The sequence below is a fragment of the Muscardinus avellanarius genome, assembly GCF_963383645.1.
Source record: "Muscardinus avellanarius genome assembly, chromosome: 7".
Lineage (NCBI taxonomy): Eukaryota > Metazoa > Chordata > Mammalia > Rodentia > Gliridae > Muscardinus > Muscardinus avellanarius.
This window is the reverse complement of record NC_137793.1, coordinates 85158238-85301120: the sequence shown is the minus strand read 5'-3', so window position 1 is coordinate 85301120 and position 142883 is coordinate 85158238. Positions and strand designations below refer to the sequence as shown.

The window sequence follows — 142883 nt, the reverse complement described above, 5'->3', positions numbered from 1 at the left end:
CCTCTGAGCTACACCCTTAGCCCTATTTTTTGTTTGTTTGTTTGTTTTGTTTTGACACAGGGTCTTGCTAGGTTACCTGGGTTGTCCTCAAATCTGGGATTCTTTTGTCTCAGCCTCCCAACTAGTAGGATTACAGGCATGCACCAGCTCACCTGGCTTATTTTTTTGTTTTGAAGCAGGTCTCTCTAGGTTGTTAAGAGTCTCGCTAAAATCTCTGAAGCTCACAATGTACTTAAACATATCGAAGTCAATCACTAAGCCAAGCAAGGGAGGGAGGGACGGGGAGGGAATGGGGAGGGATTTGGGTAGGGGTTAAATCAGCGATGAGTACATGTTTGTACACACAAGTTTTTTACCCCCATTAAGTTGTATGAATATAATGTACCAATAAAATTAATTAATTAATTAAAAAAAAGAGTCTCGCTATATTGCGAGACTTCTAAGTACTCAGTTTCCCAAGTACTAGGATTTCAGGTAACACCCAGTTGTCACATTCTTAAACAGGGAAATTCAACATCATAAATATGTTAATTTTAAGTTATTTGTAATTTTAATATGACTCCAATAAAAATGCCATATAATTTTCTTTGAAGAATTAGAGAATCTGATTTTGGAGTTCATTCCTGAAAATTTTTGAAAAAAAGAACAGGAAAATTCTTAATAGATTTAAAGCCAATTATAAAACCACAGTCATTTAAACGCTATGGTACCAGCATGAGGAAATAACCTGGTGGACAGTAAAGTCAGCCTTCCGCTGTGAGTTCATCTTTGGGTAGGACTGAAGTTAGGACTCTTTTTCTTCTTCCTCCTCCTCTCATTTCTTTCTTCATTGTGGTTATCCTTTCTTCTTTTTGGCCATGGATGTCTAAAATAGCTCCAGCACATAAGGGGATTTAGTATTTTATAAAGATGACATTTAAACCCAAAAGATGCATGGTGAATTGTTCAATAAATGGTGTTGGGAAAGCAATCTTATATAATGATAAAAGAAAAGACGCACTCAATGGGAAAACACTTGTCTTGTGTGGCAGAAATGCCATTTAAAAGTCAGGAAAATAAGGATATGGGTGATTTCAGCTTCTTTTGCAAAGAGGAAATTTCTCTAGTAAGTAACAAATTCCTTCAAACTAGTTAGAATAAGCGAGCCACTCAGTAGAGAAGTTGGCAAAGAAGAGAAATAAGTCAAGGAAAATAAAAATGCCTAACCTCATGTACAGTAAGAGAACCATAGAGGAGATACTGATTTCTGCACATCCGATCGCCATGTTGGAAATGGAGAAACAAGAATTCATATATCGCTGTGGGAATGTCCATTGTCAAACTGTTCATGGAGAGCAATTTGGTCACATTATTTTTGAACCAAAAATTCCACCTCCAAGAATATATCCTAAATAATCTTGCAAATGCGAGGGAACCGCATTTCCCCAAAAGATATGCCCTGCAGTAATTTTCCATATCAAATGATTACAAACAACCTCAATGTCAATCGATAGATGACAAATTATGATCTGCTCATACACTACACTACTATGCGGCTATTAAAAATAATAAAGTTTTATATGAGCTAATATAGAAAGATTTCTAGAGTATTTTTAATTGAAAAAGGCAGAACAAGGGAAAATGTATAATATTCTAAAATTTTGTTATTTTGTTAGTTTCTGTGGTACTGGGGATTGAACCCAGGAGCATTCTACTTCTGAGCTAGAAGCCCTGTTTATTTTTAATTTATTATTATTTTTTGTTTGTTTGTTTTGAAGCAGTGTGCCTTGCTAAGTTGCCATTGCTGGCCTTGAACCTGTGATCCTCCTGTCTAAGCCTCCTAAGTACTGGGTTTAAAGGTGAGTGCCACTACACACCAGGCTTCCACATGAAACTGGTAACAGTGTTTAGCCAGGAACAGGGGTTAAGGGGCTTTGGAAGCCAGGGAGGGAAGGAGATTCACTGATACCTTCACTGCATATTCCTTTGTACCTGAGTTTCATATTGTGATGGGATTAGCAACTCAGAAACAAGTAAACTGGCTTCTTAAGTATTTAAGTAAAAATCGGAGAGAGGGAGAGAATGAATACGCTCTTTGCTCCCTGAGCACAGACTAAATACCCAGGGGGAGGAGGTACATGCGCCAGAAGCCTGGAAAGCTTGGATTCTGTACTTCTTCCAGCGTGTACTTAAGGATCGTGGAAGTCCATAGGTCATGGAAGACAAGCTTTAATTCTGTGGGAACAAGAATTAGAGGGAAGGACAATTAGAGTAAACATTTTCTGGGGGAGATCTGTAAAGAACCACCTCACAGACATAAGACAGGAGTACATTTGTGTGGGGGAGTAGCCTGGGAGCTGGAGAGCAGCCCCAGGCATGCCCGCTGCACTGGGACTATCGTGTATATACCTACCACGCCTGCTCCATCACAGACCTCAGTGAGAGGAAAGCAGCAGCGTCTGCTCCTGGATGCTCTAGAACCTCTGATACTTGGGGGGGCAGTGCCTGAGGCACTCAATAAACTAGGCCTGGTCTCCACTCTTCTGTGTCCAGAGCTGCTCTGCCCGCAGCCTGCAGGCTCTCAGGTGTCTTCTGGGTCCCTTTTCCTCCCAGAGTATCAGGTGTCCTTCCTGCAACCTTCCTGTTCCTGGGTTTGAGAAAGAACCTATTCCCTGGATTCTAAGTCTGACTTCTCATTTAACCCTGGGTCCTATGTCTGATGATAAAAGCATCAGGGAGAGTGTAATGTCACTCATCTTTAAGGATAGTCTGGTGTCTGTCTGTCTGTCTGTCTGTCTTCAAATCACAGTTCTCATTTGGTCCTCAGGCCAGTTCCATAGGGCAGATCTGATCTCTACTTTTCAAGTAGCATTAAAATATTTGTACAAATATTTGTTTCCCATGTACTTTTCTACACATTATATCACTGCAGCCCTGAGACCCTCATGTAGGCAAGGGGAGCTTTTGTAACTCAGGATGCACATGGAGACTCTGAAGATGCAGCCCTGGGACAGGCCTTGGAAATAATAGCTCGTAAGAAACAATAGCTTGTAAGCCGGGCGTGGTGGCGGGCGTGGTGGCGCAGCTTGTAATCCCCGCGCTTGGGAGGCTGAGACAGGAGGACCACACAGGTTCAAAGCCAGCCTCAGCTACTTAGTGAGACCCTGTTTCCAAATAAAATATAGGGCTGGGAGTATAGCTCGGAGAAAGCCCCTGGGTTCCACCCCTAGTAACACACACACACACACACACACACACACACACACACACACACACACACACGAAAAGAAAAGAAATAAGAGCTTGTGCATTTGAATCCTGACTCAATGGATTCTTTACATCTGTTTCCTCAGGTGTAAAATGCACACAATGAGCTGGGTGTGGCGCACACCTCTAACACCAGTCCTTGGGAGGCTGAGACAGGAAGATCCAGGTTCAAGACCAGCCTCAGCAACTAGAGATACTCTCAGCAAACTAGCAAGACTCTGTTTCAAAATAAAAAATAAAATAGGCCAGAGGGTATGGCTCAAAGGTAGCTAGCCCCTGAGTTTAATTTTCAGTATAAATGAATGAATGAATGAATAAAGCACATAATAAGATCTATTATCTGTTACACTGAATTGTTGTATGGTTCAGAATAATGTCAAGAATTAGCATTCTAATGATTGCCTGTTCTTTGACCTATCAATTAAATGTTATTTTAAAAGTGTGTAAGCCAGGTGTGCGCTTGCTTGTAATCCCAGCATTCGGGAGGCTGAGACAGGAGGATCGTGGTTTGCGGACAACCTCAGCTACTTAGTGAGGCCCTCTGCAACTCCATGAGACCCTGTTTCAAAATAAAGAATAAAAAATAAGGCTGGGGGTGTAGGTCAGAAATAGATTACCTCTGGGTTCTATTCCTAGCACTGCAAAAATAAAAATAAAGAGATAAAAGTATTTAGCCAGGTGTGGTAGTACATGCCTATAATCATAGTACTTTAAAGGCTGGGACAGGAAGGTTGCAGCTTCAAGACCAGGCTCAGCAACTTAGTGAGACTCTCAGCAACCTAGCAAGACCCTGTTTCAAAACAAAAAATAAAAGGACTGGAGATATAGCTCGGAGGAAGAATGCCCCAGGTTCAATCCCCAGTAACACACACACACACACACACACACACACACACACACACACACAAACATACACACACACACACACACACACACACACACACACAGTTTTACAAAAGAGGAGAGAATAATGCAGTTAAACCAATGTACCCATCATCCTCTCTAACAGTATCAATACAAGGCCAGTTATAACTCTACCTACTCACCTCTCTTTTTTTTTTTTTTGCAGGTCTAGGGATGGAACCTAGGGGCATTTGACCTCTGAGCTACACCCTCTGCCCTATTTTTTATTCTTTATTTTGAACCAGGTCTCACTGAGTTGCAAAGGGCTTTACTAAGTAGCTGAAGCTGTCCGCGAACCGCCATCCACCAGTCTCAGCCTCCCAAATGCTGGGATTACAAGCATATACCACCACACCCGGCTATTTTTTTTTTTTTTTTTTACTAACCAATTTTCAAAATAGCAAGGCAGTTCCCTAACATTTCCAAAGGTGGCGAACGGTTATTTAGAATTGCTCTTAGCCTGGTGTGGTGGTACCACTTGTAATCTCAGTACTTGGGAGGCCAAGACAGGAGGATTTCAGGTTCAAGGCCAGCCTTAGCTACTTAGTGAGGTCCTCTGCAATTTAGTGAGAACTTGTTTCAAAATAAAGAATAAAAAAATAGGACTGGAGGTGTAGCTCAGAGGCAGAATATCCCTGGGTTCAATCCCCAGTACCACAAGAAGAAAAATTCTCTTAAATATTATTAGGAATTCACTGAGTTAGACACATGTGTTACATTTCAGACTGTTGCCGTTAATATCCTTATCTATGGTCCACTTGGCCAAGGAAACCATTCTGGTTGGCCTCCGGGTCCTTTGGGTATGACTCTCGTAGTCTTTGACACTTGGTTTGCTGTTTTGGTATGACGGAGTATTCTAGGCTCACCTTGTACATTTGCTGTGTCAAGTGTGAAGTCCAAGCCGGGCGTGGTGGCGCACACTTGTAATCCCCGCACTTGGCAGGCTGAGACAGGAGGATCGCACGGGTTCGAAGCCAGCCTCAGCTACTTAGTGAGGCTCTCAGCAACTTAGTGAGACCGTTTCCAAATAAAATATAAAATGGATCTGAAAGTATAGCCCGGAGGTAGAAAGCCTCTGGGTTCCACCCCCAGTACCACCAAAAAAAAAAAAAAAAAAAAAAAAAAAAAGTGAAGTCCACCATTTCTTCAAGGAACATTGGCTAGAAGGCGAAAGAATGTCATCCATGCTAGGGAAGCCATGGTTTCTAGCCTTACACTGAATAGTTAGGAAGAAGACAATCCCAGGCCACCAGGACTACAGAATTTTTATCTACTCTTATCCATTCTATCTCAGCCAGAAAATCCTGCTTCTCAGTCACATTAACATTATTAATTATTTGTTGTATTCTACAACAAACATACAAAATATAATAACAACAACAATAATATTATAGTGCCATCGATAATATAATAATTGAAAACAGTTTAGGGTTTCTTGGAGGGAGAGGATAGGGGAGTTCTTCTGTATCCTTGGAGTATATTTGCCTCATAAAATAGTCGAGTTACCATGCTTTAGCTCTCTCTGTGTAGCAGGCCAACCAGCTGGACTCACAGGTTCGATTGTTTCATTTTGTTTTCAGCTTTAGGGACTTCTTTAACATTTCTAAGTTGTGTCGTATAATTATGTCAAATATTTACGTATTCCAAAACCACACAACAAAGTGTATGCGAATCCAGCTTCTACCCCTGTCTTCTCCACCCAGTCCCCTCACATCGATCCTATTTATTTATTTATAGGAACCTTTTATTTTTTTATATACTCTCATTGGTGCAGTAGAGTCTCACATCATAGTGTGGTTCAGAGTGAGAGTGGCACACGTGCACACAGCACTTGTGAGCTTCTCCCGGGCTCGCTCCCCACTCCCTCCCCTTCCCATACAGGATACTGAGATTGGCATCGGTGTTCTCACATATGTACACAACGTCACTGGAAGTGCCTCCTTTGCTGATTCTCCCTCTTTCCCCACCTGCTTTCTCCTGGACCACCTCCCTGGCTCCACTGGGGTTTCTTCTCCATAATCTAAAGTCCCTCTTGTATCCCGATTACTCCCGAGCTTCCACATATGACAGAAAACATATGAACCTTCACTTTCTGTGACTGGCTAATCTCACTTAACATAATGTTCTCCGGGTCCATCCATTTTCCTGCAAATAACATAATTTTGTTCTTCTTTATTGCTAAGTAGAATTTCATTGTGTGTATATTGCATAATTTTATAACCCCTTCATCTGTTGCTGGACCTCTGGGTTGGTTTCATAATTAGGCTATTGTGAATTGTGCTGCTATTAAGATTACGATGCATGTATCACTATAATATTCTGATTTCAGTCCCTTTGGAAAGATACCCAGGAGTGTGATAGCTGGATCATATGGTAGATCAATTTTCGAGGAATCTCTATACCTATCTCCATATTGGCTGCACTAATTTGCAGTCCTACCAACAGTGTATAACAGTTCTTAGTTTCCCACATCCTCATCAACATTTATTGTTGTTTATTTCTTGATGATTGCCATTCTAATTAGGATTAGGTAGAATCTCAGTGCAGTTTTGATTTGCATTTCCCTGATTGCTAATGATGTTGAACATTTTTTTCATATATTTATTGGCCATTTGCATTTCTTTTGTGAAGCATCTATTTAGTTCACTTGCCTATTTTTTTAGTGGTTTCTTAAGTTCTTTGTATATTCCAGATATTAGTCCTCTGTTGTAGGAGCAGCTGGCAAGGGTCTTCTCCCATTCTTTTGGTTCTCGATTAAGGTTCTTGATGGTTTTCTTTGCTGCACAGGAGCTCTGTAATGCAATCCTGCTTGTTAATCCTCTTTTTAAAGTCTCTGGTCTAATTTCCAGGTCTTTCTTTGATCCATTTTGAGTTGAGTCTTATGCAGGGTAAGAGGTTGAATTTAATTCCACTTTTCTACAAATGGATAACCAATTTTTCCAACCTTGTTTGTTGAAAGGCTGTCTTTGCTCCAACATATGTTTTTGGCACCTTTGTCGAAAATCAGTTGTCTGTACGTGTATGGATTTGTTTCTGTGTCTTCTATTCTGTTCCATTGGTCTATGCATCTGTTTTGTGTCAAACCATGCTGTTTTTGTAACTATCGCTCTGTAGTATAATGTGAACTCAGGTATTGTGATGTTTTCTTTCTGCATGGCTGTGATTGCTGAGAATTGTTTTGGCTATTCTGGGTCTTTGTTTTTCCATATGAAATTCAGGACTGATTTTTCTAGCTCTGTGAAGAATTTTTTGCGGGTCTGGGGATGAAACCCAGTGGCATTCGACCTCCGAGCTACAACCCCTGCCCTATTTTTTATTCTTTTGAAACTGGGTCTCATTGAGTTGCAGAGGGCCTCACTAAGTAGCTGAGGCTGTCCACGAACCGGGATCTTCCGGTTTCAGCTTTTTGAATGCTGGAATTACAAGCGTGCGCCACCATGCCCGGCTAAGATGATATATTTTAATAGGGATTTCATTGAATCTATAGATAACTTTTTCTACCTCCGGGCTACACTCCTAGACCTATTTTATATTTTTATTTGGAAACAGGAATCTCAAGCCAGTGAGGCTGGCTTTGAACCTGCATGATCCTCGTCTCCGCCTCCCAAGCGCAGGGATTACAATATAATAATTTTTTTGTGTGTGGTACTGGGGATGGAATCCAGGGGCATTCTACCTCTGAGCTATACCCCAGCCCTATTTTTTATTCTTTATTTTGAAACAGGGTCTCACTGAGTTTTAAAGGGCCTAAGTAGTAGCTGAGGCTGTCCTTGAACCGCGATCTTCCTGTCTCAGCCTCCCCAATTTATGTGTGCGCCACCACAACTGGCTTAATAATATTTATTCTGCCTTCCCAAGAGCATGGGAGGTTTTTCCATATTTTAAGATCTTTTTATTTCTTTCTTTAGTGTTTTATAATTTTCATTGTAGAGGTCTTTTATGTGTGTAGGTCTGGGGATGAAACTCAAAGGAATTCGACCTCCAAGCTACACTTCCTGCCCTATTTTTTATTTTTTATTTTGAAACATGGTCTCACTGAGTTACAAAGGGACTCACTAAGAGGCTGAGGCTGTCCGTGAACTGCGATCCTCTGGTCTCAGCCTCCCAAATGCTAGGATGACAAGTGTGCACTACCACACCCAGCCTGTAGAGGTCTTTTATGTTCTTGGTTAGATTTATTCCTTGGTTAGATTTATATTTTATTGTTTTTGAGGTTATTGTGAATGGAATTAATTCCTGGATTTTTTTCAGTGAATTCATGGTTGGTGTATAGAAAGGCTACTGATTTTTGTAGATTGATTTTGTATCCCAATACTTTGCTGAATTTGTTACTCAGGTCTAGAAGCCTTTTGGTTGAGTTTTTTTGGGTCTTCTAAATATAGAATTATGTCATGTGCAAATAGAGACCATTTTAATTCTTCTTTTCCTATTTGTATTCCTTTGATTTCCTTCTCTTACCATATCACTCTGGCCAGAGTCTCAAGTATTATAGTGAAAATGAGTGGTGATAGTGGGCATCCTTATCTTGTTCCTGATTTTAAAGGGAATTCTCACTGGTTTTCCTCATTCAATATGATGTTGGCTTTGGGTTTATTGTATATTGCCTTTATGATGTTAGGGTAAGACACGTAGATCTTTTTAAATATAATTTGTGTTTTATCCGTTTACTATCTTTAAAAAAAAAAAAAATATATATATATATATATATATATATATATATATAGTGTGTGTGTGTGTGTGTGTGTGTTCTTTCCCCTTTCCTTAAGTAAATTGTAGCATGTTAAACACACTTTTTTCTATTATGTCTTTCCACTCAGAAACCCTGCACAACACAGGCATGTAAGGTACATTTTTAATAGAACCCTAGAACTGGGATTGCCAACCAAAGAGTAAATATGCACTTAGTTGGATAGGTAATTGTCACATTCCCCTCACTGTGGTGGATTTTATCATTTCCACTGTACAGATGCACTTAATATAAAGCACATAGCTACATGAGATCTATTATTTGTACTCATAATGAACAATCACTTAACCCTCTGACACTTGAGTCCCCCAAGGACCAACTAGTGGCCCAGTGGTCTGACTGATCTAATCTCCCGTACCATCCCCCCACTTTACTGGTGAAAAAACAGATACGCAGAGACAAGTGACCCGTCCTAAATGATATAACAAGCTACAACTTAAAATCCATGTCTTGTGAACTTGGTTTGGTTATTTGTAGACAGTCATAGTTGTTCTCCTAAGGAAATTAAGAAATTAGTGAGGACTTCTGGGAAGATGGCAACCGAGAAAAGCAGCATTTATGAGACCTGCTAACACTCAATCTCTATTGCCACAAAATCAACGCTTTTCATAGTCAGAAAACACTATCAGCAGAGAAATTTAAAAAAAAATGTAAACACAAGGGACAGAGAAAAAGAAGACTAGAACAACAACCAGAGACCAGAAAAGAAACCAGCCCATATTGTGGAGCTGCACCGGTGCCATGATGCCTCACAGCACCTGGCTCCAGAGAGGAAAGGTAAACAAGGAGCTGAAGTGAGCAGCTGCGGATCATTCGGGTATAATTCAGCAGTTCTTTCAGCGCAAAAAATGACTAAAACTCCCAGTGTCCAAGTTCGTCATGCCTTACAGGGACTCAGAACAAAGCTCAAAACCAGAAAAGAAGTACACCAGCCTCACAGCCGAGGGCGTGGCAGTGGTGCCATATTGCAGCAGTGGCTGCAAGTTCACCACACCCACGACAGCTCCAGGTCAGCACACATAATAACTGTGAGTGAAATTGCGGCCCCTACAGGAGAAATCCCAGCACTGTACCCCCAGGAACTTGCGCAGCCTTAATAATCTCCCTGGGTCTGAGATTTTGCAGTCCAACCAGTGAAGGAGTAGTGGTGGCAAAGATACCACACCCTAGTCACAGCTCCCCATGGGAAAATGCCCAGCTCGGCACCCCCACGGTCTCACGCAGCCTCGATTAACTCCCTGGGTCTGAGACTTTACGATACAACCCAGTAAAGGAGTAGTGGCAGCTGAGATTACCACAGACTCAAGATCCAGAGCACCCTAAGTGAAGTTGTGGTGACCTGGGAAAGAACCCAGAGAAGGCACAAAATTCTGAAATCATGGGAAGAAGGAACAACAATAGAGCAATGAACACCCACAACCCCACAATACAGAACCTGATAATACCGAAATTCAGAGATATCCAGAAGATCAAATCAGGAATATAACTAGAAATAATACAGGACTTTCGAAAAGAATTTAGAGGGAGTCTAAAAGAAATAAAAGATGCAATCATTGAAGTAAAGGCATCAATTCAAACTATAAACAATCAATTAGACCACATAGAGAATAGAATCTTGCTCCTAGAAGACGATCACTCCAAAAATGAACACATAATTTATAACTTAGAAAAAAATCAGACAGCAGGAATCTGACATTGAAGAAATATGGGCCCATTTTAAGAGAGCTAACCTAAGAATAATTGGAATAGAGGAGGGAAAAGAAGGTGAAACCAAAGGGATCAATACTCTCTTCAAAGAAATAATAGCAGAAAATTTTCCAAACATAGAGCAAAAGGTTGATACACAGGTCCGGAAACTTACAGAACTCCCTTTAGACAGGATCAGAGAAAAGGTTCCCCACGGCACATAATTGTCAAAATGACTAATGTGGAAGCCAAGCAGAGAATCTTAAAGGCAACAAAAACAAAAACAAAACAAACATTCAGAGGCAAACCAATTAGAATCACTCCAGACTTCCCAAACCAAGTCATGAAAGCCAGAAGGGCTTGGAGTAACATTTTCCAAACTCTGAAAGGAAACAACTTTCAGCCAAAAATTTCCTACCCAGCAAAACTATCTATCAAATTAGATGGGGAAATAAGAAGCTTCCATGACAAACAGAAACTGAAGAAATTTATATCTTCAAAGCCAGCACTAGAGAAAATACTCAAAGAGCTTAACTACAAAGAAGAAATAGGTAATACACACCAGAACCAGAGAAACAAGATTTTCCATACAGCAGACAACTAAGCAAAGAAAAATAAACAGTATTTCAAACAGAAATAAAATCTTAACATGTTAGGAATTAAAAATTATCTCTCAATAATCATACTGAATGTAAATGGCCTCAATTCCCCAATAAAAAGACATAAAGTGACAAAATGGATTTAAAAACCAGAATCCATCCATCTGCTGCTTACAAAAATCACACTTTACAAGTAAAGATAGGCCGGGCATGGTGGCTCACGCTTGTAATCCTAGCATTCGGGAGGCCGAGACCGGAGGATCACGGTTCGCAGACAGCCTTAGCTACTTAGTGAGGCCCTCTGCAACTCAGTGAGACCCTGTTTCAAAATAAAGAATAAAAAATGGGGACTTCCGGGAAGATGGCGACCGAGAAAAGCGGGGCTTAAGAGCCCCGCTAACAACCAATCTCCATTACCACAAAACCAGCGCCTTTCATAGCCAGAAAACACCATCACCAGAAAAACAAAAAAAACCACCAGGCTCCAGAGAGAAAGCGGACTGAGAACAGAGCTCAGGGCCACAGAGGAGACACACGTGCCCGAGGACGCGGCAGCAGTGCCATACTGCCGGCGGCAGCGGCGAACTCAATGGACGGCTACAGCAAGCCGAGGTGAGCCACTGTAGAACAGCCAGGCGGGATTTCTCCACCCAGAGAGCGTCTAAAGCTCCCAGTGGCCGAGCTCAGCACACGCTGCAGGGATTCAGAGTGGAAATCAAAACCAGAGAAGAAAAAATACGCCAGCCTCACGGCAGAGGGCGTGGCAGAGGCGCCATATTGCCACCGGCAGCAGCAGCAGCAGTGAATTCACCGAGTCCAGTACAGCTACATCTGCGTACTCAAGAACAGTGAGTCAAATTGCGGGCCACAGAGGAGAAATCCCAGTACTGTACCTCCTGGGACTTGACCCAGTGAGGGAGTGGTGGTGGCAGAGATATCACACCATAGGAGAATGTGCAACCTGGCACCCCCCATAGTTTAAAGCAGCCTCTATCGACTCCCTGGGTCGGAGACTCTGTGATACAACCCAGTAAAGGAGTAGTGGGGTCTGAGATAATACAGACTCGAGATCCAGAGCACCTTAAGTGAAGCCATAGTGACCTAAGGGAAGAACCCAGAGAAGGCACAAACTTGCGAAATCATGGGAAAGAGGAATAACACTGGAGTAATGAATGCGCACAACCCCACAACATCAGAACCCGATAAAACAGAAAATCAGAGATTTCTAGAAGATCAAATCAGGAAAATAACTGTAGAAATAATAGAGGTGCTTCGAAAAGAACTCAGAGAGAGCCAAAAAGAGATAAAGGATGCAATTAATGAAGTAAAGGCCTCAATTCAAAGCACAAACAACCGATTAGAACACATGGAGAACAGAATCTTGCTCTTAGAAGATGAGCAATCCAAAAATGAACGCATAGTTTCTAATCTAGAAAAAAATATCCAACAGCAGGAATCTGACATGGAAGAAATATGGGCCCATCTTAAGAGAGCTAACCTAAGAATAATTGGAATAGAGGAGGGAAAAGAAAGTGATACCAAAGGGATCAACAATCTCTTCAAGGAAGTAATAGCAGAAAATTTTCCAAATATAGAGCAAGAGGTTGATACACAGATCCAGGAAACGTATAGAACTCCCTTTAGACAGGATCGGAGAAGAGGATCCCCACGCCACATAATTGTCAAAATGACCAATGTGGAAGCCAAGCAGAGAATCTTAAAGGCAACAAAAGCAAAGGGCCAAGTGACATTCAGAGGCAAACCAATTAGAATCACTCCAGACTTCCCAAACCAAGTCATGAGAGCCAGAAGGGCTTGGAGTAACATATTCCAAACTCTGAAAGAAAACAACTTCCAGCCAAAAATTTCCTACCCAGCAAAACTTTCTATCAAATTAGATGGAGAAATAAGAAGCTTCCATGACAAACAGAAACTGAAGGAATTTATGTCTTCAAAACCAGCGCTAGAGAAAATACTCAAAGAGATTAACTACAAAGAAGAAATAGGTAACACACACCAGAACCAGAGAAACAAGATTTTCCATCCAACAGACAACTAAGATTAGTTATCTGTGGAGATTCATTATTTTTGTTAGTCTTTACCTATCTCTAAATTGTATTGTTTGCCTTTATTGTTGTTAATTTTTAGGATTTCTAGTTGGAATATTAATATACCTTCAGATATAGCATTTGGAAATATTTTATCCAATTCTATTAGTAACTTTTAACTCTGTTTACATTGTCTTTGGATATACAATATTTTTTTTTATTTTTTAGGGAGTTTGTATATTCTTCTGTTGCCTGTGCCATTGAAATCATAACCAAGAAATCACTGCCAATTTCAATGTTGTGAGGTTTTATGACCCAGATTTTCTTCTAAAAGTTTATAGTCTTAAGATTTATATTTAGGTCTTTTATCTATTTTGAGTTAATACTTGTATGTGGGATTAGGTAAGGGTCCAATTTTATTCTTTTCCATGTAATTATTATTTTTCAACAATATTTAGTTAAAAGATTATTATTTCCACCACCAAATGTTCATGGAAACCTTGTCAAAAATAACTTGACAATATAGGGAAGAATTTAGCTCTAGGTCTGTATTTAACTCCAATGGTTTATATATCTGCCTTTAGAACAGTATTACACTGTTTCAATTATTGTAGCTTTATATGGTTTGAAATCAGAAAATATATATCTGCTAGCTTTGTTCTTTTTCAAGATCGTTCTGAGCATCTAGAATTCATATTCCATATTAGGATAGATTTTTTTCTGAAAAATAAATATATGAATATATGATTGTTTCACCTAAAAAAACAGAAAAAATATGCTCTGGTAAGAAAGAAAGCAAAAAGAAATATTGAAATGTTATCTTTAAGTTATCAAAAGCTTGGTATCAGACAAATGAAACTGTTATGTGAGATTAACATTTTTAATTTTAGATAAATTGCTATAATACTAGATGTCAACCACTAAGCCAAGCATGGGAAGGAGGGAGGGGGAGGGAATGGGGCGGGGATCGGGTGGGGACTGACTGGGCGATGTGTGCATGTATGTCTACAAAAGTTTGTATCCCACTATGATGTATGAATACAGTGCACCAATAAAATAAAATAAAATAAAATAAAAATAGGGCAGGGGGTGTAGCTCGGAGGTCAAATGCCCCTAGGTTCCATCCTCAGGCCTGCGAAAGAAAGAAAGAAAGAAAGAAAGAAAGAAAGAAAGAAAGAAAGAAAGAAAGAAAGAGAGAGAGAAAGAAAGAAAGAAACTCAAGGTAAAGGGCTGGAGCAAGGCAATGCATGTTAAGTAGCCATCCTAACAAATGTGAAGTAGTATTTCACTATAGTGTTTATTTGTATTTCCTTAATGATTACTTATATTATGATAATGATGAGTGATATTCATGTGTTTATTGGTCATATAAAAATCTTTGGAGATTCATTATCTATTTTAGTCTTTTACCTATTTCTAAATTGTATTGTTTGCTTTCATTGTTGCTAATTTTTAGGATTTATATTTGGTATATTAATATACGTTCAGATATAGCATTTGGAAATATTTTAACCCATTCTATCAGTAACTTTTAATTTTGTCTTTGGATGTACAATATTTTTTTATTTTTTATGAAGTTTGTTTGTTTATTCTTTTGTTGCCTGTGCCTTTGGAATCATATCCAAGAAATCACTGCCAATTTCAATGTTGTGAAGTTTTATGACCCTCATTGTCTTCAAAAAGTTTATAGCCTTAAGATTTACATTTAGGTCTTTTACCTATTTTGAGTTAATATTTGTATATGGTGTTAGGTAAGAGCCCAATTTTATTCTTTTTCATGTAGTTATTATTTTTCAACAATATTTAGTGAAAAGATTATTATTTCCTTCACCAAATGTTCTTGGAAACCTTGTCAAAAATAACTTGACCATATATGGAAGGAAAAAAACAAAAACAAAAACGTATCACAGTTAATCAGGAAACCAAGCATGGGAAGGAGGAGGGAGAGGGAAGGGATAGGGATTGGGTAGGGGCTGATTGGGTGATGTGTGCGTGTATATCTCCATAAGTTTTTTATCCCATTAAGATGTAAGACTACAATGCACCAATAAAAATTTATTTAACAACAACAAAAAAGAAATTAGTGAGATAATTATGGTAAATTATCCCTTGGGTTTAGGACAGATTTTTTTTGTTGTTGTTTATTTTTGGTGGTACTGAGGTTCCTGGAAGCCCTTCTATATCCAGGCTACACTCCCAGACCTATTTTTTTATTTTTGGAAACAGGGTCTCTTAAGCCTGCGTGATCCTCCTGTCTCCACCTCCCAAGCGCGGGGATTACAAGCGTGCGCCACCACGCCTGGCCAGGACAGATTTTTTTTGAGATACAGCTTAACTCTTTTAGTTGAGCAGGGAATTGGCAATTAGACTGCGGTGTCAAGGCACTAAGAAATTATTTTGTGGTTGAGAGAGACAGTCATCCCCTCCCGAAAGACTGACATGTTTAAGCACCTTGCAGAATCTGTTTCTTGCAGAGCGCTTTGAGCATTGAACAAAGATGTGATTATGCTGTGCAAAACTTTGCAAATGGATGTGGATGGAGATGCAATTAATTTCCCCAGTGAATGAATAAGCTGGAAACCACAAAGCCTTCTCCCCCCTCCTGTTCCTAGAGTAACTCAGGGTTCTCCTTTGTGCTTATTTTGATACAGGCTGATTGACTTATGTCCAGTTCGGGAGGCTGGAGCTGGCTGTGCCCCTGCATCCTGGAGCCGAGCCGCCCCTGGGCTTGCAAGGTTGAGGCTGAATGAGGCAGAGAAGGTGAGTGGGGCCTGGGCTGTGCATCGTGAGTGGGGGTGGTGGCTGAAATACTTGCCTCCTGCCCTGGCTCTGCCCCTTAGATGAGAGAAGGCTCTGTGTCTGGTCCCAGGAAGCTTCTAGGGGCCACCTCCTCCCTGCTGCCTCAAGACAGAAGTCCAGAGCCACTGTGAGTTATATTCCATGGCCCTCCCTGTGAAGAAGGAAACCACCAGCTTCTCCTCAGCAGGTGCAGCTGACATTAGCTGGCCATTGTCCCCCCTGTCCACTTCCATTGAAAAATTAGCAACCGGCTTTGTTTGTGGCCGACATCGGCCCTGAGCCCAGGCCTTCACAACCTGGGAGCCTTCTGAGTGACAGCCCTGGCATATGGGAGGCAGTCTAAGTACTCCTCCTCTGGGCAGGGCCCGGGGCCTGGCAGATGGACAGCCATCCAGGGCGCCGTGAGCTGGAGGCCCACAGCCCCAGAGCCACGCCCTGTGTCCAGGTCTGCATTGTTCAGTCCTGGGCTAGAGTTTCCACAGCTCCTGCTTCACTGAGGCAGGGGAGCCAGGGCTGCAGCTTTAATCACAGGAGGTGGGTCACCAGCTGGTAGCTGCAGCTGCTGGGCTGGGGTGGCCTGACCTGGAGTCATGGATACCTTTTCCTCTGAGTCTGTGCATCTCTGCCCTATTGTGTCTTTCTCAGTCCTTCACAGGTGTCTTGTGTTCTCCTAGAGAGAGTTGGAAATGGAACAGGAGGCAACAAGGGGGTTAAAAAGAGGAGGCAGAATGTGCTGGAGACCTGGGTTTGTGATCTGAACAGACCTGGTGATAGTCCAGCCCTCCTTGCTGTGTGATATCTGCAAAGTATCTTCCCACTTTGGGCTTCATTTTCCTAGTTTATACAATGGGAAAGTAATGATCATCTTATAAGAGGTGTGTGTGTGTTTGTGTGTGTGTTACTGAAGATTGAATCCAGGAGCATTCTAACTCTGAGCCACATCCCTAGACCCCTTTTTAAAAATTTTTCAATAAAAGTTGGGCATGGTGGCACACGCTTATAATCCCAGCATTTGGGAGGCTGAGACCGGAGGATTGGTTTGCGGACAGCCTCAGCTACTTAGTGAGGCTCTTTGCAACTCAGTGAGACCCTGTTTCAAAATAAAGAATAAAAAAAAATAGGGCTGGGGTGTAGCTCAGAGATAGAATCCCCCCAGGTTCCATCCCCAGTACCGAAAAAAAAAAAAAAAAAAAATTCAACAAGGTCTTACTGAGTTGCTGGGGACCTTGCTAAGTTGCTGATCTCAAACCTGCGATCCTCCTATCTCACACATGCCCCACCATGCTTGGCTAAAATAAAAAATAAACATTCAGCCGGGCGTGGTGGCGCACGCTTGTAATCCCCGCTCTTGGGAGGCAGAGACAGGAGGATCGCGCAGGTTCGAAGCCAGCCACGCTGGCGTAAGAGACCCTGTTTCAAAAATATAAAATAGGTCTGGGAGTGTAGCCCAGAGGTAGAAGGGCTTCCAGGAACCCCAGTACCACACACACACACACACACACACACACAAAATAAAATAAAATAAAAAAATAAACATTCAAAGAGCCCTGCACAGGGTCTGGTATATAGTAGGTATTAAATAAATGAAGGTCATTATTTTTCATATCAACAGCAGCATAGATAATGAAGTAGTCTCTGTGAGCCCTTTTACAACTAAGGCTTTTCACCCAGAGCAGCATCAGGCTGGGGGACCTGGAAGGTATATCTGACCATGGGGCTCTTTCATCCTGCGATTGTTACTGAATCTCATACTTAAACATATTGTCTTGTAGTGGGGGTTGGACACCCCCTTTTTTCACTTTACTATATGTGGAGAATTCTGATCATGAAAATGATATGCCAGTTTATTTAAATCAGTGCATTAGATATGTAAAATTTCATAGGAACAGCCCCAACACACGCCCTCTTGCAGCACTTTTTTGTGAACCCGGCTTATCCCTATCCCTGTTTCCCAAAGTCTCCTCGGAGCACAGAGCTGGGTTGCTCTCCCCTGCCCCCTCCTAAGGAACCCGGGCTACATCGCCACAGATCTGGGAGTCTAACCATGGAGGCACACCTGCTGTGGGCACAGCAGACAGACTCTTTCTTGCTGGTGCCTCGTATCCTTTCGGGGTAATTAGCAATCTGGAATATTGGATGGAGCTGTATTCTTATTACAGCATGGTATAATAAGAATCTACATTTACATCAAGGTGTCTTTCGGTACTCACTCACTAGGATTCTGTGATAGAGGCAGGGCTGTGCCATCATTTACATTTGATCAGTGAGTACCCTGAGGCTCCAAGAAGCTATTTCCCCCACGGTCCACAAAATGAATTAACCTACATGCGGGCCCCTACTAGAACCATGACACCCTGGTCCAGGGCTGCTTTTCTTACTGTGCTATTGCACAGTTCTCTCTGTCTGGGGCAGCCACACATTGTCAAGCAGGAGAACCTGCCAGAGCTTTCCAGACACGCAGAGGGACCTAAAATAAAGGGTACAGGGAACAGATGAAGCAGGTGCACATGGCCACGGAGGGAACGATATGTTCTGAGAGGAGCTGATCTTGGTTTTTTTAGCTGGTGACGACAGTCATAGTTATAAGTAGCGTTGGAGTGGTCCCCGGGTGCCATGCACTGTGCCCCGTACTGCCGTGCAATTCCCAGATGTTCTCCTCACATCAGCCCTACAGTGTGGGGCCAGCTGCCTCCCACGTTTTACTGATGCAGAAAGGAAGTGTCCAACAGTTAAGGGACTTGCCCCAGGATCTCTACCTAAGAAAGCGCTGGATTCCAGGCCCATCTCTAGGACCGCGCAGTTGACCCAGTAGGTCTGGGCTGAGAGTGGCTGTGTTCATCAAAACATTTGTATAATAACGTCCCCCAGGTTCCAGGTGGGAATCTGACTTTGCAGGGCAGCTGGGAAGCCTCCTGAGCAGTGAGCCCCATTTCTCTGCTCTTCTCCCTTTGTTTGGAGGCAGTGACCATCTGGAGTCCCAGGCATCTGCCCCTGAGCCTCGCCCTTCTCCCTTCTCCTCCCACCCCAGCCAGAGGCACCTTCCCGCTGCACGCTGGCCCCTCCCCCAGGCTTCAGCTCTTTGTCATCTCAGGTCACTGAGAGCCAACACCTGCCGGCTGATGCTGACGCAGGCGGGGACACCACCCAGTTTCCCCAGGCCTTCAATTTCCCAAATGGATCCATTTGGTTAATTGTGCACTCACTCCTAAGCCCCTCTGCCCGTCAGCAAGGAGCGGGCCTCCCCGCCCAGAAAGTCCAGAAACATCACCGGGGTCAGGGCAGACGCGCAGCTCGGGTTTAGAACACGTGACCGTGGGTTGATTGGTGGGGTTGTGGCCCTGGCATTTCATTAGCAGGCCGTTTTGCTTTCTCAGCCCACCTCTGTCCCTAAGCCGATTCCAAGTCACTGAGGCAGCGGCCTTAGCACTTAGCCATCATTTCCATCAGTGGATGCTGAGATGGACGGGGCAGATGCAGGCTGCCATGAAAGCAGGTCTAGCCGCAGGTGATGGGTCTGCCTCGTCCCTCAGCTTTCCTGCCTGTCCCAAGCCCACCTTCCCACTAAAGGCTGAGGCGCACAATGCTCCAGACAGCCTGTCACCGTCTGAATTCCACACGGTCTGAATAAGAGGACCAAAGATTATAGCAAAGAAAGGCACTTGGGGGGGGGGTTATCAAACCTAAAGCTCCCAATGGAGCCCACAGGGCGTTTGGTGCCAGCACCTGTAGCTGCCAACAGTTTGCAACCAGACACCCAGACAAATGGTGCTTCTTAAAAGTCAGGAAGAAGCCTCCCTGTCTGTTGCCTCCCCTGCTCCCCCTCCCCCTCCTGCCTCCTGTGTTTTCGCGTCTCAGGCAGCCTGCGGGATAGCAGTTGGATGCAGACTGATGTCTGTTTGGGATGTAAATGCAGAAGGCAGGGGGAGGCCGGGAAGGAACAGATGCCGCTCCCCCCTGCTGGCTTCATCCTCTCCTCTTTGCCCCACTTGTCACCACAGACAGGAATTTAAAAAATGCAACCAGGATGTGCTGTTCTTGGAGTCTCAGCAGCTACACCTCCACTGACAGCAGCGTGGAAGTTGCTGCGGAGAACTGACCCAGCTCCCTGTTGACATCCTGGGTCCTGAGGGAAGAAGCTGGCCTCATAAGTGATGTCGGGTGCTTTGAGGAAGAAGACTGTGGCAGAGACCGGAAGAGGGGAGCCCAGAGATGCTTTGAGTGGTTTGGGATCTTGTAGGAGCCTCTCTTTCTCTCTGGCCCCAAATAAACTATTCCTGTGCAGATACCCACACATCAGTTCTGAGAGTAAGCAACAGCTCTCGGCCACTGAGCCCGTGTGTAGGATCTGGATCTGCAGGGGCTACTTGATAGGCAGAGGAGCTCCGAAAGCCCAGCTTCTCCAAAGCCCTGTAGCAAAGCAGCTCGCCGGTTGTAACTTAAGAGAAAGAGAAAGACCCAGTAGTTTTCAAATACCAGGTATGCTGGGCCCGGGCTTAGAGGCTAGAGGTCTACATTAATTCTTAAGCTCATTTAATAACCGTCACCACAGCCTTGCGATGAATAGGCATATTAGTCCCACTCTTAAAAACCAAAAAGCTGTAGTTTGGGGAAAGATTAAGCTAAGCACCGAAGACCGTGGGGCAGGTAAATGCGCTGAAGGTGGTACTGGACCTCGGTCACGTGTGGCTCCAAGTCCTGCCATCTTGCATGCCAGGGGGAGTGTATATCATTTCCTTTTTCTTTCTTTGCTTTTGTTTGTTTATTTGGTACTGAGAATTGAACTCAGTGGCACTCTACCTGTGAACTACACCCCCAGCCCTTTTTAATTTTTTTTGTTTTGTTTTGAAACAAGGTCTCCTGAGGTTGCCGAGAGTCTCGCTTAATTGCTGAGCCTAGTCTCAATCCTACAGTTCCGCTATCTCAGCCTCCCAAGTGCTGGGATTGCAGGCAGGTGCCACCGTTTTCGCTTGTCATTTTTTCTTGCCTAAACTCTGACTGGAGAGCCTGGTGCTCCCCTGGTCGGCTTCCTGTCTCCTGCTAGAGCCTTACCCACCACTACTCACTGGAGCCCATCCTCACTGCTGAGAAAGGCCAGAGACAACGGGGAGGACACGTCCTTGTCAAAGCTAGTCATCCCCCTAGAGGGCTGCAGGCCACCTCTCTTTCCCCCACCCCCAAGTTTCTCCCATAATCTTGTCTTTAGAACTATTGTCTGTTAAAACTGGGCTTGGAATCCTCCAAATAGAGGGAGGAATAAGCAGCTTAACGTGAGTGCTGCCGTGAGCAGATGTGTCCAGATGGTGGGTCCTCAAATGGACAGTGGTCTGGACACCAAATGGACACCCTACTCAGGGGGCGTGGGAATTCACCTCGCAGTGCTGGGCGCGGAGAAGCTGAGGTTTGAAATAAGGATGGCTGTGGGTTCATCCAGATCTCTTCCTCTTGAAAAGCTGCTGAGAACAGGGTGGGAGTGTGTGTGTGTGTGTGTGTGTGTGTGTGTGTGTGTGCGCGCGCACGCGCGCGCGCAGGGTTCATCTGCTCTTGAGCCTCCTTCCCTCTGCAGAGTAAATTTTATACAACTTTCTATGGGATTGGCACTCAGACCATGACTTGCTAAAGGGGGCACATGAGAACTTGTTCTAGGTCTTTTTATTTTTACGTGTGTGTGTATGTGTGTGTGTGTGTACCCCTCAGACCTTATTTTATTTTTATTTTGAAACAGGATCTTGCTAGGTTGATGAAAGCCTTACTACTTACTGAGGCTGTCCTCAAACCTGTGATCCTCCAGTCTCAGCCTCCCAAGTACTGGGATTATAGGTATGTGCCACCATTCCTGGCTCTATTTTTACTATAACTAACCAGGTTAAAATCCTAAATGTTGCCGGGCGTGGTGGCGCACACTTGTAATCCCCACACTTGGGAGGCTGAGACAGGAGGATCGCACAGGTTCGAAGCCAGCCTCAGCTACTTAGTGAGGCTCTCAGCAACTTAGTGAGACCCTATTTCCAAATAAAATATAAAATAGGTCTGGGAGTATAGCCCAAAGGTAGAAAGCCTCTGAGTTCCACCTCCAGTACCACAAAAAAAAGAAAAAATCATAAATGTCAAAAACCTAAGGCATGCCAGATGCAGCGGCACACACTTGGGAGGCCAAGGCAGGAGGATTGGAAGTATGAGGCTAGCCTGGGCAACTTAGCAATACTTGGCCTCAAAATGCAGCTCAGTGGTAGAGGGTCCCGGGTTCAATCTCCAAAACTCTACATACACAAAAACAACCTAACATTTTCTCCTCTTCTTCTTCTTCTTCTTCTTCTTCTTCTTCTTCTTCTTCTTCTTCTTCTTCTTCTTCTTCTCCTTCTTCTTCTTTTTCTTCTTTTTTTCTTTCTTTTTTGTGTGCTACTGGGGATGGGGAAATGGGGAACCCAGGGGCATTTTACCTCTGAGCCACACCCCCAGCCCTATTTTTATTCTTTATTTCGAAACAGGGTCTCACTGAGTTGCAAGGGGCCTCACTAAGTAGCTGAGGCTGGCTTCGAACCTGTGCGATCCTCCTGTCTCAGCTTCCCAAATGCTGGGATTACAAGCCTGCGCCACCACGCCCGGCTCCACTAGCATTTTCTTAAACTATTTTTTTTGTGTGTTGTACTGAGGATGGAACCCAGGGGTTCTCTACCTCTGAGCTATACTCTCAGACCTATTCTATATTTTATTTGGAAACAGAGTGTCACTAAGTTGCCGAGAGCCTCACTAAGCAGCTGAGGCTGGCTTCGACCTGCGCGATCCTCCTGTCTCAGCCTCCCAAGCGCTAGGAGTACAAGTGTGGCCACCACGCCCGGCTTAAACTCCTATTTTTAAATTAGAAATTTATAGTTTTCTTAAATCTCCCAAATTGTAACAATTATTTGTTTGTCTCGTTAATAAATCCAAGCTATTTTAATTCTTTGGAATATCTGAAATGTTTAAAATATAATCATTCATTTCCCTTTATGAAGTATCATAATTTTTTCTAACCAAGCTTTTCAAGTCCTCTGTAATTGCTTTCCTTGTTAATACTTTAAGTAACAGCTTTACTGAGATATAATCACATACTATAAATTTATCTATATAAATTACACAACTCAAGGATTTTTATTTTTATTTATTTATTTTTTTTGGTGGTACTGGGGGTGGAACCCAGAGGCTTTCTACCTCCGGGCTACACTCCCAGACCTTTTTTTTTATATATATATTTTATTTGGAAACAGGGTCTCACTAAGTAGCTGAGGCTGGCTTCGAACCTGCGCAATCCTCCTGTCTCAGCCTCCCAAGCGCGGGAATTACAAGCGTGCACCACCACGCCCGGCTCAACTCAAGGATTTTTAAAGCGTATCGTGTATCCTTAGTGCCCAGAGTCAGGCAACTACCAGAACAAGGAATCTAGGACATTCTCACCAGCTTGGCCACTTTCCCCAAACACTCGCCTTCCCTGCCCCCACCCCAGCCCCAAGCAGCACTAATGTACTTCCTGTGTCTGTGGATCTATTCTGGATCTTTCTTATAAATGCAGTTATATACTATGCGGTCTTTGAGTGTCTGGCTCCTTTTACTTAGCTCTGAGCTATACCCCCAGTCCTATTTTATTTTTTTGTTGTTGTTGTTTTGCAACAGAGTTTCAGCAAATGCCAAGGACCTAAGTTTCTAAGGCCAGCCTCAAACCTGCAATCCTCCTATCACAGCCTCCCAAGTACTGGGATTATAGGCGTGTGCCACCGCACCCAGTTTTAGCAAGATATTTTTGAGGTTCATCCATCTTGTCGCGTTCATTAGAACTTCGCCTTCTTTATGGCTGGGTGAGATCCTCTTGCAGGGACACAGCTCATTTGGGTTTTCTAGTGATCTGATGGAATGACTGGGGTACACGGCAGTTCTTTTTGAGGAGCCTTGGAGCTTCCAATACTAATTTGAAAGCTCCCTTCCTGGCTTTCTGTCTCCATCTTTGACCTGCCTCAGTCACTCCACCCTTGGGGACCCGTCACCCAGGGCTATCACCACTCCCGCTCCATCCTGCCTCTGGACCACTCCCCGTTAGTGACAGGGTGCTGGGAGCACAGCTGCTTCCTGGCTGGTGTGACAGGGCTGCCTTCTCAGCCCACATGGAGAGGGGGCTGGGGACTTTCCAAGCCTCTCTCTCCAGCTGTGAAGAAAGACTGTCTAATTGCTGTGAAAACTTTCTCCCTGGGGGTAGAAATCAGGGTGCCAACGCCTGGGAGAAGGGCCTTGCTGGAGTGACAGAGGCTTGATAGAGAAGGGGCCCTGCAGAGCCCCTCCCCAGAGGCTGGCACCACCCTAGCAGGCTCTTTAACCCTTTAACTTCTATCTCGACAACCTGTGTTCCCTGCTAATCTTTACATGGGAGGGGGCCAGAGAGCTGAGCAGATCACTAGCAGGACCTGAATAGTGGACATCCACAGGCAATCCACATGCCCCCGTTGAGCCAGCCCATCACCACCATCAGGTCAGCCAGTCAGGAGGGCATGCTGACGACATTCGTGAATCCTTCCCATGCCTTTCTCGGCCAACCTCTCTTGGAGGGTGAATGAGCTAGCAATAGTGAGGAGAAGATGCACAGGCCCGGGGAACCCTAGAAAGCCTCTGGATCACAGTACGGGTGATGGCTTTCCCATGACCCAGGGACGGCGGGTGTGTGTGGCAGAGCTGTCAACAATGTCAGCAAAGATAGGCAGAGTCCTCCGGCCACCTGCATACCATGGGCTGCTTCTCTCCCGCTCCCCCCCCCCCGTCCCCCCAGTGGTACTGGGGATTGAACTCAGGGCATTCTACTTCTGAGCTACCCCCCCAGCCCTATTTTATTTTATATTTTGAGACAGGGTCTCATTAATTTGCTGAGAGTCTTGTTGACACTGTCCTCGAACCTGTGATCATCCTGTCTCAGCCTCCCAAGTACTGGGCTTACACGTATGTGCCATCACGCCCATGGAGCAATGCCAGGCTAGGATGTGCCAGGCTCCAGCTGGCCTTGGCTCAAAGAGACGGCACGATCACTTCTTGCATGGATGGGGATAGAGGTATGAAGACGATCATTCAGCATTGTTGCCCTGGGGAAATAAAAACAACCCGAAGATCTACAAGTGAGTAGTTAAAAGATTTGTGGCAGACCCATACAGGATGGTTATGCCCAAGAATAGGAAGTCTCTGTGGTCCAACTCTTTGGCTTAACCCAGCAAGTTACACCATGCAGTGAGATGCAGCCATCTCCCACCTGAGCTATGGCTGCCCCTGGTTGGGGGGCGCAACCTTCTTGTGGGGCTCTGGCCCTGCCAGTGGCTCTGAATAGCATGATGCCCCACAGAGAGCTTTCACCTCTCGAAAGTGCGGGGTGAGTGCTGGACACTCACTGGATCTTGTGGTGGTCACCCCAGGGAAGGGGCTCTTCCTGCTTCCTTCTTTCTTCCCCAGCTCTCACCATCAAATTAATAAATAGTCGCCAGGCATGGTGGCACACGCTTTTCATCCCTGTGCTTGGGAGGCGGAGACAGGAGGATCGCGCTGGTTTGGAGCCAGCCTCGCTGGCTTAAGAGACCCTGTTTCCAAATAAAAAATATAAAATAGGTCTGGGAGTAGCCCGGAGATAGAAAGGCTTCCAGGAACCCCAGTACCACACACAAAAAAATTAATAAATAGTCAACTAGTTCAGGTTTCAACTTATAAATTAGTTCTTGGTGTCGAGCTGAGCAGGAAACAGCTGCTTTTTTAGCCACATCCCTAATCCCGAACCCAGGTGTCCTTCTCCACCCCCACCCCCAGGAGGGAGCAGGTACCACCTGACACCCACGACCTCTGTGAACTTAGCAGAGGCTGGGAGAGGAGGCTGGACCTGCTGGGTGCCTGCAATGGTTAAACACAGCCCCTCACTCCGCCCCCATCCCTGCTCCCCCACCACACACACAATGCCAGGGATCCAAGCAAGCGTGAAACACAGCCAGGGAGCAGATGGAGACCACCCCTGAGAAGCGGGGAGGGGGAGGAGGGTCAGTACCGTATACAATCTCATTTTGGCTATGTGACAATCAAAGATGCTGCTGCCGCTCTCCCCAAGCCCAGGAGCTGGGATCAGAGAAGAGTGTTTTCTTCTGCCAAGGGCTTGGCCCCACGGAGCGCAGCCTAGTTACCACCGCTTCTCAGAGGGAAGCAGGAGGATCACATGGACAGACTGATTTTTTTTTTTTTTTTAGGAACTGGGGATGGAACCCAGAGACATTCTACCTCCGAGTTACACACCCAGCCCTACTTTTTATTCTTTAATCTTGAAACAGGATCTCACTGAGTTGCAAAAGTCCTCACCAAGTAGCTGAGGCTGGCCGTGAACCACGATCCTCCTGTCTCAGCCTCCCAAATGCTGGGATTACAAGGGTGCGCCACCACGCCAGACTGATTTTCTTAGAAGATGATGAGACACGGGGACATTTCCTCCGCGGTGAAGAAAGAGATGGGAAACAGCTTAGTGGCCGGTGCTCCCTGAGAAGTGGGTGCCAGGAGCTCTCCGCGGGGCTGCTCCCTTCTGATAATGCCATATTCCTAAGGTCCCTCTGCCCTTCTTCTCCTCTCCTGCTGTTCTGTCTCCCCTGAGCAGGCTGCTCACTATTGATAGATGGCATTTGACTTCCTAGGAATACCCCTGCCCCAGCCTTCAGACATCAGGTGGCTGAGAGGAGGGGCCCATGCCTGGGTGGTCCTCTGTTGCTCCTCTCCTTCCCTGGCTTGTGAGAGAGGCGGGGCAGCGGAGGGCTGAAGGCGGGAAGTGGAGCAGGGACTGCGGGCCTCAGTCCTACCAGGTTCAGTGCTCGCTGAAGGTGGAGTTCAGCACCCAGAGCAGTTAAACTGGGGCCCAGGATGAGAGCTGGGGACACTGAGAGGAGGTGCTTCTGAGGTTGGAGTATCTGAACCCCTAAATTCAGAGAGTCTGCACTGGGGAGGAGAATATAGGGTGGCATTGAGGGTGGCTCGGGTGGCACTGAAGTCAGACGGAAAGGAAAGCTCTATGAAGCAGCCGGGAAGGATTCCAGGAAGAAATGAGCACGGCCGCTGAGCGGGGAGAGGTCCCACTTCCCAGGATGCTGAGCAGCTATTACTGTAGGTATTGCTCTTACTTTTATTTCCTGGGCTTACCCAGTAACAACAGATCTATCATATGTTGTATCAACCAAGGATTTATCAGACCCATTTGTTGGTGCTCTTCCAAAATTGGAAGTGTCTGAGAAGATGGCTATTCACCCGGCCCACAAGTATTTATTGTATTGTCTCACTGCAGGGGGAGATAAGACACAGACACTGAGCCCAGAGGTAGAGTCTGATGTGGGAGATAAACATGGGGACAGGAGGAAGGGACCACTGGGGTGCACATGGGGCGTGCTGGGGAGCAGAGGGAAGTACCTCCCCCTGACAACGGGAAGCAGCGACACTGTCGTGGCTCGGGACCTCGGTGTACAAAGGGACTTTCACTGTAGCAAAGAAAAGGAATAGGATTTCCAGCCCATGGTGGGAATGATACAAGCCTGGGAGCTGGATGGGGACACAGGTGCAGGTGCTGTGAGAGAAGAGGCCGCACGGGGGCTGGAGAGCCGTGTAGTGAACGAGGACACAGATCTCATCCCTTAGGTTTCTCAACTACTTTTTCTGCCAAGACATAGGTGATAGGGCCGGTCACAAACATGGCACAAAAAAATTGCCAGGCGTGGTAGCATACGCCTATGATCTTGGTACTTCGAAGGCTGAGAGAGGAGAATCACAGGCTTAAGGCTGTCATTGGCAATTTTGTGAGATTCACAGCAACCTAGCAAGAACCTGTTTCAAAACAAACAAGCAAAAAACAAATTAAAAGGAGCCGGGTTATAGCTCAGAGGCAGAATACTCCTGAGTTCAATCTCTTGCAATACACACACACACACACACACACACACACACACACACAGGAAAGATAGAAAACAGGTGAGAGTGTAATTACTACAGTATAACTGAGCCCCTCAGATCTATTTTTGCATGTAAATCACTCGTGAGTATTATTGGTTCATATTAGGAACAGAGTACTTGAGAAATATCTTGCACCTTAGTGAGTCTTCAGTCCCTGCTGAGAGGGCCTGCCTCCCTGTCCACACGGAACCCGCAGCCCAAGGTGGGGTGAGCCGGAGCTCGGCGCAGACTTCCATGAGCCCACGTGCATACCCGCTCCTAACTTGGACGCCCCTCATCCCTCCAGTTTCAGCTCCTCTCTCTGAATCCTGAACAGGCTACTTCCGGGCAGCTATAGTAATACGCCCGGCTGCGTTGTTTGTTAAATCCAATGCAGAATGGCTGGGTTTTGCGTTGGCTGTGTGGGCTTTTATTATCTCTCCTGTTCCCCCACAATTTCCTGTGGCAGTGATGTGTGAATGTGTTCCTTACTTAGATTTGTAGTACTATTCTAGTCTCTTGATTAGCTCGTTCCAAGAACTAATTGCTGGCGTGTGGCCTTAGTAGCTCTAATCGGCTGGTATATGCCTAGGCGTCGGTTCAGGCGTGCAGCCTAGGAGAAGCTGTGGAACTGTTTTATTCATGGCTCTCAGGCAGTTCAAACTGAGCATACACCGTGCCAAGCTCCTGATCCTCCTGTGCCCTAACTACCAGACTTAACTCCCTTGTCTGTATTCTTTGCATTCGTGTGTGTGTTTGTGTGCGCGCGCACGTGCGCGTGTGTTGGAGATCGAACCCAGGGGCATTTCTATTTCATTTTTGGAAACAGGGTCTCACTGATTTACTGAGAACCTTCCTAAATTGCTGAGGCTGGCTTTGAACCTGCAATCCTTTTGTCTCAGCCTCCTTAGTCCTGGGATAACAGTGTGCTTCCTCCCATCATATTCCTAATGCCAGTTATCGGTATCTTAGTTCAGTTTCCCAACTTAGAAATCTGATGCCACTTCTCACGTCAGATTGCCAGTCATCAGAGCCTGTTGACTGACTCAGAGATGGTCTTGCAATACAGGGACCCTTTCGTCATATCCCCTCCCTCTGTCACCCTGCCCAAGGGCACCTGTGGATTTGGAATCTGGGAGATGGCCAGGAAGGAAGGAGGTGTGGTCTAAGCTACCTCACCAGTGGTTGCACTCCCATCTTGGAGTGGAGGGATGTTTTAGGGCAGAGAGAGGCCTGCAGCTAAGCCTGAGACCGGCGGGGCGTGGTGGCGCACGCTAATTATCCCAGTACTCCCCCACCTGCTGGCAACCACAGATCACTTTACTGGCTACACGGAGTTTTGCCCTTTCAAAAATGTTATATAGTCGGAATCCTATAGTATATATCCTTTTTAGAGTACTCTCTTTCCCATAGTAATATGATCCCCCCCCCCCCGCCCGGAGACTTGACTCAGGGACATTCTACCCCCCAAGCTATACCCCTCAGACCTTTTAAAATTTATTTTCTTTTGATACAGGGTCTCACTAAGTTGCTCAGGGTGTTGCTAAATTGCTAGGGCTGGCCTTTGAACCTGTGATCCTCCCAAGTACTGGAATTACAGTCATGTGCCACTGCTCCTTAAATGCAGTGATAAGCGCTTAAGTTTCCTCTGTGTCTTTTCATGGCTTAGTAGCTCATTGCTTTTCTGCACTGAATAATAATCCATTACCTGGATGTATTATCCTTGACGTATCCATTCACCCCTTGAAGGACATACCGGATGCTTCTGAGTTTTGGCGATTATCATTAAAGCTGCGCTAGCCTGCCTGCAGGTTGGTCATGTTTTCTTTCTTGCACTTAAATTGCCGCCTGACATTTATGTCCACCATTTATTTTCTTTCTTTCCTCCCGAAATGTCAGCTCTATGGGAGCAGAGGAACCTACCTGTCACCCACACGTGTATTCTCTAGGACAGTGCCTGCCCAGGCCGGTCTGTTCCATGAAGGAACACCTTCTGAATGCTGCCAAAAACTCTGTGGCGGCTCGTGCTCCGGGAGCCGGGGAGCTGCCAGCTGAGCCGTCCCGGGCTGCCAGTCTTCTCTCCCATCACTTCAGATGAGTTGTGACCACCAGCGCAGCCTGCCAGGAGCGGAACGGGGCTGTGGGAATGTGAGGAGCTCCTGAAGGTGACAGCTTGTGGGAGGGAACTGCAGGCAACTGGTCCGTCTGCCAGGCACAGCTTGTGGAATCAGCACCCAGGGCCCCCAGTCTGGGGGAAGAAAGCAAACCAGGACCCAGGAAGAAAGGAAACTAGGGAAGCAGGCTGTGACCACGATTGGGTAATACTTATAACTACTGACTGCTAATATTGATAACAATAACGTCGGGTAGGTAACTTGAACGCCCCCTTTGTCTCTGTGAGCTCGAATCCTACCCTGCGGCAGTGACTACCATGATGGAGCTTTGCCCAGACTGGCCACGGGCTTTCGGTAGGAACTGTGTTGCAGAGTCCTCACAGTGGGCTCTGGAATGGGTGCTGGAATGATCTCCATAGTCACCCGGGAAGCGCAAAGCTCTGAGGGGCCAGTACTTGCCCGGAGCCCCTCACCTTGAAGTGGGGAGGGACTTCACACAGATGTCTGGCTACCTGGCCAATGCCACTGAACTGGACTGGACTAAGAGGCTGCTGTGTCCAACGATGGTCCATCAACACCCAGCTCTGACTCACTCCGTCTCAGACAGGTTGGATGTGATCTCACAGGCTTGCAGATTCATGGCCTTGAGGTCAGGCGGGGCAGGTTGCTCCCCCTGTGTAAGACAGCTGAGGTTCTACAGGTATACACCTTCACAAGGTTAAAAGAAAAGGATCAGCTGGTCAGAGTGGTATGCCTGTAATCCCAGTATTTAGGAGGCTGAGACAGGAGGATCGAAGGTTCGAGGCCAGCCCTGACAATTTAGCAAGGCCCTGTTTAAAAAAATAAAATAGAGATTGGGGTTGTACCTTAGAGGTAGAAATTTACCACCTTCCCCCAAAACCTGCAACCTGATTTGGAGCCTGCCTAGAAGTTTGGGAGTCTAGGAATCTGCATGTTTTTTGTTTGTTTGGTTTGGTTTTGCGGTACTAGGAATGGAACCCAGGGGCATTCTACCTCTTAGCTACACCCCAGCCCTATTTTTTATTCTTTATTTTGAAACAGGGGGGTCTCACTAAGTTGTAGGGAGCCTCACTAAGTAGCTGAGGCTGCCCTTGAACCAGGATCCTCCTGTCTCAGCCTCTGGAATGCTGGGATTACAAGCCAGCACCACCACCTGGCTATCTGCATGTTTAAGTAGTGCCTTGGGTCATTCTGAAACCCATCCTGTTTCCTTCCTGTGTGGGAAAATTGTCAGTAACACACCTCACCAAACGCCTTTTGGATTCCTAACGAATCCAAGCCGACTACTTAACATGGCAAAACATTTCATGTTCAGGTGTGCCTTTTGTTTTTTTTCCAAGTGTGTAGAGGGTTTGAGGGGATCCAGATCCCTAAGAATCAAATCCTTTGTGTACCCCAGTTCTTAGTATATTCTCTGTCCACACACGATTTCTATTTTAGATTTATTTCCTTTTGTTCTTAAACTTCCTCTTGCCCCCTGCCATGGGTCTCCTTTAATGTTCTTACACAGCCGGGCCTGGGGCTTGTAATCCCAGCATTTGGGAGGCTGAGACAGGAGGATCGCACAGGTTTGAAGCCAGCCTCAGCTACTTAGTGAGGCTCTCAGCAACTTAGTGAGACCCTGTTTCAAAAGAAAATATAAAATAGGTCTGGGAGTATAGCCTGGAGGTAGAAAGCCTCTGGGTTCCACCCCCAGTACCACAAAAATAAATAAATAAATAAAATGTTCTTACGCTCCAGAGCTTATTTTTTTTTATTAGATATTAAATGCTTCCACAGACACATGTGCTTGTAGCATGTGCAGGTGGTATGTTTAATCTCCATAACTGGTATGGTGGGGAGGCTGTATTTATTACTTAAGTTTCCCATGTCTAGGGAAGCACCTCCTCCCTGGAACGTCCTCCTGCGTGGACCTGGCTTTACCCTGTGAGGCCAGACAAAGCAGGTGTGCCCCCTCTGCCAGCATTCCTCAGCAGTCACGGCGGCCCCTCTCCATCCTCCTCTCCTCCACCTTGCTCACAGAACTGGGGGTCTTGCTCGTGGCCAGATGCTCCTGTTCAGATGTTGCACTTCACCCCCTGCACTCACCTCTTGCGTGGCTGGAAGGGTCCGGGAGGAGCAGGGAGATGGTGTGACTGGGCCCGGGTGCCGTGGCTGTGGGGGAGTTGGAAGTGTGGCCCTCACTGCTGGCGCTCCAGAGCTGTCCCGGCCCCTTGCTCCCTGGTTATCAGGATAGAGGAACCCCAGGCCTCTGCTGGGATGGGGTGCCCTCAGGCCGGCATCTCTGCCCTTACTCTGCAGTCGGCTCCTTGAGCTCAGCCTGGCGCCTCTACACCTCCCCTTCCCTGGACTTAGATGGAAATCTCACCTCAAATGGGAAGGAAGCCATTGCCTGTCTTCCATGCCCCCTCCCATGTCTGTATCAAATAACCCGCCTCCTCCTCCTCTGCCCTGCTGTGACGGACCAGCTCGGCCGGAGCACTGGGACCGTTGGGACAGGGGTCTTGGAAGGTGGGCAAGGATTCGGCTGAGGGTGACAAACAGACACAGACAACTCAAGGATGACCAGCAGACCTTTAAATTTTTTGCCTTGAATCAATACTTTTTAAATGGCCTATTGTGTGTAATTTTTTGAAACCAGGCAACAACCTCAGTGGAGCCAAAGCCACCTGTGCCTCTTTTTTGCTTTAATACAGGATTTGGAGTATTAACATATCTCATAAGCAACAATTGAGTTATTTGTTGATTTTTATGTATTTGAATTGTTTGTTTTAAAGGTCTAACCTTTATTTTGATTTTTCTCTCATAATCCGCATCTATAACTCCTGGAGCACTTTAAATTTTTTTTTATAATTAGAGCTTTTACCTATTATAAGGCCAAAAGTTCCTGGTGGTAAGGGACCTCTTACTAAGGTGTTTATTAATTGTACTCCATTAGTGGATAAAATATAATCTCCTCCTGCAGCTAAATCTAGTCCTGTGCTGTCAGAAGTGGCTCGAGGAATATTAAATATCGTTGGTATTTTTTGTTTTGAATGTTTGGTTTTTAACCCTCTTTCTTCTACGGGGCTGAGGGCTTGCCCCTCTGCTCGTTTTTTGGATTCCCCTCCAAGGGAGATCCATCTTTATGAAACTTTGATCTACATTTATTTTTTCAATGATTTCCCTTTTAGCCGGGCATGGTGGCGCATGCTTGTAATCCCCGTGCTTGGCAGGCTGAGACAGGAGGATCGCACAGGTTCGAAGCCAGACTCAGCTACTTAGTGAGGCTCTCAGCAACTTAGTGAGACCCTGTTTCCAAATAAAAGTAGAAAATAGGTCTGGGAGTGTAGCCCAGAGGTAGAAGGCCTCTGGGTTCCACCCCCAGTACCACCAAAACAAAAAAAACAAAAAACAAAAAATGATTTCCCTTTTTACAGCGAGGGCATAATCCTGGTGCTTTCTTAGCACTACTATTATTAGTTTTCTTATGATTATTTTCACAATCTCTACTCATGTGTCCTGATTGGCCACATGAGAAACACACCCCGTTTTCGGCCCAAGGTGTTCTTTTATGAATCTGCTTTATATATGAATTAATGTTTGTCCCTTTATAACTCCAGCGTATGCCATTCCCTGAATGACTGCTGGTGAGGCATCTGATGAATGCCCCATGATTACCTGTTACCTTCTCGCCTTCTTAACCTGGTGAGCCTTTACCAGTGAGCCTGCAGTGCTCTGGCGAGGACCTAACTTTGACTGAAAATTAAAGAAATTTATAAGAGAGAGATAGCTTACCTTCCAAGACTCAGTCTGAGAAGACCACCGGGGGTCTCGAGCCCCACGTTGGGCGCCACCTGTGACGGACCAGCTCGGCCGGAGCACTGGGACCGTTGGCACAGGGGTCTTGGAAGGTGGGCAGGGATTCGGCTGAGGGTAACAAACAGACACAGACAACTCAAGGATGTTGTATCTGAATGTAATTTGTAAGGTAGTGGGCAAGGAATATATACAGTTTAGAGAAATTTATTACATCATTGGATAACTTTGGCTTACATACAAGGTATTTTTTTTTAGATCAATGGTTTTTGTACACAATTTAACTAGGATACCCATCATTGTACACATCTCGATTTGGCAGCACATGTTGACCAGTTACTAGACTTGTGATACAACATTTTTTTTTTGTATGAAGAGATCAAAGCTATAACTAGAAGTTATCGTTAAAATTTTTTATATATTTTATATATTGTAATAAGTTCTTTTTTATTACATATATCTAAATATCTCTTTTTATTTTATTTTTAAACATTGTAAAACACCAAGTCTAATGTAACCAGGGAGTTTTGCACGGCCTCCTTTTCTAGTAGATAAACAACTCCTCTTCTAATTGTTTTGTTATGCTTTTCTTTTGGGCACAAACGCCAAACCGGTCTTGCTCTAGTTAATTTAAAATAGGATACCTTTTGACCATTACTATTAACCCATCTATCTCCTATCTTTGTAAACTCCAGTAAATGGTACTGATTAGCTTCTTTTCCCTTATGGGTCTGTCACAGCCTATTCCCAATAATGTAAGCAGGACCAAACTTAGTCATAATAGTAGGAGGCGTGGGCCTTAGCCTTCTTCTTTCTTCTAACTGTTTAAGTTTTTTGTATGACTAAGTTTTCTTTGGGGTTTTTTTTGAAGTATTTTTTGTTGTTGCAATATATCCAGTAATGTGCTGAAATCCCCCTTTTTTCCCTCTAGCCAATTTTACTACAGCTTGGAGCAAGGCAGGGGGCGTCTGAGGGCTCAGACATATTACCAGAAAATTTATCTTCCACGGAATCAGTTTTACCTGTACAGTCTTGATTCCGGGACCTCGTCCTGCATCACTGGAGCCATGTTTGTGAAAAATTAACAGAATCATTACCAAAGGACAATGGCTATGAAAGAACATCCAGGACCAGGGAGCATTCTGCAACAGACCCGGTCTTCCTCAGGGCTGCTTTCCTTGAAGCTTGTGCCACGTCATGCGTGCAGGGTCACGCAGACTCCGAGGAAGGCAAGGTCGTGGCACCCTGCCATCTTGTGAGCACGATTACAAACCAACATTGCATACCTTTTTATTGCAGTGAAACTCACAGACCGTGAACCATTTTACAGTAAACAACTTGGGACAACCCCTTTTTGGGTCCCCTCCTCTGTTTGGGATTCTCTTTGGCTTAAAACAAACTTTCATATTTTTTACACCTATAAAAAAAATGTAAAATTCAGTCCATTTATAATGTGTGCAGCTGCTACGTCTCTCCAGGTCCAAAGCATTGTAAGCATCTCCAGGGAAACCCAAGCCTCTTAAGCAGCCCCTCCCCATTCCCTTTGCCCCCTGCCTCTGATCCCCACCAATCTGATGCTATGTATTTACCTAGTCTGGATATTTCTTACATGAAATTTATCCCTGGGATCGTTTAGCACACAGCCTTGTGTGCGGATCTTTCTCTGGGCGTGTTTTGGGGCTCACCCACAGTGTAGCATGTTGTCACTGTTCCATTCCTTTCTGTGGCTGCATAGTATTCCATGGCGTGTGTGCACTGGAGTGGTTTTCTCTGTTCTTCTATTGATGGACATTTGGACGGCTTCTGCTTTCTGGCTTTCATGAGTGGTACTGCTCTGATCTGTGTGAGTGCCTGCTTTTAATCCTTTGGGGCATAGGAAGAGCATTCCAGGGACATATGGTCGTTTTGTTTTTGTTTTTGTTTTTCAGTATTGGGAGGTAAACAGGGTCATTCTACCTCCGAGCTATACCCCCAGCCCTATCTTTTATCCTTTCTTTCTTTCTTTCTCTCTTTCTTTCTTTCTTTCTTTCTTTCTTTCTTTCTTTCTTTCTTTCTTTCTTTCTTTCTTGTGGTACTGGGGAGGGAACCCAGGGACATTCTACTTCCGAGCAATACCACCAGCCCTATTCTTTATTTTGAAACAGGGTCTCACTAAGTTGCTAAGGGCCTCACTAAGTAGCTGAGGCTGGCCACAAACCACGATCCTCCTGTCTCAGCCTCCCAAATGCTGAAATTACAAGCGTACACCACCACGCCCAACTTTTTATTCTTTATTTTGAAACAGGGTCTCACTAAGTTGCAGAGGGCCTCATGAAGCAGCTGAGGCTGGCCGTGACCCTGCGATCCTCTGTCTTAGCCTCCCAAGTACGGGGATCACAAGCGTGCACCACCACGCCCGGCTCATATGGTAGTTTTATATTTAACTTTTTGAGGAACTGCAAAACTACATTTCTTATAATAGCAGCTTCATGCTGGGCCTTTCCTATATATCCAAAGGCAGAGAGGTTGGGCAGGAAGGCCCTAGCGAGGAGCCTGCACACCTGGGTCCTTTTCCCAGCTTCACCACCGACCTGCAGAAAGAACCTGAGCCAGTCACTCCCCTCTCAGGCTCTCGCTTCCCCATCTGCTCCCTCCCTTCCACAGCAAGAGGATTGTGTGAAATTAACTCATCTATAAATTATCTTCCTCTTTTAAGATTTCTTTGGAAAAATTAGGTTCCCAGGAGTAAAAAGGGAAACAATTGTTAGACAGCTAAATGCAGCGATCTCATACTTTTTCTAAGACATAAGACATCTGAAACAATTGGATTTTTTTTTCCTGCCAGTGTGTTTCTGGTTAATGGCTAGCTTCATCATCTTGTTCCATCAAGATTCCCCCAAAGAAAATATCCCTTCCCTTCCCATCGCTTCCTACTGCTTGGCAGGCCTTGAGCAAAACACAGTGGTCACAGGGCCAGCGCTGGACGTCCCCTCTGCCCTCCCCTGCTGCAGGTGTTATGGGCTGGAGATGTGTGAGCCAAGGAGAGGCATTAGTGGGCTCGTGGGGGACAGTGTAAGAATCATCTTAGACAGTTGCTGGGATGCCCCCGGCCACGCGCCCCTGAGGGGGGATGTTCTTCCAACTCTCCCATCCCTCCTCCAGCTGGTTGGTGTCCTGGCCAGAATACAGCTTAGTCGGGAGGCCTTCACAGTGTACCACCCAGGTCCACGGTATGTGCTCTCTTGCACCTCCTAGTGGTTTTCTAGGAAAACACGAGGTTTTGCTTTGTTTTGGTTGTTAAAAAGCACACAATCTTAATGGCTTATGATTGGTTCATTTTTTTTTCACCCATTCCTACATCCACTCATCACTTATTTCTGAGCGTCTGCTGTGTCTCTGGAACTGTGATGGATTCTAGGTTAGGACAATAAATGAGACAGAGCACCTTCGCTTATAAAAACCTTCATTTGCATAGTGTGGGAGACAGACAAGTGACCTTCGGAGTATTTACACAGTAAAGAGTCCCATAAGGAGGGGAATAAAGGTTTTGCGGGAGCATAGACAAGGGCCTTCTCAGACTTACCTGACCCATCATAGCAGAAAGGACAGGCTCGGAGCGTCTGGGCAGAGGTTAACCTATGCAAAAGTCAGTGGTCAACATGGACCACATTGCTCTAAGTACCTGCTGGGAAAGCAGTGCTGGCTGGAACCCAGAACGAAGGCGAGGGCGATGGGAGGAGAGCAAGAGAGGCGCCTGGTGCAGGCTCTGCGCCTGTCAAGGAGGCTGGCTTTAACCCGGAGGCAGCAGTGAGAGTGGAGCCTTTGGGAGCTGGACTAGTCACGTGGCATGCCTACATTTGCACCTTACTTATTTGCAAGGGGGCGAGGTACTAGGGATTGCACCCAGGGGCATTCTATCTCTGAACTACACACCTAGCCCTTTATATTTATTTTTTTAATTTTGAAACAGAGTCTCAATAAGTTGCTGAACTGGCCTCGAACCTTTGATCCTCCTGTCTCAGATTCCCAAGTACTGGGATTAGAGGTGTGCACTACCAGGCCCGGCACATTTGTGCTTCGTAAATAACAATTCTGGCCAGGGGTGGAGAATGAGTTGGGGGCTCAGGTAGAAGTGGGGAAACCACTTGGGGAGCTGCGTGGTGACTTCCACATAACATGAGGATGGTCAAAACCAAGGAGGAGACAGTGGGAAGGGAGCCAAGAATGGAGCCCAGAAATATACAAAAGGTTGAGGCTGGTGCTGGGCTCAGCGCCCAGGGAAGAAACTGCTGAAGTGTGAACCAGAATCCTTCTGCTTGCCCCACACCCTGGCACAGGGGAGGCTCCTCCTCCTCCTCCTCCTCCAGTGGCCTGTGACCTACCTCCACTCCAGGTCTCCAGAAGGATGGCCTTGACATGGAGCCCTTGCCCTGCCCCGTCCTCAGCCCCTCAGTCCCCCTCAGATGGGAGGCGGTGGGTGTGTGCGGTGTTGTGGTGGGTGTGTGCTCAGTGGTGGGTGTGTGCGGTGTCAGTGGTGGGTGTGTGCACACTTCCAGTTGCCACCACGTAAAACAGGAGTGAGAGGCCCATGTGTCCATTAGCACTTGTGTTCAGTCGCTGCATTAATGTGCAGCTGTTCATCTGGGAGCTGGGGGGATTCTGCGACACAGCTGCTTGCCTTCCCCCTTGACTTGGCCCCAGGAGAACAGCTAACGGGACCAGTTTTTAAGGCTGTGTTTTGGAACCTCAGGCAATCTCAGCCTATACCTGAGCCTCAGCTCCAGGCCATTCTTACACTTCTCTCTCAGGAGGAGGGAGGGAGGCTCAGTGTCTTAAGGATCCTTCGAGGCTCCTCGACTCCTGTAAGCCCTGAAATGATTTCTTGTACTTGAGAATACGATGAGCTGTCAGAAATGTTGCTCTTTCTACCCAAAGCCTGTTTCTTCTGGGTCCCCGTCTCACCACTGATGCTACCTCCCCCCACCCCACTTGGTACTGGTGATTGAATTCAAGGGCATTCTACCTCTAAGCTATACTTCCAGCCTTTTTATTCTTTATTTTGAAACAGGATATTACTAGGTTGCTGAGATTCTTACTACAATGCTGAGGCTGGCCTCAAACCTGTGATCCTCCTGTTTTAGCCTCCAAAGAACAAGCTCTACACCACCATATCTAGCTATCTGACATTACCTTTACAGGGACAATATCAAAGATCACTATAATTGCCGGGAGTGGTGGCGCACGCTTGTAATCCCCACGCTTGGGAGGCGGAGACAGGAGGATCGTGCAGGTTCAAAGCCAGCCTCGCTGGCTTAAGAGACCCTGTTTCCAAATAAAAATATAAAATAGGTCTAGGAGTGTAGCCCAGAGAAGGGTTTCCAGGAACCCCAGTACCACTAAAAAAAAAAAAAAAAAAAAAAAAATCACAAGATCACTATACTTTAGCTGCATAAAATAATAGCAGAACTCACTCATTAAAAAGCAAATCTCCTGGGACTATAGTTCAGTGGTAGAACACTTGCCTAGCATGCTCAAGGCCCTGAGTATCACCCCTAGCACAACAAAGAAAAAAAAAGAAAGCAAATCCTTTGAAACTGGGCATGGTATACACACTTGTGAGATAGAGGATCACAGATTTGAGGCCAGCCTCAGTGACTTATCAAGACTCAGCAACTAAGTGAGGTCCTGTTTCAAAATAAAAAATAAAAAGGGTGGGAGGGTGTAGTTTGGAGGTAGAATGTGCCTAGGATCAATCCCTAGTACCATTAAAAAAGAAAAAAAAATACTTTGAAGCCAGGCATGGTGGAACATGCCTGTAATCCCAGTACTTGGGAGGCCAGGTCAGGAAGACCACAGGCTCAAGGTCAACCTCAGCAACTTAACAAGACTCTCAGCAACTTAGAGAGAGAGAGAGAGACCCTGTTTCAAAATGAAAAATAAAAAGGGCTAGAGGTATATCCTTTAAGCAGTCAAGGTTTCACCTGTCTAACCAGGATCTGGGCTGCTGCCACTGTCACCATGCCCTCTCACCCTGGGGTCAAAGGGCATTGCTGTGACCTTGTCTCTGCCCTTGCCTGAACACACTTGTTTCCAGGCACACTCAGCACATGGTTCAGGGAGATGCTTCCTACAAGCCTGTGTGTGGTGTCTTCTGAGTGCTGGGCCTGCAGACCAGTATGCATTTTCTTAACTGACCTGTGCAGAGGAGCCTTCTACAATGGTGGTCCCGAACTGAGTGTGGCTTTGCCCTCCTGGGACCAGTGCAGTGCTTACAGCCATTCTCAACTGGTGGCAGGGGTGGACTCTACTGATGTCTGAGAGGCAAAGGCCGTGGTGCTGCTAAACATGCTACAGTGCCCAGCACAGTTCCCCATGCCAAGAATTGTTTGGTCTCACGATGCAAGATGGCACACACCTGCAACCCCAGCCCTTGAGAGGCTAAGACAGAAAGATCAGAAAGAAGTTCGAGACCCTCCATAGCAACTTAGACCCTATTTCAAGTAAAAAAATAAAATAGAGCTGAGGGTATAGTTCAGAAATGGAATGCTCTTGGATTCTATCCCCAGTGTATCTCTCTCTCTCTCTCTCTCTCTCTCTCTCTCTCTCTCTCTCTCTCACACACACACACACACACACACTCTCTCTCTCTCTCTCTCTCTCTCTCACACACACACACACACACACACACACACACACACACACACACAGTGCTGTTCTAGGTCACCTGCTGCTTTATGACTAAAAGGACCCACGAGTCCTTCAGAGCCCTGTAGGATTACTAGAGCACCCACAGTTCAGGGAAGACTGACGTGCTGTGTTTCTCTCCACAGCTGAGCTGTGCCTGGGAGGCCCACTCAGAGCAGCTCGCGGCCGCAAGACCCCTAGGGCTGGGGAGCAGGGAGCGGGGCCTGGTGCCAAGGATGGCCAGGCAGCAGCCGCCGCCCTGGGTCCGCACAGCCTTCCTCCTCATCCTCCTCGGTCTCGGTGGGGCCATCGAGATTCCCATGGATCGTGAGTCCTGCTCATCTGCTTTTCTTTTTTCTCCTGGTTTTGGGCAGAAGAGTGGGAGGGAAAGGGAGCTCAGGGAAGAGTTAAGACCCTTAGAAGAAGGTTAGGGAGAGGAGAGGGCAGCAGTAGATTCTGAGACTCAAAGCTGGTTTTTCCTCCGAAGTACTGATGTGGGCTCACGTTTGAAAATGTAAGATTGTAGGTTTCAGGGATGATCTCTAGGGACTGTTGGTTGGGCTAGTGCTTGGGCTGCCCAGAGCCTGCCGAGGGGAACCAGATGTGGCCGTGTTTGGGATTCTGAGAGCCACTTGGAGTTCTTCCTTCCACTAACCTCCCTTGACCCTCTGGGGTCTTGCCCTTAAAAGTAATTTCCAGGGTGGTGGGTAGTTCTCACTTGCCTTTCTGATGCTATATCCAAAGCTAACCCCCTAGGCCCTCTTGGCTCTAGTGGGCAGGAAGGAGGACAGATGGCCTGGAAAGGATTGGGAGGGACTTATCTTTGCAAAAAGCCTAGTTAAATAAGACATTAAAATAAAGCCACACTAGTGCTGCCATGGGAGAAGCAGGCATGGGTTCCTTCCATTTTCAACTTCACCTCAGTAATGTTGGAAAGTAAAATCAGTATCATCCTGCTTCTCATGATGGGAGTGCTACCTGCCCATCAAAATCATAAAGTAGCCGGGCGTGGTGGCGCACGCTTGTAATCCCTGCACTTGGGAGGCAGAGACAGGAGGATCGCGCAGGTTCAAAGCCAGCCGCGCTGGCTTAGGAGACCCTTTTTCCAAATTTAAAAAAAATATATAAAAAAATAGGTCTGGGAGCATAGCCCGGAGGTAGAAGGGCTTCCAGGAACCCCAGTACCAAAAAAAAAAAAAAAAAATCATAAAGTAAAGCCAGGCGTGGTGGTGCACACTTGTAACCCTAACATTTGGGAGGATTGCGGTTCGCGGAAAGCCTCAGCTACTTAGTGAAGCCCTTTGCAACTTAGTGAGACCCTGTTTCAAAATAAAGAATAAAAAATAGGGCTGGGGGTGCAGCTCAGAGGTAGAAAGTCCCTGGGTTCCATCTCTAGTACCACACACACACAAAAAAATAATCATAAAGTTAGGGCTTCCCACGCTGGCTTCCTGCCATCTCCCTGGCCCTATCTGTTGCTGTGTTCCTAGATTGCTCCTTGGCCCTGCCTGCAGGCACGGCCACCTTTGCCACATCTCTGACACTTTTCCCGGATGTCAAAGCTTCCCAGTGCCAAGGTGTTGGAGCCTCTACCATCTCTGACCAGCCAGCGCTGACTTGGGCCCTGTCTAGTTGACTGAAGTCTAGGGAGGGTATGGGAGAGTAATGTGGCCTCTAAGACTCCCCAAGCAAGACACTCCTCCTGACCCACATCACCAATACCAGCTGCCCCAGAGGACTGGCACCTGCGCCAGAGGACTGACAGAGGTAACGATATGCTGAACCCAGAAGCAAGATGGGCAAGGACCCTGCTGCCCTCCATCACCCCCAAGTGTGTCCACACATGTGTGCACTTGTGCCTACACATGCACACATGTGTGTGTATACACATAGGGAGGGAGAAGAGGAGAGTTGTGAAAAGAACTGATCCCATGGTGACCGTCTGCGGCTGGCTCAAGGAGTGTTTCTCATTAGCAGTCCCAGGCAGACATCTAATAAGGAGCGTGATGAGGCCAAGTCCCTGGGGAGGAGAAGGGTGCAGAGGAAATTGGGTTATCGAGAAAGTGGTGAAGGCTCATTTCTCTTCTGCCACCTCTCCTCACTCACTCACCTGCCACTCCAATCCCTGGGGTATGGGGGGAGGGCTTTCTGGAAGGTGAACCCATAAATAGATGGCTTGGGGATTTCTAAACTCTGCTGGAGACAGAGGTGTGATAGATAACCCAAGCAGTCAGGCTCTTAAGTACTGCCCATGGCAGGGAGCGGAGAGCGCCCCAACCTCCCTACCACCACCCTCCCACCCCAGTGTCCAGCTCCCAAGGAGCCTGCGGGGAAGCCCCCTTCCATGGTACGTCCACGGAAGCTCAGGCTCTTCCTTGCTCAGGGTCACAAGGAAAATGGGCAATGGAGCCAGCAAAGAGTTCCCTTTCTCTTGACTCCCCATTGGCACTCGGCATGCCCCACCCCTACCTCTTCATCCTGCCCTTCTTGGGACTCACCAGAATTGCTGCTGCCCTGTGCTGGGAAGAGAGCTCAGAGCTATACATGGCTCATCACACGTGATTCTCACAGCTTACCCAGGAAGCAGGTGCAAACTAGAAAACAGGTGAGGGGCAGAGCCCAGGGCATGATGGCAGAACCTGCTTGGTGTAGAGGTGAGTTCTCTGCCTCTCTGTCCCAAGCGGCCCAGGCTGCCAGGAGCGTGCCCCATGTGTATCATGCCTCACCTGCTGCTGTGGGTGTAGTGGCCACCCCAACATCTCCAAAATGAGTCTGTGGAAGCCGAACAGGAGATGCCAGCAAGGCCAGGCCCTGAGAGAAACCTCGGGAGTTGCCCGGAAAGAATCTCTTCAGCTAGATTTTTCCTTGGGTCCAGGACTGCAGACACTGCCATATTAGCTGATCTGGAAAAGACCCATTGTTAATGTTCCCTGTCTGTTAAGAGGGACTCAGGGGCTCAGGCCAGAGGCTACCCTGATGGGGGAGGGGTCCTACTCATTTGCCCCTTTGGGAGCATCTCTGTGTCCCAAGGGCAGAGGCCCTGCTTCTGCTCTGGGGCGTTTGGGTACAGCAGGCTTCCTGGAACAGAGCCCTGACTGCTGCACAATCCCTCATTGAGAAGCCGCCAGTGAAGTCACACGCACCTCCTGCCCCCCACCCCGCCGGCTTCCTCCCTAGCCCCCGAGGAGAACAGTGTAACCTTTGAAACAAAAGCAAAGGGTCACCTCATTAGCCAGCCAAAAAGTGAGTAGGCGGGGCGCTTGCCCCTTGTCCCCTCCCCACATCCAGGGCAATCAGCACCTTCTCCCAGGAGCCCACAGTGGAGGGCAGTCAAACGGGAGAGACCTTTCTTCCCCACCTTCATCCGCAGGATGGCCACAGCAACACACACACTCCTGATAGCCATCCCATTCTCTGAGGGAGGATGCCAGAGGTCTAGGGATGGAGCCAGGGAAGGAGAGAGGAGCCATGCAGCCTGGGCAGGCAGCCACCTGCCCGGCGCAGCGGTGGAAGGGCTCCTCTCTCCATTGGAAGCCAAAAGAGCAAATTCACCCTCTGCTTGACTTCATCAGACAGTGAGCTCCGTAGGAGAGCAGGGCAGGTGGTGCGACACCGCACAAAAGCCTGGATGTCCTTGTCCCCAGACAGGCTGTCCCCACTGCCTTCTCCCCGCAGCAGCGGCTTGTCTTCTGGGTTGATTCTTTTCCCTGTAATAAATTCTTTGGGAGCACGGTGGTGACTTCACATGCCACCGTCCTTTTAGGCAAGTAGACTGGCAAGAGGCCTTTGGCAAGATAGTTACTGTGGGGCTGGGAGTCTGCTGTCCCCAGGCCCACAGTAACTATCTTGCCAAACATTGTTGCTGCTGTGAGATTGTTCCCTCAGGGAGGTCTCCCCTCCTCCCCAGAACATCTAGGAGAACAGTGTGCTAAGCCGCCACCTGGCAGCACTTCTCTAGCCAAGGGTGGGTGTGTACCGGAAGCTCTGCACCAGGCCTTGGGAGAGAGCTGTACCCACTCTCCCTGCATCCAACTTCCCACACACCTTAACCGAGTGACTCCCTGCCCTTGGATTTGGGATTTTAGATTCCCTGGACAATCAGCATCCAGGGCGCTTTCCATCAAACTAGCTTGGATTCTATTAAAGAAGTCTGGCGCCCGTGTGGGCAATAAAGCCCTTCCCGGGGCTTCTCACTGGGGTGAACAGATCTCGCAGCTCTGAAGACCCAAGAAGTGCCAGCTGACTCTTGAAGGGATGAAGCCAGGGTCTGGTCTGGTGGTCAGAGGAGTCAGCCCTGCCCCTTCCCTCCCCTCCGATCCCATGCCAGCCACGCCAGCTTTTGGTCTTTCCATAATGCCTTTTCTTCACCCAGCAGGAAAGTCGTACATAAGTGAAGGTGCTGCTGTTGGGAGCTCCGTGAAGCATGTGTTCAGAAACTAGGCTCTTCCCTTCTCCCCCCACTTCCAGGGCCTGTTTTGGTTCCCTGCTCAGGCAGCCCTGGGCAGATGGTAAATTTAAAATGTTTTTTTTTCGGTGTTATAGCGGGCCACACCACCCCGGCCCACTTCAAACCTCTTCATAGGTTAGAATGTCAGACTTTCCCCTGCTCAACCCTGCCATACGTCACCCCGTCCCTTGTGACGTCCTGCACCTGTTAGCTTAACTTGGGCTCCCCCAGGATCCGCTTCCACTCTCACTCTACTCAGGTCTCTGCCCCAATTCCCCATGGCCTCCGGCTCCCCCAGGCAGCTCTTGCTCCTAAACTGCCACGGGAGGCTGCCACACCCATGTAGACCTGACATGCGGTGAGATGCGAATGTCATTCTGCTTCTGATGTCATCCTAAGGAAAGACATTTGGAAAAGTGACAGCAGCACATGTGCTCTTTTCTTTTTTCTTTCTTTCTTTCTTTCTTTCTTTCTTTCTTTTTTTTTTTTTTTTTTTAGTGGTACTGGGGTTCCTGGAAGCCCTTCTACCTCCAAGCTACACTCCCAGACCTATTTTATATTTTTATTTGGAAACAGGGTCTCCTAAGCCAGCACGCGGCTGGCTTCGAACCTGCGCGATCCTCCTGTCTCTGCCTCCCAAGCGCGGGGATTACAAGCGTGCGCCACCACGCCCGGCTTACATGTGCTCTTTTCTGCAGACACACTTTAGCGGAGCCTTTCCCTCCCACCAAGAACACGCACCACCTAAAACCTTGTTATATGAAGCGTGGACTACCAGCCTTGGCATTGCTGAGGCTCTTGGCAGAAATGCATAATCTGAGGGGGGGTGACGGTGGTAGAGCATTTGCCTAGCACGTGTAGGGGCCTGAGTTTCATCCCCAGAACCAGCAAAAAAAAAAAAAAAGAAAGAAAGAAAGAGAAGCCCGGTGTGGCTGCTTGTACCTCTAATCCCAGTACTTGGGAGGCTGAGTCAGGAAGATCACCGGTTTGAAGACAGCAGAATCCAGACCCCACCCCAGACCAGCTAAACCAGAACCCAAATTTTAATCAGACCCCCAAGTGATTCATATGCTTGTTAAAGTTTGAGAAGCTAGAACTCAAACATGTACACACACTTGTACAGGAGACACCTGTGCAGAAGCACATGTGTACAAGAGGGTGTGCACATTCCAGGTGAGCGCTGGAAGAGATCTGTGCCACCTGCCTCTCCCCTTTTTGTGAAACATACAAAGAGGCGCAGTAGACTCTGCCATATCCCCGGCATCTCTCACTCAGGAGCAGGATCCTACAGGGCCATGTATCCCTGCCATGATGAGGGTAATCATCCATCTGTCCCTAGAGTTTTCCAAAGAAAGAGAAAGGAGGAGACAGAATGTGAAGAGAAGGTGTGTTGGGAGCAGCGCAGCCTCCATCCTTGCTGGGCGCTGGGCCTTCCACACCTTGGGCCTCTGCCCTGTGGCAGTGGCCCAGCTCTGTTCCTTCTCTGACACCTCCACCCGGCCCTCAGCCGCCTCTTCCCTTTGTTGGCCAGGGAGCCCCGTCCCTCAGAGCATCGATGCCAGGGAGCACCTTCAGAGCCTCTCTAAGCAGCACTGTGGCTTCTGGACATTTGGCCTTCCCTGGCCACTTCCCCCTTTGGTTGAAGCTGGTCTTTCTGCTCCCCCGCATGGTTTTAGTTGCTCGGGGGAGGCATCACCTTGTCTCTGAAGCTCCAAAGCCCTCGCTGGGTCGGTTCCCCAGCCCTGCTCAGCTCTTCATCACGGTCCCCAGCCCCCTCCTCTGCATGCTGGGCATGAGGACGCCTGGCAAGGAGTCCTGTGTGATAACATGTTCTTCTCTTCTCCCTCTCACAATGCTAACCCACCGGAACTAACAGCAAGCATTCAGAACGAGCGTAAGTCCCCTTGTGTCTCTGGGAGATGGGAAGGTGGAGGAGGGGTGGGGAGAAGACCTCAAGAGGAGACACCTGGGTTCAGTGGGCTCTCCACCCCGGAGCCCCGTAGGGCGGTCTCTCACCACATAGCAGGGAAGAGCATATCCCGAGCATCCTATTGCTGGGTGAGGCAGAAGAACGGGTCAGAAGAGGATCCCTGTATGGACACTGAGGAGCATTGCAACTGCCCCGCTCCCATAGTTTCCCATGGCTGGCACAGGACCCGGGGTGAACACTGTCCTGGCATGCCAGTGGTCCCTGAGCAGCTCCCTGGGACTACGTCCTCTCTCAGCTTTTGCCTCAGTATGGTTGGGGCATCTGTTGAACCTCAGGACTCAGCACCACCATGGCCCCTAAGTTCTAGGAATGTAGCAGAGTCTTTTCCTATATTCATTTAACACATGCTTATCAAGAACTGCTGTATGCCACGCATCTTCTCGGCCCTGGGATATAAGACCAGGTATAACACAAACCTACCTTTCAGCTCCTCAGAGGGATGCTGTGGAATCTTCTTAAAGGGATTCTTAAGCTTAGCCTTTGACGTGTGCCCCCTTATCTGCAGTCACATACAAGAAGCCTGGTCTCTAGAATAGGTACTGCCCACATTCACTCACTGCTTGCCCAGTGGCTACTGAAGCTGTTCCTCAAGCTGGGCCCCACACAGGTCCCTGCAGCTCTGACCCCCACCTTGTGCCCGGTTACAGTGACCCAGCCCCCGACCATCACCAAGCAGTCAGTGAAGGACCACATCGTGGACCCCCGTGACAACATCCTGATCGAGTGTGAAGCCAAGGGGAACCCTGCCCCCAGGTGAGTGCAGGGAAAGGGGCCTCAAAAGATGGCATTAAACCACCCCCACCTCTGGGCCTGATTAGGCACCCAAGGCAAAGGAGGCAGCTGAAAAACAGGTTCCTCCACTGAAAAGCCATCCGTTCAGCACCCATGAGGCGGAAGGTACAATTTAGTTAACTAGAAACTAAGAAATTTATCAGATAAGAAAACTGGGAGGTAGAAGATGTGAGTGGCAACCAGGCAGGGTAATACATGATTGCAACTTCAGTACTTAGGAGGCTGAGACATGAGGATCACCGGTGTGCAGCCAGCCTCGGCAACTTAGTAAGGCCCTTAGCAACTTAATGAGACTATTTTGAAGTAAAAAATATAAAATAAAATAGGGAATCAGGCATGGTGGTACATGCTTGTAATCCCAGCATTTGGGAAGCTGAGACAGGAGGATCACGGTTCGCGGCCAGCCTCAGCTACTTAGTGAGGTCCTTTGCAACTCAGTGAGCCCCTGTTTAAAAAAAAAAAAAAGAATAAAAAATAGGGCTGGGGGTGTGTGTAGCTTGGAGGTAGAATGCCCCTGGATTCCATTCTCAATACCACACACACACACAAAAAAAGAATAAAATAGGGCTGAGGCTGTAGCTCAGAGGTAGAATGCCCCTGAGTTCCATCTCCATTCACACACACACACACACACACACACACACACACACACACACAAGTGGCTTAACTCAGTTCACAGTGAAAAGCTAGGATTAGATCTAAAGTCCTCTTTCAGTAGGACATTTTACCAATGATCACCTTCTGGGAAGTTCCTCTTCCTAGTTACCTTGAATTTTCCCTTCTGAGCTGTCTCTTCTTGTGTGTTCATTAGACTCAAATGAATGTCAGCAAACCCGGGTCTAAAGCCTGCTCTTTCCAGCTCTGCTGACCGTCCTTACTATCTCCTTCAACCACCTAACTCCCCCTGAGACAGGACTGATGGCCTCCTGAAGAAGAGGCAGAACAGCAGGCAGAGACTTTGCCATTTCCACAGCCCCTACTTTGAAAGGGGCAGAACCTCAATTTAAACGGATGTTTCCAACCCCCCAAGGACAGATTTGTTTCTGCCAAGTGATAAGTGGCAGATGTTAAGTTATCCACACCCACCTTCAAAGTGGCACCCACAGAGCACCGAGCCTGGAGCCCTCGGGGCCTCCCTGGCCCCAGAGTGGCACTGGTGTTCTTTGGGGTCCTTCCCTCCTGGCTCCTCTGTGGGGAAAGTGACTTGACACTGAGCCACCATCGCTGCTCCTGCTTCTTCTTCTGCTCTTACCACTTTTGTCTCGGGCTGCTGAGAACATGAGGCCTGGCTACAGCAGACACACGCTTCCTCCCAGGAGAAGCAGAGAGACTTTCATTTTATTTATTTTTGGTGCCGGGGATGGAACCCAGGGCTTTGTGCATGCTTAGCAAGCACATCTCCCAGGAGCCATCCCCCCCAGGCCCAGAGCGGCTGGCTTTCTAGCCAGCCCTCAGTTTCATTAGGCTGCCTGTGCTTTAAAAGCCACCTCTCAGCCCGGTGTGGTGGCGCACGCTTGTAATCCCCGCGCTTGGGAGGCAGAGACAGGAAGATCGTGCAGGTTCGAAGCCAGCCGCTCTGGTCTAAGAGACCCTGTTTCCAAATTTAAAAAGTATATGGGTCTGGGAGTGTAGCCCGGAGGTAGAAGGGGTTTCAGGAACCCCAGTACCACCACCAAAAAAAAAAAAAAAAAAGCCGCCTCTCTGGGCTGAACTGAGCAGGGCAAGGAGAGCCTACGCCTTTGCCTTAGAGGTGGCAGGGATGGAGCATTCAGGTGAGTGAAATATGGATTTGAGTTTGCAACTCTAGCAGATTAGGAATGTCTTGAGGTGGCAGGAACAGCTAACTCTGAATTTTAAAATATCAAAACCACTGCCTAGTCCTCAGTTAGGTACCTTTAAGAACCCCCCGGGGGCTGGTTGAGTGTCCACCACTTGGAGCCGTATGTCTCAGCTCAGCTGGGTGAAATGCTAATGCCAGTGCCCTGGAGAGTCCTGGGCGGGACTTTGCATTTTCTACGGCTCCTGTGGCTGTGGCGGTGATCGTGGGGCTGGGAATGGAGGTTTGGCATTGATCCGGGACCTGGGATCTGACGTCCACCCCCACCCGCCATGCTCCCGCTGCCCACAGCTTCCACTGGACTCGAAACAGCAGATTCTTCAATATCGCCAAGGACCCCCGGGTGTCCATGAGGAGGCGGTCTGGGACGCTGGTGATTGACTTCCGCAGCGGCGGGCGGCCCGAGGAGTATGAGGGGGAATACCAGTGCTTCGCCCGCAACAAATTCGGCACGGCTCTGTCCAACAGGATCCGCCTGCAGGTGTCCAGTGAGTATCAACGGGCTTGCTCTTGGACAGATGGGGAGGTGCAGAGAAAGTCACTCCCGGGAGGCCATACTTGGCCTGTAGGTGCCCTCCCTGGGTCTCTCCCAGCTCAGAAAGACCCCCTGGACTTCCAGGCCAGAGTTTGCCACACTTGCTGGCCACTCTGAGCTTAGGAGGAGGAGAAAGGAAGAGGACACTTGCTGATGGGTGCCCACCCTGACCAAAGGCTCCTCTCTCCCCTCCTCTCAGGGGCTGTCCCTTGCTTGGCCCCAGGGCCTTGTCCTCTCTCTGACCTTTCATGCTCTAGTTTCCCCTGCCCCAGGCCTCAACCTCCATCTCTCTCTTTTTTTTTCTCTCTCTCTCTCTCCAGAGTCTCCCCTGTGGCCCAAGGAAAACCTGGACCCTGTCGTGGTTCAAGAAGGTGCCCCCTTGACACTGCAGTGCAACCCGCCGCCCGGCCTCCCATCTCCGGTCATCTTCTGGATGAGCAGCTGTAAGTCTTGGGAACCTGGTGTTTTATCCAGAGACTAGTTTTGGGAAACAGGATGGGTGTGTTAAATGGAGGGTTTGTCCAAAGTTGGAAAACCATGACTTGGGAGAGACAGATGCAGCGAGCACATGATGAGAACATAGCTCCACAGAGGGTGCTCCCTCTGCTAGCATGAGAGTTTGAATCTTGATTTGAGGAGTATCCAAAGGTGTATGCTCCTTCCCTGGCCTTAGGGTCAGTCGGATCTTTTATTGCAGAACAGAAGCTTGAAAAGTGTAGTCACAGAGCTTGGGCATAATGGACAGGGAGGTCTGAGTCTTGGGCCAGGGAGGTCTGAGTCTAAAATCCTGCTTCTCCGTCACTGCTTTGCAACCCAGGACGTACCCGATCCTCTGCTTTCTTATCTGTAAAATGGGAAAATGCTCTTCACCAAGGTTGAGAGAACTAGACCAAGTAACATCAAGCTCGCAGCTCCACCTGACCTTCTGTGAGGCTCATTCATCAGAACTATGATGGCGATCTTCACTGTTACCATCACTACTAACCTCTCACTGCACCTCTGCTTCCTTATAGCCATGGAGCCCATCGCCCAGGACAAACGTGTCTCCCAGGGCCATAATGGAGACCTGTATTTCTCCAACGTGATGCTGCAGGACATGCAGACAGACTACAGCTGCAATGCCCGCTTCCACTTCACCCACACCATCCAGCAGAAGAATCCCTTCACCCTCAAGGTCCTCACCAGTAAGTACAGGCCCCTGCCCGGGGCTGGGGCCAGACGAGGGAGCCCTGCAGCCCCACAGCCCTGGGTACCTGAGTCTGTGGAAGGCCTGTTTTCTGAGGCTGACCTAGAAGTCCTTCTTGCTCATTGTGTCTGAATCACCGGAGCTGCCTTCAAACAGTGTCTCTAGATTCTGAAGCTTGAGTCAAGCCCAGTCTTCCTCTAAGTCTGAGCATCTCACATTTTGCTGGGAATCTGACTCACACACCAAGGCCCAGCTTGGTCTTCCCTCCACAGCAGTGGACCTCTTTGAGTTTTTAGTTGTCCAGGTCAAGTAGAGGCCCACTCATTTGAGATCCATGGCTTCAAGTGATCATCAGGCATTTCTATTATGCACTCAACTTATTTCTTTCTATTTATTACTTGGTTATCTTTATTTCTAGAAGAAAGCCAGAGCACAAAATATTAAGATTAGTGGACATACCAAAATAAATTTTATTTGATTCTTTATTACATGTTTACTGAACCACATGGAATCACTATGTTTGTGAGTTGCGGGTTTATGGTTTAGCTTTATTCTTTGTTGTTTAATTCCCTGATTCTGTTTGGCTGATACAAAAGCAAGTCTGCATTTCCTGACCCATTATGGTGTTGGTGGCCCTCTGCAGGCGTGCGAGGAACTTAGTTAAAAAAAAGGCAAGGACAGTCAGCCTGGAGCTTTTGCCATAGTCCTCAGCTTGCTCAGGACCTTGAAAGGTGTCTTTGTTGGTTACACCGTGGAAGTGTAACATGCTTTCCAGAGTGGAGCCCCAGACAGCCCTCTTTTTTGTCTGATTCACGCTGTAAGTGGCTGCTCATGCTGAGCGCAGTGAGGAGCGTGGGGAGCCCAGGCCACGAGCGCCACGTGCGGGCTGGCAGTGTGCACAAGGCCGAGGAAAGAGGCTGCACCCTGGCTTCCAGCAGCCCACCTGGTGTGAGAGGTGTGCAGGAGCCCATTCCTCATTCAGTACAAGTGGGGCTTCCACCCCTTCCTCATCAATCCCTGGGATGACAGGACAGGCGCATTGGGGACTCCATGGCCACCGCTGTCTCTGTCGTGACAGAGGGGTCCGTAGGAAGACCTTCCTTTTTGTTCTGTTTCTCGTAAGTGCCTTTTCCTTCTTCATTTTCTTTGTTCTTATTTTTAACTTCCTCTCTTCCTTTTTCTCTTTCCTTTCCTCCCTCCCTCCCTTCCAAGTGGATGCTAACTGACCATCACATGACAGCCCACAGGACTGCCTGAAACCCGGCAGGAGCCCCGCTTGTTCCTGGCAGGGAGACCCCGCTCACTCTGCTTGCCCCCCACCCTGGCATTCTTACTCGACGCAGGCCCAGGGGACCCTGGAGAAGAAAGTCGCTTGGTCTGCAGCATCTTCCCAATGTACCTTGGTGACTGCCTGCCAGCTGGCTGAGCTGGGAAGGACAGAGCAGTCTGTCCAGGACTCGAGTGGCCTCAGTCGTCAGGACAGGACTGGCAGGGGGAGGAGCCGGGCCCTCAAGGGCACCGTGCTCCTGAGCTGAACCCACACAGCCTTGGCATTGGCATCTGGACCCCTTTCTCCCTGCATAGGGCAAGGCAGGAAGTCAGCCTGTTTCTCCTGGACCAGACTCAGGCGCTTTCTGCCATCCCGGGCAGAGGCTGGGAGATGGAGGTGGTGAGGAGCCCTCCTCTGTGATGCTAAGCACTTAGAGCTTCAAGCTACATGTAGACAGTGAACTTTCCAGAAACATCCTTTTCTCTGCTAGAGGACATAAGGGATGGCTGTTTCCACTTCATTTATGGGTCCCCTATTCCCCTAAAAACTCTTTCCTCCAGATGACGGGAACCCCTCTAGGTGACCGGGATGGAGCGCTGCCACTTCCTGGAGCTCTCCCAGCGCAGCTCTGGCTAGAAGCAAGTTCTGGGCATCTGAGCCAGCCCAGAATTGGGCACAGTTGCTTTAAATAGCACAGTTGGGCGCTCTTGACTTTCCTGTCTGGGAAGGACACAGGCTTTTTCTTGTACCTTCAGAACCAGGTCTGGGGGTGGGAAACAAAAGAGTCTGCCCACAGTTCACTCATTTGGGAAGAAATAAATTTCACCACACTCAGGATTTTATTCATTACACTAAATGAAGGGAAAAAAGATGTATAATACAAAATACTGGGCAGTCTAACATTATTTTTTTAGGTCTAGGGGTATAACTCCATGGTCCAGTGCTTGCCTGGCATGCCTGAGGCCCTGGGTTCCGTTCCTGGGACCACAAGTAGAGTAGAATAGAATAGAACCATTTTTAATTTGTTTTAAGATGAAAAGATACCCAGTGGAGCCGGGCTATCAAGGATGCACATGTCCTTCCGTGCCCTCTTACTATAGCAGGAAGGATAGCATGGGGCCTCCTGCTAAGAGTAAGAGAAAACTCTGGTGAGGGAGGAGGGCTCCCCCTGAGGCCAACAGTGGAGCAAGTTCCGTGCTCCCTTCCAATGTCTAAGTGATATTCTTAGAGGAGCTAGAAAGTCTCCCTGAATCCCTCATCTGTGTTCCAGAAGCCACCAACGTTGAGGTGACTTGTGATCAAGGTCACTCGTGGGAGCATGAGAAGAGGGTGCTTCCATCTGTGTGTGTCACTGTCCTCCCCATCAGAGGGAGGGAACAGCCCCTCTCAAGACCAGCCATGGCTCCCACCTACCCCGAGCCACCTGTCCCTTCATTCCACTGCTAAGTTCCCACCTTTAGCACCAGATATCCCCAAGCCAACTTCCCAGACAGGTTAAGGTCTCTTACCACAAACCGCATCTCAAGAGCTAGTTCTGAATATTGGCCATCTTCCCACCGGGTGTTAAGCAGATTGGCAATGCAACGCAATGCCAGTCCCAGAAAAGAACCCGCATACCCTCTCATAATTAGTTGTTACGGGATTTGATCTGTCTTCAAATATGCAAATGTTTTGGCACAGCACCTGTCCTCCCCCAGGCAGTTGGACTGTGTCCTGGGCTACTCAGGGCTGTCTGCTTGGCTTCCAGTCAGCCGCATCCCCCCCACCCCCTGTCGGTTTTGTCAAAACTTGAACCCTGGAAGGGGATGGAGGTGTCAAGTAAAAAGCTATTTAAGGACATTGGTGTGTTTGTGTGTCCTATCCCCAAATGTCTTTCCACTAAGGTTTAAAGGCCCAAGGGTTTTTTAAAAATATTTTTTATTAGCACATTGTAATTATACATCATAATGAGGTTCAATGTGGTAAAAAGCACATGCGCACAGCTCTTTGTGTATTTTTATGCATCCTACCCAGCTCCCCCCTCTCCCTCCCCACAGGAGTTAGTGAGATTGGTAGTAATAAATTCACATACTGCTATAGTATTATTTGAAGCATATCTTTCTTCAGTCCCTCTTCCCCCCCTCCCTAGCTCTTTCCCCATCACCCTTCAACTGTACAGAGCGCCCTCTCTCTCTCTCTCTCTCTCTCTCTCTCTCTCTCTCTCTCTCTCTCTCTCTCTCTCTCCCTCTCTCTCTCTCTCTGCATTAAAGTCCCCTATGTTTCCTATTTTCTCTCTAGCTTCCACGTATGAGAGAAAACAGAAACCATACAATCCTTGGCTTGCTAAGACTGACCGATCTCACTTAGGGTAATATTCTTCTCCAGTTCCATCCATTTTCCCACAAATGACCTAATTTTGTTCTTCTTTATGGCTGAGGACAAGTCTACCATGTGTATAGACCACATGGTTTTAACTACCTCTGCTGTGTGTGCTCCTTAAAAAATATCTTTACCTTAACACAGTTTACAGAGCCCTAATCTCCAGGTTAGGAGATTAGGGCTCCCCAGGTTAGGAGATTAGAGCCCTAATCTCCAGGTTAGCAGGCCATTCCCAACCAAGGTGTGGAAGTCATAGCTCACAGTCTCGCCCTTCTGTCCCAGGCCCCCTTCGAATCCTAGAGCCAGGTCCTCAGCCAGGACCTGCTCAGTGGAGCTCCCAGCGGATGATTCACAGAGACCACAGAGTGTCCACCTGGTCACACTGGGGAGGCGCTTGTGCTAGGCTCTGCCAAGGGTCCCTCTGCCCCCATTTCTATTGATGGCTTTCCTCCTCTCCCATCGCCTCCCGCCCACCCCTGGCTCTGAGCAGGACTTCGCTCTTCTCCCCAGAGCTCACTAACACTCCTTTTTCTTCAGCTGCCCCATGAGCTGGCCTTCCTGCAGTCCTGGGGATTGAGGACTCTGACGAGAAGCTGGGCCTGAGACGGCTGCTGCAGGACACCCCTAATCCTGACCTCATTTGTTCCAAATATAGTAGGACCAAGTCCAGTTCAAGGCTCATTTCTTTAATTTCAAAAGAAACTTATTTTATTCTCACCTTCCTTTGCAGGATTTAACCTTTTGGTCCCTTCTTGGGCTGTTTTGCTGCTTGTTCCTCACCGAGCACATTTCTGTTCCAAGCGTGCCATGGTTTTCCTTTGCAAAACACTGCTGGTGTTCTCCCTATTGTTTTGTGGCTTTGCGTTTCTGTTTTCTCTCCCGATGTTTGCCTCTATGACTTCCCCCGGCCTCCTGTTCGCTCACCCTCTTTTGTTTATTGCAGACTACCCCCATAATGACTCGTCCTTAAGAAACCACCCTGACATGTACAGTGGTGAGTCGTGGCGGTGACCTTGGGAGTAACCTTGCCTGTCTTAACCCATTTGCCTAACTTGACTGATACCGTGTCACTAACTCCTGTTGGGTGGCAGGTCTGACAGCTGGCCAGGCCAGGGTGCCAAGGGGACACCACAGGACATTGTCTGCCAGGAGGAAGGTCACAGTGTGGGAGTTGGAGGGGGCTCATGTGGTGGCAGGCCTCGGTTTGCTGAATTCTCAGCAGGTGGCTCACACCAGGGTAGAGCTGCAAAAGAGCTCCTTGGGGGGCTCAGCAAAAACAGAGAGACATCAGGGGTGGATGGACTGAGAGTACCTGAGGACAGGTGCGTGCCCACAGTGAGGAAGAAATGGGAGGTGTGGTAGTGGAGCAACCACAGCTGGCTTTTAGCTCTTCAGTATCTGGATATGAATTGCCTGCTTTGCAGCCTGGTCTTAGTTCCTGGGAGCAACACATTATAGGTAGATCCCAAGTCTCTTTTACATCCACCTGGGAAATGGAGTAAGCGCCTAGCTTGAAGTTCCTTTCCCGGTGAGTGCAAATGAAGCTGAACCACGCATTATACCCGTTTACCGTGTGCCTTCCCTACGCTGGTAGTGCATGCAAATGCAATGTCCACCAGCCTACACTTGCAAGTCGAAGAACAAATACAGTGAGACGTGTTTGTTCACAATGGGTTACTCAGTCTGATTAATTGGAGAATTAGCTATTTTCACACCTGAGTTCCCCCTTATCATGGCTCAAGAATGTCTTGTTTTCCTTGAGCAATCAGAGAAATTATCATTTGCTGGATCTGGCGAAGCAGCTGGCCACCCTCATCAGTTATGCCTCAGAAGCCGAGACTGCAGGTCCCTAAGGGGGTCATTGGGGCTCAGATACATAGAGTACTGTGTGAGCTAATAAAAGCAATGATCTATGTCCGGAGTGGGGGATGGGATGAGGGAAGAAGAGAGACAGGCTTGGCACCAAGTGGTTAGGACCACAACAAGATTCTGCTGAGGAAATTTGCTGCCTGAGGAAGCAGGGGACCTTCGTTGGATTCTGGGCATTGTTTGTTTTCAAAATAATGGGGCCAACCACTATTGTGTCAAAAGCCCCAGAGTACTGATATGGAATGTGCCTTTTTCTAAATTGGATTTCAAGTAATCTATTATAGGAAGTATTCTGAAAGCCAAAGTGTATCAGCCAGAAGGGTCACTTAGAGACCATCTGGTCCAAGTGCCTTACTTTATATAAGACAGACTATGCGGAGAAATGTGTACATAGAGGCATTTTATCAATGGAATGAGACCAGGTGATTTCAGCCACTTGAACCAGTGGTCAATATTATTACAAGAAAATGAATGACAAAATATGAGAAACACCCAGAACTGTGACAGCAACAAACCTCACAAGAGCTCAGATGCAGACTTGACCCCTTGTCCTCAATCCAAGGTAAGATGGAGCTGACCCAAGTAAGAAGCTGGTGGAAAGAATATAAGGTCAACGTGAAGCATGTTGGACAAAGAACAGCTAGGCTGATGATTCTTTTAAAAAGTAGGACGTAATGCCGGGCGTGGTGGCGCACGCTTGTAATCCCCGCGCTTGGGAGGCAGAGACAGGAGGATCGCGCAGGTTCGAAGCCAGCTGCGCGCGCTGGCTTAGGAGACCCTGTTTCCAAATTAAAATGTAAAAATAGGTCTGGGAGTGTAGCCCAGAGGTAGAAGGGCTTCCAGGAACCCCAGTACCACCAAAAAAAAAAAAAAAGTAGGACGTAAAAAAGGAAGAAGGGAAAGTTTCTTCCTGAGTGCAGAGAGATGGACAGAGGGACAACAAATGCCCAGCATCTCTTTGTTTGCCTTTGCAATGTGGCATGTTGCTTTTGTAGCAGTAGGGCCACGCCACACTTCTCTTTTGTTCTAATGATTTCTGCAGTGGGTTGGTAACCTCTGAACATGGGCAGATGCCTCCTGCCCTGCTGAGTGGAGGGGAAGCCACTTGGGATTCACCCAGGCAGGAGCAGTTTAAAATGTGTGCTCAGAGGTAGACTCCTCCAAACTGAATCCAAGCTCCAGGACATACCCTTGAGGGACACTGGGCAAGTCATTTAATGAACTTTAATTTCCTCATGAACCGAAGAGATATATTATCAGCCTCATAAGGATGGTTGTGAAGGTTAAACAGATAAAGTGCATATGATTCCTGGTAAGATATTGTCCACATTATCAGTGCTTCCTAAAGGCAATGTGTTATTGGCTTTAAAGGGAAGAGATTCATGTTAACTGTATTGCATATAGTTCATCTGTTTCTGAAATTAAGAGGGACAAAGAGAACATGAAGAGAAGCCAAGAGAAGAAAGTACTATATGGAAGGGGAAATTTTAGAGCAGACTAGAGAAGCAAAAGCTGTCCAGATCCTCAACTGTGCTAAGAACTGGGAAAGAAAAAAAACACCTAACTGCTCTACTGAGGATTTAAGTTAGATGTATAGAAGAAATTTCCTGGCAGTAAGAGGCATCAAATGTCACTCACTAGACACAGAGTTTCTCTCATCTTCTGGAGTTGTTTGGTCAGCCATTCCTAAAGGCAGAGAGGTGGACAGTATGCCAGGAATCCAGCCCCCTGAGTCTCTGGTTCTCAATTCTGAGAACTGAAGGCAACAAAGCAGTCTAGATGTGAGATCCAAGGGCTCCTAAAAGCTGGTTTTGGCAAAGATTCTCAGATACCTCTGATTCATTGGGCTTGCTTGTCCTGCCAACCACAGCACTGGCAGAAGGAGCAACCAATACCGTCAGCATCCTTGACCTTTCCTTCCCCGGGAGACTAATCAGGAGCCGTTTTCCACTGGACCTTAGACACCACTGTGGTTGAGGCAGCAGCATCTCCTGGTGTTCCCTGGCTGACCATGTACCCAAGGGACCCATGATCCCACTCTGAACCACATGTTGGAAGAGAGCAGGAGAGGACCGCTGACCTTTGGGTAGAGAGCAGACAGGCCCATGGAGGAAGTGCTTCCTGAATCCACCTTAGCATCTGGATTCTGAAGTTGGCCAGGTATTAGATCAGACCCCACTCTGAAGGTCAGGAGGATTAGCAGAAACATCATCAGGTGGACAGGCTCTTCAGGGATCCCTGCCCCCAGGGTGAAAGAGGATGTCCAATAACATTCAAGGAGAGACACTCATCCTCTACCATGTAGAGTTTCGTAAAGTAATCTACTTTGTCTTAGTAATTACTGATTCCTGTGTCTAACCAGGGAAGGAAATTAGGCACCCTTCCTTAGGAACAGTGGCTCTCCAAGCCACCGGCTGGAGCATCCTTCCTAAATCTTCAAGTAAATTCTTCCTGCTGCAACTGACCACATCTTCATAACCTCCCCTTTAGTGACAGCCTCCTTGTCCCTTAATGATGTCATATGTCACACCAACTCCTCTACAAGCTTTTCATGCCCTTAAGAAATTCAGGTAAGATGCTTTGGGGGCCTCTTAATTCCCTGCCTAGCTTCTTTTTCTCAAGCTTGGGTCTAAGTGTGTCTAATAGCCACCAAAGAGAGATGAAAACTTAGCTGAGACCCTGAGAAGAGTAAAACATAGTGGAAGAGCTTCGCCAGAACGGCTCACTGAAACAGAAATATCCCTCTCTTTCACCTTGCTTGCCCTCAACTTTTTCTTTTATTTGATTTAAATTTTTAAAATTCCCCAAATTAGGGCCGGGCATGGTGGCGCATGCTTGTAATCTCCGCGCTTAGGAGGCAGAGACAGGAGGATCGCACAGGTTCGAAGCCAGCTGCGTGTCCTGGCTTAGGAGACCCTGTTTCCAAAATAAAAATGTAAAAATAGGTCTGGGAGTGTAGCCCGAAGGTAGAAGGGCTTCCAGGAACCCCAGTACCACCAAAAAAAAAAAAAAAAAAAAATTCCCAAAATTACCTGTGAGAAGTAGGGACAGACAGGTTCTCCATCTGGAGACAGGCAATTTAGAGTAGGTGCAGGGCACAAGTTTTGGTGCTAAATAGTTTAGAATCCAAAGCATACTGAGCCTGTGACCTTGGGCAACTCTATTGGCTTCACAGAACCTCCATTTCCTCTGCTAAAAAAAGTGGGAAAACACCCCCCCAAGTTTATTGTGCAGTTTAAACATGGATAAAATGCTCAACAAATGGTGGCCCCGAGTACTATCTGTGACTTTGAGGGTGTTCTGTGGTGGTGTTGTTATAGCCTTCCCCCACCCCGTGATACCAGGGATTGAACTCAGGGCATGATGCCTCTGAACTATACCCCAGGCCTTTTTATCTTTTGTTTTGCAACAGGGTGTCTCTAGGTTGCTGAGGGCCTTGCTAAGGTATTGAAGCTGGCCTTGAACATGCGATCCTGCTGTCTCAGCCTCCCAAGTACTAGAGTTACAGGAATGTGCCACCTCACCCAGCTCTTTAGAGCTTTTTAATAATCACAGCACCCAAAGGGTAACTGTGCTGACGTCTCCCTGTTCTCACTTCTTGCTGGGCATGTGTGCTTGTGGAACTGTGTGCTCTGGTGTGAATCAAGTGTCCACAGCGTCACAGGTTGGTTCTGCAGACTCTGTCCCTGCAGGAAATGCGTATGACCTCTTCCACATCACCACAGGGTGCCATTGCTTGACAGACTCACTAGCCCAGCGTGACAAGAGCCTCCTCTCAGAGCTGTTTTGGTGACTCTGTGCTAAAGGTTGGGAGGAGGCTTCCTTGGAGACCTGGATGCCACCAGAGCTGATATAGATGGTAACCAATTAACCACATAATGGATTAACCCTTCTGTAGCCACTGTTGTATATGTGTGTGCTGGTGGGACAGAGGAGGACATCTACAGAAAGAGATAACATACAGGGTAAACTGTTGCCTTTTTTGTTTTCTTCTCCCCTTTAATTCATTCATCCCAACACACTTATTGCATATCCGCTATGTGCCACGGTGTATGTATGCTTCATTCTTTCTTCCCTTAACCAAAAAAAGCAAAGTAGAAGCAAACTCTATGAGATGTACCTCCCAATGGCTAACAGAGACAGGCTGAGCATCCCTAGGACAGAAGCCCCCTGGTCCAGCCAAGACAAGCCAGTCCAGAAAGCTCCATTAGGAAGTACCAATTACACAGAGATAGAGCCCCCACCATTCTATTCTCTCTCTGCCAGCACCAATTAAACCCCAGGATAAATGCCTCTGTTCCCACTCCAGGCATCTCAGAGGGCTCCCAGGTCCTGGAAGCTCTGCCTTCCCTCCACCTCCCACTGGTCTAGCTGAATCCAAGACCCATTAAACCCCCAGGCAGGCTCAGCTTATAGTTTTATTTTTAACTCTTCTCTGTGATCATACATCTTTGAGCAGGGAATGCCGCCTCTAGTTTGCCTTGGGGTTGCTGGTTAAGACATCCTTGCTTTTCTTTGTCCTTTTTATCCACTTCCACAGAGCTGCACCGAGAGCCCTGGGGGGAGAGGCGAAGCTTGGGTTGGGTTGGGTCCACTCTGCGCTGGTGCACCCAGACTGGCCTGACCCCTTCTACAGGAAGACCTTGCCATCCTAACAGTGTCACATTTCTGAGCTGCCTGGCCTTTAAGACCTGCGTGAATTTCATTGATCTCAGACCTGAGGCTGCTCTGCCTAGTTGAATTGTAGATCACCTTGTCCATCTTGGCTGCCACTTTCCCTCCCCCACCACAGTATCTCTCATATGCAATTAACACCCTCCTCTCCAGCCCCCACCCAAAGTCATTAATGAAGAGGCAGAATGGTCTGGCCCCAAAGTGATTTCCTGTCATCTCTGCTCATTAATTCTCTTCATGTCTTTGCTAAGCCATTAATATTTCTCCCTGCAAGTCCAACTGTTTATTTGGGGCTTTATGGCTTCATCCTAGCTCCTTGTCTTCAGGGACCCAAAGAGCAGGTTGTCTGTCCTGTGTCCACAATACACGCTTTCACCTTCTCGCATATGCCTGTCCAGGGAAGAAGGACTGCTACTGAGATGGCCTGCCCTGGGGGCCATCAGAGTGGCCTCTGGGATTCCAACACAAGATGCTCAGAGAATGGACCTCTTGCTGCTCAGACAGCCCCCTTCCATTCCAGGGAAGGGAGGTTTCCAGGACTCAGGGAAGCCAGGCTCCTCTTGGAAAACCCTTTCAGAGCTCAGAGCTGGTCACACACATGTGCTAGTGGGGCCAAGGAGCCAAAGCTCCTAACACACCTCTTAATGATGCCCCAATCCTTGGGGTAGTTTGGGCTGGGAGGGTCCATGGTGGGGCATGATGGCATTTTTCTCTAGCCCAACAGCTTCAGCCCATCCGGGTCAGCCCTCTGAGCAGAAGGCTCATGGGAGCTTATTTTGTCCTGTTTCAGCCCGAGGAGTTGCAGAAAGAACACCCAGCTTCATGTATCCCCAGGGTACCTCGAGCAGTCAGATGGTGCTTCGTGGCATGGACCTCCTGCTAGAGTGCATCGCTTCCGGGGTGTACGTACAGTTTGCACCTGCCTTTTAGCCACCCTCCAGGAGGACTAGATGAGAGTTTGCCCATGCTCTGTTCTTGTAGCACTGGGGGACATACCAGTAGTACTGCAAAAAAGGAAGCAGTAGCCTCTAGTTAGTGGGACTTTGCAAAATATAGTCATCTCCACCCCATTCTGGCCATCTCTGTTTTGAAAAACAAGACAGGGAGATGGCTAAAAATCTTACATGTGCATTAGGATCCCAGCTAAGTCACCCAGGCTGTCTGTGACTGAGCATCCTCCTCTGAATAGAGAAGCCACCCTCCTGGGCCAAGCACACTTTTAGGACACCTGGTATACCAGGCTCTTTCAAAGGCAAGCGCCAGACACATTTCAAGAAAAATCCTTTGTTTTCTGCTTGGTCCCTCTACTAGCCCAACACCAGACATCGCCTGGTACAAGAAAGGTGGGGACCTCCCATCTGACAAGGCCAAGTTTGAGAACTTCAACAAGGCTCTGCGCATCACTAATGTGTCTGAGGAAGACTCTGGGGAGTATTTCTGCCTGGCCTCCAATAAGATGGGCAGCATCCGGCACACGATCTCGGTGAGAGTAAAGGGTACGTTGTGTGTATTTATCATTATGATTATTTTGCCAACCCTAAACACCATGACTTCCCTTCCCTCTGACAGTGGTTGGGGGCAGCAGAGTGGGTGGCCATGGTGACCTGCTACAGTGGTGTCACCTCTGGATGTGAGACTGTGTATGTATGTATGGGGGTAGAGGGTGAAGGAAAGAGACTCACCTTGACCATCACTCAACTCTCCTTGGTGCCAGGCCACCTCAGCAGGTGAATTTCCTCCCATGGCCCATGTGGATCATTCCCAGAGCCTGTTCTTTCTTTCATTTTGCATTCCCATGCATGGCGTGGCGTCTTAGCTCTGTGCTGTCTGTGTATCTGTGCATGGTGCTGTGCTTCTTTTTAAGAGTGGGGGATCATCATGGCCAAGATTCTTTTTTAAAATCACTTCCCTCTCCCTAAAGCAGAGATGGCCCACCTGAGCGATCCTAAGCAGTAGAACACTTGTCTTCATAGGTCTCAGGCTGAGGGAGTCACTTCTCAGCCTGGATGATTGGCATGATTACATGAGGGGCCAGAGGACAAGAACTCCTTAGCCCACAACGTAGAACATCTCAGCCGTGAACTAGGAGGTTTTTATCCTTTGGTGGTGGTGGGAGGTGGGGAAAAAGATCATCGAGAACCGAATCCAAAGATCCTTTGTTTCAGAAAAATTCATATAAGCACCTATTCGCAAATTTATGCTAACAATTGAAAGTGTTCACTAACTAAAAACTGCTCCAACTAGAACTCAGTGCCTCACAGAGTGGAGAGAAGGCTTTCCCTAAATGGTCTGATCTTGCTACAATAGAAATCCAGAGGGACCAGCCCAGGGCAGTGAGTTGAATCCTTGGGTGCACATCATAAACACTGATAACCTCTAAAAGCATCGGCCACTCAAGGCCTCCCCTAAGGAATCTGATTTAGTAGCCTCAGATGAGCCCCAGCAGTCATGGTTTTTAAAAGGCCCTTCAGGGGATTCTAATGAGCAGCCCCAGTTTAGAACTCCTGTTCTGTGAACTTGAATGGATAAATTTGTCATTGATGCATCCAGGCGAGCCATGAGCAGGCTGGATGGAGCCATGGCCTTGAAAGTGAGCCCTGGGACAGGCGGTGAGGGCCTGGTGCTGGGCCTCGGGCTCCTGCCTTCCAGCAGAGAGCCTGCCTGGTTCCTCCTGCCTGCCCCCATGCCGTCCAACTTGCTTGCCCGTGCCTGCCTTGTCTTCCAGCTGCTCCCTACTGGCTGGACGAACCCAAGAACCTGATTCTGGCTCCTGGTGAGGACGGGAGGCTGGTGTGTCGAGCCAACGGGAACCCCAAGCCCACTGTCCAGTGGATGGTGAATGGGGAACCTTTGCAATGTAAGTTCAGCCTTTACTTTTTTTATATGGGTCAGAGGAAATGTAAGCATTAAGAGCAACCAAATGGGGCAAAAAAGAAAAATAGATGGAGATAACTCAGAATCCAACTTGAGGACAGCAGCTGGTAGAAGCAGGTGGAGGAGACGGGTAGAGGGCAAGGCCTTATGCACCTTTATAGACCTTTATTGTGTGCCAGACACTGTGCTAGGTGCTATCCTGCTCTTAATTTTTTAATCTCAAACACTGATGATGAAGAGATGAGGCTCTGATGGGCGCATTGACCGGCCCAAGATCATATGGCTAGTTAGTAATGTGGGGAAGTTGTGCATCACCAGGAAACTGCGCTGCGCCTGCGCCGGCCAGCACGGAGCCTGTTGTCATGGTGAGGAAGTCTCACTGCCCAGGCCACGGAGGAGATGTGTATGCGGCCTGCCTGCCCTTTGCAGTTCCCTCTGCCCTCATACTACGTTGCGGGTGAGGCAGGCAGCAACGCTAAACTTCACGGTGCTGTTAAATTAATGCAGTCCTGGACTGGCAGCTGAGCCCCGGCCCTGGAAAGGTCACATGTCACTCCCTCCAGGGAGTGCCTTAGGGGCGCGCCTGGCAGGAAGGTTGGTTTCATGAAAATTGCCTGGTAGGGAGATATTTAACTGCTGGCATTACCCTCCTTGGAGCCTTTTTGCTGAGTGGGGACAGGGCCGGGTGATAAGGATGCTGTTGACTGTATTTACCTTCTGCTGATTCCCCAGTTCCAGGCCCAGACTCCCTATCTATGGAGCGGCGCCAATGGGGCCAGACTCCTTCAGCCCCCTCTGCCTGCTTCCCCTGTTGGTCTCCATGGCCCTGGATGAGCTCATGAACTCCACGAGCCCAAGCATCTGCTCCCAAGCCCAGAAATCTCTAATGGCTGTAGATAAGAAAAGAGGCTGGGTATAGTGGCACATGTGTGGTCCCACAGATCAGGAGGCTGAGATGGGAGGATTGCAAGTTCAGGGCCAACCTGGGCAGCTTAGTGAGACTCTGTCCCAAGATAAACTTTAAAGGGACTGGGATGTAGCGCAGTGGTGGACCACTTGCCTAGCATGTGTGGAGCTCAATCCCCAGTACTGAAAAGAAAGAAGAAAATTAAGACGAGAAAAGTGTCCCTTCTTTACATTTCTAGAAAGTGCCTCATTTTACAGCTCATCGTTATTCTCTTATTTTGTTCTTCTTTGGAGTAGAGGAAAGATGGAAGTAAAGTTTACTCATTTGGTAGGTGAAAATAAGACAAAAATATATTGATTTGCCCAGATCCCAGGTCCCACGGCTACCCCCCAGCCTCTGCTCCCTGTACTCCAAGCCAGCAGTGCGTGAGCACTATGGGTGGGACCATGCTCTCTCTCTCTCTCTCTCTCTCTCTCTCTCTCTCTCTCTCTCTCTCTCTCTCTGGGTAGGACATGTTTTCTGGGAGCTTTGGCAAAAATAGGCCTTTTGGTTTGCAGCAGGAATAAGCCTTTTTCTTTCCTTCCTTCCTTCCTTTTTCTTTCTTTCTTCCTTTCTTTTTTTCTGGTCCTGAGGACTGAGCCCAGGGGCATTCTACCTTTGACCTACACCCCCAACTTTCTTTATTTTTTATTTTGAAACATGGTTTCACTAAGTTGCTGAGGTCCTCACTAACTTGCTGAGGCTGGCCTCAATCTATGATCCTCCTGTCTCAGACCTCCCAACTATTGCGATCGCAGGCGTGTGTCGCCATACCCAGCTTACTTTATCCTTTTCAAAACCTAGTTCAGGATGAACTTAACTTACATCGAACTAAAATAATAAGAAGAACAATAGTAATCAGTATTGCAAGACCTCTGCTGCTCTCTTTGTGCGGGTATAAAGTCTCAGGCTATCTTCACAAGACCCCATGAGGTTACTCCCATTCTTCAGACTGGGAAACAGCCATGGAGAGTTTGATTATTAATGCTGATAGGTTCTGTGGCTAAATGTCTATTTCTAAAGCTTATATTCTTAACTATGCCTGCCCAGATGTTATTTGTGCAAAGCAGAGATTCATATACCCACAAAGGCCAAGCACTCCTGGCTCAGCACTGGTGAGGCCAGGAGCCGCATCTTCTAAGACCCGCCGGGGCTGACTTCCAGAGCACCTCCAGGATCCCTGGACAGAGCCACAGAGGCCCCTCTCTCTGCCTGGCTCCATTTCTCACAAATAGCATCTCTTTCTTACCCGTAGCGGCACCACCCAACCCAAACCGCGAGGTGGCCGGTGATACCATCATCTTTCGGGACACCCAGATCAGCAGCAGGGCCGTGTATCAGTGCAACACCTCCAACGAGCATGGCTACCTGCTGGCCAATGCCTTCGTGAGCGTGCTAGGTGAGCACACCCTCGCCGGGGTTTCCTCTCCATTCCCTTGCGAGGGAGTCCCCCTGAGGCTCATTCATGTCTTATACTTTATTCTCTGGAGATGAGCCAGGCTGAGCAGGGTGGGAGTAATTAGGGATGGAAGACTTAGACTCCACTGGGCTGGATGAGTGCAGAGGTAATTCCATTAGAGGAGTTGGTCTTGGTCCCCTCACTCCTCATATGAGGGAGGGTGATCTGTCTCATCTCCGTGGTGTGCCCATCTTGGCTTTCTGTGGGTATGCTGTTCCCCGTGAGTGTACCCTGGGCACAGGTAGCTATGAGGTGCCTTAGGGCTGTGGAGTGGTAGCTCTAAAGCCTGCTGGATAATTAGGAGAAAGACTTTGTAAAAGCTGTATTGCATGTAGGGTAGATAAAGGGTAGGTAGATAGATGAACTTACTCCCTCCTCATCTAATCCTTGGAGGCTTCTAGGAGCCTCTGGAAGGAGGGAAGGTTGATAGGAGAAGGTGCCTGGGTACCTGAAACACTGCTGTAAGGAGAAGGCACCTAGAGGTAAGAGCAAGGTGGGAGAGGCAGGAGAGTCAGACTTGGTACCCAAGATTGGTTTTCTGGGAATTTCAGATGTCCCGCCTCGGATGCTAACCCCCCGGAACCAGCTCATCAGGGTGATCCTGTACAACCGGACACGGCTAGACTGCTCATTTTTTGGGTCTCCCATACCCACACTCCGATGGTAAGTCCCAGGAGACCAGGTCTCCCAGTGGGGGTCGTCTGGCTCACCATTCTGGGTCCTCTCTGGTCCATAATAGGTATTCAGCAAAACCTGGGAATCTTAAGGGGTCAGAGCTGAGAGGAACATGGCAGATCATCTGGCTCAACTCAACTTATTTTACAGGGCAAGAAACCAAGGCCCAGAGAGAGGCGGGGACTTTTCTGGAGCTACTTAGTGGTAGAGGCAGACCCTAGAGTCTTAGTGCTGCCCACTTCAGTTTGGGGCTCCTTCTGCCACCCCCACATCTCTCTCAGTTGCTGGGGTGCTGCCCTGGGCCAGTCCCTTCTCAGTATGCTGTGGTCTCTGCTCTGTTGTGAGGTTTAAGAATGGGCAAGGAAGCAACCTGGACGGTGGCAACTACCATGTCTATGAGAATGGCAGTCTGGAAATTAAGATGATCCGCAAAGAGGATCAAGGCATCTACACCTGTGTCGCCACCAACATCTTGGGCAAAGCTGAAAACCAAGTCCGCCTGGAGGTCAAAGGTAAAAGAGAGGCTTAGCCAGGAGAAGCTGGGGGTAGGGCAAGAAAGCTATGCTCACAGTTGCCCACCATGATACTCCCTTTGAAAACGCACCCTACTTAAGGTTCCTCAGTGTGCATCTGCTTGGCCTCCCGGGGCTTCCATCTGACCCAGGTACTGGGAACAATGAGTCACAGGCTATATCATCAGCTTGGTCCAGAGTTAATAAGTAAGGGACGCCTGCTGTCTGCCACTGCTCCCCACTACCACCGGGAATTACACTTTATATTCCCAAGCCAAAAGGAAAGGATTCGGAGGGGGTTAGTTACTACATTCGATTACCTACATTGGAACTCCCCTCCATTATCACAAGTGCATACTTTCCCTGCCACCTTCTGAGCTTGGTCCAGGGCTTCGAGGTCAAGCATGCGTGGCCACATGGGGGTGGGGGCAGGGAACAGGGAGCCGGTCAGTGGCAAGCTCCCTGGCCATCTCCACAGACCCCACCAGGATCTACCGGATGCCCGAAGACCAGATTGCCAAGAGGGGCACCACGGTGCAGCTGGAGTGCCGGGTGAAGCACGACCCCTCCCTGAAGCTCACGGTCACCTGGCTGAAGGACGAGGAGCCCCTCTACATTGGAAACAGGTTTCAGTGCCGCCCTCTCTCCTGGTGCTCCTTTGAGGGGCGCTTTGTTTTCCCATGCTTGTAGAGCCATGCATGTCACTAAGGAGCTACTGGGGAGGGGGTGATGGCCTTGGTGGCCCCCTCCTCAAGGGAGACCACACCCCCCCCTTCTCCCTCTCCCCTCAGCTCCCTGCTGCTCTCTCCTTCACCTCTTTTTCTCCCACTTTCCCATCTCTTTTTCTCTTCATTTCTTGCTCCCTTTCTTCTTTGTCATCTCCTTTTCTTTTACCCCTTCGGGTCTTTTTCTTCCTCCTTGGCTGCATCCCAGTCTCCATCCTCTCAGCCCTATTTGCAGTACTCCCGTTCTCCTGTAGAGGGCAGGGTTGGTCCCAGCCCACATTGCCTTTTTTTTTTTTTTTTTTTTTTTTTTTGGTACTGGATACTGAATTTAGGGGCATTCTAGCTCTGAGGTTAATGAGAGTGTCACTACTTGCTGAGGCTGTTCCCAAATATGCGATCCTCCTGTCTCAGCCTCCCAAGTGCTGGGATTAAAGGTGTGCACCACCACACCCAGCTTATTTTTTGTTAAAACAGAGTCTTGATACGTTGAGGATCTCACTTAATTACTGAGGCTGGTCTAGAACCAGGCCGCCCAAGTGGTCACCTTCCCTGTTGTAGCCAGTGGTGGTTCTCAGCCCTTATAACTCCTGGATGCGTTTGCTCTGCTCCCATTCTGCCCTGCCCCTTGCTCCAGACTCTGATTTCACTCAGAAATCAGGTATTGAGTAGGACCCAGCAGTGATGTGTTTAATGGTCCCACTGGGGAGTTCTGGTGCGCAGTCAGGCTTTTTGTCCCCTGATCCCAACCTTGCTCCCCAGGCTCTCTTTACTGCCCCTCTCTGTCTGGGGTGCAGGCTGTGCCAGGCCCTAGGCAGGGCATGGGTACCACAGTTCCAGCCACACCTGACTTTTGCAGGGTACACCCTGCTGCCAGGCACCCGTGTTCCAGCGTTCAGTTGCACTGAAGGGTTTACACTCCTGTCCTGCTCTGGGCCACCTCCGCCCTCTAAGGGAGGAGTCCAGAGGGATGGAGGAAAGGGTGGCCTCTCCAATCCTGAGTACAGAGAAGATGTATCTGGGCTGAGGACCGACAGAGCTACAACTTGGGAAAGAGGAGGAATATCAGTCAGCCTCTGAGGTCTGGGCCTGACGGTGCCCTAATTTGAGAGGTATGTGCTGCACAGGGACGGCCCAGAGTCAGGCAGGCGTGGAATCTGAGGGCAGTGAACATGTAGCGCAAGGCCACTGGAGCTCCACCACCTTCTCTTCCTCTCCCTGGGTTGTGGCCAAGTGCTCCCAGTCACCCAGGAGGTCTCGCTTCCCTCCATGGTTCGCAGGAGGAACCATGGCTTCCCAGCCTGGCCTTGCCAGTTTCCTCTTGCAAGGTGCTCGGCCCCCACCCCTGCCTCCTCCTGACCACTGCACGGCACCTTTGCAGGATGAAGAAGGAAGATGACTCCTTGACCATCTTTGGCGTGGCAGAGCGGGACCAGGGCAGTTACACGTGTGTCGCCAGCACTGAACTAGACCAAGACCTGGCCAAGGCCTACCTCACCGTGCTGGGTAACTGCACCAACTTCCCCTCCTGATGCTGCCTGGCAGCCAGAGTGGGTCCTTGGGGTTTCAAGGGCAGTGCCTGCAGTCAGCAGCCATCGGGTGTGGCGATCTCTGCGTTAGGGAGCTGCTACCTTGAGGATGTGCTGAACAGTGTGCAGCTCCCCTCTCCTGGGTGGGATCCTTAACTCCCCACACCCTACAGAAGGGTGCAGGGCGACAGAGAGAAAGCAGAGAGGGGCGTTTGTGATCCTCCTTTTGCACTAACCATACTACTAAGTCGATTAAAATGACGGGGCAGGAAGGCCAGGCTGTTTTGTGTTTGTGCTTCTAACAACCTTCATGGCCTTCCTGGCTCACTCCGTTCCAGTCTCAGTGGCATCTAGTGCACTATACACGTGATGCCCTCTCTCCCTGTCCCTGTGTTCAGGCTGGACTGTCAGCGCTGAGATATCTCAACCCAAGGGGAAGGTGGAAGCAGATCCCCGCTCTCCCCTCGGTACCTCTGCACTCTTTCTGGGCATTGCCATGAGCCTTGGTGCGCCCTTGTCCCTTCCGCCGTGGAGGGGCATGGTTGCTTGTGATGGTGGGTTCTGCCACAGTAGTAATATGGGGATGGGAAGGAAACAGAGGTCCCATTCCAGCCGTGGAGGGAAGATAAGATGGTCTCTGCGAGGTGGGGGCTCTCGTGGAAGGGAGGGAGAGTCATGCCTGGAGTACAGTCAGAACAGTTGTCACAGCCTTGGCTGCCTATCCCATTCTTCCAGAACACCTTTAACTGATAACTGCTAACCTGGATAACCCGTCTTACCTTTGCAGCCGATCAGGCCACTCCAACTAACCGTTTGGCTGCCCTGCCCAAAGGTAATTCATTACTAATTGGGGCCCTCACAGGTGCCTTGTCCAGGCCCCTGGGGGTGGAGTCTAGGCAGAGGAAGGCACCTCAGGAAAAGATTGCTGTCTGGGCTCATGGGCGCCCTGCTCTCCCCACCACACTTGACCTTCAGGTGCTCACATCTGCTACCTTCCTAAGCAGCCCCAGCCCTGCTTCCAGCTCCTTCTACAAGCAGAGCTCAGAAGTCATTGGCCACCACTTCACCCCCTTCCCTTACCTCTAGCCACACTCACCTCTCCCTCAGGGTGGCCTGTTCTCCCCTAGCTTGACTGTTCAAGGGCCAGTCAAGAAAGCCTATTTCCTTCTGTAGGTCCTTGGTTTGCAGCTTCTCCAAACCTGCTACTTTATATCCATTTACAATCTGTACACACACATGTGCACACATACATGCACACATACACACGCACACTAAATGTGGGCTCATATGATGTACCTTCCAGGTTCTTCCCGTTACCAGCCAAAATATAGAAAGGACTGATTCCAGAAGCCATGACAGGAAAATAATCTTGCCACCACACACGATTCAGTGGCCAGATGGTTTCATCCCCCAGCCAAGATGGGGCATATACCCACTACAGCAATCCCAGAGAGATTAGAGGCCCCCAAAAGTGTTGCCCTCACCCAGTTCAGAAGCCTGCTGGGCTCCTCTGCCCCATGTGTATCACTTAAATTGCTAGGCTGTCTCCCTCTCCTCCCTGGCCTGCCCTTTCTCCTTGTGTCCTCTCCATCTTCCTTCCCTGCCTGCCCTGCTCAGCACTCCAAACCCCTTCTGGGCTCTGGACCCCTCAGAGCCCTGGCTCACAGAGCAGACGGTAAATATTGTGAGAAAATGAGACGCGATCCCGCGCTTCCTCACCAGCTTTTCTAAATGTGAGCAGGAGTTGAAGAAAAGCCTTTTCCAAATACAGTGCTCTAAAAATGTCTGCAGCAACAGGGTGGGCTGGTCCCAGTTCTCTCTGTGCCCTGCATGATCCTCTTCATTTCTCTGCTCCCCATCCTTTGGTACTTTGGGGAGGTGGAATTTGGAGGTCTCTTCTTTGTTCTTCTTTGGGCCCCAGAAGGAAGGGGGTGGTCCCCGTGAGGACCCTACACAATGAGCTGGGATTGGATCCTGCAGGTAATGAAGCCCTAAGCCCACCAGGGACCCATCCAGAGCCAGGGCCATCATAAAGAGAAGCCGGCCCTAACTCAGGGGTCCTGTGTGACGTCTTCTTCCTCTGCTACCAGGACGGCCAGACCGACCCCGGGACCTGGAGCTTACGGACCTAGCTGAGAGGAGCGTGAGGCTGACCTGGATCCCAGGGGATGATAACAACAGTCCTATCACAGGTTAGCTCAGAGCCCTGGTTCTCCAAAGCCAGAGAAGAGGGCTAGAGCCATGCATGGAACGCACCTGTAATCTCAGCCACTCAGGAGTCTGAGGCAGGGCCAGCCTGAAAAACTTAGAAGATCCTGTTGCAAATAAAACAGAAAGGGACTTAGGCTGTAGCTCAGTGGTAGAGCACTTTCCTGGCATACATGAGGCCCCAGGATTGACCCACAGGGATGTAGTTTGACCCCTGGGGATGTAGTTCAGTGATAGAATTCTTGCCTAGCACACATGAGACCCTGGGTTCAATCCCCAAGATTAATAAAAAAAAAAAAGATGCAGGTAACATCCTTGAGCCAAGGACCTTCCCTGGTGTCAAATCCTACCTCTGCCCCACTGGACATGTGCCTGGGCTATTCTCAGAGTACATGAGGCCTTGGTTCCCTTCCACATCTTGGGAAGAATTCTCCTGTGCCACTGTCTACTGAGGCGAGATTGTAAAGATGAATAGGAGCTAAGGAGGAAGTTGGCTAACTCAGCTCCCAGAGCAACTCTGTGCCCCTTTCCCCTTTCAGACTACGTTGTCCAGTTTGAAGAGGACCAGTTCCAACCTGGGGTCTGGCATGACCATTCCAAGTTCCCAGGCAGTGTCAACTCAGCTATCCTCCAGCTGTCTCCCTATGTCAACTACCAGTTCCGGGTCATTGCTGTCAATGAGGTCGGAAGCAGCCACCCCAGCCTCCCGTCTGAGCGCTACAGAACCAGTGGAGCACGTGAGTACTCGAGGACTCCCTAAACAAGCCCGGACCTGAGTCCTCCCGGTCCCCAGCCACGTGAACTCAGATAAGTTAAGTTCTCCAAGGCTCAACTTCCTCACCTGTGAAACAGAATAATCATAGTAGCACCTACGTCACAGGGCTACTGTGAGGACTCCACTTGCAATGCATGACAGGTACATATCATGAGGCCTGCCAAGTAGTGAGCACACAATAAATATTAGTTGTCATTTTATTATCATTAATGATCCTTGGTTATCTGCTTAAAAGGGAGAGCCATGGCAAAGATGTGTGGCAGAAATATATAATTTGATGTTATATCAGATTTCTTTTCTGAGCACATTGGCTAATATTTCTGAAATCATATAGAGGGTGAAAATGCTCCCCCCACAAAAAAAAAATTAAATGCCAGGGATAATCCAGTCTGGTATGAAACATATTTAGTAGATAATCCACGAAGGGGATAATCCGCATTGAGTTGGTTTATTGACCACCCACAGTGTGGAAGGCCTTATGATAAATGCTGTCTGGTAAGGGATTAAAATATCAAAGAAATGAGCTCTGCTTTGGGAGTTTAAATCTTAGCTAGGAAGGCATATCTTGCACATGAGAAAGAGACAGTGAGTTCAGTGTATATAGATGCTAAGAAAAGCCAGTGCAGAAATGGGACCGGCCATGTGGGAGGGAGATGTGTTGCTTATCATGCCCTGCTGAGGCACAAATTGAATTTCAACTTTGTGTTCGGGTTCCAGCCCCTGAGTCCAATCCTGGTGATGTGAAGGGAGAAGGGACCAGAAAAAACAACATGGAGATCACATGGACGGTAAGATCCCCTTCCCGCCCTGTCTTTGATGGGCCTGCTCACCTGACGGTATGCACCTCGGAGCCCCCTCCCTTTTTAAGGAAGGAGGATTGAACCCAGGGCACTCTATCACTGGGCTACACCCTCAGCTCTTTTTAGTCTTTATTTTGAGACAGGGTTTCACTTACATTGCCCAGGCTGGCCTCAAACTCATGACCCTCTTGCCTCAGTTTCTCAAGTTGCTGGGATTACAAGTATACGTCGCCATGCCCGGCTCTCTTTCTTAGAGGCCAGAGTGAGGTTCAGACTATCCATCCATCCAGTTTGGGCAGCCACTTTTCACTGAGAAACCAAGCTCCTGTCTGGACAGCACAAATATCTGGGAGCAAGTGCCATAGACTGTCAGCCTAGGAAAAATCAGAGAATGCCAGAAAAATAAAATGGACATCGAAGAAGGAGGAGGGACTCAGGTTAGACTTTACGAAAGAGCTGGATACGCACAGCATCGAGCGCTGGTGCGTCCTGGGTCCTTGCAGCAGTTCAGGAGTGGGGGAGAGAGCAGCATTCGCTCCATGTGCAGGCGGGCCCCTACTAACGACAGAGAGGTCTGGATGACTTGAGGGGCTCCTGCAGGCCCGGACTGTCAGCCCCCACTTGACCTTGGCTCACTGACTACATTTCCCAAACACGACTTGGGATATCTGGTCTCAAAGTGGCCTTTTCTAACCCACTTCCAAGTCTGACAGATGCAAGTACAATCTTGCATCTCACTGAAATAGTAGCATTTCTGAGCTTTTGCCACAAGTAGTGAAAACAGGGAGGTGCTCGGCGTCATGATTATGCTGTCTCTCTGAAGGCCTGGTCTCCAGCAGCCTTGGCCACAGAGAGCAACAGCTCTGGTTTGAGCCCAGCATCGGGACACCTGAGCTCCAACTCTGTACAGTAAGCTTTGGGGGGGCCTGAATCCTAGACCAGGTCCTCAGAGAATATAGAAAAAAAGCCAGCATGGTGGCACATGCCTGGAATCCCAGTACTTGGGAGCCTGAGACAGGAAGTTCACAGGTTTGAGGCCAACCTCAGCAACTTAGTGAAGCCCTCAGTAACTCAGTGAGACCCTGTTTTAAAATTTTTAAAAAAGGCTTGGGGTACCTAATATCCAACGTGGTGGAGGTACAGTGGTGTAGCTCATGGGTCCAATCCCCAGTACCACGGAAATAAAGTAAGTATGTAATTAAGTAATTAGTTGATTAATTAAAGAAAAGGGTTTCACCCACCTTTAAAGAACTCTGATGTGGAAACTGGGGCTACAGCTCAGTGGTAGAGCCCAGCATGCACAAGGTTCTGGGTTCAGGCCCCAGCACCACAAAAACAAAGTGAAAAGAACTTCCTTGAGAAGGACAGGACAGACGTGCTTGATTTGGTAGAACTAAAATCGGTCCTGGAATTTCAAGCTCATCGTCAAGAGGCCTGCTGTGACAAGATCTAAACTCTTCTCTTTCTGACTTTGGAGAAGATCATATCTGTGCCACTTTGCTTGCTGCACTTGTCCTAGGAAGACGTTCTTTTGAAAATCAAGCTTTCACTCCCTTTGCATCTGCAAATGTGGAGGCTCTGAGTCAAAGTGACTGGCTGGGTTGTGGGTAAGGATTTTGTCATAGAAAACCTACATATGGCGGAGTTCGCAGGACTCCCAGCTTTGGGGGACATAGCAGAGGGGGGTTGCTCTCATCTACTGGGCAAGAGGGCCAACCAGCCTCAGCCAGGCCCAGGAGGGTGCTCAGCCAAGCCAAGGGTGGACCCAGTTCCTTGCCTGCAGCCTGTCCACCCTGCCTGTCTGTCTGTCTCTCCCTGCACAGCCCATGAATGCAACCTCTGCCTTTGGCCCCAACCTGCGCTACATTGTCAAGTGGAGACGGAGAGAGACTCGAGAGACCTGGAACAACGTCACGGTGTGGGGCTCCCGCTACGTGGTGGGGCAGACCCCGGTGTATGTGCCCTATGAGATCCGAGTCCAGGCTGAAAATGACTTTGGAAAGGCCCCTGAGCCGGACACTGTCATTGGGTACTCTGGAGAAGATTGTGAGTACCCACCCCACACCCCTCCCCAGCAGGACCCTCAGCCAGGCCCATGCTCACAGGCCAGGAACTGTGAGGTGGGTCATGGGAGGGCAGCCAGTTGCCAGGAAACAGAAAATCCCCACAGTAACCCTGAGCACACAGCAGTATAAACACCAGGAGTGAGACTGTTATCACCCAGTACTAAGTGAGATTGCCAGGCATCACCACTCCGCTTAGTACCCACATTTTACATTTAGTTGTAAAGAGGGAAGCCCCTGCCCACAGTGAATGAAAGCAAATGTCAGGCTTGAAAATCGAACTTAGTTCTCCAGATGCCCAGCTAGGCTAAGTACTGCCAACTCATGCTGGTACCAGGAAAGACTTCAGTACTGCCCATCTTAAAGAACTATAGTGAATCTTTCCAAGGAAACTGTCTTCCCATAGGTGAGGGAAGCTTTGAGGGGTAGAGAAACCTACAGAGCACCAGACCAGAATGTTCCAGACCAGACACCTGCCTGTATTCCCAGTGCTGCTCCCAGCCCTTCCAGTTGAGCATAAAAAGACAATTTCTTTGGAGGCTGGCTCTGGGTGGATCAAGACTCCAGGCGTATATGTGGAAGCATGTGCCTGGATGCTCAGAGTGTGGCCTCTCTGTGCCCAGCATATCAGCTCTGCAGGCTCCTGAGCAAAACAGAATTAATGGAGTCTCCTCTGACTCAGGGCAATCTGCACCCTGTTTTGTCTATGTCTGACCCAAGAATAGAGCATAAGGGAGGGAGGAGGCTTGTAGAAGAGAGTCTGGGCCCAGAGCTAGATAGTAGTGTGGACAGCACAGCCTCTGGTCATGGGCTTTTTGGATCACCCCAAGTTTCCATTGCATCTGTCTGTACTGGGGCCTCTGCTCTGATGGATTAGAGTGACATAGCAGACCTGCTTCTGGACCAAAGTGGAGAACAGAGGGGCAAGAATGGTTGTGTGGGAGGGAGTAGCCATGCCCTTCCAGGAGGTTACAGGCTCAGACTCCCTTTCTGAACGATCTTAGGGCATCTCTGGTCTATGGGTAATGTTTCCTCCTGGCAGAAAACAGATGCACACTCAGAAAAGACTGTTTATGGTAGATGGACAGGGTTAGAGGGCAGACATCAAAGTCCATAAACATCCTTGAAGGCTAGCAATGGTAACCATTATGCCACTCTGAGCCTTGATGGAGAGAGGATGGATGAGTCACCATGACCTACAAGGACCACCTTCAGGAGCCATGGCTTTGGGTACAAGAGCCCAACGCTATCAACCTGCAGCCCAGCAAAAGGAAGCCCGGACAAGCTAAACTCCTCCTACCTCTCTGTCTGCTGGTGTTGGCTCCTCCTATTGGCCAATGCCATGCAGAAGCCAAAGAACAAGAAAGCCCAGCTAATAAGGCCCATTGAGAGTAGCCTCCAGCCACAGAGTAGGTGGGGGAAGACGGAGAGTAGGACAGAGGGGCAGATGAGCCAGACCATGAGTGTCTCAAATAATTGCCCTCCAAATGTTTGCATCACTCCCATGTGCTCTGATACCCTTTGCCCTGAGCTTTCCCCCACTTCTCTGAGTATAGTCTGATGGAGGAGTCATAGCCCTAGTTTTTCTAGAGTGCCCAATGGAGTACAGTGGAGATTCAAGCCAGCTAATAACAAGTCAGAGGGGCCCCTAGAGTCCAAGGGCCAGCCCTGCCTGTATAACCGGCTCTCTGTCCCAACACATTGCAGATCCCAGAGCTGCTCCCACCGAAGTTAAAATCCGAGTCATGAACAGCACAGCCATCAGCCTTCAGTGGAACCGCGTCTACTCCGACACGGTCCAGGGCCAGCTCAGAGAGTACCGAGTGAGGAAGCCAGCTCCCGACTCCTCCTAACCACCCGGCTCGCTAACCAGGGCAAGGGCGTAGCAGACGCAGGGCCGAGGCTATTTAGAAGGGGGCATAGGGCATAGGGTAGTTACTGGATCCAAAGTTGATTCAAAATGATTTCTAGAATGATCTGTTCAAAAATACACCTGGGGGAAAAAAGACATACACACACACACACACACACACACACACACACACACACAGAGTCATGTGTTGCTTAACAATGGGATCTGATATGATGTTTTTTGAGAAACTTGTCATTAGGAGATTTTGTCATTGTGCCAGCATCGTAGAGTATATATATGAACCCAGGTGGTTTAGGTCAGTCCCTCAATATGGCCTCTTAACGCAAGAAACGCAGTAAATGCAAGATATTCAAGGCTGTCGCCAAATATAACATGGCATACTATTTTAACTTTTTAAAAAATGGAAGAATAATATAGGTGTGGTGGCACACGCTTGTAATCCCAGTACTTGGGAGACTGAGACAGGAGGATCTCAGGTTCGCAACCAGCCTCAGCCACTTAGTGAAGCCTTCCGCAACTTAGCGAGACCCTGTTTCAAAATAAAGAATTAAAAATAGGGCCGGGGGTGGGGTGTAGCTCAGAGGTAGAGTGCCCCTGGGTTCCATCCCCAGTACTGGAAAATAAAACACGGAAGAATAAGCTGGGGTGGTAGTATGTGCTGGCCTGTAATCCTAGTGCTTAGAAGACCAACAGAAAGATCATGGGTTTGAGGCCAGCACATGGTAGCTTAGTTAGATGAGATCCTGTCTCAGATAAAAAATAAAAGGGGCTGGGGATATAGCTCAATGGTAGAGTGCCACTGGGTTCAATCCCTAGTACCCCCCCCACAAATCATAAATAATACATAAACCAGTAACAGTGGTTTATTATCTTTATCAAGTAGCATGTACTGTACATAATTGTATTGCTGTCCTTTTATACGACTCGCAGCACAGTTAGTTAGTTATACCAGCATCACCACAAACGTGAGAATGATGTGTTCCATTTGGCCTCTTGATGGCTGTGACATCACTAGGTGATAGACCTTTTCAGCTCCATGATCATCTTATGGGACCACCTGCATATATGAGGTCCTTTGCTGACCAAAGCATCATCATGCGGCTCATGGCTGTACACATATACCCACACCCAGATGTGTCTTGCAGATGTGCTGAGACACTGCTTGGCAGACAGGCCTTCCAAGGGTGGCAGGTGGGGGTTGTCATTGCCTAGCACAGGGTTTGTTGTGTGTCACATGCACCTTCATGTACGGGATTGAGGCGCTGCTGAGCTACACCCTCCTGTCCTCTCCCAGTGGCCCCTGCAAGGCTGTTTGCCTCGCCCAGCCTGGTTTGGAGAAGCCACCACTAACAGGCAAAGCCACCGAAAGGGTGGGAGTGCCACTTCCCTGTTGTCACAGCCAACTCTGGATTACCAACATGTAGGTGATCGAGGTCCTGGGCTTCCCTGGTGTTCCAGCTGTGAGCAGTTTCTGCCCCGTCTTCTGTCTTGGACAGGGCGAGCTGAGGTGGGGAAAAGGAAGAGAAAACCCTGGGTATGCGAGTCTCGGTTGCAAAGCTAGCCAGAAAGTGGGAGAGGTTGTAATCATGGGCTATTGCTGGTTCTGTGGCCTCAGAGGTCATCAAGAGTTGGCTGGTGGACAGTTGGGGACAGAAAGAAAAAAAAATTAATTTGGCAAGTCAAGAAAGAAGGCCAGATTATGTGTTCCCTTTTGGACCCACCCCAAGCAGTTGGCTTGCACCCTTCACCTACTTGCTGGGTGTTTTTCTGGCTAAATCTCCCATCCGTCCCTCTAAGTCTGAATCTCCTCCTGACTTTGCTGTGGGCAGCCTGGGTGTCACTGCAGTGGCAGCCTGCCCCGTGGCTTCTTACCTACTGCTAATCCAACCTTGCTGCACCCTGCGACACTACCACCCTCCATGGCCTCCCATCCCAACCAAGCTTTGCCACCAGGCAGCCCTGCACCCCCCGACTTGGACATGTGACTGTCTCTTGAACACGTGACTGTCTCATCTCTAAAGGTCTTCACACAATGTGAAAAGAACCCGTTTGATTCAAAGGATTAAATCAGCCTTTGCTCACATTCAGAATTCTGGGGTGACCTGTTACTTGTCTGCTGCCAATCTAAACCATACTAATCTAACTCAAGGTGATGCGGTCTTCAAGCACAGAGCAGAACTTTCCTTGCCTGGACCCCTGGCTCGTATCTGTGGTTCTGGCAGGGATTCCTTGAGCAGCATGTTACCCAATCTGGAAATAAATCTTGCGATGGGGCAGCTCAAATGTAAGTTTGGCCAATTGGCCCATTCCGAGGTGTCATTACTCAGAAAATGAGTGAAGCCACAACGTTATTTCTTGTTCAGCATAAATTCATATTCACTAGTGGCTAATGATTGAGGCCTGTAAAGAAGCTCCCTCAGGCCTGTGTGGAACTGGGACTTGGAGTCTATAGTGACCAAAGGGAAGACCGTTCACTGCCACCACCACTAACCACTAACCCGGCCTGCTGTCCAAGCCCTCACCAGCCTGCCTCTGTCCTGAAGGCCTACTACTGGAGGGAGAGCAGCTTGCTGAAGAACCTGTGGGTGTCTCAGAAGAGACAGCAAGCCAGCTTCCCTGGCGACCGCCCCCGGGGCGTGGTGTCCCGCCTCTTCCCCTACAGTAACTACAAGCTGGAGATGGTTGTGGTCAATGGCAGAGGCGATGGGCCTCGCAGCGAGACCAAGGAGTTCACCACCCCAGAAGGAGGTAGGTCTGATCCTTCAAGGTGGGGCAGGATGAGGGTAGCACACGCTGGTGGGCCAGGAACAACTCTAGCACGGCTCACCATGGACAATGCAAGGTGCTTTCTGCCTGGCCTCAAGGAGCTGATAACCCGCAGGCTGAGCAGCTCCGTCATGCCCACGGAGCCTCCATCACCACGGCTACCTGCCCCCATGGGAGGCTGTATCTCAAGAGAAGACCTGGGCAGTCAACAGATGTGATTTCAAATGGGCTCTGCAGAATGGCCCCAGACAGAAGGAACATGAGCCTCCTGGCCCCTGGATCACTTGCTCGCCACAGCCTGAGATGGTCACGAGTCTCTCCACATCGTCAAGAAGCTCTTGTCGAGTCAGCCTATGTGCCGAGGCTCTGCTGAGGGCCGTCCCGGGGTAACCCCTGCCTCCTGTGGCTCATGGCTTGACCCAGTCCAGGCTTTGGACATCTGTGATGCCCCTGATCATCTCTCTGTTCTTGCCAGGCCTCTGAAACAGTTCTCATTTGCTCTACTTCTGTTTCCCGTTGTTCCCTCTTTCACTGTCCTTTCTTCATTTTTCTTTATACCTTCATTAGTGCAGTGCAGTTATGTGTCACGGTGAGATTCAGAGCGAGACACACACACATGCACACACTGCTTGGTTTGTCTCCCTTCATATTATCCCCCAATTTTTCTTCTTCTCTTCCTCCTTTCTTCTCTCCTTTGTGCTTTCCTCTTACTTTCTTTCTTGTTTTTTCCCTCTTCCTTGGCTTGCTTTTCATCATCGGCCTTTCCATCTCTCCCTCCCCAGGTGCTCCATCCTGGGTTTCTTTCTCCTCAACCCTGAACCTAGCATGCTGCCTGGCCCCAGGGCTGAGCATCCTTGTCTTAGGATGGGACACTACACCCTCTCTACAGAACAGCTGCAATTGGTTTCCTGCCTGGTAACGAATGGTTCTGCCTGATTTGGAGATATCTGCAGGATCAGAGCTTAATGTGTACCAAATCTAGGATAGTTGCTAAAGGAAAACTTGATTTGCCTCTTCCCCATTAAAATAGCAGCCTCTGCACCATGCTTGTCCTCACACATGGGCACAACGACATCCTGGATGGGGTGGTGGGCTCTGGCGCCTCTGGTTCTCCTGGGTTCTGGCTCGGCGGCTCTCCAGCATGGGGGGACCGCCCAAGGGCAAGGCCTTCACACTTGTGCTTTGTTTTTTGTGTCTTCCTCCTCCTCCCTGCCCCATCCCTCATCTCCCCCACTCTCTCCTCCTTCCCCAAGTACCCAGTGCCCCCAGGCGTTTCCGAGTCCGGCAGCCCAACCTGGAGACAATCAACCTGGAATGGGATCATCCAGAACACCCCAATGGGATCCTGATTGGATACACTCTCAAATACGTGGCCTGTAGGTTCTGCCATCTCTCTCCCTCCCTCTCTCTGAGATAAGCTGGGAGTCAGAAACCCTGATTTCATCCTTTTTCCTGAGGAATTGAGATAGTCTATGGGTATTGGACACTGTGGAGGGATGGTAGGGCTGAGGTAAAATTTCCCCATAAGAGTACAGGAGGAAGGTGCAAACCAGTCCCTGCTGTCCCTACACAACACTTCCTGCAGGGAGCTTCTACTCTGACAGGGGAGGCAAAAGGAGCTCTGGTCAAAGGAGGGAAATGTTCCAGTCCTCAGTGGCCTTGTAGTTACCAACACCTAAAAGTCTAGGAGAGCTTCCTCACAGGATGGACCTTTCATCCAGTGGGGCAGAGAGCGTGCACCCAGGAGTCCACAGATACTCAGGGACACCTTTAAAAGCTATCATGTAAGCTGGGCATGGTGGCTTGCACCTATCATCCCATGATTGAGGGTTGAGACAAGAGAATCGCAGGTTCAAAGCCAGCTTCAGCAACTTAGTGAGGCTCTTAGCAACTTAGTAAAACCCTGTTTCAAAATAAAAAATAAAATCGGGCTGGAGGTATAGCTCAGAGATAGAATGCCCTTGGGTTCAATTCTCAATATCACAAAAAAAAGAATCATTTAGGATAAGATGGATGTACGTAGAGCAGCCAAGAAACTGTGGAGTGCCTCTAAATTGGGCCTGGGTCAGGACCACCTCACCTCAAGAGCTCAGTGTCGCAGTACGGACAGCAGTGTCTTACACTTGGAAATCTCTACGTCTTCTAGCAGAGGTCAGGTTATACTCGTGGGTACAAAGGGCCAGGTGTTGTGCTGTTAACTGTGTGAATAGCCACCCATGTACTTGTATGCTGTTCTGAATCGATTTCTGGGCCTGACCCCTTAGCCTTTGAGGCATGTTGAATATGCCTTGTACAAAGGAGGCGTTCACAATCAAAAGCCCTGGTGGCTTGACCCCAGTTCTATTTGAACAGAAGAATGGAACTCAAGAGATTTGTCCTTGGGAATTATAAACTCAGTCTTTCAGAATCAGCTGTGTGGCTTTGCACTGAGCTCGAGACAATGAGATCAGTGAAGAAATCCTAACCCTGGGGTGGGAAATAGTTCTTACCTAGTTCTTTGCCTTTGAACCAAGCTTTAAGATCACCAGGTAGGGGCCACCAGTTCCCTTTCCAGAAAGCCAAGATAACGTTCTCCTTACAGGCACAGTAAACCCACCATGGTAAAAGTTGCTAAACTTGAATTGCACTCTCTCTCCCCAGTTAATGGAACCAAAGTAGGAAAGCAGATAGTGGAAAACTTCTCTCCCAATCAGACCAAGTTCTCCATACAGAGAGCTGATCCCGTGTCCCGATACCGCTTTACCCTCAATGCCAGGACGCAGGTGGGCGCTGGGGAAGCCGTCACAGAGGAGTCTCCAGCATCCCCGAATGAAGGTAGGTCTACGGTGGCTGTCCCCAATGTGAAAGGCCCCGGCTGACTCAGATGCCTAGGAAACACACTGAGAGCTGTGCCCTGACCTTTTGGACTAAAAAGGAGGTGGAGCTGAGGATCCTCGAGCCCCCAGCAGGAAACAACCTAGTTTACATACTGAGAAATAGGAGCTGGCACTGTATCTGGAAGACTCAGATGTCCTTAGATTTGCAGTCAGACCCGAGCCGCCACCTTACCCAGACTTGCTCGGCTGCTTAGCATGGACCATCTTTCTTTATAAAGGAGCAGGAAGGGAACAAAAACTGAGACAAAGAGATGAGGTGTGTTAATGAACTCCAAAGAATGTTGAAACTAGTCACCTGCTTCAGGAGCAGGAATCTTATTGAAAGTGCCCCATGAAGACTCTAGGACAGCCTTCCTTTTTCCCAAGGGCATGAGGGTTCAAAGAGATAGAAGAAAGCACCAGCACCGAAGCTGCTTGCCCAGAACAGGAAACGTGGTCCCTTCTCACAACCGGAATTGGATGAGTTTCAGGCCCTGGAGAGGAGGGGACGCTGGGAAGCATCCCTGTGCCAAGCCAGCTTCACAAAGGGCTGGTGAGCTCCTGGGTCCTGGTCCTGGTATGTTCCAACAGCGGAGCATCCCCCTCCAGAGCTGCACCTTCCTTGGTGCTCCACTAGAGGGGGCTCCAGGCTCACCCACAAGTTCTGGCTTCAGCAATACAAGACTGCGAAAGCCTCAGAATGAGCAGCCCCCCCTGTGAAAAGGGTGGGGACCCCTCTGCCTCTCCAGAGGTTCAGTGGTCTATCTATGCAACAGTCCTTTCTTGAGCACCCACAATGTGTGGTGCCAGAGGTACACAAAGGTAATAGAACATTCACGTGGTCTAAAGACAACCATAAGAATATCTAATTGTATGCCTAAATGAAGTACAGTGGCTAGGCTGAGAAGGGAGATCTGTTCTGCCAAGGGAGACTCCAAAGCCATGTGAGTAGTCATTCCTGGGGCTGACAAGCTATCACGTCTAGTACTTGCCCTGGGAGGCTCAGGTCCCACGTCCTGACCCTGGCCTGGATGGGGTCTCCTGAGCACCTCCCCCACCCCATCCCTAGAGAGCATCATGCTTCCTGCTGGGGCTGCGAGGCTCTGCTGACCCACCCCAGGCTTCCTGTGCAGCTGCATCAGCAGCCCTGTGACCCTCCCCAGCCAGCAGATCAGCACTAAAGCAGGGGCAGAGGGGCTGGGCGGAAGCTGGAGAAGGGCTGGCATTCCTCTCTGTCCCTCTCTGATCTCATAAAGCAGGAGTGAGTCACATAATAAACTCCCCCCTCCTAGTGTACTCTTCTGACAACTCCCTGTGCATCTGGAAAGTTGACTAGAGTTGGGGATTTAAGTGAAGTAACTGATGTAGCCTATTACCAAAGGTCAGGCCAGGACAGGCCTCTATGTGCTTTCTTTAGAGTTCTACGTGAGGCCACTCCCTTACTACCCCTGTCTCTACCCAACACAGCACGCAGACAAAAGCCCCATTGTGCAGCCCCCTTGGTCATCACAGGAATCCTTCTGCAGCCCTAGGGGAAAAAGAACAAAGACAGACTTTCTTCTCAACTTAGAAATTTGCAGAAAATCCAGGGATTGGTTTTAGAGTTCTCAGTCCACATCTGGGATTCTAATTTTATAAAGTAAGTTGGTAGGAAAGAATTGGGGCAGCAGAATGAACCGTGAGGGATTCAGGACTCCATTCCTTCAAAGTCCCCATGCTTTGCAAGCCCAAGATTGGGTGGCAGGGATGATCAGTCCAACACGTTCTCCTCTCCTATCCACCCCAACACTATTCAGCATCCATCTACGAAGACACAGGCACCATCCTTTTGACTAGGGTTGGCTCTCCTGCACCACCTACACCTTATGCCTTTAATTCCTGGCATCTTAGTGTCCCAACCAGGGCAATTCACACCCCAGAAAAAGAGCTGGGGACATAGAATTCTGGTAGACTACCTCTGTTGCTACCTCCTAGATAACTAGTTCTCAAACAGGGGTAAAACAGTAGATATTAGGAAGTTCTCCAAGACCACGATGGAAAGGTAGGAATGTCCCTGACTCCAGTAGGGTTGGCCATGGCCCCTGAATGCCAGGAGCACCCTGCCAGTGCCTGGCCACACCATCTGGGCCAGGTCTGTACCAGACCACCTCTGCCTGCTTGTCCTGTGGTTTCATCTGTGCTCTGTTTTCTCTCTCCTCTCTCTTCCTCTCTCCCTCTCTCTGGCCATCTTGGTGCTGTGTCTGAAGCCACTCCAACTGCAGGTACCGTACGAGCAGCAGAGGTAACGGGCATGCCGTGGGCAGTGCAGGTGGAGTCTGGCCCAGCCAGGGCAGAGCAGGCCAGAGAGGCTCGGGCCAAAAGCATGCTCTAGACTCGCCCTTTCAGGAGAGTGGAAACCAGACTTCCAGGGAGGCCGCGTGTGAAGCAAGCACATTCTCCCCATTCACTCCATGTTTACCCCTTCTAAGAGGGGAGCTCAAAAGGGGCCTCGCACACAGGCTCCTCACCTGCTCTCTGGAGCTGCAATTTTCTCTGAAGCTGAATGATTGCTTCCCACCTGAGCCTTGCCTGAGGTTGACATTTCACAGCACTGAGATAGAAAGCATGGTGGAGCGGGGGCAGCTGGCTCCTGGTCAGGCCACCATCCCCTGAAAGGGTGAGCGCACTGTGCATGCCAGCCTCGCATGCTGCATGGGGCGCCCAGCGCCAGTTCTGCCAGCTACCGTGGGTTCTGGTCAGTAAGAACAAGCCAGCGTGTCCTTGGATAGGACCAGGTGCTCCAGCACCTGGAATCTCAGTGGGTACTGTGGGCTGATTGTCCCCTCACCCTTCAGAAGCCAGTCTTCTCCATATCTTTAGCAGTAAGAACAGCCTCCACTCTTCGGGTCTGGGAGGTGTAGTTAGAGCAGAAGCCAGGTGCTTGGCCAGCAGGTGCTGGCTTAGGAACTGACCTGCTGCCAGGCTCTGCCTCAGTCCTCATGTCGTGGGCTCTTCCCCCACAGAAGGCCTGTTTCCAAGATGGAGGGACTAGGTGGGGGACCCCAGTGCTCCCTTCCTGGCCCTCCTCTGAGCCTGAACTGCATTGGGCCGGAAATAAGGACAGAGCTGCCCTGGCAGCAGGAAGACGGCTTCCCCAAGTGAGGTTCCCCAGCAAACTCTAAGAAGCTGGGGAGAACAGGGAAGCAGGTGAGAACCCCGAGCCTGGGCTTAGGAAGAGGACAGCACCCCCGTTTGTTTTCTTCCTCTCTTTGTTCATTTGTCTCCTTGCCCCCTCCCCAGATTGATTCTATTTCTGTTGCATTCCCTGCTTCCTTCAGTGCGTGTATGTTTTTCAGCTAGATCTGCAGATGGTGACCAGCCATCACCCTTCTCTCCACTGCCCCAGCCCCCATAACCCAGGACCTGGGTTCTCCCTACAGGGTCTGAACACCTCTGCTAGCATGTGAGACAGGGAGATTGCCTAGGACCTGGGGACCAGGGAAAGAGAGATCCTTGCCGTACTGGGGGTCCCCCTGACTTTGTGTTTCAAACTCATGTATGAGTCTTCTGTGACTGTGCCGGGGGCAGCCTAAGAGAGAGTGCCAGGCGTCTGTTCCAGGCTCATGGTCAAGCTGTTCCCCACCACCTCCCCACTTCTGGCACCCGGGCCCAAGGCAGGTGGGTCCAGCGGTGGGGAGTCTGCCCTGGCCAGTGACCATCAGTGCCAAGTCTGTGCTGCCCTCTTGTGAGTGGCATCTGTGAGGGGGCTGAGAGCTGTGGTTCCAAACACCCTACTTTCTACTTCCATTTAGAAGAGATCCAGACTCATCATGTTCTGCAGAATGAGCTCAGGGTCTCCGTCCATCAATCAAGTGTGTTTCCTAGGCTCCAGTTTCCACGTGACTTAGTGGTAGAGGCAGATTGCACTTTTTCTGCAAATGAGATGTGCCGATAATATCAAATGTTCTCAGTTTTACATACATAAGAACCTTCTGTACAATCTGTAGGTGCCAAGCAATGAAGCCCAGGTTCTACATTTTTTACGTGGGCCCAGGGTCCAGCCCACCACTCCTCCCTCTCATCCTCTCCAAACTTAGGCACTTTTTTTCCTAAACTGATCTGTTCATATCTCACCAAGTGAAGATAATCCTTCTCATCCACCTGTATCCGCAGTCTGTTAGGATAGCTGCCCATCTGTCTAACAATCTGTGATTTGGCCAGGGTAGTTCATGCACCATTTGGACGTTTTTGGACCGAACATTCCATCTTGGAATTTCTGGAAACTGCTGTCCTTGTCTCTGACTCTGCTCAGATTTGCAAATGTTTGGTGAGCTCCTAATAGGTTCTCAGCTCCATGGCAAATTTGGGGGACAGAAAGTGAATGAGACATGTCATGTTTCCTACACAGTACTCCCCAGAATGCTGGTAGGACCCCCTCAGCTGTGGCTAGGGGCCTCCTTGTATGTAGACGTGGACCCAGCCTCCGTGCTGGCAGGGCTCTGCCCCTGTGCTGTGCATCAAGCTCTGGGTTGCCCTGGCTCCCCCTTAGGTAAGGGAGGGTCCCTGCTCCGTCTTGTCGGTTGCCAGACCAGTGGTCTTCACTGAGCACTGATCAAAATTATTTCCAAACCCATAGTTCCTGTTGTGGCAAGAAATGGCATCCTACTTCAGAAATGTGTCTGCCAAGAGCATGACCCACCCTGTTTATCAGCCAGCCCCACTCTGGGCTTTCTTCCCCTTCCATTCTCTTCCCCAGTATGGCCCAAGGATTCAAAAACTCTGAATCTCCTTTGATCTGAGCAAAGGGTGGTTTTCCCCCTTGGGAAAACCTTGAGCCTTCTCACCTCTGCCATCCCGGTCTCTGGTGGCCCTGTGCGGCCTGGGGGCTGTAGACACAGCCAGCGAGTAGTCAGAAGGCATGTTGATGCATTAGCTGTGACCCCAGGGAGTGGCCTGGGGAGTGAGTCCAGTCCTCTGTCCCCTCTTGCTTCCACTCACTCGTGCTCGGAGACTCTTGCCACTGAGCGGGAGGGGAAGCGGCTAGGTAGCCATCACCAGCGAGCAGGGCTTTCTTCTCACCCCACTTTGCAGAAGTGGCCAACAGAGGGAAGGGACAAGATGGCACGGAGGCAGCCCCAGAGTCGTTTCCTATCCTTTCCCTGAGCAGCAGTGCCGAGTGAGGAACACACACTGACCTCTCTCAGCGTCTCTCACCCTAGGATGTTTGCTAGGATGCCCTGGGAAGTGTGCGGGCCGTGTGTGTGTGTGTGTGTGTGTGTGTGTGTGTGTGTGTGTGTGTGTCAGAGAGAGAGAGAGAGAGAGAGAGAGAGAGAGAGAGAGAGAGAGAGATTAAATGTGTGTGTCTCTGCTTATACAAGAGCCACGTGAGAGTGAGTGTGGCTTTGGGGAAGGTTGGTTTGGGATCAGGGGCCTGGGAGATGGACGTTGTGTGTGTAGGAAGGGAAGCCCAGGTCCCTGAACTATAGTGGGGGTGATTCAAGTTAAAAGGGAGTGCTTCTTAAGGATGTCTTGAAGATAGTTATGGTAAAAGGGGACCTGGAGAACATGCTACTGACCAAAAGTTGTTAGCAGATGTACTACTGGTAAGGAACTCAGTCACAGCATCCAGCCCAGATGGACACCATAGCCCTTTCAGGCTCCTTTCAGTAGCACAAAGCAGCAGGAGGAGCCACTGTGAGCCCAGGACCATGGAGCATGGAGCTGTAGGGACCAGGCCTGAGACAGCCGGCCTTTGCCTCCTGGGTCTCTCTAGCGTGTGTGTGTGTGTGTGTGTGTGTGTGTGTGTGTGTGTGTGTGTGTGAGTTGGCAGGCAAGATAGATGAATATCCTCACACTGAACATTGATAGCGCTGAGTTTACATTCCAGGCCTAGGTCACATTCAGGCTGAATAGATCCCTGAATAACGACCCTAAGAGGAAGGGTGGTCCCCGCTATCACCCCTCCCCATGCCTTCCTGATGTCTCAGAGTTGACCGGGGTTTGGGGAATATGGCATTGTTGGCTTTAAACTTGCCAAAGAATCTCTGGAATGTGTGAGGCATAGTCAGCCCCCCTTGTGTGACTTCTGTGGTCAACAGCCTCCGGGCCCCAGTATACATCTGATCTTAGAAGTATAGAAGCCGGGAAACCTCAGGAACAGTCCCTCCTTCTCTATGGGGGACCCCTGATATTGGAGACCCAGGGGAATGAAAGGGCTTTTGTTGGTCAGGCTCTGGTTGAAAGGTCGATTGATTGTCTTTTGAGAAAAGCCATCTGGCTGACCTGCTCTGCCTTCCCTCCCTGGCCTACCCCCTTCTGTGGGGTTGGGAGAGCTGGGGGATATTATTTTCTTAAACTTCTGGAGGTTGAAGGAGAGTTGTCACTATTCCTTTGGAGTTAAGAGTTATCTGTTTATGTCTAAGATCTCTGCCCACGACCATCAGCAGGAACAGTGGGGCGTTCACCGTGATCAGAGTGCGGGAGATACGAGAGCAGAGAGGCAGCTCTGGCTCTCCTGGCTTCTCCTCATCCTTCTTCTTACACTCTCGGCTTCAGCAAAGATTGTAACTGAAGAGTAAGGGTGGGGCAGCCCTGTGTTAGCTTCTGTGTCCTCTCTGTAGAAGGAAGGAGGGCCTGTGAAAAAGTAACCACACACACAGACTTAGGCGGCCACGGTGGCTGACAACGAGTAGCTTGGGTGGGGACCAGGGGAGATGAAAAAGTTCTCCCAGATCCAAATGACCTTGTGTCTTAGCTGGTGATCTTTGCTGAAAGGAGCCCAGCCTGAGTCTCACTCACGACTATTGTATCATCTGTGGGCTGAGAAGACAGTGTCACCAAGCACGGGCCACGCTGGGATTCCCAGGTTCTATTAGAAACAGGAAAGACTTGGATGCCTGGGCCCCATATTTCCTAGAGAAAGGCAGATACCAGAAGTCAGAGTGGCCTGGGGAAGTTACAGGAAGGGCCACCACTGGGCAGAGAAGAGAACAGAGTAGAAAGAGGAGAGGTGGGGCCACGACTGGGGGGCAGGCAGGAGGACAGGAGGGAGCTGCAGACTGGCAGCTTGCAAGGTTCCCTGCGGAGTGGGGATTGTTCTCTCTGCACTATTGGGTGTGGGTGGCTCTTTGAACTAAAGCGGGTATGACAAAGGGTGATTTTGGAAGGAAAGACAGAATAGCAGGCTGCCCAGGCTCCTAGAGGTTAGAGCCCAGCTGCTGGCCACACCTCTGAGGCCAGCTCCAGAGCTGGACCCAACTGGTGCTGCTCGGGCCCGTGTCTATGTGGTGTTCGGCCTGGGACTCCATGCAGTCCCCGGGGTCTGAGCTCTTCTGTGCTGTCCTCTTTCTCCTCCTCCTCCTCCTCCTCCTCCTTGGCTGGGTGCATGCCGGGTGCTTCGAGCCACACAGACCATGAGAAGAAAATGAAATGCACACAGGGCTTCATTTTCTTCCTTCCCCATGGTCGTGTCTGCGCCGTTCGTGCTTGGGGAGGCCTGGGGCTACGGCGCTGCACCTCCTCGCCGGCTGCCTGCCTTGCGCGCTGGGCCGTGTGCGCAGGCCGGCGCAGCCCCACCAACCGGACTCGGCTGTTTTACATTTCCCTCTCAGCTCCTCCCACGTTGCCCCCAACCACCGTGGGTGCGACGGACACTGTGAGCAGTCCTGATGATACTGTCCTGGCTGCCACCACCGAAGCCACCACAGCCCCCTTCATCCCAACCGTCGCACCTACCACTGTGGCCACCACCACCACCGTCGCCACAACTACTACAACCACCGCCTTGACCACCACGGAGAGCCCTCCCACCACCACCACTGGGACTAAGATGCAGGAACCTGGTACTGCGCCCTGCCCCCGTTCCCGGTCCCCTCCGGCCACCTCCTGGTGGTCTCAAAAGACAAACTCACAGCTCCAGCAGCAGACATGCAGGGTCTGGGGCGGCATTTACCAGCACCTCTCTTTGTTTGACTTCGCAGACTCATCACATGACTGGGACCTCAGTCTGGTAGCCTAGAGGCCCAGATTCCCTCACATATGCTTTTCCTCTTGGAGGGTCCTCCACCACTCAGCACCCACACCCCACCTCAGCTCCCTACTCTTCACCAGGGGACCCTGTTCTTCAGACAGGATCCCCGGGTCCCAGGTGGTAGGGGTGCTCCCAGTACAAGTGGAGCAGTCAGCTCAGGGCGAACCTAGGAAGGAAAAGGACCCGACACCGTACAAGCTGCCTGAGAAGCTTCCAGCTCCAGCCACATCAGTGTCCTTGAGCAGAGAGTGGCTGGCCATGCCAGGCCGCTCTTCCTGGAACCATGGCTCCTTCCTTGCCTCTCTCCCTCCAGAGATTTTTTTTTTATAGTCATTTCTTAAAAAAAAAAAAAAAAAAAAGGTCAGAGCTCCTATGCTGGGCATGGTGGGGCACACTGTAATCTCAGTATTTGGGAGGCTAAAACAGGAGGATCTCAGTTTGAAGGACAGCATGCGGTAACTTAGTAAGACACTGTTCCAATTTTGGGGGGTTTGTTTTTGGGGTTTTTGGTTTGTTTGTTTTTTTGTTTTTTAGTGGTACTGAGGGTGGAATCCAGGGGCTTTATACCTCTGGGCTATACTCCCAGACCTATTTTATTTATTTATTTATTTATTTATTTATTTATTTATTTTGCGGGTCTGGGGATGGAACCCAGGAACATTTGACCTCTGAGCTACACTCCCTGCCCTATTTTTTATTCTTTATTTTGAAACAGGGTCTCACTAAGTTGCGGAGGGCCTCACTAAGTAGCTGAGGCAGTCCACAAACCGTGATCCTCCGGTGTCAGCTTCAAGAATGCTGGGATTACAAGCATGTACCACCACACCTGGCTCCTGTTTTATATTTTATTTGGAAACAGGGCCTCACTAAGTTGCTGAGAGCTTCACTAAGTAGCTGAGGCTGGCTTCGAACCTGTGCAATCCTCCTGTCTCAGCCTCCCAAGCACGGGGATTACAAGCGTGCGCCACCACACCTGGCTCCAATTTGTTTTTTGTTTTTGTTTTTGTTTTTTGTTTTTTGTTGTTTTTGGTTTTGTTTTTGTTTTAGCAGTACTGGGGTTCCTGGCAGCCCTTCAACCTCCGGGCTACACTCCCAGACCTATTTTATACTTTTTTATTTGGAAACAGAGTCTCTTAAACCAGCGCGGCGCGACCCTCCTGTCTCTGCCTCCCAAGCGCGGGGATTACAAGCATGCGCCACCACGCCCGGCTCCAATTTGTTTTAAAAAAATAAAAAGGTCTGGAGGTATAGTTCAGGGGTAGAATGACCCTAGGTTCAATCTCCAGTGCAAAAAAAAAAAAAAAAAAAGCCAAACTTTCCAGAGAATACTATTGCTAAGTTGTGCCATAATACCCAAAGGTACTCCATCTCTCTTTCTGCCTAAGTCCCCTGTGCCCTCAAATGCATTCCTGGAGGGAAAACTGTGGCTGTTCTGTGGGGCCTCTGGTCAGGATCAATCCCAGGGCTGGCCTGGAGCCAGGAGAGTGAGCCACTCCTACATCTCACCTAAAAAGTCCTGTTCTTCCAGCCTAAGGAGAGCCCTGGAGAATTCAGCAATACCTCTGAGCACTGAGTCCACAGACCTCTGCTCCAGCATAGACTTGTAGGGCTATGACCACCTCCCTTCTCTAGCTCTGCTTCCCAGGCAAGTTGCTCCACCTTCCAGGCCTCCCTGCCTCCCATCAGCCCACTTCCCTCAGCCCCTGAAGGAGGATGGAGGCGCAACAGTACATATATTTATGTTAAGTGAGTAGGAAGGGAAGACAGGTGGGCAATGTTGTCCCGCTTTTCCCCGTGTCTCCGATGCACAGATTTGCATTAAAGGTGCAACATCTAGAATTGAAACAGCGTGCACTTGAGGGAAAAGTCAGCTGAGGTGAACCTGCTAGACTATTAGAGGCTGTCATCAGTGACTTGTTCATTGTTCTCTGGGGCCACAACGAGGCATCTTTGTCATAAAGCAGAGCTTTGAATTCACAGAAGAGGTAGACCAAGAATAGAGAATCAGCCGTCTTGCTCCCCGGCAGCGCGACAACTTGCCTTCTGGAAAGATCGGCCTTGCTATCGCACAGACCCAGCCTCACCGCTCACACTCGGAGTTTCCGAAGCTGCAGTGGGCCTGGCCACAGTCCTGATCTAACTGAGGTCCTGCCACCCAGGATTGTTTTTAATGAGTTTTCATATTTATCCTATCTTACATCCTAGGACAAAACATTTCCTACATTTGCCTTTTCCAGATGAAATGGGCCTTCTTGTTTGCTTGCCTGCCCTTTCTGTTTTATAGTTGCTAGTTTGTTTCCTTGGTCCTCCTCGTTGAGCTTTATCTTTCTTTAGTGGTCATCTTCTGATCTCTTTATCTGGTGATGCGTTCCTTGGAGTCCCATCTGTAAATCATGTTGGTCTCCATTGCTCGACCTTTCTAAAAGCACCCCAATCTTTATTTCCCTTAAGATAGCCCAATTGGGGTCAGTATTATATTGGGGCCCAACTAAGTACAAATAATAGCTGGGTGTGGGGGCGCACGCTTGTAATCCCAGTATGTGAAGGCTGAGATGGGAAAATCGCAGGTTTGTGGTTAGCCTCAGCAACTTAGGCCCTCTGCAACTTAATGAGACCCTGTTTGAAAATAAGATAGGGCTGGGGGTGTAGCTCAGAGGTTGAATGCCCCTGGGTTCAATCCTTCAATCCTCAGTCACACACACACACACACACACACACACACACACACACACACACACACTACAAATTATCCAGCTATTTTACAGGGCCTAGCACTAAGGGGGGGAAAAAAAAACTTGTGTACAAATCATGGCTAATCACAATTCACTCCCACTACCAAGAGCCATGAAATTCCACAGAGCTGGGAGTTGAGGTGGCTTCAAGTAATCAGTACAACTGACACATCTGGCAGATAAGTGAAGAAGCCTACCTCTGCCCTCCCTGTGGAGAGTACCCTACAGTGCCATCCGCGGAACCACTGCCGCAGCCTCACCTAACACGCTTCATGTTCACCTGGGGCCACCAGCACCTGATAGGGTTGTAGCAGAAAAGACACTTCTTTGAAGTAAAAACCAGGAAGTCTTTTATCACTTCCCCAGCCCTGCAGACTCAGTCACATGTCAAAAAGATAATGAATATGTGCATCAGCAATGTACTCTGTTCATTTATTTTTGACAAGTGAGCTGGTGACAGTGCCCCCATGCATGCTAATAAAATATACAGGAGCCACACTTGTAAAGTCTTTGAAATACAAGGCTTCATGCTAGTCCTCCACTATTAAATCTTTGCTGGGAAATGGGGTAATCAGACTGCTGGGACTCTTGAAAGTGATTACGTTTGAAGATTAGTGCCATTCTTTCATACATAGGCTATGGATTCAGACAGCACATGGCTTTGATAGAGTATATCCCAGCTCATAGTAGCTAGATAATTAATATCCTCTGTGTTGCAGGGAGATCAAGCCTCAAAGACTGTGGGACTGGGAAGCTAACAAAATAGGGTTCTTCTGGTGTCTGGACCACAGGGAGTTGGAGGTTTAGGTGTCAAAGAGGAGTCATCTTCTCTTGGTCCCATCTAGGCCATGATGGGGAGAGGAAACATCTGTACTATCTCTGCTTGAGACTTAAGGCCCTAGGCCCCAAGTCACCTTAGGCAATATAAGGTGGTTGCACACATCAATCCAGGCCTCACTGACCATGAACAACACAGGGATCCTCAGATCATGGTCACCTCTCTGGAATACCATCTTCTACTGCAGGGTTAGGAGCACAGTAGGGTTTTCCCATGTTTGGTCCCATCCTTCCTGCAAATCTCATCATGAATCTTGCTTGATTTTGCGGGTGAGTAGTGCTGGGGATCAAACCCACATGCTAGGCAAGCACTCTGCCGCTGAGCTACCCCCAGCCTTCTGGCTTGACTTTGAAAGACATCCTCTCTCCTTCCTGTAGACCTTCATGGTTGAGGGGGGAAAGGCTGACATATCTCCCCCTCTGCTGGTATACTGATCATGTCATCTTATTCCTGCACTGTTAAAGGGTTCTAAAAGGGAAATGAGCCCAGGTTAGAACCTCTAATCCAAACCCACTCTTCCCTTCCTCAGCCCACCTGTGTGGACACATAGACAGTGTTCAGGTCTCCTTTGCTGACGAGTCCTCCTGACTGCTCCTGCTTGCCCCTGGATGGCTACCTCTGGCTTGGCCACCAAGGCTGCAGCTTGGAGCTCTTTCAGATCCTGTGCACAGCCATTTCTGACTCTGCCCTTTCCCAGCTCTGTGTGTGTGTGTGTATGTGTGCGCGTGTGTGTGTGTGTGACGCTTGTGTGCATGTGTGTGTGTCCATGTCTCCTGTGCTGACTCCCTGCTGTCCACTAACTCCTCTTCTAACCCATCCGCCAGCCCCCGATGAGCAGTCCATATGGAACGTCACGGTGCTCCCCAACAGTAAATGGGCCAACATCACCTGGAAGCACAATTTCGGGCCCGGAACTGACTTTGTGGTTGAGTACATCGACAGTAAGCATTGCTATGTGGGGTGGCGGCGGCGGTGGCAGAGCGTAGTGCTAGATGCCATTAAAGAGGTCCTGTGGACTCCCCCAGGCTCAGGGAGCCCTGTTAGGCTGGCTTAATTATAGCTTAATGAAATCGATGTGCACTCAGGCAGCAGAGGGGTGGGAAGAGCAGGTTCCAGGAAAAGGAAGAGGACGCAGAAGCCATTAGTGGAGGCCCAAGTTGTATGCTCTGTGGCAGGCCTGCACGGGCCCCTCATCCATTTCCTGCCCAGAATAAGGCTCTGCACAGCCCCCAGTGAGCCACAGCTCACCTCTCTATTGATCTCCATAGCAGACTCTGAGCATCCTGATATTTCTACTAGACCAGCTTACAGGCTTGGGCCACAGCTGTGCTTTCCTCACAGAATGAACCTCCGTTGGAGACACAGGCCAGAGTCCCATGTCCTACAGGCCTGGTTCCTTGAGCTGAGCCATTTACTCTTTGCCAGATCCGGGGACCCAGGGTACAGATTGGTTAGACTGCAGAGTGTGGCGAAGACATGTGCCTTCTCTAAGAAAGCCCCATTCCTGTGGGGTTATGCCCACCACCTTGGCCTGGCCAGCATGTGTTCTAAGCGCTTTAACCACTAACCCAGCCTAACCCGCCTAGGCTAGCCCACCTGGAGCTATCTCGGGAGGCGGGGATGGTTCACCACCACAGGATCTGGAATCCCTGGTTCGGTTTAGACCTTTTCGGCTTACCACCACCACCACTTGCCTACAGCCCAGGGCATAGGCCCATGCTTTTCATGATAATCTGAATTCGCCATATGGTAGGAAGTGAATGGTGAAACCAGGAGTGGGCACCACAGAGCATAGTCTTGCCTCAGCTCCAGTAACTGCCAGGGATGCTAACTGGCTCTCGGGCTCTCACCAGGAAGAGCTCACCTGGGAAGTTAATTGCTTCCAGGGCAGCAGAGCATCAGCTGACAAACAGAGTTTAAGGAAGTATGTCCTGGTATGTTTAGTGCTAAGACAGTGTTGCAAAAGGAGAGCTTTAAGAGAGAGAAGAGAACTGGGTCCTCAGCCAAAGGTGCGTTGTCTAAGGGAGTTAGAGTTGCATGAATGGGCATCGGGGAGCTGCCTGGTAACCTGGTCTGTACAGTGGACCTGGGCCCGCGGGACCCTCCTCCCTGCCTCTGCCCTTTCTACCTTTTGACAGGCAATCAGGAACCCAAGCACTATCTTTCCAGCTCCTGGAACCTGATTCCAGGCTGACCAAGATTTCTGTTCCCCAGGCAACCATACGAAAAAAACTGTCCCTGTTAAGGCACAGGCCCAGCCTATACAGCTGACAGACCTCTATCCTGGGATGACGTACACATTGCGGGTTTATTCCCGGGACAACGAGGGCATCAGCAGTACCATCATCACCTTTATGACCAGTACAGGTGAGAGGGGATCTGGCCTGGCCATCCCCCGCAAGCATGAGGCATTTCATCCTCATCCTCAGCTCCGGCTTGTCTTTTCTCCCGGGGAGGAAGACCCATCTCCACCCCATTCCCCACCTTGCATGGTGTGCCTGAGTTCCCCAGGAAGCTGGAGGAGCCAGATGTGCATGCACAGTGGAGAGCAAACTGTGATTCTGAGCCTGTGGGGCTGAGCGGGGGATCAGAAAGAAACAAAGGATTGTATAATGAGGACAGGACCACTTGGTCCCCCTGCTAAGCCTGAAACAAAAGGGCTTGGTGCACGTGCAAACTTGGTCCCTGCCTGTGGGTCTGGGGGCTGCTGGAGAGTCACGCCGCCGGCCAGGCAGCTCAGGAGCTTGCTTCCTCCAGATGGGACTAGGGATAGCACCACTCCAGGTTCTTAATCCAAGATCTCTCCAGGAACCCGCCAGGGCTCCTCATGTATGTCACCGCCTTGCTACAGTTATCTGTTGTGAGACATTCCAGTGTGTGCCACCGCTCGTTTAGGACTTTGTTTCTTATTTAATTTCTGTCCCAATTTTGTCTTGCCCAAGAGTAGATGAGCTTTGTAGCACTAGGAGAGGGGACGACTTTCTGCTCTATAGAGGCTTCGGCTGTGGACAGAGAAGCGTCTTCATTGTGTCAAATAAAGAGGGGGACTGGGGCTCAGGAGAGGGAATGAGGCTCAGAAATCTCTGTGCTGGTGGGGGTACTTGGAGACCTGCCTGAGTGTTTGTGTATAGCTTTGCAATCAGCCAGAGGGGCTGGCCAAGTGGCCTGTATGCTAAGCCCTGGGGCTAAGGGTGAGGGTGAGGGTGGGGGGAAAGAGATTAGGAGAAAAAAGCATCAGTCCCTGCCTCTTGGGATGTCCTAATCAGATGCAGCTTATTAAATGCATAGGATTGGGGAGGCACAATGATTTGTATGAATTTCTGAATGTTGACTTGAATATTCATGACTCTTCCCGTGCCTGGCCTGGTGAGGCTGATCCTGGTAGCTTGTATCTTGGGAGCCACTGCCCATCTGTACAGCTGTCTAAATGCACCCCTTCCAGCCTGTTCCCTCCTATCCATCCTCCTCCCCCCTGGGGTGCCTCTGCCTGTCCTGCACATTTCCATGTCAGTAAGACTCAGGCAGTCTGGCTCCCTGCTTGGGGCTAGCCAGGCCAACTCTGGCGGGATGAGTGAGTGAGCAGCTAGGCCGTCCTGTTACAAGGGAGCCAGGCAACTGGACAGTTGACCAAGTAGAGCAGGTGGCCGGACCCCGACCTCGTTGGGATCCCAAGCTCTCACTCACCAGTGCATGCCGTTGGTTTTTATTTCATGACAAACTTGAGTCCAGCACAGGACTGGAAGCACAGATGATACTTGGAGATAGAGACCCATCTCTGGGAATGCTTCGAAAGCCAGCGCAGCAGCCTGCTTCAGAGATCTGCCTCTCCAGGTGCTAAGCCCTGCAGCTATAGGCAAGGGTTAGGGAGAGAAAGCCAGAGAGAAAAAGACTCATTCCTGTCTTCAGTGATGTCCTAATCTGCTCAGAGGTATTGCAGGCAGTGCAGAAAAAGAAATAACAGTGCCGAGGAGGCACCCGACACTGATTAAGTCTTCCTAGGCCCTCCCCAGTGCAAGCCAGAGAAGGCAAGCTTAGGAGCCTACCTTTGAGTTCACATAGCTGACTTACCTCCCAGGTTCTCTGGAAATTACAATGTGCAAACCACAGGGGGTAAGAAAATATTTTCACTTTATGAAGTCATGTGTGCCTGCTAGCCTGTGTCTACATCCTTTAAAAATACTTCCCCTGGGCCTGATGGGGTGGCGCACACTTGTAATCCCAGTAGTAGTTGAGAGGCTGAGACAGGAAGATTGAAGATTCAAGGACAGCCTCAGCAACTCAACTCAATGAGGCCCCTAAAACTCTAGTGAAACCCTGTTTTAAATAAATAAATAAATAAATAAATAAATAAATAGGGTTAGGGGTGTAGCTCCGAGGTAGAATGCTCCTGGGTTCAATTCCTGTTACCAAAAAACAAAACAAAACAAAACAAAACTATTTCCTGTGGGTGAACTCCAGAGCCAAGCCTACACAATCCCCAGATCCCTGGGTTTCATTGAAGTGAGTCTGTGAGGATCCCTGGGCCCCAACCCCTGGTCATTTAGGCATCCACAGGTCACCATATTGGCCCACAGACTCAACATGCTGTAGTGGGTCTGGAAGGAAATGGAAAGAAACCACTGGGAAAGCTCACAGGCTCTTACTCTTACCAAAGGACCCCACTGGGAAGGTCATCACTTCCCGTGTCTTTTAAAGCCAAAGAGACCCGAGGGGCTCCAAGCAGAAACCTTGGACTCTCGGAGAGCCGACCACTTGCACTGCTGGACAGGTGACAGCCTGGGGGAAGGGAGCAGCCCGGGAAGACCTGCTCACACCTCAGGAAGGCGGGCAGCGGCCGCTGGATGGGTGAGATGGGTGTGGAGAGGCCGAAACATGCCCAGGTGAGAAGAGTCAAGCCACAGGCCATATGTTATGTCTGTTGCTCTAGCCCTCTTCCTACAATACAGTTCTGCTAGCTTTGAGTGGCTGGTCTGTCTTCTGGGACCAAACCAAATACCTCCCCTCCGCCCCCATTAGACACAGGAGCTGGAGGAACTGCCTGCTGGGCAGGTGAATTCCCGCTTCCGGATGGGCTGTAGGAAGTGGTGTGGAAGGCTGGCGATGCTCAGGCTTGTGGAACTCACTGACAGGTGTTTGGGCCTGTGCTTGCTGAGCCCGAGGGCCAGGATGAGAGGATGCTGTTCCAGCTCCTGCCACTTCCTGCTGAAGGGGGTGGGTGCAAATGCACCGGGTGTTTGAGTGTTGATAACACTGGGCCTATTAGGAATTTAAAACCCAGTTTAGCAGATCGATTGAGTATAGTGTCGGCAGCCAAATGGCATTTTCCTGGAGCCTTGCTAAAAATCCTTCCTCTCAGAATGCAAGTTGCGGGGTCACATTCTAAGTGAGGCCATTGCATCCTAAGTTTCTTCTGGTTCTTGAGAAACTAACCCGCTTTGATGGGATGTGGTTGGCTCCACCATACTCCATATCGTGTGTGTGTGTGTGTGTGTGTGTGTGTGTGTGTGTGTGTTACTGGGGATTGAACCCTGGGGCATTCTACCTCCGAGCTCTACCCCCAGCCATATCTATTTTATTTTTTATTTTGAAACAGGGTCTTGCTAGGTTGCTGAGGCTGTCCTCCAACCTGTAACCCTCCTGCCTCAGCCTCCCTAGTACTGGCATTACAGGCATGTATCAACATGCCAGCTCCCCACTTGATTCTAAACAGCCTTCATGTCCCAACTTCCCTGGAAATTCTTTTGCCTTTTCACTAAAGCATCTGAACGTCATCAGGAATGGAAAGCTGCATTTGCTTTCTAAATTGCCCATGTAGCCATCAAAGGAATGTCATGGAGATGGCTGCCAGAGTATGAGAATGGGCACCAGGAAGGTGGTGGTGCACATGAGGTGCTGCAGACTTGCAAACCAGCTTCTCCTCAAAAGATAGACACCGCCGTCCAAATGCAAATGAAACCACTGCCCCAGAGCGTTCAGATGTGGCGTGTGGACAAGTCAGTATGCATGTGACCCCTGGGTGATAATCAGAGATCAAACTTAGAACAGGACCCCCCAGGTTAGCCACGTGGCACTAGGATTAGATGGATTTGTTGTCACTGCTACTTGTTATATCACTGCATTGTGGTAAGTACTAGGGGGCTCAAGAAGATCCCCTGTTCTCAAGACTTTGATAGTACAATTGGAAACCAGGACCCAGGAAACAGAACAATTGAAGGTTACATTTGTGTGGAATGATTGAAAGCAAAATCATCCCAGAGGTGGTGTGAGCTGGAGCGGTCGTGGGTTCAGGAAGTGTGGAAAGGTGGTGAGCAGGCGGGTGACGGTCCAGGCTCTCTTGGATAGGGTGGGAAAGAGGGACCGAGCGGCAGACAGTGGAGAACCCCGAAGGCCAGGCTGAGGCGCCGGACCAGTGTGAAGAAGGGGCTTTCCTCCATAGCATACAGAGATCAGAATAGTCACGAGCCATGTGTTTCCGGGACTTGCAGCCAGGGCTGTGCTGGGCTGTGGAGCCCAGAGACACAGAAGCACTTACTTGTCCTTTTATGAGAGTCTTCCTGGCACAGTGCCCTTGGCGAGGCATAACCACAGCCTCTGCCCCCAAGAAGAGCGAAGGATGGGCTTGTACCCTGATATCTGCCCACAGATGCCACATCTTGAGTACCCGGAACACAGTCAGGCCCTGGAGCCTGGGCCATCCAGTGCCTCTCGGGGAGGTGCCTTGGCTTCTGTTGTCCTGCTATGCCTCGCTGTTCTAGGCTGGGCTGTCCCCAGGGCTGCTCTGGGTGTGTTCCGTTCCTTTGATTCTCCCCGCCTCATGTCTCATTTTCCCTAACAGGCTAAATCCAAGAACAGTCCCTTTTGTTCGCTAGTCCATAGGAAGGAGGAGCACGAGGGAGTCCTGAGCACACACCCTCCCAAACCTGAACCCTGAGCATCAGATGATTCCTGGATCTTGTCTTTAGGCCTACCCGTGTACCCTTCAAACCACAGGGGATCACTGTGACCAGGCCTCCAGGCATGGTCAGAGGCGACCGCACTGTCACAGCAGCAGAGAGAGGACAGGGACCACAGGGGCATCTCCCTGTGTAGCCAGGAGCGAGCCTGTCTGGGGATACCTGGGCCAGGATCATCTTTGCTGTCAGGGAAGCCACAATCCAACTGGGGAGATGTGGAAAGGTACTGACAAACTGTTCCTCCTCCTTGCCAAGGAGTCACTGCCTAGAAGCCTGTTGCCTTTGGGCCATGCTCTGCGCCTGCGCCGGCCTGCCAGGTATTCCTATAGCAGGTGCATGCAGTGTGACCACAGCCCCGCTGCCATGGGCCGCAGGCAGGACCTCATGGGAAGTCACCTCTGTGGGCAATCCCCGGCCTTAGTCCCCACCAGGCTGTAGCAAGAATCCCACTCCTCATCCTCAGGAAACCTCCCTTCTTCCCGAAGGACCTGCTGGGCCTTCTGCTGCTTCTCTGCTCCCTGCACCTCTTTCTTTTGCCTCTTTTTTCATCTTTTGACCTTGGCTCTTTAACCGTTTTCTTTTTATCCCTTTAGCGGGGTAGTTTGGGCCCAAGGTAGCGTTAGGCTTCTGGAGGAACTTCCCCGTGGAATAGCTGCGCTCCTCCCACGTCCTCCCCTCCTCCCCACGCAATCACTCACGGCTTTGCCCCCTGCCCTCCCTCCAGCTTACACCAACAACCAGGCGGACATTGCCACCCAGGGCTGGTTCATCGGGCTCATGTGCGCCATCGCCCTCCTGGTGCTGATCCTGCTCATCGTGTGCTTCATCAAACGGAGCCGCGGCGGCAAGTACCCAGGTGAGGCTGTGGGGAGGCCAGGCGAACAAGGCACCCAGGGCCCCAGGCAGATCCGGAGCCTCTGCACACCTCTCCTCCAAGCGTGGGACGCCGGTCCTCAGGCCCACTGGGTGCATCTTAGTCAACTCCAGCAAGCCCTTGAGTTGATAAAGTGCACAGAGGTGGGCGGCTGGCGCTGTCCAGGCAGATCCAGAGAGGGGATAGAGAGGACTCTGGCTTCTGCTGAGAATGCCCTTCCCTCCCCTTGACTCATTACTCATCTGCCCAGCTAATTGACATTCTTTTTTTCAGCCTGAATCTCATCAGGACCCTGCATCCCAGGGAAGGGGGAAGAGAGAGAGGGGCATTTTAGAGAAAATGGGGAGGAAAGGGGCACGCCCATTAGAGGCTGTGGAGGTGGACCTTCAGTGGGACAAGGAGTAATCGAGTAATCACAGACACTCTTAATGGAGGATCAGCAGCCTCTGGGTGGAGCTGGGAGGGCTCGGGGTGGGGTGCTCTTAAAGAGCTGTGGGCTTCCCTAAAGCCCCACAGAGGCAGTTCTCCTCCAGCCCAGACAAACCAAGGTTGAGGACAAGGACCCCTGGCATTCTTGTTTCTGAAAATGTGATTGTTTTTCACATGGGCTAGAGAGCCATCTGTCTGTGAAGGGTGGGTAGGGTGACAGGGGACAGGGTAATGGATAACACTAAGGACAAAATTCCTGCTGGACTGCAGGCCGAGATTGCCCCCTGACCCAAAGCCCCATCGCAGACACACCCACAGTCCCCAGATGCTGCCTTCCCCTCAGCCGGGGCCACCAAAGCTCAGTGCAAAAGAAGGGAGAGGAGACTCTGTTTTGTATTCATCTTCCTGTCTCATATCCTCGGACCCTTGCATCCTGAGGTTATACCTCTCCTTATGTGAGGAAGGGCAGGCAATGGCAGTTCCCTACTGCTGAGGGCACCAGGATGCTGAGGGAAAGAAGAAAGATGTTCCTTCGTAGCACTGCAGCTGGCTCTGAGAGCGCAGCCACAGCACCGCAGGCTGATGTGTACACTCCCCAGAGGAGGCAGAGGGAAAGAGCTCCCTTTTGAGAGCACGTCCATCCACAGGTGTAGGGAGCGTCCTCCTTGCCCAAAGCACTCTAGCAGCTTGAGAGAAACACAGTGTCCTCCACCCTCAGGAAGGAGAGAACCAGTGTTCTGCTATGGGCCCAGAAAATGTGCACAAATAATTATAAGACCAAACCAAATAAGAAAGGTGTAAACCATTGGGGTGTTTGCCTCTGTAAGGGATTAAATTTCTGGTGTCTTGGGAAGACCTTGTAGAGAGCTGGGTGTGGAATTGGGTGGGAGTTGTCAATAATAATATAAAGAAACCCTCGGGGAGGAAGAGGAGGCAGAATCAACTGGGCAAGTGACTGAGTTGGGGAAGGAAAATGAGGGAGGCACTGATGACACCTGGTTAAAAGGGAGAGTGTCATCAAGCCAGGGTGGCGTCTTCAGGCTGTACAGACACAAGAGCCCTGGAGAGCAGAGGCGTGCTTCTTACTCATCCATCTGTGTCCTCTCTTATTGACCAAGTACGAGAAAAGAAGGATGTTCCCCTGGGCCCAGAAGACCCCAAAGAAGAGGATGGCTCCTTTGACTACAGGTGTGTGATCCCCTTCCTCCCATCCAGCAGCCGACCTTTCTGCCTGGAGGCAGCCCCCTGGCCTCAGAGCAGTTTGGCAGGGCCACAAGGTATCTGTGTCCTCACCTACTGGGCTGGCTCCTCTGCCTCCCTGGCAGTGTCCTGGCAGAAAGCATGTGCTAGAGAGGCTGTGCTTCCCAGTCTTACCAGACAAGGCTGCTCCCCCAACGTACACATTCATTCGCTCATTTGCACAAATCAAATGTGCAGAGCGCCTTGTTTGCATCTCTCTACCATTTTACTCTGAAAACGAACCAACCCTGGGCCCTTATGCTGTAAAATGAGCTCGGCTAGCAGGATCCCTTTCTGCCTACAGCCCACCATAACCCCAAAGATAAAAATCAAGGAAGGTTGTATATGTGGAGTGATTTGGGTGAGGGGCAGGGATTCTAGGCCCTTTTCTCAGGAACCTGGTGATATCTCTGAGCTCTAGGCTAGAATAGGCCTGGTAGGGGTACCTGGTCCACAGCTCTGTGCCCCAGATAGAGAGCTAAGGCCCACCCTGGGAAGCGACTTGCCCCAACTCCCACGCTCACCACCCAGCTAGCACGGCTGCACTACAGATCTGAGCATGCCTTTGCATCTGGGCCTGACCAAGTTGTCAACTGTTCACTTGGACAGCAAGTATATTTTGAGCTCAAGAATGATACAGATGATTGCCCATACCATAAAAAAAAAAAAAAATCCTTGCCGGGAATGAGTGCTTGGGAGACTTAAACAGGAGGATCATAGGTTCAAGGCCAACTTCAGCAATTTAGTGAGATTCTCAGCAACCTAGTGAGATTCTGTTTCCAAACAAAAAAAAGGGGGGAGGTTTCAAAAAAAAAAAAGTATGCGCGCGCACACACACACACACACACACACACACACACACACACTCAAGTAGGAATGATGCAGGGTGGGTTATGGAATCTCATTCTCAGACCAAGTGAGATGAGAAAATGTGTGATCAGAACCTTCCTTCCGCTGGGCATGGTGGCGCACGCTTGTAATCCCCGCGCTTGGGAGGCTGAGACAAGAGGATGGCACCTGTTTCCAAATAAAATATAAAATGGGTCTGGGAGTATAGCCTGGAAGTAGAAAGCCTCTGGGTTCCACTCCCCGGTACCACAAAAAAAAAAAAAACCTTCCTTCCCCACCTGCACTCAGTTACTAACAGGTCACCCCTGTTCTCGGTGGACCTCTCTTTATTCTTTCTGAGCCTCTGCCTCTCTGCCCATCAGCAGCCTGGTGAGGATGATCAGACCAATGGGTGGCAGAGCTCCTGCTCACACAGGAGCCTGTCTGACAGCTCATGGACCATGACCATCCATCCAGTCCCAACATCCCCATGAGGCTCCCAAAAGGGCAAGCACAAGAGGCCTCTCCCCTTCTTCCCAGACTGGCCTCAGCTTGCCTGCCAGAACCCAACTTCCCATGGGCTGGCCTTCAGTCCCAAAGACCATAGGGTTTTTTCTCCCCCAGACCTTCAGTGAAGTTAGAGAGGAGGGAGGAGAAAGGGCAGGCGACCCATGTGAGAAGCTGCTTCCATATGCACCTCTCCTTCTCCCCAAAATACCTGCCCCCTGCTCCCCAACCGAGGCCAGCTATACATACACAGGAATTTGCCCTGGCCAGCACCCCACACACCCCGACTTGCATGCACACACCCCCATACACACACCCCTCAGTTTGGGCTCTGTGAGCATCCTAGAAACCTGATTTGCATGAATCAAGAGTTCTAAACTGGAAAAGACTAAAATTAGTAAGTCAGAGGAAGAACTAAGTTTCTATGGGCACGGCCTGGAAGCAAGGAAGGGCGGCTGGCCCTCCTCCATCCTGTGGCTGAGTTGCTGCACTCCTCTCTGATGGAGATCTCTGCCACCTCCCTCATGTCTGTGCTCCCGGACCTTGAAGGTCCCCGGGGGGCCATGCTGACAGGTGGCTAGACCAGGGCCAGCTTTTTGTTCAAGTTTTCTTAGGCAAGGCCTATTCTCGGAAACTTCCATCCCTTCTCTGCTGGGCCACCTCTGGGCAGTGCTTGTGTTTAGCAGAGGTGTCCAGCCTGGGCAGGAATTCCCGCAATTGTATAGCACAGTCCTCGTGCCCTGTAGTGGGGCAGAGGACCCTGGAGAAGACTGACAAGTGGGTGAGGAGCCCAGCAACTAGAATCTGCCACTTCCTGCACTGACTCCCTGCAGCCCTGGAGACCCGCTTGCCTCACACTCTGGCAGAGAATGGGTTAACAGGCCGCCTTCGCAGGAACGGGCTAATGACCTCCCATCTACTGATACTCGGCTTGCCGGAGGCCTTCCTCACAGCTGCCTCTGCCCAACACTGCTATTAGAACGCACTGCCTGCTGTAATTGTAACTCAGCCCATTGTTTTCCCCATGCCTAGGAAGGACTGAGAGTGGGCTGGGAGCTGGGGAGGGTACATGCTGTGTATATGCTCAGACTGCCTGGCACCGCTGTGGTCCCCCCTGCCAGGCCCCAGAACCCCTGCTGCTGCTCAGCCATGCCTCCCTGGGAGCCTGGCTCACCTCTGAAGTGCAGCGCCTGGTTCCCCCCTGAGCCTAAAGGGCAGAGTGAGTTTCCTAGCCAGGCAAGGGACACAGTTCTGGGAAAAAGTGGGCCAAGAGCAGCCATCCAGCCTGGGCATCTGTGCCCAGTGGGCCAGTGCTCCTTTACCCACCAGCCTCCCAGTTCTCTCCACCCAGGAGGAGGTTAAGGACAAGATCCAGTGGGGCCTCCAAGGGAGCTGGCAGGACCCTCCGAGCCTAGCTATGTCTCCTCAAGGTTGCCAGCCTCATGTGCTTCTCCGTAGCCCCTCTCCCACCACCCGCCTCCTTTACATGCTAGGCCCAAAGCAATAGCACCTGTTTGCCGATGAATCAGAAATCAGAGAGACGTAGCCTGAGACTGGCCAGTGGAGAAGCCTGTTCCTTAGGCCCTCACCTTTTTTCCTGGGCAGTTTTACCCTAGATCAAGGGTCACAGAAGGACTGCCTTCCATAGATAGGCAATGGCTGGGTCACAGAGCCGCAGGGTGACCCACTTGAACTATCCGGACCCTTGCCATCCCGCTTGTCTCATAGCTGTGGCTCTGCCTCCTTGGGGTAGTCATTCTCCACCTGCTCCCACAGGGACAGTGCCCTGTCTCATGGGAAGTACGCACACCAGGAGTCCAGAAGCATGGGCTCCAGTCCCTGCTCCACACCAGCGCCACCTTACCCCAAGAACGACGCTGGTTCTCGCTAGGTCATAGTTCTCCTTTTGTGGAACCTGCAGGACAGAGAGGATGTGTACTCGATGACCTCCAGGGTCCCCTCCTGTCAGCTGTGAAAGGCACATTCTTGGCAAGAAGCCAGCTGCAGCTGGGCATGTTGGCACATGCCGATAATCCCAGTACTTAAGAGGCTGAGACAGGAGAATTGCAGGTTCGAGGCCAGCCTCAGCAACTTAGTGAGACCCTCAGTAATTTAGTGAGTTTATGTTTCAAAATTAAAAATGGGGTGGGAATGTAGATTAGAGGTAAAATGTCCATGGGTTCAATATCCAGCACCAAAAAAAAAAAAAAATTGAGCCACCCTATTCCACTCCACCCAGTCAAATTGGGCGGTGCTGGACCCGGGCAGGCCCTAACTCTCTGTCTCTCTCTGGCCAGTGATGAGGACAACAAGCCCCTGCAGGGCAGCCAGACATCTCTGGATGGCACCATCAAACAGCAGGAGAGTGACGACAGCCTGGTGGACTATGGCGAGGGCGGCGAGGGGCAGTTCAATGAAGATGGCTCCTTCATCGGCCAGTACACAGTCAAAAAGGACAAGGACGAAACAGAGGGCAACGAAAGCTCAGAAGCCACGTCACCTGTCAATGCTATCTATTCTTTGGCCTAACAGAGCCCACCTGGCACAGCCACTACTTTGCAAGTGGGAGGAGGGGGAGGACCGCAGACCTACCACGAAGCCACCACCACCGTCAGGGACAAGGGCACAACACAGGGGTCTGCCAAGCTGTGACGACCAGCTTCCACCCAGCCACCCACAAGCCCCCTTCCAGTGACCCCAAACCGCCAGTATGGGAGAGCTGGAGATGTGACTGAGTTCACTGGAGGGAACCCTGGGCCCTTGCCCCGCCTCGCAGCTGCCCTGAGCATCCCACCACTCTGCCCGCCCTTGACCTCCGCATACACTCACCCGTTTCTGTGGGTTACAGGATTTTTTATTGTCTTTATTTTTGCTCTGTGCATATTCCAAACCTCCAGTCCCTATGTCTCCATTTTCTTTTTCTTCTGAAGATGTGTCCCTGGTAAAGAAAGAATAGGTAGATGTTCCCCCCTGGGAAACCGCAAAGATAGGCAAAAGGGATTGATCTGTAACAGAAAGTAAAGAAAAGCCGTAGTATTCAAACTGCCGCCAGGCCAATGTTTCCGAAGGATGCCTTTCTCGCCATATGCCTCCCCTTGCTCCCAACCCATCTGCCTCGGCCTTGTCAGTTGCTGAGCTGGGCTTGGCTCCTTCCTGGAAAATGACAGTATTTTTGGCAGGGAAAGGGTGGGCAGCCTCCTTGCCTCTCTCTGGTTCAGTTGGGAGATGAATTTACCTCTTGCGCCTCCTTCTTACCCCGCCCCGGCCTTGGAAGTGTCCAAGAATGAGCTGCACCGACTCTGAAGAAGTTTGAGGAACAGAAGCGGGCACTGATGGGAAGGACTTTAGCTGAAGTGGCCGGACCTCAGCCAACCTGTCTAGTCAGGGCTCTGGTGTCTTGAGAACTGTGTGCACCTCTGTGAAGAAGCAAAGGGCTGGGTTTGGACTCCTTCCATCCCCGTTGATGAAAAGCAGGTTGTAGAAAAGAGGACCGCACCCAGGATGTCCAGAGAAGAGGACATCTGCCCACCTGGCCAGGGTCTACGCTGCTATCCTCAGGAGATAGAACCTGCCACACAGAAGCCTTGCTGGCGTGTTTGGGGGTGCAAAGCCCTGCTCCCCTTCCATCTCTAGCAGATATCCTCTCCTTGATCAATTCTGTATGACACTGAGACTTGCGTTTGACATAGTGTGGCCTGTTTGTCCTTTTATTAGGGTATATACATATCAGGGGACCCTGAGGTGGCACCGTGCTAACAGTGCTGGGACGCCCCCGCCTGGAGAGGACTCACTGCTCTTCGTATGCCTTATGCGGTTCCGATCCGTCCCTGGAGTTCCCAGGTGCCAGCCCCTCCCTGAAAGCTTGAAGCCTCCAGCAACGTCTGTCTCGAGATCAGGGCAGCCTATGCAAGTGTCCCCGCAAGACCAGAAGCAGCCACTCCGCACACGCCCTCACCCATCGCCCAAACAGAGACACTCACAGACCTGCAGTTCTCAGACCGAAGGTGCTGCCTTCATCCTCCCCACCTAATCCATTTTTGAAACCAAAGGTACCTAGCCTCAGCGACACAGAGAGAGGGGGATATCTGGAACCTGAGCATGTCCCTGGAGCTACTGCTGCAGCTCAAGTCGGTTTGGGGAGGGTGAGGCTGACACCCAGGAATGGATCACCTGCCATTGGCACAGCCTCCAATTTGAGCCTCCAGCTCAGGGGGCCTGGGAAGGACCAGGGCTGTGTCCTTCAGAGACTTTATTAAAACACCAGTTGCCACATGTTTAAGCCGCAGAGGTATTAGCAATGCTTATATCACTTAATCATTCAGTCGAAGGTCAAGCCCATAGACACACATTCTCTGTCTGCAGGTAAGAAAGAAACCATTGCCCAGAGTGAGCCAATAGTGTTGTGTGAACTTGAGAATGTGTAATGGTCCTTTGGCCTAAACTGCCTCTGGATTTGCTGCTTGGAAGCCCGAGGGGCAGCTCTCTCATGGTGAAAGGGGACAGGGTAAACAGCAGGGGCTGGGGAGTGAGCTCAGGGTCCCCTCCCCTGGCTCTCCTCCCACCTGCTTGAATGCAGCTGGTCATCCCAGCAGCCTAGGCTTGCTGTTCCTGAAGGGAGTATCAGGGACATGTGCCTGTGAGCTGAATTAAAGGACCAGCCTTTCCAGAATATTCTTTGGGTCTGAGCAGAGTGGTCAGTTTATGAGGCGCTCATTCCACCCTGCATTGCCCATGCCAGGAAGCCCTGCACTAAGAGCAGGGTTTTAGGGCAAGAAGGGACTGTTAGATGTCTCAAAGCCACTTCCCTGCCTCTGGAAAGTCTGCCACACAAACCGACGACTAGGAAGGGCTTCCTCTGTCTTAAGGGTCTTGGGGAGGGGTGAGTCCTCACGCCATCTTTGCGCCTCGTTCCAGTGTCCTACCATGCTCTGCGTTGTTCTCCTGTATGTCTGAAGAGAACGCTGTCAGCCCCTCTCTCGGGCCACTGCTTCATGGGTGCTGACAGCTGGCCCCCATCATGACATGATCACAGCCCTCTAGGCAGAAGCAGATCTGGGGCTGAAGAACCAAGTTTTCCCCAAGTAAAGACAACAAGTGCTCAGACTCTGAGATGTATAACTTGCAGGGTCAAGGAGGCTCTCCTCCAGGAAGAGGAGAGACCATTATCCATGGAGCCCATGCCAGAGTCCCCCCCCCAGCTCAGCACAAAAGCAGTATTGCCCAGCACCCCCTGCCAGCTGGGTCTCTCTACCCCAAAACATACCAACAAGGATGCCAGGAGTGACGATACCATTGGTGCTTTAGCCCGTTGGGGTGGGTGGGAGGAGGTGCAGGTCGTCTTGCAGGGGCTTTGGACATTGTATTGAGTGGGCTGCCATCCATTCTATGTGCTTCTCCCTAAGCATCGTGACTGCCTGCCCTCTCCTCTGTCCGCTCATCCATTCATCAAATGCTCTTTGGAAATCTAGTCTGGGCCAAGGCCTGAGCCCCAAATACCATATTGAGGGGGATCAGATGTGGTTCCTGCCCTCACAGGGCTGGCATTACTGGAAATGAGTCTTCAGACAGTTGCCACTGAATTAGGAGCATCCTGCCCTCCATTGCTTAACCCGCTGATGGCTCCAAGGGAGTAGGAAGACGTTTCCAGGGAGACCTTGGTCCGCCTGGACAGTAAGTCTGAGCAGGACCAGGCAGTCAGGGCCCCTAGGCGGGGTTGAGATCCTGCTTCTGGAGCTCTTTGGCTCTGCCCCTTGGGGCCAGCTGCTCTCTGTTTTGGCGCCTCTCTTCCATTTGGCTTTTCCTCTGAATAACCCTCTGCACAGAGGACCAGGGTTCTGCATGAATGCTCAGGGAGGCAGAGTTTGGGAAGTGCACACCCAGGTCAGGGTAGCTACCTCCCACCTTGCATGGATTGTGGTGAATGGTACCCACCTTTCCCTACCTTGCTTGGGAGGAGGTGGCTGAGTTGAAGCTACAGGGAAAGTCAGAGAAACCCCCTCTCTCATCCCTCTCCCCTTCCCTGAGAAGTCCATCCCTTCCTGGCAAGTCCTAAGGTCTGGAAATGCCCAGATGATGAGCTTCTAGTGTTTCTGAGCACAGCTAGCTTTGGGAAGAGAGTGGTAACAGACCCATTGAGAGTTCGTGGGGTTTACAGCTAAGGGACAAGCTCCTCGACCAACACTGAGCACCTACAAGGGCACACATACATACAGCAGAAGACAGCCCTATTACCGAGCCGCTGGGAACAATCCCAATCATGACATCATTGTTCCAGCAGGAAACAGTCCAATCATGACATCATCTTGGAGAGGGTTAGTCCACATCTGGGCTCGATACAAAGGGCTGTGTGGGTGTAGTGTGCAACTTGGGGGAGGGAGGGCTGCTAGGCCCTGGTTGGATGATCGCCAATGGCTGTGGGTAGAACCTAGAGTGACCTGCAGGATCACGAGGCAGAACCTAGAGAGAGAGACTGATCCACGGGAGAGGGAAACATTCCTCAGGAGCAGCACAAGCCATGGCTCTTCCTGGGAGCCCCTGGAGCCCCGGGCACAGCCTGGCCTAGTCATGGAAAGAGCAGGGATTCTGTACATTTTGTCTCAGCCTTTGTAAGGCCGCTTCTCTTGATACTCTGAAGGGTTGAAGCTTCTCAGCTTTCCATGGGCTGGGGCCAGGGACTCACTACACAGCAGGAGGGCAGCAGGTTCCCAGGATGCCAGCCCAGAGCCCACTCCCCACTCATGGCTCTTTGAGGGACGGACAGCCCTCCCACCCAGGCACAGTGCAGCCAGCCTCTGCCAAACCCGAGCCACCACTGTGGTTAGATCTTTTGGGTTAGGCCTATAGGATGATTTCTTTCTAGTGAAGCAAAGGATCTTGCATGAGCTTTGCATGGTGGCTTAGGAGCAGCATGTAAGGGGTCCCTGATTCAAAAAGAAAAATAAGACTTGAACCAAGCTTGAAGTGTCAGGAGACTATGCCTTGAGAGACACGGGCAAGCCGTCCACAGAGCTGAACCCTTAGACAGCCACCCCTCTTAGGCCAGAGCAGACTGCATGGTGTCCCTGCCCTGCACGCCCAAGCCTGGAGAAGTGCCCTTTCCTCTCCTCCTCTCCTAGAAAGAGGCATTCCTAAGACAGGGGAGGACCAGAGAAAAGGGAAGACCTGAGACTCACCACCCAAACCAGTGCTCCTCCTATCAGGATATTAGTATTGAGTGGAAGTTCTATAATGATAAGACGGAAGGAAAACAGAAACAAAGGCGTCTAGCTCAGGGCAGAATCGATGTCAGCCCATGATGGAATCTCAGCGCTAATCTAATCGAGATGACTCACGGTGCAGACAAGGAATGAAAGAGCAGGGAGGTGGCTGTGCTCAGGACCACAGAGCTGGGGGTTAAGGTAGGACTGGCTTGAACATGGGCCTTCTGACTCCTTGTCCAGTGCTCTTTCATCTCACCGCAGCTGCCTCATTGGAAACAGGTATCACTCACGATCCGCCCTGCGGGTTCACCCCGTCGTACCTCTCTACCGCTTCTCCTGCATCTCCCCAATGCCTCCCCGAATGAAAGACAGGAAGGATCTTTGAGTCCGAGGTCAGTCTGTGTGTGACAGCCTGTGTTTAACTCAGCCACACCATTGTTGCGGGCCGCTAAACTAGAATGACAAGCTGACTGGTGTTTGTTACTGTGAAACCTAGACTGTACCCCAAGAACGGTGTCTTTTGCTTCATCATGCACCGGACCATCGGCACACTGTATTCCTCAGAAGTAAGGGTGCAGAAGGATCTCTGTCCATTCTGCCCTCAGCTGCAGGGTGCTGCGTGGTGGCAGGTCCCATGCCAGCCTGCCACCCTGGGATTTGCCGAGCCGGGGTTCAGCAGAAGTAGAGACTTCAGTGAAGCAATAAACACAAAAGTCTGGGAGAAGATATCCAGAATTTTGTGCACTACTCGGATTGTTTTTCAAAACGGTGCAGATCAGATGACCCTGACCTGCACTTTTTTTTTTTTTTTTCTGATTCCCAAATACTATGTCCTCAGTCAGTGTTGTTCCTCTGCCCGACTCCCCAGCTCTTTGCCAACTTCTTCTCACTCCTCTTCAGCTGAGCATCAGTCGCCTGTGACATGGCCGCCTTCTGTCCTGGTCCCAATCCCAACTCACATTGGACCCCAGAGGACTTCTGCCCTGCCCCCCCACACTGACCCCCACACTGCCCCCACCATGCACCATTCCGATGTGTTCTGTTCGGCGAGGAAATGTTTCCCTTGTGTCTCAATCCCTTCCCGCATCCCCACACACCCACACATTGGTCTGATCTTTTTCTTATTGGTTAAATATTTAACTCTCCATGGCAGCCCTTGTTTTAACCCCTCTCACATCATGTTCTTTCCATTTTGCGAGTTATTTTGCATTAACCAACTTTGTAGGCGACAGATGCGTATCTGAGGGTGTCACGCACGACCTTCAGTAGGGAAGATTTCTGGGCCATGGAGGACCGTCTAATACATGGACTTATAAACTGACTGCATGAGCAACGAAAAGGCCAAATTATTCAGACTTTTTTTTTTTTTGAATCACTGTAAAAAAGACTGATTTCTTTTGTATAGAGAACACTAAACGTATAATAAAAGTTGTTCAAAATGGATTCTAGCCACATGATTTGTTCATTTGCCTTGGTTCATGAGTGGGAAGGTATCAATAGCTTAGTGACAGAAGTAAGTCAGAGGATTTCCCATGGGCACTGGACAGCACTCTGGTATGGGAATTCTACCACACCAGTCCCCGTCTAGAAGTTGGTCTTATTTTGGGAATCTCACTTGCACAATTTATGTTTTCAACACAAAGTGACTGATGTAGGAATGTGTACAATCATGGAGAGACTCTTGATTCAACATGACTGTGTGCACACATCATGTAAGAAGTGCCATGCTGGGGAGGATGGGAAAAGGGGGAAACTTTTGCAATGGTGTGCCTGTCTGTTGGCCCCTCATCTTCCTGCACCCCGTGGCCTTAGGACACTTACCTATGGCCATTGTGCCTGGCACACAATAGACACTTAATACTATTGAAAGATGAACAAAACTGCCTACTATAACCCAAACCCTCTTCATGGACTCAAAGGAAATCAGGAGCCATATAGCAAGGGAGAGAGACAGGGGCTGGGTTGGCTGAAGATGACACCTAGCCGTCGCCCAGCTCCTTTGCTGATGCTTTGGCCTGTAGCTCTACTGAGTCTCACTGGGCAGTGACCAAAGAGCATCGCCTGGGCAGGGTAAGTCTTGAGGGGCCCCAGCTACTGTAACCCTGTTCTTGCCTTAGGAGGCTGTGGTGTGTTTTTTTTTTTTTTTTTTTTTTTTTTTTTTTTTTTGTGTGTGTGTGTGTGTGTGTGGTACTGGGGTTCCTGGAAGCCCTTCTACCTCCGGGCTACACTCCCAGACCTATTTTTATTTGGAAACAGGGTCTCCTAAGCCAGCACGCGCGGCTGGCTTCGAACCTGCGCTATCTTCCTGTCTCCGTCTCCCAAGCGCGGGGATTACAAGCAATCCGTGCGCCATCACGCCCAGCGGCTGTGGGGTTTAGAGAAGGCTGGGAGGCAGTTTAGTAGAAAGATAACTGACCAGGTGTGGTGGTACATGCCTGTAATCCCAGTCCTTGAGAAGTTGAGATAGGAGGATTGCGAGTTTGAGACCAGCTTCAGCAACTTAGTGAGATACTGTTTCAAAATAAAAATAAAATAAGGCTGGGGGGAGGAGGAGGATGTAGCTCAGAGGTAAAATGCCCCTAAATTCAATCCCCAGGGAAGGAAGAAAGGGAGGGAGGGGAGGAGGTGAGTGACAATTCATGGGCAATAATGGGAAATAAAAGCCAAAAGACTTCTGAAAACGCAGACCCAACTCTCTTGGACAAAAAATTGCCAGGTACGCCATCTGTGTGTACTCTCCCTTCGAAAGTCCTCAAAATATACCATTGACTTATGGGGTCATTTCACTCGATTAAAACAAGTCCTTTATTTGCAGGCCCAGCTGCCCCTGGGCAGTTGGGAGCTACTGGGTGTGTCACATAAAACCTCTGAAACTCTCTGCTCCCTCCCTGGAAGATGAGGAAGAACCTTTCTCCTCACTCTCAAGTTCACAGGTGATCTCTGAAATATGTCCCTCCTGGTTGCACTATCTCATCCTTAGCCTGAGCCCTCATGGCGTCGATCCAGTGTCCTTGCCACTCCTATATTGCCTGTACCCTCTGAAACTGGAGCCAGAGGAATCTTCTGAAGTATGAATGGGATCATATTGCTGCCTTCTGAGAAACCTCCTTCAGTAGGATGAGCTCCTTGGTTTGGCATGTTGGAACCTCACTTTCCAGCTTCATTTTTCACCATTTCTACATGTACCCTAAGTTTTAGCTGTTCCTACCTATTTATAGCTACCTCTGACATGCAAAAAAAAATCCCACATTTTCCAGGTTTGGCAATTCAATTTAATTTAAAGGCATGTATTAATAACCTATTCTGTGCCAACTAATGATGTTAAGTAGGATAAAATTCCAGTCCTCAGGAAGCTCAGACTCTTCCTGGGAGATGGTCAAGTCAGCAAAAATGATGTTAGAGTGTTCCAGGGAAAAGGGCTCTCTAAATGTGAGTTCGTTGAACACATTACGGGCAGAGGTGCATCTGCTTGGAACACTCTCCTCTTGACCAGCCACAACCCCCACCTCTGAATAGTTGGTAATTATTAGAGTTGATGCTCATAATCAGGTCATGTGATGCTGATTCCAACTCTTGCCCCTTTCCAATCCCCAGCCCCTCTAAAATCCTTTCTCTTTTTACACCATCCCTCCCAGACCCCTTGAAGGCAGGCTGTGTTCCTATGCTGGGTCACACATCTTTTTTTAATTTGAAATGGGAGTCTCACTATGTCACGCAGGCTGGTGGTCTCCTCCGCCCCCTCAGCCTTCCAAATAGCGGGGATGCAGGTGTACGTCAGTACGCCTGGCCTGACACATCCTTAGCAATCGGCTCAGGTGACACTGTCTCCAGAGCTCTTGCCTGACACCCCCATACACACGCACATTTGCAGTCTGGTTTAGATCCCCTTGCTGGACTTTGGAGTGTCTATTTTATATGTCATAGGGTTTGGCATATGACATTTATTGTCTCTGCCTTTCACTAAATTGTGAATAGTCTAAGAGGAATTTTTTAAATCTCTGTTTCCAGAGTTCAAGACAAAATGATTGGGTATGATCAGATGAATGGACAAGATGGCCATTCCTTTGAAGTAGCTGCAGCATGCCTGTAATCCCAGTACTTAGGAGGCTGAAACAGGAGCATCATGGATTTGAGGCCTGCCTCCACTATTTAGCAAGGCCCTCAGCAACTTAGAGAGACCCTGTTTCAAAATACAAAATAAAATAGGGCTGAGGATGTAGCTCAGAGGTAGAATGCTCCTAGGTTCAACCCCTAATATAAAAAGAGAGAGAAAGAGAGAAGCAGCCAGGTGACTTTACCATTTTTGTATCATCCTCTTGGGATATTGGATATTTGGGTACTGAATGTGCACAGGACATTCAGGAGGTGAGGCCCACCGGCCCATTGTGTAGAGCAGGAACTTCCACTCCTGGGGACAGAAGTAGAGAAACGGAGTGAATGACTTGTTTGGAGAGAGCCAACCTCGATCAGCTGAGGCCAGACAAAGCAACTGCCTCTCCTCAGAGCCCCAGGGACCCCCCAGAATATCTGTCATCCCTCATCCCTGTCTCCTGAAGGCTGTGGGCCTCCCGGCCCATTAGAAATGCTAATCTCCAGCTTGGAGTTGGATTAACAGACCCAGTGGGGAGGAGGCAAGTCATCTTCCAATCTTTATTAAGAGCGAAGGCTGTCCCCACTCTTGCCCAGCTGCCCCCAAAGGGCTGGGATCTGGGAATTCATTACTGCCCCTCTCATCAAGGCAGCCTTCCTGCTCTGCATTATATTAAGTGGAGAGGGGCAGGGGGGCCCATTCCAGCCTCCCCTCCCCACTTAATGCATCAGAGCCCATTTGTTTGATGTCAGTTCCTACTGGAGCAGGGACCAGGCAGTGGGCCTCACAGCAATTTGGAGCCACAGCTGCGGCCCAGTAGCCCAACCCCAACCCCCACTCACATCCCTACCCCAGAATTTACTGCTGATTAGCTCAGAACCCACTGCAGAGAAACATGGCATTGTGTAGAGCAGGGAGTTGGTGGGGTCAGATACTGTCCACACACAGAGTCCCAGCCCTGGTCTGGGCCACTAGGAACTCCCCTTTCCCACCCCGAGCCCAGTAGCACTGCTGAGCGCCACAGGAAAGACCACAGCAGCCAACCAGCTGTGGCCAAAGGACTGGAGTTATTTTACACTGAAACAAAGTTACACATTTATTCTTAAAATCCCAATTGTCCTCCAAAAGGGCTGAATCCTATTAAATGAAGGGTCCAGCATTGATCTGGGTACAGGGCTTGCAGGGAGCAGCTGGATAGAGTCCCACACCGTGCGTCCATGGGAACGTTTGAAGTGCAAAGATTAGAACAGCGGTTCTCAGAGCAAGGTCCCTGGTCCAGCAGCATCAGAGGCACCTGGTAGTGGCTAGAAATATGGATTCTTGTGCCCCAGCCCAGGTCTTTCATATCAGAAACTCTGGTTTCCGTTTTACCACGTTCTCTAGGTGACTCTGAGACAGGCTGATGCTGGAAGATAGCTAGGTTAGAGGGCGCAATGAGAAAGCTGCACACACTCACACCCTCCAAATGGGCAGTCAAGCCTCCTCGGTCCACGGGTTTGCTCTGTGTGAATGGATGTTTTATGCAAACTAGCAAAGTCGATGAGTTTTACATCCAAATTGATGCAAGGTGAAGCAGAGACCACATGAGAATTTGGGGGTCAGAGCATGAGCTCCAGGAAGCTAGCAAACACTGTGGGAAGGGCTTTGACTTTCTCAGACCACGGAATTGGCAGGAAACTGAGCCATTTATAACATTGGTGTCAAAGAGGCACAAGGATGGCAGATGGTATTTGGGTCACAATACATTTACATGAAGTCGCTTAAGAGGAGAAAGAGCTGATAGTTTTGACGCCAACTGTGTGGGGCACGGTGATGCATGCTTTCTGCAGAGCGCCTCTCACCTGCGCACAGCCCTCTGAGGCAGGTAGCTGTATCTCCCGTTACGCTTGAGGAAACTGTAACTCCAAATGGCAGAATAATTCACCAAAAGTAAGAGATAGAGCCAGAACAAGCTGCCAGGTCTGTCTGACTCCAACACCCCGCTTTCACTTACCACACTTGGGGTATGAATGGGCATCTCTATGAAGAATTAGCCCTGGCGTCTGTGCTTCAAGGGCATCGTGCCAGAGCAGCCCCTGCCAAGACTTCTACACACTCCGACAGCAAGCCGCCCCTTTCTCCACTCTGCTGTGGTAGGCAAGGACAGACCATGGGTGCTGTACAGCTAAGCAATAGGGGCTTGTCCCAAAAGGGACGTGTTCTTCTCCCAAGTCTACCCTGTGCACCGAGTAAGGGCTGGAATTCCACGAATAGGTCAGGCATCAGCTGTGTGACCTCAGGAGAGCTACTTGATCTCTCTTTGAGTTTCCTTATCTATAAAATTGGGATTGGGAAGGTAGCTGCCTCATAGGCTGTTACAAGGATCAAATCAGTTAAAATGTGAAAAGTTCTATGAACAGTGTTTTTAAATAATAATTACTTTGATTTAAATGAAAGAATGAGTCACACTGGCCCACAGGGATGCCTCTCCTAGTAGTTTCATTCCAAATTTTTGCTCCTCCAATCCTTGATCTTCAGCATAAGCTCCCTAATCCTGCAGGGACTTGTGTCTTCTATGCCTGGCCAGGCCACAGTCCTCTGGAGGAGCAGGAGCAGGCTGACCGCAAGAGAGGCCATGGGCCAGGCCTGTGTGCAGGGCCAGCCGGGGCAGTCGCCCTGGGGACTCCTCAGGGAACTCAGAGCCTTCTCCACTATGCACATGTGGCTCAGACCCACAGAATGGCAGGGCTATAAGGAGCCGGGGTCCACTCCCTTGCTTTATAGATTCCCCACACCAAATACAAAGTCCAAAACTGGCTCCCACACAGCAAATGTACCGCCCTCCCTTTCACATTAGCTAATGCATCCTTGGGGAAAGCCAACTCACATTTCAAATTATAGCCAACCTTCAGGGGAGAGAGCTGCGGGGTATTCTGGTGGAGGAAATACACACACTTTGAAATACACTCATTTCAAAGGGCTTTCGGGCTGCTCTGGACCCTCCCTAGCCCTCCAGCCTCCTACTGAAGCAGATAGCTGTGAGCTGTTTGGGAGAAAGAGGTAATACGGCAAATCCCAGGCATCTCATCCTATGCTAAGCTGAAGAATATATAGGTGAAACTTTGGTTCCCAGAGGCAGGCAGACCCCAGGCCAGGGCAGAGCTCTAGGCCTCCACTCTCCCTCTCCCCCACCTGGACATCCACCTCTTTCCATTTCCGGTCTTCCAGCCCCCCTTCAGAGCTTCAGACGCATCTCGAGGGTCCATCAGTGGCTTTTAACTGAGCCCACGGCTTTCATCCTATTAGTGAGCCCGGGAGTAATTATGACTTCATTAGCCAAATAGGTTCTGGGTTCAGAGACTCCCTCCCACAAAACCAAACACACACCCACTTCCCTCCATCTGAAGCCCGCGGGGGTTGGGGGGGGGCTCCAGCTCACAATGGAGCTGGCTCCAGGGAAACCTGGCAGTAAAGAGGGAGAAGCCAGGATGCTGGCCAATGGGGAGGAGGCCTTCCCCCCCTTGTCCTGGTCCGTGGTGCATCTGTCAGCAGGTCCCTGGAGAGATGTGACAGGGAGAGGGATGGCACTCTAGCAAATGAGGGGCGCGACCCCTCGCATCTGTCTGCTGCTCCTTGCCCTCTGGCCTGCTCGCCCTTCCAGGCATGGGCATAACCGATGGCCAGTTCGCTTCCTGGATGGATGGAGCAGCTTGCTCAGCTGGGGGCTCTCTGGCCAATGCCCAGGGGCCTCCAGAGTGTTGGCTGTCCCCAGCTCCCCTGCTCCTGTGTCCCCCACTATACTTCAGCTGCTGAAGCTCCAAGGGCAATCAGGTCTGACAAAGACAAAGCGGTGCCCAGACCACCTGGCTTAACCTCGACCACCAGGCCAGGCAGCTGGGTCCCCGATACCTGGGGGATCCCTCAGCTTTCGTGGTTACTTATTTACCATCTCACACAGTGGCATTAGAAAGTACTTTCTTTGGATCTAAGTTAACTCCACATTGCAATTAAAACCATCTATGCTTGAGAAATTGCTAATCTTCCTTCTTTTTTCCTATTCCTTTGACAGCTTTTAGGAGTTCAATCCTCGTGCCACTTACCCAGCTAACTGGCCCTACCCCAAAACGTCTTTGGTGCTGGAAGCCCCACAGACCCAGCCACAGCCTTGGGCTTCTCCTGCAGGCCAGGTAAGCTTTCAGGAGGAAGCCACACTGGCTCCAGCCACGCCTGCTGCCCACCCCTCCCCAGGAGAAGGTGCGAGCCTCTCGGGAGCACTCAGACACACACTTCTTTGTCCACAAAGCTTCCAAAGAGAGCTGCGCTGCTGCTGAGGCCATGCAAGTAACAGCTGGTGAATTCGCATTCCTGCTGAGGGCCCCTCTGCTTGGGTCCTCTGCCGGCAAGATGCCATCTGCTGGGACTTCAGCCAGAGGCAGAAGGATAGATGAGATGACCTCCAGACAGCCCTGACTCTTTCCAGGCTCCAAGCTGTGACAGCAGAGGCCCTGGCTCTGGCTCTGACCTGACCCCTGTCAGCCCCCAGGCCTGACTCTGCAGCCTCCGCCCTCCCTCCTCCAACCCCAATCTACAACCAGCCCCGAGTCCAAGCGAAAGGCTCCCTGCTCCTTGCCCTTTAAGGAAAGGGAGTCCCCAGAGGCCAGCCCAGCTGTGCACACCGCACCCCTGCTCCTGTTTCCTGAAAGCAACTCTCCTTTTGTTAATTCTGCAATTTCCCAAAGTGCCAGGAGCCTCTCATCTGACAGCCATGGCATCTGTTCCTCGCACTCTCCAGAAGGTCTGTGGGAGCGTTGCCAGCCTCTTCCCTGAGCCCCCTCCTCCCGGCTCAAGCTCCTTCTGCCCAAGTTGGGGTGCCCTGCTCACCTGGCCCCCTGGGAGCGCCTCCAGGACCATCACTGCTTCCCTGGCCCCTGGCATCCCTCCGGTAACTATGGCTGGGATCTTCCTGAACCACCTCCCTTCTGAGGTCAAGCTCACCTGGCCAAGTAGATGGGCGCATGTCCTAGCCTTTGGGGATGCAGGGAAGGAGGCTATTCTGCCATTTGAGGCCCAGGACCCTAGCCAGTATAGGGGCCACAGGGCACTGGGAAAGGAAAGCCTCACATTTAGCCTTTTCTCTGCCCCTCCCTCCACACTCCATCTTCCAGGCTGCCCGGATCCAGGCAGTGCAAGTTCTGGTTGGTCCCCGGCGCAGAAGACCTGCTGGGCCTGGCCACCTGTCCCTGCTTCTCACAGGCTTTTCCACCCAGCACATCGACATTTGGGCTAGGAACTTCCTAGGTATGGGGGTGCTGTCCTGGGCATTGTAGGATATTTAGCAGCCTTCTGACTTCTGCCCGCCAGATGCCAGCAGCACACGCTCCCCTCCCCAACCCCTCTTGTGATGACCACAGATGTGTCCAGACTTCCCAAATGTCCCCTGGTTGAGAACCATCAAGCTAAGACAAAAAAACTGAACACCAGAGAGAATATCAAAAACTGAGTCCCCTTCCTTCCTTCCTTCCTTCCTTCCTTCCTTTCCTCCTCCTCCTCCTCCTCCTCCTCCTCCTCCTTCTTCTCTCTCTTCTCTCCCTCTCTCCCTCCCCCTCCCCCTCTCTCTTTCTCTCTCCCCCCCTTTTCTTTTTCTTTCTTTTTTTTTTTAGTACTGGAAGTTGAACCCAGAGGCATTCTATCTCCAAGCTACACCCCCAGCCCCCAGCCCTATCTTATTTTTTACTTTGAAACAGTGTCTCACTAAGTTGCTGATGCTAGCCCCAGACCCGTAATCCTCCTCCTCAGCCTCTCAAGTCCTGGCATTACAGGCATGTGTCACCACATCCGGCCATCTCCCTCATTTCTGATTGTAGGTTCCAGATGACAGAAGGGTGGCTGAAACCAGGGCTTGGCAAGCATTTCCTGTAAGGACCAAGTAGTAAATATTTTCTGCTTTGTGGCCGTACAGCCTCCATTACTCAACTGCCGGTGTGGCATCAAAGCAGCCATAAACAATACACAAACGAGCAGGCGTGGCTACGTGCCCACCGATCTTTATTTATGAACACTGAAATTAGAATTTCACATTATTTTCATCTGTTGGGAAATACTCTTCTGATTTTTTTAACCATTTAAAAATGTAAAACTCATCCTTAGCATACAGACAGACCACACCCTGGCTTAAGGACTTCAGAGGGAGAAAGCCATGAGGTCCCTGTCCACCTGCTCGTATGACATTCCCAAAGCCAAGGGGCAGAGACTGAAGCTGTGAGTACAGCCCTGGTCCTCTGGGACTGGGGGATCATTTGCCCCTTTGAACCAGTAATTCCAGGTACTACTTTTAGTGAGGCAACCCCACTGACATCAGCAAGACTTACGGCATAATTTGCAGTGTCTAGTGAAAAAATAGGATGTTAGGCTCCTTGTTCAAAAATTATTTTTAATTCCAAGACAACAATAAAGAACATTAAGGCAAGGACAGGTTCTCTCTACACAGGTTACATCTGTGAAGTCTGATGTGGTCCTCCGCTTCCCTCCCAGGGAGCCTGCCCCACCTTGCAGATGAGAGCAGCCGGGGAGCTGGCACACCAGGCTGGTGGACAGCTTTTCCCCAGGGGCCTTCAGGCTGAGCTGCCGCATATGACACTTGGCCGAGAGGGTGCGTGGGCATTAAACCTTCACCCCTGCTCCCTCCGCCAAGCTGCGGGCCCCAGTGAATGCAGCACCTTCTTGCAGAAATGTACCACGCAGGCTGGTACTGGTTCTGCCTCCAGGGTGCCCAGGTGAGAAGAGAAGTAGCCAACTGTGCCCCAACATGGTCCTGCCAACTCTGGGAGGCTGGGCACCAGACACTGAGCCAAAGGTGCAAGGATATAAGATACCGTGGTGGAGACGCCTCCTGCCTACAGCGCCCAGGGCAGGCCTGGAGGGGGCGGTTGGTGGGCTAATTTCTGAAGGTGAGGGGGCTAGCCAGGGATATGGGAAGGTGACCATCATTCTAAACATGACGAACAGAGTGAGATGAGAGCCAGCCCTTCCCAGAAAGGACAAGTGGGTCATTATGGCTAGAATAAGATGGAGGAGGGCAAGAGAAGATAAGGATACTGAAAGAGAGAACAGATCACAGACCTCCAGCGTGTCAGGGAAGGAGCCCAGAATCTAACCTGGAGGCAAGAGATGTGGGCGAATGGCATGCTGTGCTGGAGGCTGGAGGGCAAGTGGGCCAGCCAGGATTCAGGTGGAGACAGGTGAGGGCCACTGAAGAGACCAGAGGAGGAGGCTGAGTGTATAGGAGAGGCCTGGGCGCGGGACAGTCGCAGGACTGGTTGGCAGAATGCAGGGTGGGGTTGAGGACAGGGCGGTGACACAGAGGATGGAGGTCTATACCAGCCACTCATGGAGGCAGAATACTAGGATCTGAGTGTTTGCATCCCCCCCAGAAATGCATATGTTAAAACTTAAACCCCCAGCCGGGTGTGGTGGCACACGCTTGTAATCCCCACGCTTGGGAGGCAGAGACAGGAGGATTGCACAGGTTCGAAGCCAGCCTCAGCTACTTAGTGAGGCTCTCAGCAACTTAGTGAGACCCTGTTTCCAAATAAAATATAAAATAGGTCTGGGAGTATAGCCTGGAGGTAGAAATCCTCTGGGTTCCACCCCAGTCCCAAAAATAAAAAAAAAATAATAAAAATAAAAATAAAACTTAAACCCCCAATGTGATGTTGTTAGGAGGTGGAGCCTTTGGGAAGATGCTGAGGGTAACATCCCACGAGTAGTGTTTGTGCCCTTATAAGAAGAGACTCAGGCCGGGCGTGGTGGCGCACACTTGTAATCCCCACGCTTGGGAGGCAGAGACAGGAGGATCGCGCAGGTTAGAAGCCAGATGCGTGCGCTGGCTTAGGAGACCCTGTTTCCAAATAAAAATATAAAAATAGGTCTGGGAGTGTAGCCCGGAGGTAGAAGGGCTTCCAGGAACCCCAGTACCACCACACACACAAAAAAAGATACTCGAGAGCTTGCTGTCTCCCGCCTCGTGAAGATACAATGAGAAAATGGCTATCTGCAACCCACCCTGGAAGTGGCCCTTACCAGATACTGGACCTGCAAGTCCCAGGTGCCTTGGCCTGGGACTTCCAGCCTCCAGGACTGGGAGAAATAAACATTACGAGTGTAAGCCAGCCAGCTTGGGGAATGTCATACAGCAGCCCGAGCTGACTAAGACAGCCAGGAACCAGGAGGAACAGCAGAGAGGGCCACGGATGGTGTTTCAGCCAATCCTTCCAGAGAAACAACCATTCGATACACAGGCAGATACTCCTGGACTTATAACAGACCTACATCCCAAAAAACCCATCGTAAATTGAAAATATAATGGAATATAAAGAAGTGCATTTAATGCACCTAACCTATCAAACATCATTGCTTACAACATAGTACACCATAGTGTACTTGTCTACCCTCCTGGTCACTGCCGCGGCCCAGCATCAAAACAGCGTGTCGACCACATATCGCCAGCCAGGGAAAAGGTCAAAACCCAAAGTATGGTTTCTACTGAATGTCTATAATTTTCACACCACTGTAAAGTCAAGAAATCATAAGCCAGGGACTATGTGTATGTGCAATATATATATATTACATATATCGTGTATTAGATGTATTTCAAGGCATTGACTTATACAACTCAGGGGGTTGACTAGTCAGTTTTCTGCAAGGCAAGACAGCAATCTGGAAACTATGCAGCAAGAACTGATGCTGCAGTATTGGGGCAGAATCTCTTTATTTTAGTGTGTGTGTGTGTGTGTGTGTGTGTGTGTGTGTGTGTGTGTGTGAGAGAGAGAGAGAGAGAGAGAGAGAGAGAGAGAGAGAGAGAGAGACAGACAGACAGACAGTCAGACAGACAGAGACAGAGACAGAGACAGACAGACAGACAAATAGACACTAGTGAATGAACCCATGAGTATTCTGCTTCCAGGATACACCCTCAGCACTTTTTATTTTTATTTCTGTTTTTATTTGTGTATGTATGTATGTGTGTATGTATGTATGAATGTGTGCACATGCATACACACACATACGCACACATTTCTGAGGAATGAACCAAGGAGTATTCTACCTCCAATCTACACCCCCAGCCTTTTTTTTTTTTTCTGGTGGGTCTGGGGTTGGAACCCAGGGGCATTCGACCTTCGAGCTGCACCCCTTGCCCTATATTTTATTATTTATTTTGAAACAGGGTCTCACTAAGTTGCGGAGGGGCTCACTAAGTAGCTGAGGCTGTCCGTGAACCATGATCCTCCGGTCTTACCTTCCGAATGCTGGGCTTACAAGCGTGCGCCACCACGCCCGGCGCCCCAGTTATTTTTAAAATTTTATTATTTTTTATTTGTTTTAAAATAGGGATTCACTGGGTTGCTAAGAGTCTTGCTAAATTGCAGAGGCTGGCCTCAAACCTGCAATCCTCCTATCTCACCCTCTCAGTTATTGAGATTATAGGCATGTGCCACTGCATCCAACTAGAATTTCTTATTTCTCAAGGAAACCTCCCTCTAGTTTTGCTCTTAAGGCCTTTCAACTGATTACATAAAGCCTGCCCACATTATCAAAGGTGATATCCTTAAAATCTACTGTCTGTAGATACTAACCACATCTATAAAGTGCCTTTACAGCAACACCTAGATGAGTGTTTGTTATACTGAGTACTACTGATTAAATAACAGCTACCATAGCCTAGCTACATTGACCCATAAGCCTGGCCACAACAGGCAGGGTCTGGGTCCCTGTGGTGACATGAGAGGCCCTCGGGCACCCAAGTGAAGGCCTCCAGATGGCTGGCACAGGTCTGCATTCCATGCCTAGGTCCTCATCATCTTGTCTCTGGTGATGCCAGGCAAGCCAGCCTCCCTGTCTCCCTGCCTCTGCACCCTCCACCCCAAAGTCCACTTTCCAAAGCATGTGTCTCCCCTGGCTCCCGCATGCCAGATCCCTCCAGCAGTTCCCTGCTGTTCTCAGATAAAGCCCCTAAGAGCTTGTAAGGCCCTTCGTAGATTGGCCCCAGCCTACCTTACACCTTAGCCCTCCCTGTACACTCTAGACATGTAGCCAATGCCCTCCTGAAACTCGCCTTACCTGCCACACTGCCACCTTTGCATGAACAGCTGCTTCTTCCTGGCACCATGGCTTCCTGCCTTCTCTCAGCCCATACCACCTACATCTGGGCTACCAATGAGCTCTGAACCCTCCTTCAGGCTTCAGTGAAAATGCTTTCTCTCCTCCTGAGCCTCTGTAGGCCAAGGCAGCTATCTCACCATCCTATTCTGTGCAACTTGGGTTATAGCATTCTCCAGACTGTGTTTTGATTATTTTTACATGGCAATTTCACCATTCAAACTCTGAGCTCCTCGAGAATATATATATGGTGGCCGGGCATGGTGGTGCACACTTGGAATCCCAGTACTTGGGAGCTGAGACAGGAGGACTGCAGGTTAGCAGCCAGCTTCAGCTACTTCGTGAGGCCCTCTGCAACTTAGTGAGATCCTGTCTCAAAATAAAGAATAAAAAATAGGGCTGGGGATGTAGCTCAGAGGTAGAATGCCACTGGGTTCAATCTCCAGTAACACACCACACACACACACACACACACACACACACACACACACACACACAGAATATATATGGTGTTTTATTCTCCTCAATCCCCCTGGCACTTGGTACTAGACATGATACAAGAGGTATCAAATGTTCGCTTCCTAAACGGATGGATGGATGGGTGGATGGATACAGTATTTGCTAACAGTTTCTGGATATCATTTATTGAACACTCTGTGTCAGGCACTTTGCTAGGAACTTTAAGCCCTAAATCAACCCAGATTCTCAGTTGCAAGCAGCAGAAACAGAGTCTGACCATGATAAGCAGAAAAGGAACTCCTCAGGAGATATCAGGTAGATTGCCAAATCGATGCAAAGGCTAAAGACCCAAAATGGGCAGGAACCGAGAGAGGCTGGCCAGCAGAGACATGTGGAGGTCACATCTGCGGAACAGTCTGGCGAGGATGCCATCGCTGGCATCACCCCCACTGGCCAATGTCCCTCAGAACCTGAGGTCCCCACTGCCCCTCCACCACTGCCCAGCCTGCACACATCACCTCATCTGATCCATGCAATTCTTTGAGTCCCCTCTCCACTTTACAGATGAGGAAACTAAGGCTTAGAAGCCTAAGGACACACAGCCAATGAACAGAGCGGGTGGTACTGAAGTCAAGCTCTGTCAGACTCTGCAACCTTCCAGCTACACTGCACTGACTCCTCTCAGGAGCACAACTGTCCTTTGTCAGAGGAGCTGTCTAGGTGGTGCTGCCCAGGAGTTCTGAGACCACACACTGATGTGCATTGATTGACACTACTTCCAAGAGGCTGTACATCAGACACCCGGGGCATCCTGGAAAACAAGGCTGTGGCCTGAGGCTCAGAGGGGCAGCAGAATCTAGTCAAGGACTCCAGTGACTCCGCCTGTCCCTTCTGGGTGCAACCCCACCACCACCATGGCTGTTCATTAGCCACTCTAGGCAGACTTAGGCGGGAACACTCAGAAGGCAAGCTCGCTTCCAGGGTCACAGCTGCTGCCCCCAGGACTGTTTCTTCTTGCTCCCTGGACAGATGACTCTTGCCAGGACCACAGGATGCCCCTACCAAGGGTGTCCTCCTCAGACCCAGAGGCTCTGAGGGAGTGGTGGGCAGAGCTCCAAGCAGGCAACCCAAGATGAGAGTCCTCATCCATCTCTGCCTGTACCGCTCTGTGACCTTGGCTCGATCATTTCACCTTGCCGGGTTTCGGGTTCCCTGTGCCTCTGTCCCTCTCCACGGCCCTCTCCCCTCCCACTATCTACCCAAGCCAAATTGTTTCATTAAAAAAAAAGAAGAAGAAAAAGAAGAACTCAGGGTTCTCTGAGCTCTTTGGAGAAACCACATAAATGCAGGGCATCATTAGCATCATTACTATTAAATATTAATAATGGCATTAGCATCGTCTATTATAAGCCTGAAAAAGAAGCTCCAAAAGCCCTGGGTTGAAATGGCAAAGAGAATAATTAGTCCCCTCCAGGCCACAGACCCCTGCAGGCTCTCAAGTGAAATGAGGAAGGCAAATGCAGACGGAGTATTGAAATTTCCCTTCCGGAGCCCTCAGGCCAGCCTGGCTCCTCTTTTCCTATACAAATTATACTCTTTCTAGGCCCCAGGCCTGGCTCCTGACACACCCCTACCCCCAAGCCAGGAACGCATCCCCATCTCCCTCCATATGTCTGGCCAGATCTGGGATGCACCCCAACACCCCCACTGAAACTTTCACCCACCCAGCCCCCTCCTCCCCATCCTCTGACAGTTACACTGGTCACTCTCCTGTACCAATTCACTCAGTCAACAAATATTTGCTGAGTCTTTTCCACACACCAGGCACCATGCTAAGGTGACAGGACTGGGAAAATACAGAGCTTTCTGAGATGACCCCTGCCTCTGGGGATGCACGGTTGAGGGAATGATAGCCAGTGTTTTGTATGACACTTGACATCATGATTTTAGAAACCATTATGCATGACCCACACATCCTCACAACCATCCGTCCTAAGTTGGAGTAGCATTATTATTTGCATTTTACTGATGAAGAGATAGATTCTCAAGCAATCAAATGTCATTCAGTGGCCCACCCAACATCATCCAGGTAGGAGTAACCAAGCTGGAACAGTCTGTTCTCCCAATGGCAGATCAGAGCACCTCAAATACTGTAGCAAAGAGAGGCAGAGCAGGAAAAGTAGGGCCTCATGGGTACATGCCTTATTTTACAGATGGGGAGGAGTGGAATCCCCAAAAGGCCAAGAGAGAAACATCAACATTTACTTAGCACCTACTATGCTAGGTGTAACATGCAATCCAATGTTCACATCAGTTCAGTGAGGCGAGTCTCTTAATCCCCCTCTTCTGGATGAGGAGGGAAATGGCTTATCTATGGTGACCTGGCTCCTCACTAGCAGGGCTGGGTGACAAGCTGGCCTGTCTTCAATACTTTGCCTAACTGTACATCACTCTTCCTCAGGATGAACAGTCCCTTACTACTATCAGATTGCTTCTAAAAAGGTTGCAGGCACTTTGAAGACAGACCACATCCTCTGACTCTAGATTTCCCCACCATTCTAGGCAGAGACACTGCTCCTTAAATACCTGGCCTCCCAGGACCTCTGGAAAGGGGTGTGGAGTCCAAGACCAAAGGTGGCTGGAGATGCCAGGAAAGGAGACTTCCAGATAGGGACTAGTGAGGAAGAGCTCACAAAGCCTCCCAGTGCCCAGGGATCTCCTACCCCTCCCATCCCTCCCCACCTGGTCCCCTGGGGCTGGGCCCCAGGCACTTGAAGGGCCGAGGGACCCCTCTGTTATTGATCTGGTGGGGCTGTAGCAGGAAGGAGCAGATGGCCCGGAAGGGTCGGGTGGTCCTCAAAATGCCTCTGAGCCTCCCCAGGGGGAACATGTTTACAGGAAAAATGATGGCCGATTTTATTAGCCACCTAATCATCTCTGGCTGGCCTTTCTTTGCCCTGTTTGAGAGTCTACGGGGACGTAATTTGGAGACTGGGTGTCTCAGCTCTGGACAACATGGAGTTGGGTTGGTTTGCCACAGAGAAGAGTTGTCCCTGATGGGCAACCACACTGAGGATTCCAGGCTCTGGCAGGCACTAAAATAAAAGAAATCATCCTGTCCCCTACTTCCTCCCCCAAGAAGAGTGGGTGGTAGGCAGCTGGCGTTCCCAGCACGTGGTCAAGCCAGGAGGCTGGAGTAGGACCCCTGAGCGCTGCTGCTCCCAACATTCGCTCTTGACTTGGAAAAAGTTCCCGACTGTTGCTAAACCTCATCCACAGACAGAGAATTATCTGTCCATTGTGTGCGAAATCTAGGCAAGCACTTAGTGCAGCTCCTAGTTTTGGAAACATTCAAAACATGCAGCTAGGCATGATGGCACATGCCAATGATCCCAGAACTTGGGAGACGGAGACAGGAGGACCACAGGCTTGAGGCCAGCCTTATATATTAGTGAGACCCTCAGCAACTTAACAAGAACCGTTTCAAACATAAAAAAAATTAAAGTAATCTGGGTGTGGTGGTGCACACTTGTAATCCCAGCATTTTGAAGGCTGAGACAGGAGGATCCGGGTTTGCAGCCAGCCTTAGCTACTTAGTGAGGCCCTTTGCAACTCAGTGAGACCCTGTTTCAAAAATAAAGAATAAAAAAATAGGGATGAGGGTGTAGCTCAAGGGTAGAATGCCCCTAGGTTCCATCCCCAGCATACCACACACACACACACACACACACACACACACACACACACACACAAATTAAAATAGGGCTGGCAGCTCAGAGGTAGAATGCCTCTGGGTTCAACGTCCAGTACCAAAAAAAAAAAAAAAAAAAAAACAGCTATTGCTTTTGTTATCAAACTCATGGGTCCCCACAAGAGCACAACTCAGCCTGAACCTCCAAGCACCCACCCCACCCCACTGTCTCAGAACAGGAACATCTCAGAGACTGGCAGCGAGGGTCCCCAGCGGCCCCCAGTGCATCAGGACCAGGCTCAGCTGAGCACTTCATACAAGTGAGAGGTGAAACTTTGGAGATTATCTTACCAGTGCAGCTCTAATCTTGATAAACATTCTTTTTTCACTTACTCTACCTACCGGAGCCCACCTGGGATGGACAGGCTGGTTGCATAGGGATCTGAAAGTCTTTGAGACCAAAGTCTCCTGTGCTAATGGCTGTCCTCAGGGATCCGATCCCCACTGCAGGGCAGCAGCTGTCCGAAAATAGAGTCACAAAGACAGCTGTCTCAGGCTGAAGCAGGCCTTGTGAGCATTTCCATACCCGTGGCTGCCGGGCCAGCCAATCTCAGCTCCCACCAGCAGACACCTCATCCCCTGGCTTGGCAAGGACCCGCTCCTGCCACTTTCTGCTGAAAGAAACCTTGTGGCGCCTCTTTAGAGTACGGCTGACCTGGGCGGCACCAGGGACAAGGCTCATCTCTGGAGGAAAAGGCCAGCAGGGCGGGCCCTGGGGAGACAGACAGACAGCCAGACAGATAGGACCCACAGGGCAGTACAGAAGGACGTCTCATGACAGGGCCGATGCACCTGTTCTTACACAGCAGCATTCAAATTATCCAAGGAACATTTTTAGCTAATCAGGTGTCTTCATCTCAGGAACAGAGATGAGCCTAAGGAAGGGAGGGAGCTCCGCGTGGGACCTGGGAAGCACTCAAGCCACGGAGGCTGTGGAGGTCCTGGAGGCAGCAGAGCCTCCTGCTCCTTCTCCAAGCCCTCTTACTCCTGATCCCCCACCCCACCCCCAGCCCGCCCTAGTAGACCTGGAGCCATGCTCCACACTTGACAGGTATGGCGTTTAAAACCCAGAGGCTGGCCGGCCTTGCCAGCTGCTGCAGCATCTGGACTACTTGCCAGTCCTGTCTGTGCAAGCTGGACAGCAGGCCGACCAGGGGGGGTGAGATGACAGTGACAGCCTGGCAGGGCTGACTGCTGCTGCTGATGGCTGGCCCCTCTGCCTCCAGGCCCAGCCTCTCGGGCACACCCCAGCTTAACCCCTTCAGGTTAACACTGAGATTCAGAGAGAGCAAGGCACTGAGCCCAACACACAGAGCCAGTCAGGAGCAGAGCCCAGAATACCCTTCAGATATCTGCCCGCTTAATCTTGTGAGCTTTTCCTGACCTGCATTGATGGTTGATTAAAATGGGCTTGGAGCCGGGTGTGGTGGCGCACGCTTGTAATCCCGGCGCTTGGGAGGCTGAGACAGGAGGATCGCATCGCGCAGGAAGCCAGTCTCAGCTACTTAGTGAGGCTCTCAGCATCGCACAGGTTAGAAGCCAGCCTCAGCTACTTAGTGAGGCTCTCAGCAACTTAGTGAGACCCTGTTTCCAAATAAAATATAAAATAGGTCTGGGAGTGAAGCCCAGAGGTAGGAAAGCCCCTGGGTCCCACTCCCAGTACCACAAAATGAATAAATAAATAAATAAATAAATAAATAAATAAATAAATGGCTTGGATCCACACATACTGACACGCGAAGGGGTCCAACCAAGCTCAATTACACAGTGAAAATATTTTGCAAATCATGATGTATTGTGCGGCTCCCTTTCATAAAATAATATGAATAACCATGTCATTGTATGCATGAACATTTGAGATAGGTGCTCAAATTTGTTCAAGGTGGTGGTTCAGGGACTTAAGCTTTCTATTTTTAAAATTTCCCTTAAGGTTTTTAAAACGCCCGAGTAAAAAGCCCAAGTTGCATCTGAGCAAGGGAAACAGTGAAGGGGCGTTTCATGTAGAGTCTTATCGGAGAAGTCCCTCAACCCACTTGCACCACACAGCGAGCTGGGAATGTCTGGCTTGGATCTCTTTCTCTAAAAGGAAATTGAGAGACCCAGGTGAGGAGAAGACAAGTTTGGGCTTCCTGGTCTCCCGGTTTTGAAGAGCCAGAGATACTTTCTTTGTCCCTCCGCAGCTCACCCTTCTCCAGCCCCTCGGTCTGGGCTGGGCCAGGGGGGCAGGGCAGGCAGCCAGACAGCGCCCTGGCTGCGGAGCTGCCCTTGCATTATGGAAGACGGCTCCCGGCTCGCTCCCTGGTCCTTAAATGACAGCAAATGAGGTAAAGCCAGGAGGGTGGGGACGGAAGGGGGCGGGAGGGGGGCCGAGGAAGCCATCTCCAGGCCCAGCGCCGGCTGAGGACGGGAGCCAGCCAGTGAGCGGAGCCTGGGAGAGGGAGGAGCACATCTTGCTGCGGAGATGCTGCAGTGGCTCCGGGCGCGCACACACACTCGCGCCCTCACCCGCCACCGCCGTGGCCGCCGCCGCACCAGGACAGCTCGCGGCTGAGGCCGGCGCGGGGCTAGAGGAGCTGCGGAGAGGCTGGCTGCAGGACCGGTGGGCTCCTCCCTCAGGGCAGCGTTCACCTGCCCCTGCCAACACCCTTCCTTCAGCCCAGGTAGGTGCCAACTGCTTTTGTCTGCTCCAGCCAGGGGTTCCCTGGGTGATCTCAAGGCAGGGGCTCCATGCTGGGCCCTTGGAAATAACGGCCTTGTAACTTGGGAGGGGGCAGGGGCAGGGACTGGATGCCCAGCCAGCTGGGGCCAGTCTGACTTCTCATCCCAGCCTCAGAGTGGCCACCGAACCCAGGCTCTCCACTGCCCTGTCTACGTGGGTGGCATCCTTCCGGGCCCTGGCCTGCCCGGGAGACTGGACCCCAGGAATTTGGGGATTTAAGCTGGCCCATGGGCAGATCCAACAGAAAGGGTAGTGGCTCCTGGGCCTGTCCTGAACCCCCTGGTCCAGTTACAGACCTGCCTGTCAAGTCAGGCTCCAGACCCTTGCCTGCCCCTAGAAGCCCTTGGGTAAAACTGAGCCTGAGTTTCCAGGTTTGGGGCCACCGGGGGAGGGGGACTGCCTCTGCAGGGTGACCTCTTTGCAAAATCCTGCTTCAGTCAGACAGAGAAGGAGGCTGTGGGAGAGAGGAGAGTGGAGCATAAGTTTGAGTAAAGACCTGTCCAGTAGCTGTGACTCAGAGAGGGGAGACTGAGGCCAGCCACGTCCCAAGGGTGAGCAGTCAGAACCATCTGGACAGCAATTCCTTTTCTTCCCCTCCCCCTCCTCAACCTTGTCTTCTCTTTGGACTCCTCTCCCTCATCCTCACTGGTAGGAAGATTTGCTGGAAGTTTGGCTTTCCAGGGGTTTCTAGAAAGACAGGACACTCCTTCTGCCCAGCCCCTGGGCTTATATAATGGGCCAGAGGTGGGGAAGTAACCCCCACTAGTGAGTGCCCAGAGCTAAATCTTGTCACCTTCTCCCAAGAGGGATTGCCAGGTCTAGGAAGCAGAGGGCTAATGAGGCAGTGCTGGTGGACAGACAGTGTCATGGTACTGCCCAGGCAGAGCCAGGTACCCTGTGTCCCAGCACCATCGTGGGCTGAGCCTGTGTCCCTGGGGGAAAGCTATCAGCCAAAGTTGTCTGAAGGTTTGGGAATCCAGAGTGACTGAGGGGAGTGGGCTGTGCACACCACAGCCTGGCCCTGGACAAGGATGGGTTTGGCCACCGCTTCCTTCTGCCCAAGAGAAGGCAGAGGAGCAACAGCCCAAACAGCTAGCCCATCCTAAGCACCTCAGCTGGTTTTGGGTAGAAGTTTCAGCCTTCCTCTCCCAGAGGGCCCTCAGTCCCCTTTGCCTCTGAGTCTGCTGCCCTTTGGTCCCAAGTTTTACTCAGAGGGACTGTGTGAGCCCCTGTGGATGAAGGGCAGCCAAGAGTGGACCACCTGTGGGAGAGGCTGGTTTGGCCCTGATGGTGGGGTGGTGGTCTGGAGGTCAGGGCAGGTGCCTCTCTCTCTTCTTCTGGCAGAAGAGAGCGCTGCCCAGGAGACATCAGCATAAAAGCCCTCCCCAGGGTGCCCAGAAGTTAACCCCTGTCTAGCCAGGCTCAGGCAGAACCATTTGCAGGGCTTCTGCCACAAGGTCAAAGTCCTGCCTAATGCCCCTTGGGAGTCCTCAGCCAGGAGGAGGGAAGGGAGAGGTGAGACCGACAGGAGCCCTGATTGATGGTATCAAAGTCACCCAGGTCTGCCTGGCTCACACAGAAACCACTGTCCTTAGGCTCCCAGAGCAGGGAGCAGAGACTCTGCCCAAGGAGATGGGGCCCTGAACTGAAGGAGCTGCTTGCTGTCTTCCACGCACACTCTTCCTCTCTTCCTTCTTCCTCTCCTCTCCTCTCCTCTCCTCTCCTCTCCTCTCCTCTCCTCTCCTCTCCTCTCCTCTCCTCCCCACTGGGCTGCTCTTCCCTCGCACCCACTTTCCTTCCGGGCCGCAGGCACTCCTCCGGCTTCAGCTCTCAGCCTACCCCACATGGCTCCCCTGCCAGAGCTCGCTCCTTATGCAATGCCACTCCAGCACCTCCTCTGCCAGCAGGTGTTCAAATGGAGACACATGTGGGATGGGCTCTGAGCAACTGTGCTCAACAGGACCATTGCACAGGCAGCCTCTGGTTCACCAAACTTCTCCTGGGGAGTGGGTACGCAGAAGGATAGAGCTAAGTGTGTTCTCTGCTAGAGCCCGTCGGCAGTACATTTTGGGGTAGTATAGATGATGCATGGTCCCTCAACTAGAAACCTTTTCAAGCCAAATGTTGGTGATAATGTGTATTTCAAAGACAATCTCTAAACCTAAGTGTGGGCGGTAGCTGTATTTTTGGAGAGATTGCTAGGGCAGAAGCAGGGGGTCTGGGAAGAGGGGGTTTATCAATACATAGGGACGAGCCAGAGCAAAACATATGCTAGTAAAGCAGGAGGGACTCAAGTTGGACTCTAAAGATGGCGTGAGGATGGTGGGCTGGTCCAAGGTTGGAGACAGTCTTGCCTAGAGGCAGAGGTTGGGCTGGATGACCCCGCCTCAGGTCAGCCTCTTTCAAGTGGCGAATGGCAGCCGTGACTCAGGAATCTATGATGGACATCCTTTTCATTTCCTCCTGAATTTTGGCCACTTCTCATTCTTCAGGAGGACCATCATGACCTCCAACCTACATACACCTTCAGGTCTCTTGCTAACCTGGATCTTTCTTGGGACTTCTGTGGGTTCTATGCCCTAATTATTCCCACCCTAGAGTAAAGCGGTCATTTCTTTGGTTTAATGAGTCCCGGCTACAAAACTAGCCTATGTTCCTTTGTTTGCCAAAAAGGATACAAATAAAAGCAATGGTGTAAAGTGTTCTCACCCAAAACCTGAGCACCTTCCCTCCCAGGACACACTCAGACCCAACGCACCCCAACACCCTTCTCATGTAAGGAGCCATTAGGTCCCCTCCCTGGATGTGGAAGCCAGCCCACGCCCTCACACAGGGCACCTGGACTGCTGGGACTCCTCCATTCAGAGCCCACATCCTCTCAGTGTCTGCCAACCTCAGAGACCATGAGGTCTCCCTTTCCCTTGTCTGAGAGGGTACAGACTTCCTGCAACCCAGGCCTCTGTCCTGAGCCCGCCTGTAGTGACCTACCTGGGAATGGGAGGAGTATCCCCTCAGCGGAGTTAGTAGAAACGTGCAGAAATTGCTCTGCTGATACATGAGGGACTTTGCCTCCTAACTTGGTTCTTCAGAAGCAAGTTGAAATAATTGTTCTTAATCCCGGCGTCTCACAAAGGATCCTCCTGGGGTTGGGCATGTACATTAGCAGCAGAGTATTTGTCCAGCACGAAGGCCAATATGAGTCCCTGGGTTCAATCCCCAGCACTGCAAAAATAAACAAATAAAAAAGGAGGCCAGGCGTGGTGGCGCATGCTTGTAATCCCAGCGCTTGGGAAGCTGAGACAGGAGGATCGCACAGGTTCAAAGCCAGCCTCAGCTACTTAGTGAGGCTCTCAGCAACTTAGTGAGACCCTGTTTCCAAATAAAATATAAAAATAGGTCTGAGAGTATATCCCAGAGGTAGAAAGCCCCTGGGCTCCACCCCCAGTACCACAAAATAAATAAAATAAATAAATAAATAAATAAATAAATAAATAAATCTTCCAAACCCCTCACCACTGCCCACACCTCACACAAAGCACAGCAGGCAGCAGGCAGGGGAACAGAGTGAGGTCTAGGGTGACACACTCCTAGTCCCAGGTTTCTGCCTAAAAGGAAATAAGTTTCTCCAATTACTTCTTGAAAGGTCTCTCCCCTGGAAAGGGCAGGCACAGGAAGATTCCAAGTGCAGACCGAGGGCCAGGCTTCCCCTACCCCATGCTGAATGCTCAGACCAATCCATGAGCCCCTGGGAGACACAGTGTTCCCAAAGGGCACATGGGCACCAGCGCTGGGGGCTCAGGGAACCAGCTGCAATACAGAGGGCTTACAGAGAAAATCAAGGGGTGGGAGGGAGGTAGCACAGAGGGGGCTGGGGAGGAACTCGGAGGCATAGCTCCTCTGTTCCCCATTTGGGGCTAAGACTGTCCCTATCCTACCCATGTCCACCCTAGGAACCTCTCCAGCTCAGGACACTAGCTCAGTGCACCGTAGAGACCTCTCAGCCATGGTCTCCTCCCCACTGCCAGCTGCTGGCTGGCTAGACACGCCGAGCACCCAGCAGCCCGCACCCAAGCTCCCACAGAGCCCTGTTCTCACAGGGGGGTGAACAGATGACTGAGACCTTCCAGGAGGATGGTGGTCCTTCCTAGGTGGAAGTGCCAGTCCCAGGCTGAATATGGGAGGCTGAGCTCTGGTGTTTGGTCCAGGCAGGACATGGGGTGGTGGAGAAGGAGGGCCTGTTCTGGACAGTCTATGTGCTCATCCCAACCATGGCCCTCCTGAACACGCTGGGTGGGGGAAACTGACAGGGGGTGTCCTTGTGCCCCTGTGGGGTGTAAGAGGAGGAAGGCAGCTGCCCAGGATGGTGGCTTTGCAGCATCCTGAGCCCATGTCAGGGCAGCTTGAATGCTGTGACTGCGTACACCGGACTCACAGGCATGGTGGCTGCCGACACAGGAGGGCCAGGATTGGGGAGGGGGTCTTTGGTTATAACCTCTAACCTTTCCTGAGCACCTGCAATAAGCCAGCATGGCTCTGACCTCTCAGTAGTCCCTGAGATGAGTCCTTCCCTTCTCCCCACTTCACAGAAGAGAGACCAGGGCTCAGAGAGGCTAAGCAATGACAGTAATAACTATGGTTATGCTAGTTAGTTATAACTATGTTAGTAACTATGTTAGTAATAACTACAGTTACACTAGCTACTTAACCCAGGTTATACTAGCTAGTAAGCATCAGCCTGGTTCAACCAATAGGCTGCTCTGTTAACCCCTGTGCTATCCTATAGGATCAAGGCCAAGGACAGGACCAAAGGAGCACCTATAGTACTTTGAAGGCTAATGATGAATCAAGTTCCTGCCCTCAGCTGGGCTCCAAACTCCCCCTTCTCCTACCACCACCCATTCAATAGCCACCAAGCTCCTCGATGCTCTGATCTCCTTTATCTGGGGACAAGGGAGATGAATTCAGGGCCAGAGGTGGGGTATCCTAAGAGCATTTTGGGGGGAATATATCTGTTATTTTCTGACTGGCTCCATGCAGGGGTCTTAGCTCAGGAAACCCTGTTGTGTGCTGGAGTCTAGCTCACAGCCTTCTGTCCCCCAGCTGTCCCCCAGGCCTTTGTTTCCTGAGCTTAGAGCTTCAGCCAGCTCCCCTGATGTCCCTGAACCCCCAAGTGGCCTGTTCCCCATGTGCTGGTACCTCATAGGGCCAGACCCTGAGTGCCCGCCTGTGCCCGCCTGTGCCAGCCTGTGCCTGCACCCCTGCCCAGGGCAGCTGGCCTGGGTGAGGCTTGGCTGGCTCAGGGCTGGCAGGGCCAGCTCTGGGCCTGGCATAGCTCCACAGCAGCCATGCTCCTCACAGGAAGGCCTCCTCCACGCTGGGCATTCTAGAACATGTCATAGGGCAGATGGTGTGGGAGATGACTGGTCTGTGAACTCCAGAGCACACGTCTCACGGCTGCTCTCAGCGGGTCAGGAAACTCCATAAAGGCCACGTCTTTGTTATAATCTTCCCTGTGCTCAGCACAAGGCCTAGAACATGGTTAATCAACACTGTAACAGGGGCAGGCAGGCAATACTGAATGCCAACTGCCTTATCTTCAGGGAAACAATAAACTCCAGTTTTTAGCTCAGACTCTGTGTGTGCACGTGCATGTGTGTGTTTGTGTGTCTTTGTGTGCGTGCTCATCCACCCAAGGCCCTTACACAGTGGAGCACAGTATTCATCTGATCAGGCCAGCTGGTGTCCAGCACTCCCCAAAATCAACATCAGGGCTGCTAGATCTCATTTACATCTATCTCCTCTAAGGCTGCAGGCAGGCCTCTGTCCCTGTAGAGTATCCAGAGTCCTTAGGCTGGGAAGATAGCTGACAAATGTTTGGATTAAATGGAAGTTTAAAATGTGCAATGGGCTGGGTGTGGTAGCCCATGCTTGGAATCCCAGTATTTGAGAGGCTGAGTCAGGAGAATCGCAGGTTCGAGGCCAGCCTCAGCTACTTAGTAAGGCCCTCCGAAACTTAGTGAGACCCTGTTTCAAAATAAAGAATACAAAATAAACCGGGCGTGGTGGCGCATACTTGTAATCCCAGTATTTGGAAGGCTGAGATGGGAGGATCATGGTTTGCGGACAGCCTCAGCTGCTTATTGAGGCCCTTTGCACTCAGTGAGATCCTGTTTCAAGATAGAGAATAAAAAAATCGGGCTGGGGGTGTAGCTCAGAGGTAGAATGCCCCTGGGTTCCATCCCCAGTACCAAAATAAATTAAATTAAATTAAATTAAATTAAATTAAAAATAGGGCTGGGGTGTAGCTCAGAGGTAGGATGCCTCTGGGTTCAACCCCCAGTACCGCAATTAATTAGTTAATTAACTGAATGAACAATGGGATTTGGGAGACTGAGACCAGAGGATGGTGGTTTGCAGACAGTCTCAGCTACTTAGCAACTCAGTGAGACCCTGTTTCAAAAGTAAAAAGAGGCCAGGCATGGTGGCACACGCTTGTAATCCCCGCACTTGGGAGGTGGAGACAGGAGGATCACGCTGGTTCGGAGCCAGCCTCACTGGCTTAAGAGACCCTGTTTCCACATAAAAAGTTAAAAAATAGGTCTGGGAGTGTAGCACGTGGGAGTGTAGCCCGGAGGTAGAAGGGCTTCCAGGAACACCAGTACCACCAAAAAATAAATAAATAAAATATAAAAAAAGACTCCGGGCATGTTGGCGCACGCTTGTAATCCCCGCGCTTGGGAGGCGGAGACAGGAGGATCGTGCTGGTTCAAAGCCAGCTGGGCTGGCTTAAGAGACCCTGTTTCCAAATAAAAAAGTATAAAAATAAGTTGGGGAATGTAACCCGGAGGTAGAAGGGTTTCCAGGAACCCCAGTACCACCAAAAATAAATAAATAAATAATAAATAAATAATGAAAAAAGACTAAAAAATAGGGCTGGGGATGTCACTCAGATGTACAATGCCCCTGGATTCCATCCCCAGAACTGCAAAAAAAAAAAAAAAAAAAAAAAAAGCCATGGGATTGGATTATTCATGATCTATCCTAATGGCCAATGGTAATAGAGACAACAGATACATCTGACCACTGCAGGATGGAGGTGGTCACTACAACGCCCATCTCTGCGTTGCTCTGGCAAGTTCAGGATAAGTACCTGTAGCCCAAGCTCCTCCCATGCCAGCCCTGCCCCAGCCTGAGCTCTCAAGACTGGCAGACTGACAAAGGCCAGGAGCAAAGAGCTCCTTCTCTGTGCCAAATGCCAATTTGTGGCTCTTGAGCACCAAGGATGCTTTTCAAACTCCTTGGAGGAGGTTTTCTACAAGAGAACTTCCTGGAAAAGTCCAGTGTATGGAGCAGGCATTATGGAGATGTTCGGGCAGGCACAGAAGGGGAGATGGATTCAGCAGCTTCTCATCTACTCTCTCTCTCTCCTTACAGTGGCCCCTTGGCCAGTCCAAACAGCCCTGAGCTTCCCAGTAACCTGAAACCACTGCAGGGCACTGCATTGCTCAGCCTCTGAGCAGGTCTGTAAAGTGCATGCTATAATCCCACTTTGTAGATGAAAAAATTGAGGGGAAATGACTTGCCTAAGCTTAAAGAGCTGTTAAAGGATGAAGTCAATATTGCCAACTACTGTCCATCAGAAGACAAATCCTGGAAGGTTCCTATTGCCCCAAAGCCTCCCTATTCTGAGGATAACTCCCTGTATTAGCATAACATCAGGGGGCACGCTTGCAAGATTTCCCCATGACCAGACGCCATGCTGCCCTAGAAACCGGAGTATGTGTGCATGGTGTGTGACCAGTTTGCCCTGGGGTTGCTTCCAGAGAGCACTGAAGTCCAATCAGGTGTATATTGACTTCGTGTGTGTGCACACGTGTGTTCGCTGGCTCCTGAACGCAGATAACCACATCTGTCCTCCATCAGTTAGTTATATGTGACACACAAGTAACACTATCATGGGCCAGGTGCTTTGCAAAGCACAGAGGAATGTGACATGATCTCTCTTCTAATGGAATGGACATGGGCAGGGTCAGCCAGGGTATTGCCAAGATCAGGGATGAATTCTAACCATGCAAACAGGGGTATCTTGGGTGCTTCATAGCAAGGGCGAGATACATGGGGCCTCACAGTTGGGAAGGACACAATGAGTGGGGGGGGGGGTAAAAATGGTGTGTTGGGGGAGGGGCTGGCAGTGCCAAATATCCAGGCTCAAGTCTGGAACTGAAAGTGAGGAGGACAGGGAGGGATAGGTCATTGGTGGTACCTGGGTGCCCTTCCTAGCAATAGGAATTGGATGTGAGGCTGGATTTGGGATGGGGAGGGAGTGCCATCTGTGCCACCCCGCGCCACCCACACAACCCCATCTCAGCTCCGCCCAGCATCCCTTGCCACATTCCTGTCATACCCTAGGGCTACTTCTCCCCCTCCCTCCCGCAGCTCCTTCAAGTGCCAGCTGTGGCTGTGGGGGAGGTAGCGAAGGTCGAGGGTGAGCAGACACTGAAGAGAGTTGGGGAGCACGCTTTCCACAAGAATAGTGTG

General features: G+C 50.0%; 1 protein-coding gene across 7 annotated transcripts; it reads left to right on the top strand.

Annotated features, from left to right (window-relative positions):
* Positions 1–40806: 40806 nt before the first annotated feature.
* Positions 40807–108522, top strand: NFASC (neurofascin; the record flags this gene model as incomplete). Of its 7 annotated transcripts, XM_080698230.1 has the most annotated exons (29): positions 40807–40897; positions 46894–46911; positions 47655–47760; positions 49928–50124; positions 50492–50614; positions 51185–51355; positions 62319–62430; positions 62840–63024; positions 64254–64385; positions 66604–66747; positions 67359–67470; positions 67828–67994; positions 68473–68620; positions 70098–70222; positions 71033–71077; positions 72336–72437; positions 72993–73190; positions 73946–74016; positions 75852–76074; positions 77799–77914; positions 80508–80712; positions 81984–82106; positions 83371–83548; positions 91134–91405; positions 95988–96104; positions 97378–97530; positions 102841–102972; positions 104538–104607; positions 108291–108522. In XM_080698230.1, the coding sequence occupies 29 exons, from the start codon at positions 40807–40809 to the stop codon at positions 108520–108522; spliced, it is 4068 nt and encodes a 1355-aa protein (XP_080554356.1). The 7 variants fall into 7 exon arrangements, with proteins under 7 accessions (XP_080554356.1, XP_080554358.1, XP_080554357.1 ...); XM_080698232.1 differs by lacking the exons at positions 46894–46911; positions 91134–91405; positions 95988–96104; positions 97378–97530 and adding exons at positions 55929–55979; positions 85832–85846 and having other exon boundaries at positions 83371–83544; XM_080698231.1 differs by lacking the exons at positions 77799–77914; positions 80508–80712.
* Positions 108523–142883: the final 34361 nt, after the last annotated feature.